The sequence below is a fragment of the Neophocaena asiaeorientalis genome, unplaced genomic scaffold, assembly GCF_003031525.2.
Source record: "Neophocaena asiaeorientalis asiaeorientalis breed wild unplaced genomic scaffold, Neophocaena_asiaeorientalis_V1.1 scaffold251, whole genome shotgun sequence".
NCBI lineage: Eukaryota > Metazoa > Chordata > Mammalia > Artiodactyla > Phocoenidae > Neophocaena > Neophocaena asiaeorientalis.
In genome coordinates, this window is record NW_020173377.1 from 6268368 (window position 1) to 6370044 (window position 101677).

The following is a 101677-nucleotide window of genomic DNA, read 5'->3' on the forward strand; positions in this document are numbered from 1 at the left end:
TGGCCGAGATGGCTCTGGCGTGACGTCGTTCCTGGGCCAGGGTCCCCGGGGCCCAAGCGGTCGCTGAAGTCCGGAGGGGTCGAGGGTGGGAACCGCAGCCCCGTGGGCCAAGGAGTGGGAGGGGCTCGGCGGTGCCCTGGAAAGGGACTCCGAGTTGGGGGAGGTGTTGGATTCCCGGGCCCACGTCGGGCCGGCGGAGTAAAGAGACCACTCAGGACCCTCTCATCCGTTTCTGCCCTCCGCCAGCCATCTCCTCCTCTTTGGGGCCAGTTTCCCTCCTTTAGGCTGGGGATCTCAGTGGTGGGGTTGAGGGTGTGCCAGGCCAAATGGAAGTGTGACTTTAGAGCCTACTTGTTGGGATAGCTGTGGCCGGGGTCTGCAGCCCCATTTCCAGGTCAGCTGTTTGACCGAGGCACGGGGAGATGGTGAGGGAGGCAGTCAGGGCCCCTGCTGAGGCAGGTGTTTGAAATTGCTCCTTCCCTCCTCCAACTTACTCTTTAGCAGGCAGTGGTAGCAGTCATTTGAGTTTAAAATACACTGGAGTAGCATAAAGGAGTAGTAGGTCCTCATAGTAAACACAGGCAGAGTTGATTTCTGTTACATATAGGGTCTTTTATGGGTCTTTAAAACCGTGGTTGTTTTCATTTACCTGTACCTTTTTTTTGAAAACCACAATATAATTTACAAGTAATAAACCCAGAAACCAGCAAAAAAACAGGAGCTGCCAGCCAGTGGGACTTTGTTTGGGAAATAATGAATGGGGAGAGAGAGATTCCTTAAATTGTAATGTTTTGTTAGGTTCCCAAATCAGATTCTGGCTCAGAGGCTTGTTTGTTTACCATTGCAGGGCGTTTGGGGTTCATCATCTGGAGGCTAAAGCCCCACAATAGTCTTCTGTTTCTCTTTTTGCTCAAGCTGTTCTGGCGACTTCAAAGAGACCTTTTATTCTGTTGTATTAAAGTGGGACTTTTTTTAACCTCAGTTTCCTCTTCCGACAGCCATGCTTTGTAAGGCTTGGATTGTTCAAAGTGTTCATTTCCAGTTAGGAAAATGATCATACATTTTCTTTCGTTGTGCATATCTTTAATCCTGTTCTACAGACTTGTGAGAAGGCACCGTATAGGACAGAAAGGAGTGGGGTTGAGTCTTTTAGGCTTATTTGGTACTGAAAATCCAGAGAGAGAAGCTTGTAAATGCTCACAAACCACTTCTTCCAGAAAGCATTTCATGATGGCCACTGCCCCAAGCCATGTGCTCACCTCCACCTTAACCTTGATCAGTTTATTCTGTATTTACTTCTTTAGTTTACGTCTCCACCAGGCTGCGAGAGGAGCAACACTTTTGTGTTCATTTTAGGGTCCCAGTTCCTGGCGTCTGATAGGATTTCATGTGTTTTTGAATGAATAAATAAATGAATTATAACCTTACTTCGTCTTTTTTTCTGTTTGTGTAAAATGGTAGTGATAAAAATTGGAGCAACATGACATCTGAGGTTCTGCGTTAAAGGGTGAGTGCTGCAGCAAGGTGGTGAAAGATGTAGTAGGATTCCATTTTTATTGCAGAGATTTTCTTTAAGAAATAAAGTAAAATAATTTAGGGTAGAGAATGGCAGTTCCTATAATGATGACTGAACACAGACAGTGACTCACAGGAGACACATAGAGGCAGATGTGGTGGAGTAAAAAAAATGCAGCATTGTCTTGCATAATTTTTGACTGTTTTGTGTTCTTGTCATTTTAGCTGTAAAATCTAAGAGTGAAAAGTATTGCATCAGCCCTGAACTTTATTGAGAAAATGCTATGTGATACAAACTTTTTGAACTATTAGTGTCATAAGAGTAAGTCCCTTTAGAACAGGAACTGTTGGAAATTGTTTTGGAAAGAAGTAGTTGCTAAGAGTGGTCTACAGAAGAAAAAGGCATTGTTTTCTGTTGGGAAGGTTGAAGATGGCTTTCTGGCTTGTTAGCTGAAGGGAGATGGTATCCCCAAAGTCAGAGGACTGTCCTCCCTTTCAAATGCCGAATCTCTAGGAAGTTGCTCCTTGGCTGTAGGACAGAAACCTACAGAAAGGGTACATAGTGGACATCCTTTGGGTTGGAAGAGGCAGGACCTTAACATGGGTTTGGGCTGACGCTAGTCATGTGATATCATTGGTTGGGCAAGTCACTTAACCTTTTTTGATGTTTAGTTTCGTCATCTGTAAATGGCAGTAATAAATGCCTGCCCTGACTGTCATCCACAGTTGTTACAAAGATCAAATGAAATAATCTTTATGAAGTATTTGTAAAGTACATTCCTTCCTTCTTCCATCTATTCACTTTATGGCGCCATATATGCAAAGGATTAAACACATTAATGCGTTTTTATTGCAAGTAAGCGCATTTCTGTCCGTGGTTGCTTTCATTTATCAAGGTTGTTTAGTCTTGGGAAACAGGATTTATAGCAGGAAATTTTTTGTTACCTATGATTTAGGATTTTTGGACATGGGAGAGGAAAATTCTGTGGATTGGAAAATACAGGTGCCAGAAGGATGAAGGGAACACAAGGTCACCACCAGAAAGGCATATTGGGATAAGCAGCTGACGGAAGGTGCAGGTTCGTAGGTGATTCTGTGCCTGAATGTGGCTTGAATGATTTTATTTTGACTTTTATGGAGCCCAAATAATTTAGCTTCAGGAAATAGACCAGGCCTCTGCTGCAAGGAAATGAAGCTTCCATAAAATAAGAAAGGATGGTATTTAGGGATGCTTTCAGTAAGGGGAATGGAGGGTGGGGGGCATGGAAAGGGAAGGATTTTCCTGATAAAAGGGATTCTGGTAAAAAGCCACACAGTAAATTATGGGAAACTTTGGGAGCATTAAGAATGAAGACAAGGAAATATGTAAGTTCTTGACTAAAAGGGAAAACTTTTAAAGTCAGTAGACTGAAGAAAAATGCTTACTTAGCTGAAACAGAAACCAGAGGAAGCTGCCAGTTTTGGAGAAGGTTGTTATCAAATACACATATCTGGTTTTTGCTGGTGACTGTGCTGTAGTGCCATAGCTCTTAATCTCCATTTCCTCCTTTTTAGGAAGGAAAAAGGTTCTCGGGGGTTCATCTGAATCAGGGCCCATTGATTCTGTGTTTGGTGCATTTTGTTCTTGAGAAACAAAAGATAATTTCAGTGGTATTTGAGGCATAACAGTATTTTAAAAGTCTGTGGAAAAGATAATATTTCATGTTAAGATCTTTACTGAAAGTGGATCTCACCTTGAGCCTTTGATTTTGGAAACTGCATTCCTGCAGTTTGTTTATTCAACAATAATTCAACATTGCTTCACCAGAAATGTACTGAGCACCTAGTTGAGTGCCAGGCAGAAGCTGGAGATCTGGTGGTGAACTCAACCGCTTCTGCTTTCATGGAGCTTTGTTCTATGGGATTCTGAGATCTTCTGTCTTCCAAGGTGTATACAAGTCAACCAGAATCTTTACCTGTCATAACACAGATACTTTAAAGTTCCTTTTGTGGCTTGGTTTAATGAGCTTCAGCCTCTTCATCAGTAACCTTTTTTAATAGTCTTTTAAACTCTATTCACATATCACTAGAATACCTGTTCAAATGGGATGCCAAAACAGGAGATGTCGTTGCCTTAGAGATCCTGACATTTTAAGGCAATCCAGTGCTCAATATCAGAATCCATCTCGGCTTCCTTTGGAGATGCTGTTTGGAGATTTCTTTCAAATTCCAATTTATACTGAATATTTTGAAAGTTTTTTTGAAGATGTGTGCCTAGACATGTAGAGACAGTATGGTAGTTAACTTGCAGCACTTGTACACATTGTAAGAAGATAACAGTAGTGGTTTTCTGGGAATCTAATTGCTGGTCTTCCACTTGGTTATATATTTTTCTCCGCCTGTCCTTGAAACCCATGATGGGTGCAGCTGGAAAGCTGACTTGGAAGCTTAGAGACTGGTAATTCGTTAATTTGTAGAGTCAGTCTCTTCTTCATTCTCTTCCTATTGAAGAAGTCAGTTTTTTCGCAGCTTCATTTAGGGGCTGAGGACTCAATTCTCCTACATCACCTCTTTTGAGGAGTATCCCACTAGAAAGGTTTCTTGTTGTGGGAATACAAATAAGAAACTGGCTGTAGTTACTAGAAGGAAATGCAGGATTCTGGGGCTGAGGTTTATTTTATGTGAAAAGATAATTTGCTTTGTTCCCCCGGGGGCATAGTGGAAACAGCCACCCATGTGTACACAGCTTCCCTGTGGGTTGTGGTCTTGAGATTGTTCAAAATACAGGCTGTTGATTGGATGCCTAAATGGGTTCATTTGGGGCAAGTTAAGCAAACCCTCTGTTCTCCACTGCAGGCAGGTAGTGCTAGCAGTTGCCGGGGCAGCTTCACATGAAATGAAGCTCCTTTCAGTCCCACCCTGAAAAGGGCAGAGCTGGACCCAGACGTTGTTTTAGAACTCATAAGTGTGCGGGGCGTTGTGGAGGGAGAGCAATAGGCTTTTCCCGTTGTTCTCCCGTGAGCCTGGAAGTCATCCTTGTCCGTGACTTTTTTCATGGGTGACATGCACATGATTTGGGGAAATTAAGGTGTGCCTCTACTTCAGAGGTGATGATGGGGGCCCCGTTTCTTCAGTTTGAAACTTTTGACTCAGGGCTAAGGAACAAGTACTTCACCTTGGGTAAATACTCCGACCTCAGCCGGGGGAAGACTCTATGCAGGTTGGCCATTTTGTCTCTGGCTGACTTTCTGACCACCAAATTTGAGGTAAATTTGGCCATTTCTAGCTAAACGTCAAGATATCACATGTTTCTTCTTGCTTAGTAAAAGAGCACAGTTGAAAGCAAAAGGGAATTCTGCTGTCTTCAAATAATACAGTAGTCACATTTTGGTGGCTAACAGGTATTTATTAACATAATGTTAGCTTGGGGAATCCACTGCAGAGTAACAGGAGTCTTCCTGGAAAGTTGTTTGTGTAACAGCTTTATATAATTCACATACCGTACAGTTTACCCATTTATGGTATACAACTCAATGGCTTTTAGTATATTCACAGAATTGTATATCTGTCGCTATACTCAATTTTAGAACATTTTTGTTACCCTGAAAAGAAGCCGCCAACCCCTTAACCCTCAGCCTGGAAAGTTTTATAACATTGCAGGATGCTAACCTCGGGATATATTCTGAGTTCTTTAGCTCTTTGGGTCCAGCTCATTTAAGGATCTCGTCAGAGGGACAAATTCTCCATAAACAGTCATACACACGTTTATGTGACCTCTCAGAACCTCACTGACCTGAAGCCTGCTCTTGGGCTGTGGATCTTCAGGCTGGAATCACTGGAAAAATCTTGAAAACTGTAAACTTGGAGAGTTACTTATTTCAATTGGTGAGAGATGTGCATCTAAAAAAATGTGCTGCACTACCACATATACCCTTACTTTTTTTTTTTTTTGCCACGCCCCACGGCTTGTAGGATCTTAGTTCCCCGGCCAGGGAACCTGTGCCCTTGGCAGTGAAAGCTTGGAGTCCTAACCATTGGACAGCCAGGGAATTCCTACATACAGCCTACTTTAAGAAAACCCACTGCAGTTGACCCTTGAACTACACGGGGGTTAGGGCACCAGCCCTCCTTGCAGTGGAAAATCTGCATGTGACTTTATAGCCAGCCCTCTGTATTGGAGGACTCAACCAACCACGGGTGGTGTAGTACCGCAGTACATATTTACTGAAAAAAATCCCCGTGTAAGTGGACCTGCACAGTTCAAACCCCTGTTGTTCAAGGGTCAGCTGTATCTAGAACAGTAGATGAATTATGTCCTGTTAGTGTGAAGAGTTGCTCTCAGTCACAGCCTGCCTGGGGCATGTAGGTGTGCATGCCAGGTGACTTAGACAGAGTGCACAGGGGAAGGGCAAAGGGCGCTGTGCTGGAAAGCCCGGGCCTTGGATCTGCCTCTTATCACAGCACTTCTGTTTATGATATCCAAACAAGGCTGCCCACATTTCTTTGACATGGCTCATCAGAAACAGGCCATTTCTCCTCATTAATTCAGCTGAGGTTTTTTTGGGGTGCTGGGAGGAGGGAATGAATGGAGGATTGCTATGGGACAATCCTGCATCAAAAAATGTCTGAGGACCGCCTGGAGATGTGAAAGGGAAGGAGTGTTCATCCATCCTTCCTTGGAGCCTGCCCTTGCCCAGGGGACAAGTGATTTCTTGGCAGGGGCTTCAGTCCTGCAGGCTTTGCTCTTTGCAGAAGCAGAGGGGAATGAAACCTGAGGTGGGCCTACTCACATCAGACCTCTAATGTCAGGGTAAGGGTCTGGCCAGTGCGATGGCACCCACTGACCCAGCAGAGCACAGGGAGTGGCTGGGGGCCCATTGTCATGCTCTGGGCATCTCTGCCTGTGACCACACTCAATAGCAGCCTTGCGCTCATTTGTCCCATGGGTCCTTCTCGAGCTCCGGTTCTTTCCGGGCAGTGTGGTCAGCTCTAGGGATGCAGTGGGGAGAGGCCCTGCTCTTGGTGCTCTCAGGCTTTTGAGGGTGGAGAAGTGGGTCTGCACTTGGAGGGCACACCTCTGCCCCTTCCCAGTCCTTAGATGGAAAGGGCCACATGGACCTCTTGTTCTGCCCATGTGGATGCCTTTTTCTTTGAGGTGTTTTTTTTTTTTTTTACTCTGAAATCCAGCCTTTCATGTCTATGTATTGCTATTTTGATTCAGTTTCAAACCATGTTCCTGCCACATAGATAGTAAGCATTCGGTAAGTATTGTTGAATGCGTGAGTTTGTTGAGTGAATGCATTTATTCAAGGCACAGCTCAGGAAACTGCTACCCACCATCTTACCTACCAAGCTGAGTGTGATTTCCTTCCTCTGAAATTCCCATTCAGTTTTATTTGTCCGAAAGTTGCAAGCATTTTACACACTGATTGTTTCTTATTCCCTGTTTTCTATTTATACCCTCCCTTTCCAACACACGTGAAACTGTAAATAACTTGAGGAGGGGGCAGTGCCTTAATGATCTTGCTTAATCTCTCCAGCCTCAGTTTCTTCATCTGTGAAGTGGGGATAGTAAGAGGATGCTAGGGCTGCTGTGAGGATTAACTGAGCTCAGACACATGGGGCGTTCTGAACAGAGCTCAGCACACAGATCTCACTGTTTTTGTTGTAGTTTATTACCTCTGTATTTTCTAGAGCACTAATAACTTTTTAGGCACTAGTACTTTTTAGGTGTTGAATGGAAAAAGGAAAATTATTTATTTAAAAGTATGTCTCACTGTCAACTGTGACTGCTAACAAATAGCAAAAAACCCAGTGACATCTCAAAGAACACTCCCACTGCCCTGTCACCCTTGCTCGTTTTCCCCTTTTACCCTGGAGGGACACGCTGTGACAGCTAGGCTCTGAGATATAGCACAGGGTCCCCTGCCTGGCAGCAGAGCTGGCTGTTGGTGTTCAAAGGTGGCAGAAGAGGTGGAAGAGGCAAGTGGGCAGGCCACGGGCTCAGCTGCGGGCCTGGCAGAGGAGCTCCCATAGGCCAGGCCTGAAGGGAGGAGACCCCTGGCCAGTGCCCATTTCATCTCCTCACATCCCAGCTTTTGTTCATCGCCAAAGGAATCCCAATGTCAGTTCGCACCACTTGACCTCTGGCAGCGGAGTGAAAAAATAAAATCACCCTCTGCGTTGTTCTTTTTCCTGCCACTTCCTCTGACAAGTGACCATGCTAATTGACATTTGTGGGGGTAGGGGACAGCTGACATCTTTCAGAACGCTGCTTCCTGAGAAATGCATTTATATTCTATGTGGCCCAGCTGTCTTCCTTTCCCTAAGAGGAGTGCAGTCAGGCTGTGGGTGTATATCCTGGGCTTGGATGCAGTCTGCTCTATGAATGAAGCACACAGTTTCTGCCGTGTCAGAAAGCCTCTAAGATGTTGGGAACATTAATGAGCATTTATGAAGAGTCTTCTGCGTGCCAAGCACTGTGCTGTGTATTAAAGTAAAAGATGAATGAAATAGGGAGCTTATATCCTGGTGGAGGTGGCAGACCTCTAAACCAAAGAAGAAGTAAGGTATTGAAAGTGCCAGTCTGGAAGGATTGGGACTTTGGGATTAGTAGATGTAAACTATTATATATAGGATGGATAAACAACAAGGTCCTACTGTATAGCACAGGGAACTATATTCAGTATCTTGTGATAAACCATAATGGAAAAGAATATGAAAAAGAATATATATGTGTATGACTGAGTCACTTTGCTGTACAGCAGAAATTAACACAACATTGTAAATCAACTATACTTCAATAAAATTAAAAAAAAAAAGAAAGAAGGTACCAGTCTGCCCTGGAGCAGGGAGGGCAAAGTGGGCGTGGCTCCACCCAGGTCCTCCTGGGGGAACTAAGAAAGGCTTAACAGAGCCTTTCAGAGAACTTGTTCTAAATCAGCACTCCCCAGGCCTTTTTTTTAAAAATACATCTTTATTGGAGTATAATTGCTTCACAGTGCTGTGTTAGTTTCTGTTGTCCCAGGCCATTTTAACTGATATATATATATATTTTTTCATTATTTATTTATTTATTTGGTTGTGGCAGGCAGGCTCCTTAGTTGCAGCAGGTGGGCTCCTTAGTTGTGGCTTGCCAGCTCCTTAGTTGCGGCATGCGAACTCTTAGTTGTGGCATGCATTTGGGATCTAGTCCCCTGACCGGGGATCAAACCCGGGCCCCCTGCATTGGGAGTGTGGAGTCTTATCCACTGCGCCACCAGGGAAATCCCTCCCCAGAGGAGGCGGACCCCCAACCACTGCGCCACCAGGAAAGCCCCCCAGGCCTTTTTTAACTTGCAAGCTCTTTTTTTTGCGGTACGCGGGCCTCTCACTTTGTGGCCTCTCCCGTTGTGGAGCACAAGCTCCGGACACACAGGCTCAGCAGCCATGGCTCATAGGCCCAGCCGCTCCACAGCATGTGGGATCTTCCCAGACCTGGGCACGAACCCGTGTCCCCTGCATCAGCGGGCAGACTCTCAACGACTGCGCCACCAGGGAAGCCCTGCAAACTCTTTTCATAGTAATAATGAATTGTGAAAACCTCCTCTGGAAGTGATTTTAAATTTAAAAAATATTTTATTCAGATTAGCACATTTTTGAAAATTATATTAATGTTTGGGATCAGAATTATACTGGTTTCTGAAATCTTACAGACAGTAAGAATTGTGATAAGGTGAATACAACTTAAGGCACCGATAAAGAGCTTTTTCAGACAACTTGCAGAATAACCATTTTTATGATGATTCGCACTTCCTGTATTTCTCACTAATTTCTCACTAACTCATATTTTGCCATTGGCATTCCTTAAGCCTGCCTTTAGTCATGGTCCATTATGGGTGTAAATGAAAACATATATGACTAAGAACAGAATAATTTTAAAAGCTATGTAATGGTCAAAACCATGATAAACCAACTAAATGATGAGCACCCTCATCTGATCTCTGTGGTGCCTCCTGTACTTCTTGCATGCACACTTGGAGGCTCTTTGCCTGTTTTGAGTTAAAGGGAGAAAATATTTAAATAATTATTTATTGACAGATTTTTTTTTTTAAGTAGAAATAGAAACAAGCCTTGTAGCCTTTAACACATAAATTCTGCAACACTTTCCAGAGCCCCTAACTGTTCATCTTGTTCTAAACTCTTACTAATCCACCATAAGGATCTCAGTTTAAAAAAAACTAAAGAATAAGCAGCTATGTTTTCTGAGGTCAGGATGCATTTGCAGGCTGCAGGAGGTCATTCGTTCATTCAGCTGATACTGCTGTGAGTATGCCCCTGTGTTCCTGGCACTATCCTAGGCACTTGGGATGTAGGTCTAAGCAAGATAGATTTGGTCCCTGCCTTCATTTGTTCATTCATCCCACAAGGATTTGCTATGGAGGATTCTGGTGTGGAGTAAAAGATGGAAAAGGGGGACTTCCCTGGTGGTGCAGTGGTTGGGAATGCGCCTGCCAATGCAGGGGACGTGGGTTCGAGCCCTGGTCCAGGAAGATTCCACATGCCCTGGAGCAACTAAGCCCGTGCGCCACAACTACTGAGCCTGTGCTCTAGAGCCCGTAAACCACAACTACTGAGCCCGCACCTAGAGCCCACGCTCCGCAACAAGAAAAGCCACTGCAATGAGAAGCCCACGCACCGCAACGAAGAGTAGCCCCTGCTCGCCACAACTAGAGAAAACCCGTGTGCAGCAACGAAGACCCAACGCAGCAAAAATAAATTAATTAATTTAAAAAAAAAAGATGGAAAAGGGAGACTAGAGCCAATTGTGGGGTGCTTTGGATGCCAGGCTAAGGGATCTGAATGGCAGTGAGGGGGCTTGAGCATATATGTGGCAGAAAGTGGTATTTTAGGACGCTTAGTTTGCTGGTGGTGTTCGAGGTTCAGTAAAAAGGGTGAGGGAAGGGGAGAAGAGAGTCCAGGGTGATAACGAAGCAGTGCAGTTAGAAAGGCCACATCTCAGGTCAGTGGCAGAAAGGAGAGAAGGTAGAAAGAGAAGGAGGAGCACATCAGAGGAAAAGTCTGCTAGGTAGGGGCCGGGAGGGAAAAATAGGCACTAGAAATGATTAGAGAAATAGTACAAGGTAAGCAAGGGGTACCTGGTCTTCCCAGGAAGATCGTCAGTCTAAGTTTGGTTTTAGACAATACTTGTCATGATAACAGCTAACATTGTTTAAGCACTTATTATATACCCTTCCCTGTGCTAAGTGCTTTACATTACTTATTTGATAAGTTTTGACAAATGTAAATGTAACCACAGTGTAACGTTTTCATCCCTCCAGTTATTTCCTTGGTCCTGTTTGCAGTCAGTACTTTTCCTCTGCTCCCTGGCAGCTACTGATCTGCTTTCTCTTACTATTGTTTCACCTTTTCTAGAATGTCATATATAAATGGAATCTTGTAGGATATAGTCTTTTGTGTCTGGCTTCTTTCACTTAGCATAAAGCTTTGAGCTTCCTCCGTGCTGTTGCATGTTTCTTTTTATTGCTGAGTAGTATTCTACTGTATGAATGCACTACAGTTTGTTATCCATTCACCAGCTGGAAGACTTTTGGGTTGTTTCCAGGTTGGGGCTGATTATGAATAGAGCTGCTGTGAACATTACAAGAAATGAAAGTAGACATACTTTCATTTCTCCTGGGTAAATATCTAGGAATGGAATTGCAAAGTCATATGCTAAGTGAATATTTAACTTTATAAGAAATTGCCAGACTTTTCTGGATTCTCATTTGATTCTCATAACCACTGTGAATTGAGTTTGTTATTTTTCCCATTTTTCAGTTGGAAAAAAGTAAAGTGCAAAGAGGGTACGTAACTTGCCCCAGGCCATAAGACTGGGGGCAGCAGAACGAAGGTTTGTATGATGCTAGTGGACTTTGAATGAAAGAGATACCAGTCGGGAGCCTTAGCCAACATGATCTGTTATTACGGCCACACCAGTATGATGGCTCCACAAAGCCTAGGCCTAGCCAAGGACAAGTTAGCGGTCCTTCCCTGAGCCGCAGAACCAGACACGGAGTTGGGTGACTATTTTCTCGTTCCTCCATTCTGGCTGCTAGGAGCGGAGTTAACTCATTACATATAGTGGAGGCCTTAGGGCAGTGCTGTCCAATGGAAGTATAATGCAAACCATGTGTGTAAATTAAAATTTTCTAGTAGCCCACATTAAAAACGTATAGAGAAACAGGTGGCATTAATGTAAATAATATAGCCTACTTAACCCACTATATCTGAAATACTGTCATTGATTATATGTAATCAATATAAAAATTATTAATGCATTTTACATTCTCTTGGTCATATGAAGCTTTTGGAAATCTGGTGTGTATTTTCCAGGATTAGCCTCATTTCAGGTGCTCAGTAGCCACACACTGCTTGTGGCTACTATACTGGACAGCACAGATGTAGACATTAAAAATGTCCAGAGGCACAGTTACTAAAATGGAAAAAATTCACGTTATATTAAATGGGGAAAAAGCAAGATTTAACACTATGCTTAGTATGCTTACATTTTCATAAATATCTGTTTATATCTGCAAATAAGTAGTCTATAATGGTACTGTAGCCACTGGACTACTTAAATTTGATAAAATTTAAAATTCAGTTCCTAAGTCACACAGGCCACCTGTGCATAGTGGCTGCCATATTTGACCTCACAGCCTTAGGTCATTATTTTCTTCAAACCGTTGACCTGATTGGGGAAGGCTGAGCTAGAGAGTAGAACCTTTCGGTCTGCATCCAGTGGAGCTTTGTGACCATTGAGATCCAGAACCGCCGTGGTTTTTAACAGTAAAGCACAGGAAAGAGGTTCACTGTTCATTGTGCAGCTGTTGTTAGAGGTTAATAGGAGCGTAGTGTAGAAACAGCACGGCCTAGTCAAAGACCCTGTTCTAGATTGGTGCAACTGCCATTCAGATGGCTGAGTACTCTGTAAATCTGTGTCCCCTTTAGGCATGTTCATATAAAAATGCTTCTTTCTGCTTCTTCAGAACCTGCCTAGTGTTCATAGTGGGGCTTGTTTAAAATAGTTTTCTTACTTGTACACAGTCTCTGTGCAGTGCCCAGGTAACATCCAGCCCAGATGTACATAGACAACAGTCTGTGTACATGTAGTAGGAGGTTAGGTTGCAAAGTGCAGCGCACTGAAGTCAGGAGACTGGGCCGGGAGGCGCTGTGCGAGCCCCATATTAACTCAGATCACCCAGGCCCGGGTTCTCCTTACTTTGCCTCCACTCTCTCCCAGCCTCTTCCTGACTTGATGGACTGGTTCTGCCTGTTCAGCCAACCTCAGTTCCTCAGAATGAGAGGGTAGATGGTGAGAAAGCTTCTGCCCAAGGCCATAGAACCGAGGAACTGCTCTGCCCCTGGGTCAGTCAGGCTTGGGGTGGAGTCTCTTCTCAGCACTTACTAGCTAAGTGTCCTTGTTCAGGGCATCTACCCTCTCTGAGCCTTGGGATTCTTATAAAAGAGGAATAGTGATATCTACCTCCACACATTGCTGGAAGATGGAATAAGCTGAGGAACAGAAGGCGTAGGGTAAGTGCTCCATAAACAGCAATTATTACCTTCAGCTCTGAAGAGATAGATGGCAGCATGGTGTGAATAGTCACGTATGTGGCTAGTTGTGAACTGGAACTCGTGTCTCAGGAAAGAGCACAGTGGCATTTTTAGGCCAGGTAGAATAGATTTATGTGTAGTCAGCTCTCCATTATCCTTAGAGATGGTGGCCAGTTCTACTATAAATTATTGAAACCAGTAGGGACTCCCCTAGCTTGACTTCAACTTATAGTTTCAAGCTTTTTTCCCACCAAATGTTTTAGCATCCCTGATACAAGTAGAAGAGTTCATTTATTTGACTTTCATCTTCTGTTTTTCCAGTCTTCCCAGCACAGTAAAAGTGCTGATGAGTTGTAAAATGACCAAAAGATCCCTTGCCAAAGGAAAAAAGATGCTAGCTTGCATTTATCATTAACATCCTGTGCTCTTATCTAAGCTCAGATAATTTCAATCCTTATCACTCAGGATTCCTTATTTTATTTATTAAATTTTTATTTATTTATTTATTTTTGGCTGTGTTGGGTCTTTGTTGCTGTGTGCGGGCTTTCTCTAGTGGCGGTGAGCGGGGCTACTCTTCATTGCGGTGCATGGGCTTCTCGTTGCGGTGGCTTCTCTTGTTGTGGACCACGGGCTCTAGACGCGCAGGCCTCAGTAGTTGTGGCACGCAGGCTCAGTAGTTGTGGCACACGGGCTTAGTTGCTCTGCGGCATGTGGGATCTTCCCAGACCAGGGCTCGAACCCGTGTCCCCTGTATTGGCAGGCGTATTGTTAATCACTGCGCCACTTGGGAAGTCTGGGGATTCCTTATTTTAAAGTAGCATGTTTTAAACTACATGTGTGACAAACCAAGGAACTTCTTAAAAAATTGTTTTTCCTGATTGCAAATGTAATATATGCTCATTGAGGATAAAGTGAAAAATAGAAAACAATAGCTAAGAGAATTTAAATCACATATAATTTCACCTCTGGAGACAACAACTGTTAACATTTGGTGTAGTTCCCTCTTCCTATCAATGTTATCGCAGAATTTTTAATCCTTTTTTAATAGTTAACATTATAATATATACCTTTTCCCAAGTATTGAAAAATCATTTTAATACATCCTTTATTTTTTAAGATTTTTTTTTTTGATGTGGACCATTTTTTTTTTTAAGATTTATTTATTTATTTGGCTGCTCCGGGTCTTAGTTGTGGCAGGCTGCCTCCTTAGTTGTGGCATGCAAACCCCCAGCCCCCGCATGCATGTGGGATCCAGCTGCCTGACCAGGGATCGAACCTGGGCCCCATGCATTGGGAGCGTGGAGTCTCATCCACTGCGCCACCAAGGAAGTCCCTTTAAAGTCTTTATTGAATTTGTTACAATATTGCTTTTGTTTTGGTTTTTTGGTCGCGGGAATCGCGAGGCATGTGGGATCTTAGCTCCCCAGTCAGGATTTGAACCCTCATCCCCTGCACTGGAAGGTGAAGTCTTAACCATTGGACCTCCAGGGAGGTCCCAATACATCCTTTTAAAGGCTTGTGTATTCTTCCACTATGTAGATAAACCATAAACAGCTTGTCCAATCCTCTCATTGCTGATATCCAAGTTATCTTAGCCGGAGAGGCTTTTTAATTAGCCCCCTTTAAAACTGGGCGTAGAAGCTGGGATGATAGAGGCTGGAAGGATGGTAGTCCTTGTTAGCAATCAGAGACTGATGACATTGTTTCCCATGTTCAGAGAAAACGGCTGCTGCTTCTTTCTCCTCGGTGCTCTTGGTGCTGCTGCTGTCTCGTGTGCGCTGATTCACCTGCAGACACCTTGCCTTCACTATTTTCTTGGCAGAAAAGAAAACTAAGTTACAAAGCTAGCCTTTGTGCTGGAAGTTTTGAGTACACGACCCTGCCTAACGCTCGCCACAACCCTGTTGGAATGGTATGGTTTTGCAGATGAGTAAACTGAGGCTCAGAGGAATTAGGTCACAAAACTAGTAAGTGGCAGAGAGCCGTTGCCCTTTCCCTGGGGCCTTGTGGTTGTGACGCGGGGAAGGGGCACACATCGTAGCCGATCTCCACATAGTGGCCAGCTCCTGCTGCGGGCTCCAAAAGGACTCCGGGTGGCCTGTCCCCGGGCAGCGGCAAACGGGGGTAGATAGAGAATTAGCCCAAGGAAGAGGAGCACCTCAGTCCCGGCAGGTACTTAGGTTGGAACCAGCTCAGGGCATGAGGGTGAGGAGTTGGCCGCCTTAGATACCAGAACCCACATAAAAATCCTGATTGCCAGCCAGATGAGTGTTTGTGTATTTGTCTTTTCTAGCCAGTTAAATATGTCGGGTGTGGTTCTCTGAGATTATGTTCACTGCCTCTGTTTCTGCCCTTTCAGGGCGTCGGCCCAAGACATGTGAGGATTATTGAACAAGCGAAGGTTGTATTTCATTTTTAATTACTACTAAATTGAGCCTCAGATTTTCCAGGGTTTATTTTCTTTGCTTTGACGTAAGATGGAATTCATGGGTTCCCATCTTAGCAAATTATGTAATTGCTTTGGCATCATTTAGGGGTCTCTGTACTATAGAATGCTACAGAAACTGCTGTTTAAAATGCCACGTGCATTCCATAGTCTCAGGTCAAAGGATTTTGGAGTGCCGCTTTGCAGTATTTCTTCTGGCTGGAACATTGGCTGTCTTTGAAGTCAGCGAGGAGGCCAGCTCCCCTGGCAGGGCAGGAGACTGTCCCACAGAGGAGAGCGTGGACTTCAAAAGGCCTGGAGAAGGAGGCATGCGCAATACAGCCGCTGAATCTCACTGCGGGGATCAGAGCATGTTTGTGATGTGTTCCTTGCCCCTTCTGTGAACGCAGAGTGGAAACTAGAGAATTTGTTTTGCATAAAGTTACAGCACAGGGTTCTATGATTCAGTCAGTTTTGGTTGAAAAGGAGATACACTTGGCTTCACTCAAAACTTAACCGGAGGGCTTCCCTGGTGGCGCAGTGGTTGAGAATGTGCCTGCCGATGCAGGGGACACGGGTTCGAGCCCTGGTCTGGGAGGATCCCACATGCCGCGGAGCAACTAGGCCCGTGAGCCACAACTACTGAGCCTGCGCGTCTGGAGCCTGCACTCCGCAACAAGAGAGGCTGCGCACCGCGATGAAGAGTGGCCCCTGCTTGCCGCAACTGGAGAAAGCCCTCGCACAGAAATGAAGACCCAACACAGCCAAAAATAAAAATAAATAAATAAATAAAAAACTTAACCTGAGTTGCCAAAACTCAGGTTACGATAGTGGTGATTCTTCAGATGCCTTTTAAAACCCTTAACACTTTCATTTGTTTGGGGGCAGGTTTTGTACATTATTGACTTGCACAGCAATTAAAGCAAAGGCACGTTCCATCCCTGAAAATCTGCAGATGAAACAACGATAAGTAATGAATATTCAGCAGAGCAAGGAGTAATCATTAATTCTAAGTGGAACATTAAGGATTGTAAGCAGCCAGGCAGGTGGCCAGTGGGCTGAGCAGAAGTCCTGCAACCATGAGAATTTCCTCAGAAAACTTGCTGTCCAGCAGGGTGGTGCCACCCACTGGCCCAGAGGCCGCAGCTCTTGTGCCGTGTGATACCATAGGTTTGAATATTGATTTTATAAAATCTGAGGGCGTGGGAGACCCGTGGGGATATTCCGGAGAGTGCTGTTAGACTTTACCTGCATATAGGTGCACATGAAGATAGCAACATGCTGCCTCCTTCCCAAAGGTGCAGGCAGTCAGTTAACAAATACCCATCACCAACCATTCGCTGCACTTCAGCCCGTTGGCTTGACCTTGTGCTGGGTGCTATTTGGAATATGAAGAAACGTGTGTTCTAGCCCTTAAAGAACTTAGTTCAGTTGGAGAGGAAACCTGGCCCCCACCCCACCCCTCAAACATAGGCAGACACGGGACAAAGATAGCCATAACATGGTTAAAAAGCTGACCTTCCCAGGTTTTGATTAGGTAGCAAAGCAAAGGGAGAGGAGTGAGTGAGGGGTGTTGAGGATACGCAGGGTCTGACTGGGTAGAGGAGGGATTAAGCAGAAAGAAAGGGTTAGGACAGTTCAGGCAGGCGATGGAAGAGCATGGAAGCTAGGCTAAGGAGTTTGGGTTTTATCCCGTGGCCAGTGGGAGCCCTAGAAGGTTCCTGCGTGGGGAAGTAGCATAACGTTGGGTATCTAGCAAGGTCACTTGTGCTCAGCCTTCTCTGCGGGCCTCCCTGTGAAGGGGAAGTGCCGGGAGGACGCGGGTCTGGCAGTGAACTGGGAGTGGTGTGGTTCGTGGCGCTGGAGACGCACAGATCTGGCCTGCTATCGCAGAGCCACTGCTCTCCAGTCAAGGCATTTATGCTTTCAGAGACTCAGTGCCCCTCCCTGCTGCAAATGAGAGTTATTGTTCTTCCTTGTTCACCTGAAGGTGACGTTGGCGGATCTTGTGAGTGGGGCCACCGCCGTAGGACCATTCGGGGAACCCTAGAGGGCTCAGGTTAGGTACCTCCTACACCGAAGAAGAAAGGAGAGTGCCTGCCGAAGAGGCCAGGAGGGCTGAGGGTAGGCGGAGAGGATGCTGGGAGTTGTGGTGGGTGCTTGGTTCACTGGTTCCCTTCCTCTCAGGACAGGGTGTTTCTTTTTGTAGTGTGAAGCTGCTTCCTGTTGAAGAGGTTTTAGAACCGTGATTCTTGCCTCTGGCAGCACATTAGAATCACCTGGGGAACTTTTAAGACCTACTAATGCCTGTGCCTCGGCCCAGACAAGTTAAATCAGAATCTCTGGCAGGTAGGGTCAAAGCATGGTTGTTGGTTTTTTTGTGTGTGTGTGGTTTTTTTTTAAGTTCTCTGGGTAATTCTAGAAAGTAGGAGGGTTGAAACCCTCTGCTTTAGAGGTAGAGATGTGGGAACGCTGACAGGTAAAAATACCTCCAGACAGCTGCCCGGTCTCTCTGTACTCTGAGTCTCAGTAAATCCGATAGCTGTGCCAAAAGGGAAGAGAGAAGAATGCCGTGGGTTAGGTGGGTTTGGAGGTTGGCTTAAGTTTTGGCTTTAGCTTCTTTTACACATTTCTTTCCAAGTGGTCTGTGTTTGTACCCTCACTAAAGTAATTTGGGGCCAGAACGATTCACAGTAAGTTTTCCTCCCTAGTTTTTCTAAAATCTCATCACACTGAGGCATCTTTGAATGCCTGCCAGCTACAGTGCAGTGAAATCTTAAGTATCTCTTCGGAAACTCGGGAGATACAAAATGTCAGTGAGGATGCTTACTGGGGAAATGGCCTGCACTGGAAGCATTAATCAACAGTTGTGGGAATGACAGTCCCTACCCCTGCACCCTCAGGATGAGTTCACCCGAGTTCCCCAGACTTGTGAGGACCCCCATCTTTCAGGGCTGCAGAAAGAGCCAGGCTCAGGGCGTCCCCAGGTCCCTGGGGGTTGCCAGCCATGTCTGGCAGGTTGGAGGGTCCTAGGAATCAGTGACTGGGGTTCCGGTTCCCAGTCAGCTGCTTCCTAGCTGTGCAACCCTGGACAGCTCACTTAATTTTGCTGAGATCTACCCTCCAGGCAGCTGTGAGGATTGGATGAGAAGTGTTAATGGGCCTAGGAAAGTTCCTGGCACAAGATCAGTGCTTATTTTACACTAATTCTCTCTTCTCTTCCTTTACTTAAGTCAGAAATCACGTGGTCCCAGTGCCTGTCCACTTTGAACAACTTCGGTCCCAACCACCCTGACTTGCCGAAATGCCCACCCTGCTCCGCCAAGATAAGGGTGTGGTGTCGTGAAGAGGAGCGGGAAGAAGGCCCCTTGGGCGCGTGGCAGCAGATGGCAGGGATGGGCAGCCGGCATAGGTCTGTGTGATGCAGAGCCGCCCTACAGGGCTCTTAGCTCTCCCTTCTGTGCCTGGTGGTTGATTGTCTCTTACATAGACTGCAGGTTCTGTTCCACACAAGAGAGGGTGGCAAAGATGGGAATGATTCATCGGAGGATTCTGGGCTGGTGACTCCGACTCTGGAGGTGGAAGCCTGACTTCAAATGTCGCGTTTCTACTGGTCCCCAGGGCACTCCTCTCTCTGCTTTAATCAGTGCTTCAGCCTGGTTGCAAGCAGTAGAACAGCTGTACTATGTTTAGTTGACAAATTGGAGATTTGAGGTGAAAGTATTTCCTTTTGGTCAGGCTGGGTGGTGGTACCAAGCAAACGAAAAAAAATAAAATGTTTTGTAGTTAGGGATGAACTTGCTCCATTCAAGTGGAATGAAAGTATTTCTGAGCAAAATCACCGTACCTATTTCCCATTGTCTTTCTGTATCTGCAACCACACGGCAGATGGGACCTGAGGGCAACACTGGAGCCTTAACGTGTCTTAGTGTGTCTTTACAGAAGAAAGACAATGGGGTTTTTGAGGCCACCAGTAATTAAGCGAGCCCTCTAGGTGGGAGTGCACATATTCTCAACGGTGTGGTGTGTGGAGTACCAGTAAGCTGCAGCCGGGGGCAGATGATGACAGAAGTAACCCCTCCACCACCCTGCATCCCCAGCCTCCATAGACTGGAATGACCTGTTTTACTCGATGCACCTGGAACTGGGTTTCTCAACCTCAGCACTGTTGACGTTTGGGGCCAGGTAGTCCTTCCTTGTAAGGCTGTCCTGTGCATCGTAGGTGTTTATCAGCATCTCTGACCTCTAGCTGTCAGATGCCCATAGCACTCCCTCATCCTGTGACAACCAAAGATGTCTCCAGACATTGCCAGGTCTCCTCTGGGGCAGAACCACCCTCTTTGTAGAAACACTGATACAAAGAGTGTCTCGGCAGAAACATTAATTAGGATGTCGGTTTGGGATATCGTAGTCTGACATCAGAACCCAGGCACCGTCTTGTAGTTAACTGCTTCCCTCTTGCCAAATGCTTTTCCCCAACATTATTGTGTGCCATATTATAGCCAAGTTAAAAAAAAAAAACCCAGCTCCGTAAACTGTGCATATACAGAGGGAAGGAATGGAGTCAGACTGTACCTTTGCTGTTTAGAATTATACCTCCAGCATGAACAAAACACAGGGATTGGAACATGATAGGTGCTTAATTGATGTTTACAATTGGCTGCAACATCTTTGTAAAACACAGGTCTAAGCTTTAAACCCAAAGTATATAAAGCAGGACAGCAGTGTTAGTACCTACCAAGTGCTCAACATTGAACTGAAATTTTTAAAATTAATATTATTCCTCTTATAAATCATAGTGAAGCAATGGATGCTTGAAATGATTTTTGAGAAGTAACAGTTCCTCCCTGACTTAGACATCAGCTTGTCTATGTGTAGTTGTTTGGAAGTACTCAATTATATGTGCTGATTTTAGCTCTATTATAAGCCCAGACAATTTGCCAGTAAGACAACCCTGAGAAAAAAAGAAAATTTTAAAGCTAATAGACTGATCCCCAAATACAAGAATATCAGATATTTCTAGTGTTTTATCTCTGTGTATTCAGAAATAATTGCACTGGCATATTGCTTAAGAGATTTGCCGTAGTACACAAGTTAATTTTGAAATATTTATTTTATAACCCCACATGTAACCAGCTAAGCAGGGTGCCAGGTACGTAGTTGATTCACTCGTAAATTGAGTGGATATTGTTGAATGTACCGTTCTTAACATAGTCCAGAGCAGGAGAAATTCCTGCGTATGTGGACTTTATCAACCTTTGCAAACTAAACAGAATGGAGGGCGCTTCCCTGATGGTGCAGTGGTTAAGAATCTGCCTGCCAATGCAAGGGAAACGGGTTCGAGCCCTGGCCTGGGAAGATCCCTCATGCGGCGGAGCAACTAAACCCGTGCGCCACAGCTACTGAGCCTGCGCTCTAGAGACCACGAGCCGCAATTACTGAGCCCACGTGCCACAACTACTGAAGCCCATGTGCCTAGAGCCAGAGCGCAGCAACGAAGACCCAACACAGCCAAAAATAAAAATAAGTAAATAAATTTATTAAGAATAAATAAATAATAAACAAAATGGAAATGAATGGTAGTGAAAATAAGATCTATTTTAAAATTGAGTTACCAAGTTAACAATGCTTATTTGGCTTTATTTTCTAAATAACCTATTTAAATCAGAATTAATTCAGTAGAAAGGATTTGTTGAGTACTGTGTTGATAAGCACTTGTTGAGTAGTGACTATGAGTAATACCTGAATCATACCATCCAAAGATGTTAAAAGAATTCTGAGCATTTGAGGAAAAAAGTTAATGTTTTTTATATGATTTCATCTGTACCTTCATCATAACTCCCTGTGTGTATAAGCAGAATGCTGGACTAGGTCTCTGTTTCCTTCTTATTTGATTAGTAAGAATTACCTGGGGAGGCTATTAAAACTTCTAATTCCCAGTTTCTATCCTAGGGATTCTCATTCAGCAAGTCTGGTGCAAGGCCTGTGAATGTGTATTTTTAACACCCTCTCTTGTCTTCCCTCCCCAGGAGCAGGAAGATTTCAATGCTCAGGCAGCTTTGGGGGTCACTAGATTTAGTTTCTTTGGAAAATGCCATCACTGCTTATCTATTCTACCTTTTTACTTGTTTTCTTAACCATGGCCTTTTCTAGTTGACTATGCATATAAAATGCAAACTTTGAGTGGTAAAAATCATGGATCTTAGTCTTCTGACTCTACAATAGTAGTTTTGAATGCCTAAGGTTAAAATTTTTTATTTGAGATAATTGTAGATTCTCATACAGTTATAAAAAGCATTGCAGGGCTTCCCTGGTGGCGCAGTGGTTGAGAGTCCGCCTGCCCATTCAGGGGACATGGGTTCGTGCCTCGGTCCGGGAAGATCCCACATGCCGCAGAGCGGCTGGGCCTGTGAGCCATGGCCGCTGAGCCTGTGCTCTGCAACGGGAGAGGCCACAACAGTGAGAGTCCCGCGTACCGCCAAAAAAAAAAAAAAGCATTGCAGAGAGATCCCATATATTCATCATCCAGTTTTTTCATTGGTAGTATCTTGCAAAACTTGGTACAATATCACGACCAAGACATTAACATTGGTGTAATCAAGATACATAATCAAGAACATTTCCATTGGTTCAGACATCCCTCATGTCTTAGTCCATTCAGGCTGCTATAACAAAATGCCATAAACCGAGTGGCCTATACACAACAGATATTTATTTCTCATAGTTCTAGAGGCCGGAAGTCCAAGACTAAGGTGCCAGCATGGTTGCCTTCTGGTGATGGTCCTCCTCCGGGTTCATAGCTAGTAGCACCGTTTCAGACTATCCTCACATGGTGGAAGAGGCAAGGGCCCCTCTGAAGCCTCTTTTATAAGGCACCAATCCCATTCATGAGGGCTTCACTGTCATGACCTAAGTACCTCCCAAAGGTCCCACCCCCTAATACCATCATCTTTGGGGGTTAGTATTTAACACATGAATTTTGGGGGGACAGAGACCTTCAAACCATAGCACTTCATTTGCCCTTCTATAGCCACACTAGTTTCCCTTCCACACACACCCTCCTACCCCAGTCTTAACTCTTGGCAACCACTAGGCTGTTCTCCATATCTATAATTTTGTCATTTCATGAATGTTGTAGAAATGGAGACATGTAGTTTACAATCTTTTGGTATTGGCTTTTTCACTCAGCATAATTCTCTGGAGATTCATCCGATTTGTTGCATGTATCAATAGTTTATTCCTTTCTGTTGCTGAGTCGTATTCCCTGGTGTGGATGTAGCAAAGTTTAACCATTTGCCTGCTTAAGGACATCTGGCTTGTTTCTACTTTGGGGCTGTTACTAATAAAGCTGCTGTGAACTTTCATGTGTGAGGTATTGTATGGACATAAGGTTTTGTTTCTCTGGAATAAATGTCCAGGAGTGCAGTTGCTGGGTCATATGATAGTTGCATGTTTTAGTTTTTTAAGAAACTGCCAAACTGTGTTCCAGAGTGTCTGTACCGTTTAAAGTTCCCACCATTAATTTATGAGTGATCCAGTTTCTCTGTTATCCTAGCCAGCATTTGGTGTTATCATTATTTTTTGTTTCAGCCATTCTCATAGGGATATAGTGATATCTCACTGTGGTCTTAATTTACATTTGCTTGATGACTAGTAATGTTGAATATCTTTTCCTGTGCTTATATGCGATTTGTATATCCTCTTGAATAGCAGAATATTATTGGATGGAGTGCTATTGTTGGATAGTGTTCTATAAATGCTGATCAATCTGTTGGTTGATGGTAATGAAATAAAATTCATATTTTATGGCAAGACAAGAAAAATTCGAACATAAAATTTTTCTCAGGAAAAGGCTTCCATTTAGGCTTCCTCCCTCCCCTTTAGTATGTATTGTGTGGCTGCACTAACTAGACCTCCTTAGGAGACAACATTCCTTCTTAATCTCGTAAAGGGTCACCATGACCCACGACTTGCTTTGTACGTGCAGATCTGGATTGTGTAAACTGTTGATATGTCATTTGATGTATAACCTGTTTGTCTTAAAAACTTATATAACTGTGCTTTGACCTCTAACAGGTGGAACAGTCCTCAGAGCTTTCTGAAAGACTGTCTCCTGGGTTATAGTCTCCAGGTTGGCTCGAATAAAAGTTTTCATTTCTTTCTTAGATTAATTGGTTATTAATTATTAATTAACATTCAGTAACATTATGAATCTTATTGATTAATTTTTCATCAATAATGGTATTGCTGAATTTGTCTGTACCCTTACTGGTTTTCTCTTCAGTTGTTCTATCAATTGCTGAGAGAGGGGTGTTGACGTCTCCAACTGTAATCATGGATTCATCTATTTCTTCTTCCAGTTCTATCAATTTTTGCTTCACATATTTTGCAGCTCTGGTATTTGGTGCACGCACATTTAAGATTGTTATGTCTTGCTGTGAGATTACCCTTGTATCTTTATGTCCCTCTCTGTTTCTAGTAGTCTTTGCTCTGAAGTCTACTTTATCTGATGCTTTCACTTAATATTTTTGACCCTCTGATTTGGGTGTTTTTTTTGTTCTGTTTTGTTTCTTATTAAAAATTTGTTTTTATTAAAATATAGTTGATTTACAATGTTGTATTAATTTCAGGTGTACAGCAGAGTGATTCAGATATGTAGTTCTTTTTTAGATTCTTTTCCATTATAGGTTATTACAAGATATTGAGTAGAGTTCCCTGTGCTATACAGTAGGTCCTTGTTAGTTATCTGTTTTATATATAGTAATGTGTATATTTTAATCCCAAACTCCTAATTTATCCCTCCCCCCCGGCCCCCACTTTCCCCTTTGGTAACCATAAGTTTATTTTCTATATCTGTGAGTCTATTTCTGTTTTGTAAATAAGTTTGTTTTTTTTTTTTTTTTTTTAGATTCCTCATATAAGTGATATCTTATGATATATATTTTTCTCTGTCTGACCTACTTCACTTAGTATGGTAATTTCTAGGTCCATCCATATAGCTGCATGATTTGGGTGTTTTGTAATTGAGGCTCTTTTCCCCTTCTTTTTTAGGAATATATCATTCGGGTACAAAGAGGAATTTCTGTAGAAAATAGCTGGCAGGTAAGCTTTTTTTTTTTTTTTTGTCATTAGAAAAATGTTTAAACAAAATTCTGACTTGGGGCATCTAAAAATCTGGAAAAACTATATTAATCATATGTCTTTTAGATATAAACGTTTAGCTCTAACACATGTATTATAAAAGGCTTTTATGTTCCCAGTTGTTCGGTTTAATTCGTGTATGTTACTACAGAGAGTAGGAATTTGTTCTCCAGGTGGACACAGAGTAAGTGGGCTAGGCAAAGTACTTGTTTTGTTCCTAGTAATTCAAACCTCCTCACCTGAAGCCATGGCTTGGGTGAGGCAGGTTAACGTTCAGTCCACCAGGTAGAAGGGTGAGACAGTGCCCTGGACATTGTGCATTTCATGGACTCCCAAGTCCAGTCATGGACAATTTCTAGTGCTACTTCCCACACTGACCATAGGTAAGGATCTGCTTACAGCCCCAGGGCCTGCTTTCCTCACAGGTGGCCTCAGAGAGGCAGAACTTACTATATACATCTAGAGGTGCTTCCCATCCCAGCTGACTTGCAGAGGGTGGCTGAATTCTGTACAGGGACCATTTATTTCCTGCTTTAGTAATTATAATGACCCTCCTGCCTTCCAAACATCTTACCTTGTCCTTCATAGCCCAGGTTGAAACTTACCTCTCACCTTAAGCAGTCTTTGACCTCAGTGACCCATACTTGGTCTTTTCTTTGCCTGAAAATTCAAACTGCTTTTTATTGGACTAATTATAATATTTAACATCAGTTGAGCATTTATTGTTAGGCACATTAATTCACTTAGCCCTTTAAAGCCAGTTCTGTGTGATAGTATTAGCCCCATTTTACATTCAAAAGGTAAGTAACTGGTCCAAGGTCACGCTTATATCCCTGACAGAACAGGGTTGGAATTTGCACATTCTCTGTGGTTAACTGCTGTACTCCCTTTTGCTCCTTTGCACTTATCAGGGATGCCCTCATGTTTAACTTTCTGATGTATATTTGTCAAACAGGCCCAAGGGCAATGTCCTACCAGAAAAATCAACCCTTGATGTAGTTTTCTAGATCCAATGCTTTAGAGTCCTGGGGGACACTTAACAAAAATCTAGATACTTAACCTCCTTAAATTCCTGAATTCCTAGGTGATCTCCAAGTAATTCTCATTCACACTAATATTTGAGAATCATCAATAAAGATTGAAAAAACTTTTTGAAAGCAAAATAACTTCCTTCCCCAGAGACTGAAGAGCTAGTGGAATTTGGCTATGGCCTAATCAATGGCATCAACATAACTAAGAAAGAATGCATACACAGTGGATGTGGACTGTTGGCCAAGAGGGGAAACGGGCAATCAGAGAGCGGTGTGGCCTCTCTGCCTGCAGATGCGTCCAATCTCTAGACTGGTTGGATCTCAAATGGGGGAAGTTTTATCCAGGGCAAGGATGAAATGGCCTCAAGACTGTCCACATGCTTTAACTTTAATTTCATGTTCACTAAAACTTATTTTTTTTTTTGTAAATCATTAATTCATCTTTCTAGGTGCCTGGTTAATAAAAAAAAAATACTTAAAGGGCTATTCACCCTGGAAACAAATGCATCATCATTCTTTCTTACCTGTTGGCATCTTGCGAGTTTGGCTAGCATTAACCAGTTTCCCATGGCCCAGCCAACTCAGGGGCACTGCTTGGTCTGTTTTCTGGGGCTGCTGAGTTAAGCAAGTTAATCACCAGGTGTATAAGCCCTGCTACCCTTAATGCAAGTGCCTTGGCTCTAAAATGCCAATAAATATTAAATAGGGAAATGAAAATTGATGGTCTTTGCTGAATCAAAACACCACTTTTATTTCTTACAGATTGTTAGGAGATACAGTGACTTTGATTTGCTGAACAACAGCTTGCAGGTAATTATTTTAAAACACCAATGACACATTTATTGCTTGGGGTATCTTAGGAACTGGTTGGAAACAACAATATTAGGAACAAGAAGTTAGCAAATTTCCCTAGCAAAGGAGATAAGCTCATACGTTAAACAGATGATGTGTGACTCTAAAAATAAACTTTGGGGAATAAACATCATTTATAATAATCACCTTGCAGCTGGGTACCTTTGTGCCAGACTGCGTCCTTACCACAATCATGGGATGCTGTGTGTTATCTCCTTTTCGCAGGTTAGGAATGACTAAATGGGTTGCTAGAGTTGTTCACTGAGAGCTGGGACTCTCAGACTCTCTTAAACAAGGCTGCATAGTCAGCATTGCAGATCAACAGCACTCAGCAGTAACTAGAGACTCAGCCTTTTTCAGTGTAACTTTTTTTTTTTTTTTTACTTTTTAAATTTACTTTTTGGCTGCATTGGGTCTTCGTTGCTGTGCGCGGGGGTTACTCTTCGTTGTGGTGTGCGGGCTTCTCATTGCAGTGGCTACTCTTGTTGCAGAGCACGGGCTCTAGGGCATGCGGGCTCAGTAGTTGTGGTGCACGGACTTGGTTGCCCCACGGCATGTTGGATCTTCCTGGACAAGGGATAGAACCCATGTCCCCTGCATTGGCAGGCAGATTCTTAACCACTGCGCCATCAGGGAGGTCCCTCAGTGTAACTTTTTTCTCTTAAATATGTATTTCTAAATCCCTTTGATTTAAATGTTTGTAACTAGGTGGCCATAATGCAAAGAGGGATGAGCTGGAAACAAAGCTAATGCTGGTAATGATCGAAGGGTCCTAGAGAAGTGTTAGCACCGTAGGTACTGGCAATACCACCCATGTCTTCACCTGGTAGATTGGTCTTCAGGGGCCATGGGTTATTGAAGACCACTGGGCTTGTATCATATCTCAGCTTTGATTGGTAGCATAAACCCTTGAGCCAGAGTGCTTGGCTTACGACCAGCCCAGCTGGGAGGTGAACTGGCCATCATCAGTCATTCTGAGTGACCTCTGATCCTGTCCACAAAGGTCAGGAGGACTGCTTGACTGGGAGGCAGCGTAATGCTTCATTTCCTTCAAAAGGCCATTTTTTATTGACCATACTTTGGAAAAATAGCATTTGTAGAGTCCAGACTTTCATATTATTTACAACATTGCTGAAAGCATGAATGCCTTATTTTCCTTCCAGTAGAACTGGCCTGAGTATCTGCAGACCTTCTTGTAATTGACATATGGTCCTGCATTTCACACATGTTGTCTGTCTACATTTTTTTAAAAATAAATTTATTTAATTTTTAAATTTTTGACTGCATTGGGTCTTTGTTGCTGTGCACGGGCTTTCTCTAGTCGTGGCAAGTGGGGGCTTCTCTTTGTTGTGGTGCGTGGGCTCTAGGCGTGTGGGCTTCAGTAGTTGTGGCACATCGGCTCAGTAGTTGTAGCTTGTGGGCTTAGTTGCTCCACAGCATGTGGGAATCTTCCCGGACCAGGGCTCAAACCCATGTCCCCTGCATTGGCAGGTGGATTCTTAACCACTGCGCCACCAGGGAAGTCCCAGAAGGGGGAGTGATTTTGTACAGTGCTGTTCAGCCATGGCTGAGTAAGAATCATGGGAAAAATACTTCTGAAATTGAAATTGCCTAGGCCTAGCCCCCAAGAATGGGGGGTGGGGAGGAGGGTTTTATCTCCTATTTGTTCTTTCTTTGGGGATATAAAGTTGAATCTCCATGACTATTCAATTATAGCCTTTTTAATATAATAGAATTTTATTTTTGCATCAGTGTAATTTTCCTTTTTAAAATGGGCACTTTCACTGTGCATCTTATTTCAAATGCAAATATCCACATGTATTGATGTTGGCTTGTGCTGGGCAGGATATGGCCAGACAGCATTTCAGTGGGAGGTTTTTCTGGATCCAAGTAAACAAACAGAAGAAAGCACATACAGCTTTTTGGCAACAAAATAATTTCAAAACAACCTCCATAAAACAGACCAAAAAGATTCCAAAACCACAGAATAAAACTGTGACCATGAATTTCAGTGTCTGATTACCCTTCTGACAGATAAATGAGTTCCTGCTGAAAAAAGAGAAATATAATACACATATGCAGAGTTGTCTGAGTCCAATAGGAAACATACCTAAGCAAAAAAACCCCAAAAAACAGCAGGATGTAAAATTATACATGCAATATAATAATTACATTGAAATGTTTAGGAAAAAAGCTTGGAAGGAAATATGCCAAAATGTTAACAATGGGGTTCCCCAGGTGGCAGGATTATGGGTTATGTTTATTTCTGGTTCTTTATACTGTTCTGTACTTCCCAAGTTCAGTACAAGTAAACACATGCAAGCTATATAAGTAGAAAAACAGAAAAAAAGCTGTACTTTCCCAACTTTTTATAGTGAGCATATCTTGTGGTAACAGTGAAGAAAAATCACCACCTTATTTTAAAGGCACCATCAAATTGGTGACCATCTAGGGAGATAGCATGCGACACAGAAAAAGAAGAAAGAGCTGCAGTGATGGGAACTGGCAGGGAACCCTCAGACTTGGCATGGGACCCAGCCTCTGCCTCTTACCAGCCCTGAGACCTGGGCTCAGTTACTTCCTCTCTCTGTCCTCACTCTCCCTGTCTGAAGCCAAGGGGCTGAACCAGATGACTTCTCAGGTCTGTTGTAGCACAAATGTTTTGTGATTTGGTTGTACTGCCCATTGTTGACGTAGGAGAGACTACTGAACATTGGGGGGAAATGGGGACAAATTAGGGTCTGTTGAGAGCTTAGAACTCCCTAGAATACTCCCTAGAATGTAGTTGAAGACAATTTACAGATCGTTAAGGTCTGATAACAGAAATGAGAGACTAGTAGATTCAGAGTTAGGTTTTTCCTCCAGACAAAAAGCTAGTTTTCTTGAAACTGATAGAGTTTGTCATGGAATTTAGAAGCTTCTGCTAGGCTAGCATGGGTCAGATTATGGGCTCCAGACCCCAGTCTGGCTGTCATCCCCCCTTTGCTTTGTCACTCTGCAGATGTTATGAATGGAGGAACTTTTATGAATGAAGGAACTTTGGGGACTTCTCTGCTGGGCTTCTTGTTCTCTTTTCCTTAATACGAGGAACTCAAGAAGGGAATACATAGGGTACGTTGAAGAGGGAACAATAAAAAATGGGATGATTGGCTTGAAGCCATCCCTGTGGAGGTGTCTAGGAAATCACTGACTTAGTGGCTTCATCACTTATGTGCTAATTAGTCATGGGAGTTCTGAATTTTATATTCTGTGACTGGTAAGCATTTGAGAAATTCTGGGAGGAAGCTGAAAGAGAAGTTTCTGTTGAATGTTAATCTCCTTTCAAAGGCAAGATTTTATTTTAGTTTTATTTATTTATTTATTTATTAGTGAACTTAAAAAAAAAATTTTATTTGGCTGCACCGGGTCTTAATTGCGGCACATGGGATCTTTGTTGCGGAATGCAGGATCTTTTAGTTGCCACATACGGGATCTTTATTGTGGCATGCGGGATCTTTTTAGTTGTGGCATGTGGGCTCTTAGTTGCGGCACGTGGGATCTAGTTCCCTGACCAGGGATCGAACCCGGGGCCCCTGAATTGGGAGCACGGAGTCTTAACCACTGGACCACCAGGGAAGTCCCTCAAAGGCAAGATTTTAAAGTAACACACACAGCATAGTTTTAATACTTTTAGGAATATTTATTGTGAGATCTTAAACCAGGGCAGGAAAACACCTCCCATCTGTCTAGCAGACTGACATGGCAGGGACACTGTAATCACAGCTGTTGGCAAAGAACTCTGTTTCACCTGTTCATTTGGAAGAGCTGATGGGATGTCTGGGCAGATCAATACATTTTCCTAAAGAGAAATGAAGCATGAAAAACAAGATTGGTTCAAGCTTGGAGGCCACAAAGTTTGAAACAGATAGCTTATCAAATTCATGAATGAAAAATAGCACCCCCCCCCAAAAAAAAATAGCCCTGTTGGGGTTTGAATCCAATGTTGTCAGATGTGACTGTCCATTCCGAGTGATGTGTGAGGTTTAGCTGGGTCTGCTCTTGGGCAGGTAGTGCAGGAAAATGGGCTGATATTGGCTGATAGTAATTTAAAAAAAAATCCTTGTTGTGTATATGATCACTTTGATGAGCAAAAGGGATTTTTCTTTCTTTCTTTTTTTTAATTGAAAAAAGTAGTAAGTGAGAAATGTTAACATTTCATAGTATAGAAATAAAAATTAATTCACCAACCCACTCCCAGAGGTAGCTATTCTCAAGCAGGTAGTGTAAGTCCTTTTAGACGTTTTTGGTGCATATATAACTATATGCCCGGGCTTATACACACACACACATACATACACACACAAATGAGATTATATCCTGCAACTTAATAAGGGAGCTTTTAAAAGAAATCAGTTATGTTTTCAGTAATATATTACCTTTGATTCCCCTGTATTACTCAATGCTCCTGAACAAAACTAATAATAAAACGATTGGCTTGGATGTGTGCTAGCTGAGTGATGTGCTTTCTTCATAAGTATGCTTTGTATTTAGCTAATAAAGGAGCTGCTGTTAGGTAAAGCCTAATTGTATGAGTGAGGAAAACAACCTGAAATTGAAGTGTGTCATCTGGCAATGAATTTTGCCATGGTTGAAAATTCACTCTAAGTATGTTCTGACATATTTTCATAAATATGTTGGAGAAATAGGCAATTTAGAATTGTCAACCAACCTCTTCATCTTGCCCAATATCAAGTTCAAGGTCTTCAGCATTGTTTGAAAAATACAACAGAGTGGAACAGGCTAAGTTAGGTTCACTCACATGGGTGATTTACATGACATGCTTGTCTGAATTCAAGATGCCCTTCTCTTTAGACCTTCCCCTTGATCAATACACATGCCACTTGGACAGCTCTAATCTACGTACAAGTGTAGACTAGCAGTGCTCTTTGAAAGCAGTTTTGCTCATTAAATTAAGATACCAATCTGACGCTTTGTTTTTTTAAGTTTAAAAAATAGATTCATAGGGAATTACCTGGCAGTCCAGTGGTCAGGACTCCGTGCTTTCACTGCCAGGGGCCCAGGTTTGATCCCTGGTTGGGGATCTACGATCCTGCATGCCGCTCGGTGTGGCCAAAAAAGAAAAAGGACTTATAAAGTTTTTTTGTTGTTTGTTATTTTTATTTCAAGATACCTTCAGCCACTATAATTTAATATTTAAATATCTGTGATTTCTTTTAGTGGCAAAAGTCAGATATTGCTAATAATACCAGGTTTATGGCCTACATTTATAATTGAGGGATATGCTAAGTTTGTTTTTTATAATTTATTTAATTAATTTATTTTCGGCTGCATCGGGTCTTCGTTCCTATGTGCGGGCTTTCTCTAGTTGTGGTGAGTGGGGGCTACTCTTCGTTGCAGTGCGCGGGCTTCTCATCATGGTGGCTTCTCTTGTGGCAGATCACGGGCTCTAGGCGCCTGGGCTTCAGTAGTTGTGGCTCGCAGGCTCTAGAGCGCAGGCTCAGTAGTTGTGGCGCACGGGCTTAGTTGCTCCACGGCATGTGGGATCTTCCCGGACCAGGGATCGAACCCTTTTCCCCTGCATTGGCAGGTGGATTCTTAACCACTGTGCCACCAGGGAAGCCCAGGACTCAAAGTTTTAAATGATCTGGAAAATAATAGATTGAGCACCCACATTTACTTTTCCTCTCTCCCGAAGCCACTCTAAAACAACAGTAAATTGATCTTAACACACACACACACACACACACACACACACACACACACACACACACACACACACACACCCTCAAGGACAAATAGAATAGGAGAGGAGAAAATTACAACAAAAACATTTGAAACTGAAAATTCAATGGATGAGAGCTAACTAATTAAGCAGATATGGGAAGGCAGAATTCTGAGGTGGCAGTGAGGGTGGCTAACCCCATTGGGTCCCAGTTTATACCACAGAACCTCCAAAAGATTTAGCAATTGACAGCACCAGCTGCTGCCTGCAGCCTGGGCTGAGGTCAAGCTAAAATCAGGAGTTGAAAGTATGTTTAAGCAGTCAGATCACCAAGTCTCCCCATGTGAGCAACTTATGGCTGCTCTTCTCCCTCCAGTAGAAAAACTGAGTTTATTCTCTAGGGAGGGTAGAACAGTCTTTGGACTGGAGAATGCAGGCATAGTTGGAAAATTTACATAACAAACCGGAGACCTGACTACTCCCCACCCCTACCCCCAGCCAAGCCCTCTTCTTCCTTTCAGCTCCCAGAATACTGGCAGTCAGGCGTAGACCCTCCAGGCAGGAGACTGGAAGATTCTTTTGGGAGGATCTGTCCAGCCTAAGAGGAAAGAGCTAAAGAGAGTGAGGTCACAGGTTCTTAGAAAAATTGTCTTTTATAATCTCAGATTAAAAATTGCATTACATTACATCAGGATGCTATTAAGGAAAGAAAAGTATTTAGAAGTAAAAAAGATAATAGTAGGAATGAAAACTCTTTAGAAGGGCTGAAAGATAGAGGAAATATCCCAGGGAGAAAATGTTTAACATAGGTGGAAAATGGGAGCAAAAAGATAAGAATAGAGAAAAAAAAAAAAAAAGATAAGAATAGAGGACCAGTCCAGAAAGTCCAACATTGGAAAACAGGAGTTCTAGAAAAAGAAAGCAAAGGGAATGGAGAGGAAGAAATAATGACCCAATACAAGAAAATACCAAAGAATGTAAGGATATTAGTTTCTAGATTGAAAGGGCCGAGTACTCAGCACAGAGAATGAAAATAGAACCATATAAAGGCACATGGAATTCACAAACCAAGGTCAAAGAGAAGATCCTAAAAGCGTCCAGGGAGAGAAAAAAACCAGAATGAAGAATCTACTGCTTGAACCTTTAACAGCAGCACCAGAAACTAAAAGACAAAAATGTAGCTCCTAAAAATTCTGAGGAAGAAATGTATTTCCAACTTAGAATTCCATATCAAGACTCGTTGTCAATCAAGTGTGAGGGTAGAATAAAAACATTTTTTAACATGCAAGGTTTCAAAACACTTATCTCCCTTGCTCCTTTTTTAGGAAGCTGACAGAGGGTATCTCCACCCAAAGTCAGGGAATTATCTAAGAAAAGGGCAGGTATGGATATAGAAATGGGGTTCAGCAGGAGAAAGGGCAAAAACTTCTCCAGCATGATGGTGAAGGGAGGTCCCAGGATGCCAGCTTTGCATCAGGTATAGAGACCACCAGTCCTGCTTGGAGCATGTTGGTGGGTTCTGGAAGGTACTCCTTAAGAAGATAAAATTGATACATCTTTGTATCTGAATGTGTTGAGAAAAGGCTTAGGCGGAGAGTTTGGAGTTGAATAGAAAATTTAAAAAGACTACTAATTGACAGAAAGGAATAATAAGCATGCTCTTTGGCTCAGTTGTGAATATCATTTACCTAATGTAAATATGAATATTGCACTAAATAAAACTATAACATCACTATATTGGAAGGAGTAGTAATAGAACGTGTATGGAATGAGATTAGGATTGTGAAAGAGAACTTAATCCTAATCTTCCATAATTAGAAACTTACAGATAATGCCTAAACGTGAAAAATCAAGACATAACAATGTGAACATTCCCCTATTCCAGAAGATCAGCCGAAAGAGTTGAATGTGGCTGCCTCTGGGGAGTGGGGAATGGATATGTCACCTGTTGAGGGGGGGTAGTAGGAGCACTGTGGGACTGCTAGTAATAATAAAAAAAGAACTATTTGACTCTTGAAATTATGTTCATGTATATGTTTGATAAAAAGAAAACCACATTACAAAATTAAGTTTTAAAGTTGCTACACTGAATAAAGCATTTTATCAATTCTCAGTTGTTACGGTTTTTCACATTTTTATAGTTTGACAAATTAGGATGCATCCTAAAATACCTTAGACCTAATGAAATATGATGGCTCAGGATTCTGATAATGTATCTTATTTGGGGATGACATGAGTATAATACTTTTTTTTTTTAATTAAAGATTGCAGGCCTAAGTCTACCTCTTCCTCCCAAAAAATTGATTGGTAACATGGATCGTGAGTTCATAGCTGAGAGGCAGAAAGGTCTTCAGAACTATCTCAACGTTATCACCACAAATCATATCTTGTCTAATTGTGAGCTGGTTAAGAAGTTTTTAGATCCAAACAACTATTCTGCAAGCTATACTGGTAAGTAGAGGGATCTATGAGCTACAGTCCCGGGACAAAAGAGGCGCTTTTCTTTGCTGGAGATAATATACGTGGGAGAAATTCTCCTTCCAAATGGGGAGATGTGTACATCTGTTATAGGGTGTTATTCATTTACTAATAATTACCTGATTGTATTTTTACCATAGATATATAAGAAGAACATTGTTCTAAAATGTTTGTGATGTCTGTTTAGAAAAATATGGAGGAGAACTTATTGTCTGTGTACAGAGTCTTGTCTTTATTATCTTCCCTGACAAAACAGAGAGTAAATAGTCCACAATAATCTATACAGTAATCTCAATTTGATTTGTATTTGGCTCTGTTTTTGTGTTTACAGTATATACTATGCCTGGTTTTCCTGGGAATTACTTTAAACACAACAGTGATCCAGAAGTGTTCTTTCTGTGTCTTCCCCGTTGCTTGCTGAAATCCACTCTGTGCAAAGCCTAAAGAAGAGGTAGTTCTCTTCCAAACCTTCCCTGGGTCAGGGTGGCAGCCAGGGGCCTGAGTTGGAAAGGGTGCCAGTCACACACAAAGCTAGCATCAGTAATGTAAGCCCGTTGTCAGCAGAATGAGTGATTAAATATTTAATACACTCTGGCGTGGCCTTGAAGAGACCAATAGAAACTGTTGTAGAACTGAACCAGTGACTAGAATTCAACTGGTATTTTAAAACTAAACCATGCTTAGAGTCTAAGTGGAACTCTGGGTATTATTAATAAGCTGATTTCCTTGCTAAGAGAATAGATTGTTTACAGGCTACATTTTAGGTCCTCAGAACGCTGCTTTTGAAGTAATTGGAGGGAGACACTTTTATTTCTGCGTCAGATAGAGGGGCTACTTTTGAAGTAATTGGAGGGAGACACTTTTATTTCTGTGTCAGATAGAGGGAAATAGAGGACTACTTGTCAGGCACCAAACTTTTCTGCATAATATAATCCACCTGGGGAGCTTTAAAAAATCCTGATGCCCAGGCTGCATTCATGCCAGTTAAATCAGAATATCTGTGGATTGGATTCCTAATTTGTAAAGCTCCCCTAGAGATTCTAATTGCCACCGAGTTTGAAAACCACAGTTAGAACTTGCTACTTGCAGTGTGGTCCTCTGACAGCAGCACTGGGAGCTTGTCAGTAATGCAGGATTTAGGCCCCAGCCTAAACCTAGGATCAGGATGTGGTTTTAACAAGGTTGCCATGTGGTTTGCATGCATATTTAAAGTTTGAGAAGCCTTGTCCTAGAACGTACCTGCCATCTTCTAATGGAAGTGCCTGTAAGAAAAATGTGTTTCTAGAATGCAATCAAGTGAAGGAAAGTTAATTTCAAACTCACATTTACTGTAAGTAACAATGAATTGTTACAAGGCTTGCATCCTTCCCCCACTTGTTTCTCGGTTCACGTAGGAGAAAAGGGGCTCCCAGGACAGCTTGCATTCTTTCAGAGTAGATCTCGCTTGGCTTTCAATTCACCATGCTTTATTTACCTCACTTGTTCTCAGAATTATCAGATCATGGGCCTTCTGGATTGACTTTTTTTTTTTTTTAAATTTATTTATTTTTGGCTGAGTTGGGTCTTCGTTGCGGTGCGCAGGCTTCTCATTGTGGTGGCTTCTCGTGTTGCGGAGCACGGGCTCCAGGCATGTGGGCTTCAGTAGTTGTGGCATGCGGGCTCAGTAGTTGTGGCTCGCGGGCCCTACAGCTCAGGCTCAATAGTTGTGGCGCACAGGCCTAGTTGCTCCATGGCATGTGGGATCTTCCCGAAGCAGGGCTCGAACCTGTGTCCCCTGCATTGGCAGGTGGATTCTTAACCACTGCGCCACCAGGGAAGTCCCTGGATTGACTTTTATCAAATCAGTCCCAACCCAGCCCTCTTCATTGGTTTGTCCACATTTTTTCCTGAGGGTGTCTGCTAATGTTCTCCTAGGGCAAGTGTCAAGGTGTAGTGCACACATGATGATGCCATCCATTCCATAACCCTTGACTGTCTGCTCTGCTATGCCATGTGCTGGGTGCAGGGCTGGGTGTTGGGGTGCAGGTGTGAAGAAGATGTGCTTCCTGTTCTCAGGGAGCTTATACCGGAAGTACCTTGAGTTGCCTGGGGTCAGAGCTAGCAGGGATCTTGGAGCAGACGTATCAAAACTAACCCTCCCGTTTTATTTTTTAGTGTTATTTTTTGTTGTTTTCCTTCCGGTTTTATTGAGATATAATTGAGACACAGCACTGTATAAGTTTAAGGTGTACAGCATAATGATTTGACTTACATACATTGTGAAATGATTATCACAGTAAGTTTAGTGAACATCTCTCATCTCATACAGATGCAAAATTAAATAGAAAAAAAATTTTTCCTTGTGATGAGAACTCTTAGGATCTACTCTCTTGTTAAATTTCATATATAATGTACAGCATTGTTAATTATATTTATCATGTTGTGTATTACATCCCTAGTACTTATTTATCTTATAAGTGGAAGTTTGTATCTTTTGGCCACCTTCATTCAATTCCCCATCCCCCTATCCCCTAGCCCCCACCTCTGGTAACCACAAATCTGATCTCTTTTTCTATGAGTTTGTTTGTTTTTGAAGAATAATTGACCTACAACGCTATGTTAGTTCCTGTTACACAACACTGTGATTTGATGTTTCTATACATTTCAAAATAATCATCATGAAAAGTTGATGATGTCAACTTATGATATGTCATCATACAAAGATATTACTTAGTTATTGACTGTATCCATCCATGTGGTTGCAAATTTCATTCTTTTTTGTGGCTGATTAATATTCCATTGTGACTCTTAGATTGCTTCCATATCTTGGCTATTGTAAATAATGCCACAATGAACATGGGGGTGCATATATTTTTTTCTAATTTTCATTTTCATTTTCTTCTGATATATACCCAGGAATGGAATTGCTGAATCATATGGTAGTTCTTTTAAGTTTTAAGTTTTTGAGGAACCTCCATATCATTTTCCATAGTGGCTGCACCACGTTACATTCTCACCAGCAGTGCACAAGGGTTCTCTTTTCTCCACATCTTTACCAACACTTGTTTTTTATTTGTGGTCTTTTTGATGATAGCCCTTCTGATGGGTATGAGGTGATACCTCATTGTGGTTTTGATTTGCATTTCCGTGATGGTTAGTAGTGTTGAGCATCTTTTCGTATGCCTGTTGGCCATCTGTATGTTGTCTTTGGAAAAATGTCTATTCAAGTACTCTGCCCATTTTTTAATAGGGTTGTTTGGTTTTTTGATGTTGAGTTGTATGAGTTCTTTGTATATTTTGGATATTAACCACTTGTCAGCCATATTTTTTGCAAATATGTTCTCCCATTCAGTAGATGGCCTTTTTGTTTTGTTCATGGTTTCCTTTGCTGTGCAAAAGCTTTTAAGTTTGATTAGGTCCCATTTGTTGGTTTTTGCTTTCTGTTTTTCTCTTGCCTGAGGAGACATATCCAAAAAAATATCGCTAAGACCAGTGTCAAAGAGCTTACCACCTATGTTTTCTTCTAGGAGTTTTATGGTTTTAGGTCTTATGTTTACATCTTTAATCCATTTTTTAGTTTATTTTTGTATATGATGTGAGAGAGTAGCCAGTTTGGTTCTATTGCATGTAGCTGTCTAGTTTTCCCAGTACCATTTATTGAAGAGGCTGCCTTTTCTCCATAGTGTATTCTGGCCTCCTTTGTCGTGGATTAACTGCTCATAGAAGTATGGGTTCATTTCTGGGTTCTTTATTCTGTTCCTTTGTTCTCTGTATATGCATGTGCATGTGTGCACATGCATGTCAATACCATACTGTTCTGATTATTGTAACTCTGTAGTATACTTTGAAATTAGGAGCATGATACTTCCAGCTTGTTCTTCTTTCTCAAGATTGTTTTGGCTATTCAAGATCTTTTGTGTTTCCATACAAATTTAGAATTATTTCTTCTAGCTCTGTGAAAAATGCCAGTGGTATTTGATAGGGATTGCACTGAATCTGTAGATTGCCTTGGGTAGTACAGTCATTTTAGCAATACTAATTCTTCCAATCCATGAACATGGTATATCTTTCCATCTGTTTGTGTCCTCTTCAGTTTCTTTCATTAGGGTCTTAGCGTTTACGAAGTACAGGTCTTTTACCTCTTTAGTTGGACTTATTCCTAGGTATTTTATTCTTTTTGATGTGATTGTAAATGGAATCGTTTTCTTACTTTTTCTTTCTGATAGTGTGTTGTTAGTATACAGAAATGCAACCAGCTTCTGTATATTAATTTTGTATCCTGCAACTTTACCGAACTCATTGATGAGTTCCAGGAGAACCCTCTCGTTTTATACATGAGTGGCCCCCCCAAGAAGGGCCTTACCTAGGGTTGCACATTTGTATGATTGTACAAGTGTCCAGTGTCTGAATGTTTCCCAGTTGAAATGCTCCTCAACCCCTGGAAGGTTGTCTGATCCCTGTATTTCCTTCTATTGTACCTCTCTCACATGCTGCTCTTGTCCTGATTTTTCCCCTCTCCCAGCATGGCAGACAGTCAGGAGTCCAAAGCAGATGTGGGCAGGAGTATAAGAAAATTGTCAGAGACTCCTGCCAGAACTCAAATGCTCAAGAAGCTGCTGCTATTTAGAGGGCACAGTCCTGATGAAAAAGTAAGGGATGGATGCTGTTTTCAGAGAAGTGCTGATTTATTTCCCCCTTTGCATGAAATGTCAGAACTTGTCTTTCCTGACAGAACTTGTCTATGCTGACTCACCAGCAGCCTCAGGAAAGGGAAACCCAGGCCACCTCCTCCACACCATCTTAACTGAGCCATTCCCCGAAAAGCCAGACAGACTTATTCAGGTTTCCCAAAACTTACAGCGTGGCTCCCTGCACACCTCAAACTTCTGGCACTTCCCTAAGCAGAGCCAGTTTCCCTTTAATGTGGATAACGTCTCTACCTCTCATCAGTTTCGAAATGGTCTGTGCTCACCACCCAGCTTCACTGCAGCAGGATTTGAGTTCTGCATTCAAATGTGGCCAAAATCACCATGCTCACATTCCTGCCTATTGCTCTGACTGAGCCTGAAGGTACTTTGTTGGAGGGGAACTGTTGATAACACCCGTTCCCCAGGGGATGGGTGACTAGGAGCTCGGAGGACATCAGCAGCTGCCTCCTCTCCTCCCTGGGTCCCCAGCTTGGGATTGCTGGTCTCTTTTTTCTTTTTCTTATGTTTTCCTTATGACCAAATTCACAGAAGGGAAATAGGTCCTTGGTGCTTTGTTGAGGGCAGGTTTTGGGGTGTTCATTTGAATTAGAAAGTCTAATTGAGGGCCAGCTACTGTACAGGGAAAACAGGTGTCTCCTGGTCATGAGGGGTTTGTGTTGGGAAACATGCATGCACGCCCACACACACCACCTTATTCATCTTGTCAGCAAGGTGCTTCACTGCACTGTAGCCGTCTTTCCCCGGTAAACGACTCCGTAAGGAAGCTTTTAATGTCCACGCAGAAGTCACTTGGACCAGAAATCAAGAGGCCTGCATCCTGGTCCCAGCTTTGTTATTAGCAGCATCTCCACTCTGTAGGCCTTGAGGTCCCAACCTATAACACAGGAGGTGGGGGTCGGGACAGTGGACCAGGTAGTGTCAAAGCTCTCTTCTAGTCCTAAAAGCCCAGGAATCCTATGAACAGGTCAGATAGTAGAGGACTCCAAGATGAAGGGAAGGAGGGAGTGAGAGAGGGATTGGGCAGCAGGGGAGGGTGGGAGGGAAGATGAGGTTATATTCAGAACAAGAGCAGGATGCTTCAGAGAGGCTGGAGGCCCACATCCGCTTTGCAGGCCGCTGCAGTATCACATACTGTAGTAGTTTGGGGGATCTGGAGCCCAGCTGTGGGATTGGAGGAGTCAGTGTTTATTCCCTTTAGCCATCCCACGGGGCTGGGATCTAGGACGTCAAAGGCTGCACACAGTGGGGGCAGCTGGTACGTTCTGAGCTGAGAAGTCTGAGCTCTGAGGGAAGCACAGGATGGACTTGAAGGCATCGCTCTGCATTTCCTGTCTGGGGCTTGTTTATCAGCAACTACTGAGCATGCAGCTTTTCCCATGTGTCAGTGCTAGAGAAATGGAGGGCAAATGCCTTCCTTTTCATGGATTTCATGTTCTAATGGGAGAGAGTGTCCACATCCATTGAACATGTATTGAACCCTTAGTTCTTACTTCATCAACTATTTATTGAGTACCTACTATGTGCCAGGTGCTACGAATATAGCACCGAGGAATGAATAGTCTCCTAATCCCATGCCCACCCTATGGCACGTCTGCAGGGAGATTGATAGGTGAAGACTGTGGCAGGTTAAAAACATGGCAGCACCTTGAGGGTGGGGGTCAGGGTACAGATGATCCAGATCTGAAGATGGAGGAAGGCTTCCCAGAAGAGGTGATACCTACATAGAGATCTGCGGGGTGAGTAGAAGTTAGCCAGGCCAAGAGGCAAGGGCCAGTGCTCCCAGAGAGAAAGAAGTATTTTTGTATGGCTGTGGGCTCTGCCCTGTTAAGTCATTTCTTTCCAGCCAGAGTTCACAGTCTAGTGGAAGACAGTAGCCCTAATGTGAGACAGGATCCCATAGAAGAGGGACACGTGTAGCACCGAAGTGTGCAGAGGAGGGAAGAAGGGAGGGAGTCCTGGCTAGGGGAGCAGCAAATTTGGGCTAAGCCTCAAAGGATAGATGGGTAGGAATAGAAAATGCCAAGGGGTGGAGGTAGACCAGTCTTCAGGGGCCTTGGCAGGCAAATCTTAGTGAAAAGAGTGTGAGGCTCATACACTGTGGGGGGTAGAGACAGAAGGGTAAGGTAGAGCCAGAGCTAGAAGCTTGGTCTTGATTTGGGAAGGAAATGGGGCCCCAGTAAAGGCTTCTTAGCAGAGGAGTAGTTGTTTAGGTTTGAAGTGTGTTACCTGAACCTGGGGAGAGAAGGGATTAATATCAGGAGCATGGTAGTCCTGTGATTTACTGACAATAAATCATAGTTCAGAGGAAAGAAAATGTCCTGTCTACGATTCCCTGACCCCAAAGGTAAAAAAAGCTATTTTCTAGTCCTTAATTTGCCAGTAACAAATCTACCATATTCCACTTGCTCACAGCTGTTTCCCCCATCCCTAAAACAATGTATAATATATAGTAGCGTACAGTAAACATGGTGGAATAATGATATTGTGGGGAATTATGAGTCACTGTTAGTTTTGAACCAATTATCCTTTACAGTCTCTGAGAATGACATTGTATCCCATTTAGAAAATTATTTTTCATAATCCTCCTCAAAGTTGTTATGATTTTCACGTAAAAGAATATCTTTTTAAGTGGTTTATGTTCAAGTTATTTTGGAAATACTAAAAGCATTTTATATCCGCATTACTTATAGAGGAGGTTCAGAGTTCCCAGTGTCGGTTATAAAAATTCATCTGCTTCTGCCACTCCGAAAATCTCCAAATGCGTTCTCACATTGGAGTAGTTAAAACAAATGTAAATGGAGTCTGTTCTGTGTCTATCCTCTCATGTTCTCTTTTGTGTGGACAACACTGACACTTTACATATTGAGTCAGTAAGATTGTTTTCTTCCCCAAACTTCCATTCATAATGTACTGTAAAATATATCAAAATGGTATTGTTTGCCTAGCTCTCGGCATAGTTAATTCCAGACTAGGTCATTTTGACACATGGAAAACATTTCTGCTAAATCCCTCGTGCCTGGGATGTAACTAATGCTAGGCAGAGGTGCAGTTCCACAGTGAATTTGCAGGATTGCTCTTTGCTTTCAGGGATCCAGTGTGGCTTCATTCACTCACTACATTGAGGGAAAATAGCAAATTATAGATGTTGCTTTTTGCAGGAAATGTAAAAACACAGTTATTCTGATAATTTCTTTATACAGTGAACTTTAAAGAACTTCCTCTTTTCATTGTCTTCTTAGAAGGGGGAAACGTTCTCATGATAAATAAACACAAAGAGAAGGGTGGATTTTTTTCCAGTAAACAGGCATACAGTAATTTCCCACCATAGAACCATATTGTTGCTGTACATGGATGTTTTTCTAAAACACTAGCTTTTATTTCCAGTATGTATATATTTAAGGCTAATCGCTTCTTTGTTGGTGAAAGCTATAATTTCATGAGGAATGATGGTGGGATAAATATCACTTGGAGCAACACTTAATGCTATTCCAAGCTGAGCTTACAATACGCTTTGAGTTTTGTGCTCGGGTTGTTGTCTGGTGCATATATTGAATTCTTGGGTTAAGCCAACTAGTTTGCATATTTTAGATCTTCCAGTATAAGTAATTATTCCATTAGTAATTACTTTCTTTTCTTTAATAAACCTTTTATTTTGGAATAGTTTTAGATTTACAGAAAAAATGGCAGTGATAGTACAGAGTTTCCATATACCCCTCACCCGTTTTCCCCTAATGTTAACATGTTATGTAAGCATGGCACATTTGTCAAAACTAAGGAATTAGCATTGGTACATTACTCTTAACTACAGTTTTATTCAGATTTCACTAGCTTTCCCATTAATGATCTTATTCTATTCCAGGATCCGATCTAGAATCCCACATTTTATTTAGTCTGTGTTCATTTTTTTATAATTAAGTTTTTCAAGAATGTCATAGACCATAAGAATTTCATTTACAAGAATAGTATCTTAAGCGTATGGCACTTTCCTGATAATGTTTGACTAATGAGTTTCTAAAATATCTTTGCAGAGATTGCCTTACAACAGGTTTCCATGTTCTTCCGATCAGAACCAAAGTGGGAGGTGGTGGAACCATTGAAAGACATAGGTGAGAAACTGGCATGCCCATTTTGTTAAGAAAGATCAGAGAACTGGGTTCTCTGTCATGCTTTCTTATAAGTATCCCAAGAAAGTTTTTAGGCAGGTGAAATGCATAAGAAATGCAGGTGATTTCTTTTTCTTTTTGCCTCCGTACAGTTTTAGGATGCAGTCCTTAACTTTTATTACTTAATGAATCTTGGTTAAAGCTCCATCTGAAGATTTGGATGGTAGTAACTAATAGTTTCAGAACCATCATTCATTCTTTTTTTTTTTTTCATCATTCATTCTTGTTTTACCTTTTTCACTAAATCTAAACTGAAGTGCTGTTTTCCCTTTTCCATGAGTAGAGTAATTTCTTTGCTTTTTTTTTTTTTTTTAGTTCAGCTTTTACCATGTCAGTATTACCAAATAGTTGTTTAATGGTGCCTATATAGCTTAATTTTTATTAATTACTTGGTCACCAAAACATATCGGTGTAAAATCATGTAGCTATAAACACATCTCTGCTTTTATGACAGGTTGGAGGATAAGGAAGAAATATTTCTTGATGAAGATTAAAAATCAGCCAAAGGAACGGCTAGTGTTAAGCTGGGTAAGCTAGCTTTTTTTGCTTCAGGCTCATTTCAAGGACTTCAGATGGGTTTATGAAAGCAGATATTGACAAGAGAATTACAAAATTGTATTGTGCTCCTGAGTGATGTAAAGGCCTCCTTAGTCACACATCAAAGGAGAGTTATTTTAAGTCACTTTTTTATGCATTTGGTAGTATCGATGTGATTATATTTGATCAACTAGTAAACATTTGGAAAAAATTACAAACAGTTCAAAATAGTTCTCTGTAACCTCTTTAGGGTTGACAGGTGGGCAGTTTGTTTTAAAGAAAATACTTGGGTAATACTTTGTTTTATCTATCACTTTGAGAGTTCTAGTGATACACTTGATTAATGGAATTAGGTAAGATTACAGTTAAGTCCTAGTATTTGTATGTTTATATGCTGTCTCTCCAGAAAGGCAGTGAGACAGCAAGAAGTAATGTGGTTTTCATCTTTGGTTTACAGTTAGATATTTGGACAGATTAAAAAAAAGGGAAAGACTCGGGAATTCCCTGGTGGTCCAGTGGTTAGGACTCCCACACTTCCATTGCAGGGGGCACAGGCTCAATCCCTGGTCGGGGAACTAAGATCCCGCAAGCCATGTGGCGCTGCCAAAAAAAAGAGAGAAAGAAACATGAAAAAAAGAAAAAAGGAAAGACTTAAAAGGAGTTTTTCTTTTGATGACCAAGACAGCACCCTGATATTTCTTCCCATGTTTGCAGGCTGACCTTGGTCCTGACAAGTATCTGTCAGATAAAGATTTTCAGTGTCTAATCAAACTTCTGCCATCCTGTTTGGTGAGTACAAGTCCTTCTATTATTCTTGGTGCTGATGAGAGATTCACAGTGTTTTCTCATGAGTGACCATGGACAGAAGAGCCGGAAATAGTCTCTAGGCTTGAGAATGGAGAGGTACAGTGGATTTCATTTCAGACTGAGAGCACTCAGGGCTACTCTCATAGATCAGAGGCCATTTAAATGACATTCATGACCTCTAGACAATCCATGACACATGTGACAATGTAAATGTAGTTTTTGTGTTTTAAGCAAATACCAGAATAGGAAAGCAGCCACTTCTCTGAGCCTCTTGTTCTTGGTAAGGACGTTTGTATCAGTGAATTGAAAGAGCCGTTTCCAGCCTGAGAAAACAGAACTGATACAGTTTTAGGTAAACTGGATGAAGGATTCTAATCGAAGGCTTTCAGTGGAAAGAATGTCATGAGTGTATTTCAAAATATATGCAGAAATTTTTAAGGAAAAGAGTAATCTGGCCGGAAAATTGAGTGAGTGTTGATGTTCTTTATCTGTTTTATGCATGAGGATGTGGGACCCTTGAATGAGCACAATTAGTCTGACCTGTCCAGTTGGGTTGGCAAGTTCATTCTTTTTTTTTTTTTAAGTTTTTCTTTTCTTTGGCTGTGTTGGGTCTTCATTGCTGCACGCGGGCTTTTTCTAGTTGTGGCGAGTGGGGTCTGCCCTTCATTGCAGTGCACGGGCTTCTCGTGGTGGCTTCTCTTGTTGAGGACCGTGGGCTCTAGGCATGAGGGCTTCAGTAGTTGTGGCACATGGGCTCAGTAGTTGCGGCATGCAGGCTCTAGGGTGCACGGGCTTCAGTAGTTGCAGCTCACAGGCTCTAGAGCGCAGTCTCAGTAGTTGTGGCGCACGGGCTTAGTTGCTCCGTGGCATGTGGGATCTTCCCAGACCAGGCATCAAACCTGTGTCCCCTGCATTGGCAGGGGAATTCTTAACCACTGCGCCACGAGGGAAGTCCTGGCAAGTTCATTCTTGAAGATAGAGTATCTTGTCAGGCTAGCAAAACCAAGCTTTTAATGAGGTGTGATGCCTGGCCAAAAAACAAATGCTGTGGTCTTTGAATTTGATTAGTTGTGTCACACAGGCTGTGAGCACCCAATTCTAAATTTCTTTGAATGGATGTGCTTTTTAAAAAGAAGATAGTGCAGGACTTCTCTGGCGGTCCAGTGGTTAAGACTCCGCACTTCCGCTGCAGGGGGCGTGGGTTCAGTCCCTGGTTGGGGGAACTCAGATCCTGCATGCCATGTGGGGTGGCCAAAACAAACAAACAAACAAAAGTAAATAAATAAATAAATAGATGGTGCATATTAATTACAGAAACTCAGAAAACACAGATAAGCAAAATTAAATAAAACTTGCCCATAATTCCAACCAACCAGAAGTATGAACCAAAATGTCCAGTTGTTACTTTTCTAGAATTTTATATGATTATATTTGAAAAATTATATATTGTTTTAAAACCTGATTTTTTGTTGTTAATGGTATACCATGAACATCTTTTATTGTTAATAAATATAGTATAATATCATTGTTACTGGCTGCGTTAGAATTATCCTTGGCTCTACCTCAGTTTGCTGAGCTAATCTATTAGACATTTGGATCACTTCTAGTTTTTTGCTTTTATTAAAAAAAAAAGCCATAGTGAACAATTTTGGCTAAACATTTGTACCCTTCCTTAATTATTTTTATAAGATAAATAACTAGAATTAATAAGTAATTGAAGGAGATTTTTTTTGAGACTATATAAATAGCCTGTTTTTATCAAAACCACTAGTTTTAGCATTCATAGAGATTTTCTAATTCCATCATTCCTCTTCTATTTATTAGTTGGCATTCTACTGTAAGGAATAGCTTCCTCTTCTCTCTTCTTTGTCTATTTAAATCAATATGGACTCAAGGACTTTTATTGTATTCATTGGGTTTCATTTTGAGGTGATGAAAATGTTGTAAAATTAGATTGTGTGATAGTTGCACAGTTCTGAGTGTACTGAAAACCATTGAGTTCACTTTATAATGGGATGTGAATTATATTTAATAAAGCCATTAAAATATCAGCAGCAGTCGCTTCGCTGTGATAATCAGGAGAAACTTCATGATTAATTTACTATATTTCCCTGGGCACACCCTTCCATCCCCCGACGCACTCAGTCCCTGCTCATCAAGTCCTTGCACAGCCCAGCTCCCAAGGGTTTAAATGCTCATGGTACTCCTTTGAGCTAATGGACACTAATACCTGAAGCCAATTGGTCCATGTAACCAAAATTCCAGGTCACGTGAGGACTTTTCTTTCAGTCATTAAACAATTTGTCTTACTCCCCACCCCACTTTGTTGACATCCATTGCACACTCCAGTAGAGGGACAGGAAGATTCATACTAGCTGCCCTGGAAAAGGGCCATAATGCCGAAAGAAGGCTGCTGTTGCTTGTTTCCTGGCTGTTACACTCCCAGGCTTGTCACTAAACAGCAGTGTGGAATGTTAGGCAAAGCTGTGAGTGAAGACACATTTATCCTGGTTCCCACTTGGCTGTTCTAGGATTTGGCTGTATTTCTTACCAATTTACAGAGGCAGAATATTAAAACCACTGTTCCAAAAATGCAGACTTTCTCTCTCTTGCACCACACTTTTGTCTGAGCTGTGAGACTACTCGTACCAAAGCAGACACCTTCACTTGGAGAGCTTAGCTCATCATGTATCCACTTCCTTTTGTCACTATAGTTTACCTTCCTTCTCTCATCTAAAAAATGAATTACTAGTTGACCATGTAATAACTTGAAAATGCCATGTGTTCCGGGAATATTCTGCATTTATGTGCAGTTAAACTATCGAGCTGGTACTTGACTCTGCATAACCAGATCCTGGATCTAAAAGGAGCGTAGATGCTGATGCGGATAAATGTGAATTTCTTTTTTGTTTTGGCAGCACCCTTACATCTATCGTATTACCTTTGCCACAGCTAACGAATCCTCAGCATTGCTAATTAGAATGTTTAATGAAAAAGGAACTTTGAAGGACCTGATCTACAAGGTACTTGTGGTGCAAATTCATGGTCATAAAGAAGTTCTCAAGTCCCTTAAGAACCTGTTATTCATACTTGATCCCTAGGCTTCCAGAAGCTAGGCCCTGAGGATTTAATTTTAATTTTATTTGGAATTAATTTTTATCTTAGCAATAGAAACTACCCAACTTGGCTAAAGAGCATTCCTTTCTCCACATGGGGAAGGTTGAACATTACATGATTATATCCATTACATTGTAGGCTGCTCTTAGGTCCGTTTTAAAGTTTATGACTGACTTAACAAAGCAATGTTGAACTATCTCAATAAAGCTGTAAAAAAAATTAAAAAAAAATACTGAGAAGCTTTACAAACTCATAGAAAAAGAGAACAGATTTGTGGTCCCCAGAGGTGGGGAGGGGGGTGGTGAGGGGGAAGTGGAAGAAGGCTGTCAAAAGGTATAAACTCACAGCTGTAAGATGAGTAATATAAATAAGTACTAGAGATGTAGTATACAACATGATAACTGTAATTAACACTTCTGTATGTTAAAAAAAAAAAAACAATACTGAAGAATTCTAACAGTATACAAGACTTTGGCGTCTTCACTGCACTAGAGAAAGGCTGGAACCCAGGTCAGCCTCTTTCTATTAACTGTGCAGACTGCTGTATTTAAGAGCACACATCCTGCCAGCTGGACTCATCTGGTGCCCCCCAGCCTCTTAGCATCCTGCCTGTTCAGGGAGGCCGTGTGTAGAATTCAGCCAGTCTCCTGCCTTCTTATGTGCTCTTTGTTCCTCTCCAAAGGCAAAACCAAAAGACCCATTCCTAAGGAAGTACTGCAACCCTAAGAAGATTCAAGGCCTTGAACTTCAGCAAATAAAAACATATGGGCGGCAAATATTAGAGGTAAGAGTTATTAAATTTTGGTGTAAGTTGCATTGGAATTTCACCCAGCCTCACCATACTCTTTTGGGAAAGTTCTCAGGCAATATCCAAAGTAGTTTAAGTTGTCTGATGGCTTATAAACTGGTGACATTGTCATATTTTATCCCAAAAAGCAAATATTTGAGACTAAGGCAGTAATTTAGATCAACAAAGTTCCAAAAGCTTAGCTATTGGAAATTCCTAAGTTAGTGTCTGATTTAAGAACTTTATTGTGTGAGTTCCAACTTTTGTGTTATTTTTGGTTGATCTTTATCTTGGTGCCAAGATAACACAGCTATCTTGTTTAGTTTTTTTCTAGGAATCTCCCCAGTGACCAGTTTGGTTTTGTTTCAAAATATATTGACTGAAAAAGCAAAGTTTAACCTGTCTTGTATCTGAACGAGTTGGGGGTGGGGAATGTGACCTCTACCTATTTTTTAATAGGTACTAAAGTTTCTCCATGACAAGGGATTCCCTTATGGGCATCTTCATGCTTCCAACGTGATGCTGGAAGGGGACGCTTGCCGGCTGCTGGACCTTGAGAATTCCTTGTTAGGCCTTCCTTCCTTCTACCGATCTTATTTCTCACAATTCAGGAAAATCAATGTAAGTTGCTGAAAGTCATGAAACAGCAGGTTTATATTTAGGTATAAATTATCCCCATGGCAGGATGCATGATCTGCCACTGTAAGAGATATGCACTAAGCAGTGACAGGTACAGTTGGGGTAGGCATACCTGTTGGTGCTGTTCTCCCACAGCACTGCTGTTTCTCCAAGAGGCTAGTTGAGGTGGTAGCTGGGACAAGGAGGGCATAGAACCAGTGACTGGAATACCATGGAGGGTAGGACCAAGACCTTTGGTCAGTGCAATGCTTTGTGAGCTTTTACAAAAGTCTTTGGAATTGGGTCATCACTACCAGTTGTGAGTGGGGTTGCCCCTGGGCCATGTTTCCTAGTGGAAGCCCAGGGCAGGAGGCTTGGGATTCACAAAGCCAAAGCAAAGACCAAATACGCCGCTGCTCTCTTTTCTTCTGCAGACATTGGAGAGTGTGGACGTCCACTGCTTTGGCCACTTATTGTATGAAATGACTTACGGACGACCGCCAGACTCAGTGCCTGTAGACTCCTTCCCTCCTGCACCGTCTATGGCTGTGGGTCAGTATGGGGTGTGGAGGGGGCTTCTGGGCCCTTGTAATGTGCAGAGCTACTCACCCTCTTTCCAGAGTCCAGGGAAGACCCAGAGGAAGTTGCTGCGTTCCACAGCCAGAAAGTCTTACTCGTATAAAAGTAATTTGAGTGACTTCCTTAAATGCATTTCCCTGAAAATTCAGATAGCTTGTCTATTTGTCAGGCTACCTGAAACCTCAGGGGACATTTTATAACATGCATTAGAATTTTGGAGGCCAGAGAATATGAAGAGAAGTATGGCCAGACTGAGTCTGATACAGAAGCAGGAGCCAGGAGCAGGAAAGTTGCAGCCAGTCTTGTGGACTCAGGCAGGTGTCAGGAGTCAGACCAAGGCTGGAGAGAGACCTGCAAGGACAGCCACAGGCTAGACACATGGTAGAGGAGAGCCTGGCAAGCCCAGGGCTAGGAAAGGCAGACAGGAATGCAGATACCTGGCACCAGGATCCAGGAGCTCTTCCAGCATTACTGAGGGGGCTGAAGCGAGTGCGGGGATGGGTGGGCACCTGTAAGAAGAAGGGATGTGGGGACTGATGCAGAGTCATCCAGGGACCCTTTCATCCCCTCCACAGCCAGCTCAGAACTCACTGCCAGAGCAGAGGGAGCGGAGGGCAGGGCAGGTCTTGGACCACTGTGCCTTCCAGGCATGCGGGGCAACCCTCCACCAGTGTTAGTTTTGTATCAAATGAGGTGGTTCCAGAGAACAGACCCCGAGACTTCTTTGGGTTGAGTTTGAACAGAACAGCTGACACTGAACAGTTACCTGCAAGTAGAAAAATCTGGCTGCTTTTGTTTACATCATCCAGGGTGTGGGATGGTGCAATACTAACAGTTGGCATTTCATGTAATGGTTTTGACTAAAAGCAGGCAAGCAGAGAAATGTCGCTCAGGTTCAGAATTTTACTTCTGTGTAGTGTTTACTTCTCTTTTCAGAGAGCAAACATATTTAGGGATGATATCTTGAATCCCTCCTCCAGTTATCTCTGGAATATATTTAGCTTTCTGTCAGCATGTGGTTCCTGAACCATTTCTTTTGAGGCGTCAGTAGTGTCAGTGTTGCCAGCATCCCCCTCCCCGGCACGTATGCCATCTGTCTGTGCGTGAAGAGTTTTGACACTGTCCTGATCAGCCCGCAGACAGTTGTTGCAAAGCGGTGTCAAACTTTTCATCACCAAGTGGATTTGCCAGCATGTTCTGTGGAACTAAACTGTGTATCTGTTCATTTCAAGTGGCCGTGTTGGAGTCTACGCTGTCTTGTGAAGCCTGTAAAAATGGCATGCCCACCGTCTCCCGGCTCTTACAGATGCCGTAAGTCAATCCCACACCTTGGCTGTAACCCTCCTAACCGTGTTGACCACTAGCCCAAGCGTCTGGTCCCGGTAGAGACTCAACAGCGTCCCCGCAGAGTCACCGTGACCTGCTTGCTGGCGTTCACTTGCCGCATGATGTCCTGACCTTTCCTTGTGACCTCTCTGCACCATAGCCTGACTGCTGTCTCTTCACATCAATGTCATCTTCACATGTGTCTCTCCCTGTCCATGTTGGCTTTGTATACGTGGACTTCCCGCTTGGGAGGTACTGAAGGGGGGCCACCCTGTTTCAGTGCACCGCGCGGCCCACGGCTGTGGCTGCTTCACTAGCCCCTGGCTGGGGAGGTTCTGGCCTCTCGGAGGAGGGCAGCGTGGCTCTGGCCTCCCCTGCGCTTGTTTGTTCATTTCCTCACTGGGTAACACATATCTAACGTCTGACGTGTACCAGGCACTGTGCTGGGGCGTAGAGCTCAGGAGACATTCTCCTTTAAACAGGGTTATGAATAGTCAATTGAGGTGGGTGAAATGGTGCTTTGGGGCCTTTCCTTTAGGTATGTTTTCTATTCCTTCATGGAAAGGCAGCAGGGTGGTTAAGAAGCATGTGTCTGAGGTTAGACAGACCTGGGGGTGGGCCCAGCCTTACCACTTCTACCTGGGTGACCTTGGGCAGGTTTCCTAACCTCTGGAAGCTGAGTTTCGCCGTCTGTAAATGGGGACAATAATAGCCCCCCCGCCCCGAGGGCTGTTGGGAGGATTTATTGCAATGATTCCTAGTACAGTGCCAGTTACTAAAGCAGAGCTTATTCGGTGTTAGTTATGCTTACTATTGATTCAGCTTATACTCTGTGCCTTGAGACTCACCCAGTGCTCTGTAAACAGGTGTATTTGGGAAACAATTGTATGGGGAAATAAGGCAGGACAGCTTGAGGTACATACAGCCCGAGGTCAGAGGAGGCGGTGATAACTTCAGATTCCTCGTGTTAGGGAAAGTCTACCCCAGCTCCGGCGCCGTCCTCGGCCCTGGGGAGGCTGTGATGGACAGAGCGGCCCAAGCCCCCACCACGTGGATGTGACTTCCTAATGTTTGACTGACACTGGTGCCTCCCTCCCCAAACCAGCCACCATTAATAACAGTGTAAACGTGGAAAAATAGATCTAGTCAGGGAAACAAAACAATTTTCACACACACTTTTAGAACATATGCATTTGTAGTTAGGGAACAGCTTGTATCCATGTTAATTTACTTGGGTTTGTAGTCGCACCCCCTGCTCCAAAGCTCTTACATTTTTCTCCCAGTCTTCCAGTTCTAAAGTGAAGCCAGATAATTTTTCTTCACTTAAGTCTTTCTACCGTGTGGGCTTCAGCCTTGAGACAGCACTTGGAGAGGTGTGAACTCTGTTCAGTTCAAAACGTGTTGTCTGGAAATAAGTGGACCCTCGGCCTTGAAGGGGAGAGTTCTGTCTCCACCTCCAGGCCACCCAGGGAGTGCTGTGGGGAAAAGTTAACCCTGTCACTTGTACTTGTGATGTAGTTCCTGTTTTTTAAAAAGGGGGACTCCGTTCAAGGAAAGACTGACTTAGAGCCTTTTGGGCACTGCCCAGACAACCATTTAAATTCTCTGACCTGTTTTAGCCAAAACAGTTCAGAATTCCTCATGCTATTGTTTTTAATAACACACTTTTGGCCCTCCCTGGTGGCACAGTGGTTGAGAATCCGCCTGCCAATGCAGGGGACACGGGTTCGAGCCCTGGTCCGGGAGGATCCCTCATGCCGCGGAGCAACTAGGCCCGTGTGCCACAACTGCTGAGCCTGTGCTCTAGAGCCTGCGACCCACAGCTACTGAGCCTGCGTGCCACAACTACTGAAGCCCGTGAGCCTAGAGCCCGTGCTCTGCAATAAGAAAAGCCACCGCAATGAGAAGCCTGCGCACCTCAACAAAGAGTAGCCCCTGCTTGCCACAACTAGAGAAAGCCCGCGTGCAGCAATGAAGACCCAACACAGCAAAAAATAAATAAATAAAATAAATTTATTTTTAAAAAAAATTGCTCCCTTTATAAAAACAAAAAACACACTTTTGAAGAGAGAATTGATATTTTTCCAGAGCTGCTATTTCTTTTTAAGAGAGCATGCGAAACACTACTTTTCTTAGAAGAAAATTATTTTCTTGTTGGATTCCAATGAGAACAATTCCTTTTTTACTTACTCTCATGTTTTTATTATATTGAGCTCTAGAATAAATTTTGTCCTCCTCTGGGGCAAAAAAAAAAAGGAAAGCCAATTATTCTGTTTAGAAATATCTACTGCATATATTATTTGCAATATAATATAAATACAATAAATAATGTGCAGATTTCTTTTCAAAACGTAAATTAATTCACTATGTAGCGTGAGAAGACTGTCACTCCCTCAGTGGGGAAATCAGCTCCCCTACAGGCTGGGAGAGCTCCGAGATGGTAGGGAGTGGCAGGTTTCTGGAGGTCACCTTGGGTGGCCTGGAAACTCCTTTGTGTTTGATAAACACGAGATGGTGTATTGGCCCGGGGCCAGGGGATGTTGTGGGGGACTTGATGGGCAAAAGATGTCTCATTCTGCTTTGATCCTGTTCTGGGAGTGCACCTGGTTTAAGAAAGATATTTTTGTTTGTTTCTTTTCTTTACAGATTATTCAGTGATGTTCTGCTAACTACTTCCGAAAAGCCACAGTTTAAGGTAAAGCAAATTATATGATTTCTTGGTTTGTGACATGAATGTGTACTTGGAAAGTTAGCGCTTTTTTAATCAAAAAAAGAAGGTACAGTATTTGTAAGTGTGGACTGGAAAAACACACACTTAAGAGCGTTTTTATTTGGGGTCCTTACTGAGGACAGTAGCCGGGAGACAGCCTCTCAGATAGCTCTAAGGAACTATGAAGAGGCAGGGGAGGGGCCAGGATATATGAACTTTTTGCTGGAAAAAAACATGTAGTCAAGCATAAAAAGATTACTGCTAATCACAGAAGACAGACATCTGAAGTTAATGATTTTAGTGTTTTTCTATGTATGAAAGATGCCAAGAATCTGGGGTCATTGAAATTTTTCCTGAGATAGGCATCTTAACTCCCTAGGGTCCTGTATATCCAAAGCACAGAATGCTTCCTGTTTTTCTCCACCCTGAATTCCCCCCAGCGTGAACCTTCGGGGGGCAATTGCAATATGTTGCAGCTTAATCCTTGTGGAACGGGAATGGCCAGCAGCCTTCTTTATTTTACATAAAGAAAAATTGCAAATAATCTAAATATCCTATAATGAGGGAATTGCTTAATAATTTAAGTACATGTATTGGATTAAATATGTTTTACCTAATAAAAGTAAAATTTATAAAGACATTGTAGTAGCCTGGAAAATGATTATTATTTGGGCTAAGGGAAAAAAACAGGATATAAAATACAGTGTGTAAAAAAAAAATACCTCTGTCTAGAATAAGGACTGGAAGGAAGTATCCTGGGAAGTGGCAGTGTTATGTGGTGTTATGCAAAGAGCAGGGGCTTTGGAACAAACGTATGGACATCAAGGGGGGAAGCGGGGGTGGCATGAGTTAGGAGATTGGGATTGACATGTATACACTAATATGTATAAGATAGATAGCTAATGAGAACCTGCTGTATAGCACAGGGAACTCCACTTCGCTGTACAATAGAAACTAACCCAACATTGTAAAACAACTATATCCCAATTTTAAAAAAGGAAAAAAAAAAAAAGAGCAGGGGCTTTGGAACTCCCCCAGACCAGGTTGATGCCTTGCTTTGCTTTCATGATACCAGCCATTTATCTAAGGCAGGGTTTCTCAGCCCTGACCTTTGACACTTTGGACCAGGTAGCTGTTCTTTGTTGCCGGGGCTCTGCTGTGCGTTGTGGGATGTTGAGCGGCACCCCTGGCCTGTACCCACTAGATACAAGCAGTACTCTCATTCCACCCCACAACTGTGTGACCGTGAAAACTGCTTCCAGATGCAGCCAACTGTCCCCTAGGGAGGGGCCGGGGGCAAAATCACCCTCATTTGAGAGCCACTCATATATGCGCAAGGACCTATTCTTTGGGTCTACGTTTACTCGTTGTGTCGAGTTGGTGAGTAAAACTTGTCTGTTGTCACTGGACAACTGAGATGATCCCTGAGAACGCCTAGTTCAGGGCTGGGCGCTCACTGTTAGCATTGTTTTGGGTAGTGAGATGAAGGGTATTTCTCTTTCTCCTCTCTCTATTCCCCCAAAACCTGTAAAACTCTTTACGAAGGAATTACATTTGGGGGGAGAAAAAACGAAAGAAAACCCCAAACAAGGTGGGGTCAGAAGATTTATAGGCAAGGGAGAAGCTTTCCTCTGTCCTGTTTTGCCAGTTAGAGGAGTTCTGACAATAATAGCTTCTTTGGATCTGATGTAGGAAAAATAAAAACTTTTAAATTCATGTCTTTGTTACTGAAACTCTTCAGGAAATGCATTCAGCCTTGTAAATAAATATGCTCTCCTCAACCCTAGTAGTCCAGCCCAGGGGTTATCATCAGCCCTTGTTCTTCCTCCAAGCCAGAGAGCCTGCAGCAAAGACACTGTGATCTTAAAAACCAGTGTATGTCTGTTTTCTTTCTGGAAAGATACACAAGAGACTGGTGATGTTGGTTGCCTCCATGGTGGGGGCCTAGGTGGGATGTTTTTTACTGTGGATATACCCTTTTTATGCCTTCTGAGTTTTGAACCATATCACTGTGTATTACCTACTCAAAACTTTTTTAAACTTAAAATTTTTTTTAATATTCATTTTATTTATTTATTTGGTTTTGCCTGCATCGGATCTTAGTTGTGGCGCTCAGGCTCTTCGTTGTGGCGTGCAGGCTCTTCGTTGTGGCGTGCAAGGCTTCTCTCTAGTTGTGGCACACAGGTTCCAGAGCGCATGGGCTCTGTAGTTTGTGGCACGCAGGCTCTCTAGTTGAGGCACGCGGGCTCAGTAGTTGCCCCGCAGCATGTGGGGTGGTAGTTCCCCGACCAGGGATCGAACCTGCATCCTCTGCACTGGAAGGCAGATTAACCACTGGACCACCAGTGAAGTTCCCTAAACTTAAATTTTTAGAAGAACAGTAGAGACAAAAAGTTGAATGTGGTCTGGGTGTCTGTTTTCTAGGCCTGAACTCCTCATGGTTTGAAAAACTAATAAATTAAGAAATGACAAGCTCAGAACCACACTAAGCTTTTGTTAATAGCATCTTCCAGTAGGAAAAAACTTAATCTTGTGAAATTCAGAAAATAGGTCTTAAGAAAGAAAGGGAGGGAGGGAGGGAGGGAGAGAGGGGGGAAATAAGTCTTTCACAGAGAAAATCCCTCTGAAGTTATAGAATATTATAATTACTTGAATTTGTGTGTGTTTCAATAAGCTTTATCTATTTTTTTGTTTTTAGTTATGATACAAACATCATGTAAAATGTATCCTCTTAGCCATTTTTAAGTGTACAGCTCAGTGGTGTGAATGAAGTGTATTCACATTGTCGTGTAACAGCTCTCTGGAACTTTTTCATCTTGCAAACTGAAACTCAAGAACCACCTTGCCCTTTGGCACCCCCAGCCCTTTGGCAAACACATTTTACCTTTTAGATATCTCATATAAGTGGAATCATACAGGATTTGTCCTTTTGTGACAGGCTTATCTCACCCAGTGTAATGTCCTCAAGGTTCATCCATGTTATAAGCATGTGACAGTATTTCTTTCCTTTTTAAGACTGAATAATATTCCCCTGTGTGTATATACCACATTTTATTTATCCATTCATCTATCGATGGACATGTGGGTTTCTTCCATCCCTTGGCTATTGTGAATAATGCGTCAATGAACATGGGGCATGCTTTGATATCCTGCTTTCAGTTCTTTTGGATATATACCCAGAAGTAGAATTGCTGGATCATATGGTAATTCTATTTTTAGATTTTTTTGAGGAACTTCTATACTGTTTTCCATAGCTGCTGTGCCATTTTACATTCCCACCATTAGTGTACAATTTTTTCCATCCTCACCAACATTTGTTATTTTCTGTTTTTTTGATAGTTACCATCCTAATATGTGAGGTTATATCTCATTGTGGTTTTGGTTTGCATTTCTCTCATGATTGGAGTTATTGATCATCTTTCCATATGCTTGTTGGCCATTTGTGTATCTTCATTGGAGAAGTGTCTGTTTAGGTCCTTTGCCATTTTTTCCTTTGATTTTCTGCTCTTTATTTATTTATCTTTTCAGGTTTATTGTGGCATAATCCATTTTTGGTGACAAGTCCATTTTTTAATTGATTACTTATGTTTTTGTTTTTGAGTTGTAGGAGTTCTTTATATATTCTGGATATTAACCCCTTAACAGATGTATGATTTCCATTTATTTTCTCCTATTCCGTAGGTTGCCTTTTCACTCTGTTGATTGTTTCCTTTGATGTTCAGAAGTTTTAAGCTTGATTTAAGCTTGATGCAGTCGCATTTGTCTATTTTGGCTTTTGTTGCCTGTGCTTTTGGTGTCCTGTCCAAGAAATTATTGCCAAATCCATTATCACAAAGCTTTCTCCCTGTTTTCTTCTAAAGTTTTATGTTTTTAGGTCTTAGGTTTAGGTCTTTAATCCAATTTTGAGTTAATTTTTGCATACAGTGTAAGGTAGGGGTCCAGCTTCATTCTTTTGCATGTAGATATCCAGTTCTACCAGCACCATTTATTGAAGAAACTGTCCTTTTCCCACTGTGTGCTTTTGGCATGAGGGTTAATTTCTGGGCTCTCTGTTTGTTCCATTGGTCTGTCTTTATTGCCAGTATCACACTGTTTTCTGTAGCTTTGTAACACATTTTGAAATCAGGGAGCGTGAGGCCTCCAGTTTCCATCTTCTTTTTCAGGATTGTTTTGGTAATTTGGGGTTCCTTGAGAATAACTTGAAATACTTGAAACATACCTCATGCTTATTTATGTGTTAGTTTTATATATTTATAGCTAAAACATGCTAATGAGGTGAGTGTGTTTGGGGATACCAGAAGTGGCCAGGATAGGAGTCAAGTGGACAGCTTGTAACTGATTTCATTCCAGGTGTCCTCTTCCTTGACTAGCAACTGTTTTTTATTCAGACTGGGACTTGAGAGACTCTCCAGCTATTTTACTCAATAGATTATATACTTTCTCTTCTTTCAGATCCCCACAAAGTTAAAAGAGGCATTGAGAATTGCCAAAGAATGTATAGAAAAGAGGCTAATTGAAGAACAGAAACAGGTAGGTTGCTAATAGTTCCTCATTGCCTTTTGATCTTTTAGTGTCCCCATCCTCTGCTGTGGTCATCACAGTGATTTACTTGTAACTGAGTGTTCATTCCATAAACAGTTCTTGCATACTTGCTCTGGACCAGGCTCCACGTTCAATGCTGTGAGACAGCCGAGTACTTCGCAGTCCTACCCTCAAGGAGCTCAGCCTGTGGGGGAAACAAACATGTCCACAAAGAGCAGTCCTCCTTTATGATCAGGACAGACTGGTGGTGGGGCACACATGCTCCATGCTCTAAAGGTGCTGGGGACCACACTCATTTTCCGTAAGAGAGAGAAAGGCAGGAAGGAACTCGGGGAGACAGAAAGGTCTTCATCTGCTGGCACACTCTTCTCCCAGACATGCAGACCCAAGCTTGGAGGCAGACAGGCTGAGCAAGGAAAGATTTTTCATCCAAGTGATTTGATTTGGCAAAACATGTTAAGAGATTTTCATTAGTGTAGGATATGCTTACAGTTGTGGTGAATTGTGGTCTCTTAAAGATCCACCAGCATCGAAGACTGACGAGAGCTCAGTCTCACCATGGATCCGAAGAAGAAAGAAAAAAGAGGAAGATCTTAGCTCGAAAGGTAAGTCCGGTGTCTCTCTGAATTCCTTCTTGCGAATTCCTGACTAGATGTGAAGAAAGTTCTAGGTTAATGGTGCCCATTTAGTTAATGACAGATTCTGTGCTTTATCTCCATGAAAGCTAAAACCATTTCCAGATGACTGGTTTGCAGCTTCTGAAAGAAAAGCCATATAATATCAGCAGAGAAATGGACCATAGAGCTTCCTGGCTTGCTGGGCTGATTATGGCCTTAATGTAATTGCGGGGAATGACTGGCCTGAGAGAGTGAACTCAGCATTCTTGGTTTTATTTCTCCCTTTAGTTTTGGCTTGTGGCTTCTTCACTGTATTCAGTTATGAGGCCAAATATGACTTTGTGTGTAGCTAGTCTAACTATGCCTGGAAAATGTTTTTATTCTGGTATGTTTATTCTTTGCTTTTCCCCCTCTATTTTTTATTTTTAAAGAAGTCAAAACGATCTGCTGTTGAAAATAGTGAAGAGCATTCAGCAAAATACAGCAACTCCAATAATTCAGGTAACTGGTTATAGGTTGTAGTGGGGCCAGGCCAATAATTCAGGTAACTGGTTATAGGTTGTAGTGGGGCCCAGGTCCCAAAGGTTAGGACCAGGAGTCAAGGGTTCTTGGGTTCTCCTGGGCAGTGTGGTAACCAGTGCACAGAACAAAAGAACTCTGTCCCCAGGGAAGGATTGCCACAGCATTCAGAGGCTCACAGGACTCAAGTGCTAGAAGGCACCTCAGAGCTTACTGGGTAACCAGCCTCCTCACTGATGGCAGCATCAGCCCTGGAAGAAAAACCCACCCAACTTACAATGCAAGGCCTCCTGTGTATCAGCAGAGCCTATAGGAACTGAAATGGCCCTAAATCCCGCCCTCTGCTTGGTGCCCACGTGGCAGAAGGATATGCCCTCCTGCATCAAGGAGAGGCCTCTGTAGTGTGTGGAGATCGCAAAAAGCCACATTCCAGGAGGGCCAAGATGGCACAGAGTGCAGTGTCATGAGTTAGCCATCCTTGCTGTCACTCCTGGATGCCCCTTGCCCAGCCCTCCTGGCTTTGGGCCTTAATGTCCCCATCTTTGGAAATCAGATCAAGTGATCCCTTGGGACCTTCTAGTTCTTCTGTCTTATGGTCTGTGAAGTACAGTTCCACATAGAGAAGGGAAGGTTTCATCCTAACAGGGGCAGCTTTGGTTTAGCCCTGGAGGGCCAAAGGAAGGGGAGGGTTTTTTTAGGTTGAGGGATAGCTGCATATACTTCCAGGCAAGATAAGGACCAAGTAGAGATGGAGAAGTTGAAGATGCAAAAGAGAGAGTGATTGTTGCAGGGAGTGAGGGGGCTGAGGGTCAAAAGGTTAGCATCAAGAGCCCAGCTGTCAGTCTCAGCCTTGGAGGAAACCCATACATCCCTTCCTGGTGTCAGGAGCCAGGAGGGGTAGGTGAAGAGTTAGAGGTGTTTAAAAGTGGAAGGAAGGGAGGAAATTGAGGGTGTTCACAGCTCATGCCTTCTCAGGTCTTCTCAGGGAAGTCAGTGAGGAAGACATCTGCCAGGGGCAAGAGAAGAAGAAGTGAGGGGTTCGCAAGACCTGAAGGCTGGTCTAGCCATAGCCAGAGAATGCAGGCAGTGTGGTTAGAGCTGAAATTGGAAGAGTTGGGATGGAAGAAGATCATAGACTCCAGAGGGAGGGTGGGAATCGTGCCCGCACCACTGCTTGGAGAGCCAAGCCAGAGACGGGCCCTGGAGGGAAGAGCTAGGAGGGAAGAGAAGGAGGGGAGGCTCCAGGCCCTGAAGGTCCCTGTGAGGACCAAGGCAGGCTCCCTGGGGATGGAGGCTAGGAGAGGAGAAGGGGCTGGAGGCTGTTGTGGCTGGCGGGTAATTTCAGAGTTGGAGGTCTGTTTTCTCCATGGTTGATGGGATGGACATAGGCCAGTCATTGTCATCACTAGGCTGAGACTTATGTCTCCAACTAGCCTGTCACCCTGGCAGGCACTCTGTCTGGCATCTTTTTTTTTTTTTTTGCGGTACGCGGGCCTCTCACTGCTGTGGCCTCTCCCGTTGGGGAGCACAGGCTCTGGATGCGCAGGCTCAGCGGCCATGGCTCACGGGCCCAGCCGCTCCGCGGCATGTGGGATCCTCCTGGACCAGTGCACGAACCCGCGTCCCCTGCATCGGCAGGCGGACTCTCAACCACTGCGCCACCAGGGAAGCCCCATCTACTTCTTTATAAAGCAGAGAAAGCCTGACTTGGTATACTCCACCTTCCTGAGGCCCTGCCTGCCTGAAAGGCTCTTTGCCAGATGCAGCTGGATGGGACGCCAAGGACTCCCAGACACCACCTCAGGGAGTTTAGGAAAGCAAAGTAGCAGTTGATGGAAATGTATAGATCATCTCCAGACCCCACTGGAATCACAAATTCAAGCCTTCTCCCCCTCAAAATCGGTGTTAGCACTACAAGCAGTATGACATCAGGATGGGTTGAATTTCACCATCTTTTTCAGTGAAACGCCTCTCCCTTTTATAGGGAGGCGAGAGGATGTTGCAGATGGTGGAAGGGTGTTCAGCTGGAGGGAGGTGTGGCTTCATTAGGACATTTCTCCTCGTGCTCAGTGTCTGTGCTGTGCCCCCCACGTCCTGTGGGTGTGCGGGAGGTGGTGGGAGGCTGCCCCAGGACAGCTAGTGGCTTCTCAGGGGCATGGCCTCAGCCCTCCAGGAGCTTTGGTAACCCCTTGATAGGACTGCCATGTGAGGGAGGGGGTCATGTGGGAGCTTCCATCTGCTCGTTGGGCTACTTCCATGTCAAGCCAGGAGGACGTATTCTGGGGATTTCTGAGCAATGGAGGAGATACTGGGAATTTGGCAATATCTGAAATATTAAAAGGTTACTAGGTCCAGAAAAAGCATGCAACGTATGGGAATATGCACATTATTTTGATGTAAATCATGGTATTTACTGAATTTCAGGTAAGAAAAGGCCTGGGAAATCCACACACTGAGTAGGCTGATCCTAATCAATTGAATATGCCTGCTGGTAAAATGGAACTTCTCCAGAGAGTATTCCTGGGTGGATGTGGTGGGGAACTCTCGCTTCTTTTGGAGAGGCGATTGTCCTGCCCTTCTCTGTCACCTCTACTGCTGTGGCACTGTCATTTGTCTTTCATTACCCAAGGACAGGGCTTGGGTCAGGAAGAGAAACTGCAGCCAGTTGCATAAGCCATTGGATTGCACAAAGTTGGTTGCAAACCAGGCAGGCTGTGGGGAGCAGTGGGAGGCAACGAGGCCTGGGGAAGGAAGTGGGTTGGACGCCTGTGGTCAGGGGTCCCGTCCCTGAATTCTCTGCCCAACCTCGCTTTTTCCCACAAGGCTCACACACTCAGCCAAGTGCAGATTCTCAGACAGTGGTGGGTGCCGGCTCCGGCCAAGCCCCAGATGTCTTCCTTTGGTCCCCATGAGGGTCTCTCTGTGTTTTCTCTTAGCAGGATCCGGGGCCAGCTCACCTCTCACATCCCCGTCATCGCCGACTCCACCCTCCACAGCAGGTTAGTGAGGAGGAAGAGAAAGCTGCCTTCCTCCCCTTCTGCACCAGCCCGGGAGAAGGGTGGGGCTTTCTCTTCTCACCTTGGCCCAAACATTTCAGGGGTCAGAGGGGACCAGCATCCTCCAGAGAAACCAGTGGGAGTGCAGATTAGCAGTGTCACTTGGGAGAGACGACGGTCCAGGTCTCTAAAGTCGGATTTCACGGGGAGCGGGATGGTCGGCTTCAGGGCTGCTCACTGCCCCCACCTCCAGCTCGCTCTCTCTACTGAAAAGCCTCACGCAGGCTCCTCAGATCACAGCTTGTGTGGGTACAGCGCTCAGCTGAACAAAACAATCGCGCTGCTGCCCAGGGGCCCGGTCCTGCCAGGGCTCTCTCCTCAGGGAGACCAGCCACAGTGTCGGCTTTGTCACAGAGCACAGCTGGTGAAATGCCTGGGTATGGGAGTGAACTACCCACCGAGCTTCTGATTTCCTGATAACTATTTGTGCTTTATTCTGCTCTGCATTTCATCACCTGAATATTTTTCTGTGGCTAGCTAACCTTTGTTTTGCGTTTGTGACTTAAATCAGATAGATAATGGGAGTTTTGTTTGAAAAATGTAAAAAGAGTTTATTTCAGGGAATACTTATAAAAATTATCTCTAATTCTGTGGAGTGGCCTCATAATGCTATCTTTCTTCTTTCTTTTTTGAACTAATAGCTCTCTCCTAACCATTTTGCAAGCCTCATAAAAATGCACTGGGGCACCAGTATCTCCTTTCACTTCTTAACTGAACCAGATGTTCTGGATGTCAGAGAAGTCGGTTCTGCCACTCAGAGCTTGTCGGCTGGCTGTGCTTGGAAGAGCTGCTCCAGCTGTCTGGAGGGAGAGTCATGGGCTGGGGTTGATTTATGAGTTGATGACACCATATTCATTAAGGCTTAAAGTGGTGCCCAGGAGCTACCAAGAGCATTACCCGACAGCTCTCAAATGCTTCTAACTGACCTTCCAAAAAAACCCCCCCAAACAACAGTCAAATGTAAGGAGACTGGTTTGAAGGCCTCGCGTCTGTCTGGTGGGTGTCTCTCTTTGCTGGCCGAGCCTGGTTACTGGTAGTTTGCTGTCGAGTGTTCTGGGCCCAGGGCCTATTTTAATAGCAAAGTACCTGGCTGATGGGGGATAATATTCTATTTCCTGTCTGACTTTGTCAGCAGATTTTACAAGAAAGCTTCCAAATATTGATCAATATAGAAAATAGACTTCTCTGTCTTTTATAGAGGTGACCTGTATAGGCTGATCAGAAATTTCGGGGGAGCCACTGCCCAGATCATGCTGAGGCGTTTTCTAGAAGATAGGATATTAATTTCACACCACTTAGACATATTAAGGAAACTGGAGAGAATTAGTAGTGAGAATCTACGAAGGCTTCTTTAACAAATGAGGTGTCTATCCGGTAGCTCAGAGCACTTTGCTGTGTGCATTGGACGTGGGAAGTTACCTGCCAGTGCTCATTTTTAAACGCCTTGGAGAATTCAGTCTATATGGATTATTTTTGATGAATCCTCTAATTGACCTGAGTTCTCAGTGGGAGGATTCTCATACAGTAGCAGGTTTGCATGAGATGAGGTAACTTTTAGAACAAGAAGAAAAAGAGGAATCTTTTGTAATTAGACTCAAGGTTGGAAAAAACTTCATCTGAGGCGAGAGGGAGCAATTGGGTGGATAGTTCCCTATCCTGAAGGGGAGTTGTAAAGATTCAGAGGGAAACATATGTGAGGCCACAAGCACGATGCCTGGCAGTAATGGGAGGTTCCCAGCAAGTATTGGCTCCCTCTTTTCCTTTATGTCCTTTAATGTTTTATTGATGAAATTATTGATTCAGCCCCAGAAACTGTACTCTGACCTCTGCTGGTTATTTATTGTAACGCGTCTCATAAAAATAATAGCTAGTATTTGCCTATCAACCTAGCATTTCAGGCCCTAAGCGAGCCACCCATGGTGAGTTTATTTATTCATCTACTGGAGATGCATTTATTGAGAGCTGCTGTGTGCCCAGCACTGTGCTAAGCGCTGGGTCACAGAGATGAGCAGGCAGACAAGGCCCCAGCCGAGGTGGCCTCACATTGCCAGCACCTCTCAGGAGCTCCAAAATGATAGATATAATTCAAGCAAGTGCTTTCCTTGGGGTCCACCCATGGTAATTTTTTTCTCCCAGTAGTTCCCCTTCTTAAATAGAGAATCTCCACCTGAAAAAACTAGTCCACCAACAAAGTGACATCTCGAGCTTCTGTTCTGTACAAGGCATCAGGGAGCTACAAACAGGTGATAGTCTCATGCTACCGTACCCATGGGAGATGCTCAGTAAATCCTTATGGGTGGATTTGCTTGGACTTGGTCTGCCTTCAGGGTCTCTGCTGGGTGAGGGCAAGGCTGTCAGCCTACGGGTGGCAACTTCTGGCTCAGAAGCCCCTGCTTAGACTGGTCCTTTTCCTTCCAGGACAGGAGGCCAGGCTTCTCATTGGGCTCATCTATGTTGCCGCCTCTCTGCACACTGCCTGTCTTATTGCTGGAAACACATTTACTCCAATTTATGTCTTTACTTCTAGGCCACATTTATGGTTTATCTGGGAACTAAGTCAAGCATAGTGTCTAACAGCTTTATGATAAAATGCAATTTTCTCAAGAAATGAAGGAAAATTCTTCATTTTCAAGGGCTAGTTAGAAAAGGAATTCCTGCTAAAGGTAGCATCTCAAACACAACACGATCTGGGAGCCCTTGGAAACTACACCTTGGGCTGTGGAACCTAAACTTGAGGATCACCACTCACTAGTTCTGGGACCTTGGAGGAGATACTTGACCTCCCTGGGCTTCAGGTTTTGAAACCAAGTGAGGCCCTGTGGGACTCCCGCGCACGGAGGCCCTTTTGTCCTCTGTTTCTTGTAGGCAAGACTCCAGGTTCCATGACCTTCCCTGAGTTCCAAAGGGCAGATTGGAAGAGTTGCTAATCACGGGAGGAGCAGCCAGGAAACCACCTGAGTTGAGATTAAGGAAGTGCAAGTCCGGCACACGCCCTGGTCTTGTCAGAGACTCCACCCTTGGACCTGTTGTTATCAAACCCTTCATCAGGTCCTCTGGGGTGGGGACACATAGTTTCTCCAGGCAGGAGCCTGCTGTGTCCCCGTTTGCCTGGCAAAGTAATAAAGCTATCCTTTTCTACTTCACCCAAAACTCTGTCCCCGAGATTTGATTTGGCAGTGGTGTAGGGAGAGACTGAGCTTTCGGCATCAGTTTCCCATTTGTAAAGGAGATAATAACAGTGCCTGCCTAGTGGGTTTATTACGAGGATCCAGAGGGTTCCATGTCCATGGAGTTAGAACAGCGCCTGATACACAGTAAGCCCTCAGGACACTGTTAGTTACTGAGAGACCTTGAGTGAGTCACTTTCCGTGTCTGGGTTTGGGTTATGTCCTCTGTAGAAGGCAAAAAGCGTGGGAGTCAGAGGAGACTATCTCACAGTTCTAATCAAGCATCCTGTAAACCCACTGTGGACCCCGCCCTTTGGCAGTTTGTTCAGCAATAGATCAACTGAGGCAAGTTCAGTTTGACAGCATTGCCTTTCTTCCTGAAAGCATCAATTTTAAGCACATTCGTGGTAGCTGAGGGTGGTTTTCAGCTCAGTTGCTTTCAGGACGGGGCAGAAGTGACAGATGTTTCTAAGCGAAGGGGTGTTACTCTTATGAGCCCTTTCCAGCATTTGTGTAAGGACTGGGGCCTCTCCTGTTTCTTACTGTACTGTACTTCCCTGCTGTGGGCCTCTTCTTGAAATCCTTACCAAATTGATGGGAGAAATATTTCCGTAAGTCTGCTGGCGATTCCATCAGGTAGGGTGGGATTCTCTACAACTCTTTTTTTTTTTTTTCAGTGAGAACATTCCTAGCACTTTCTTTTTTTGCTAAGGTTTCTGTTTCCTGCCTCTAGAAGATCATTCTTTCAAGAACTTTAAAATACTTTATCTTGACTTATGTCACGGTCAGTGTCACCAACTAGTGTTTACACTCTGTATTCATGGAGCTGAGTGGTTTAGATGATCCTAATTGACACACAGATATTTGCTCCTACCCTCCCTTTGGGAGGAGACAAACCTGTTGCCTTGCCATTGTGTGTGTTTAAACAAAAGATTTGCAGAAGAGTATTTGGGGAAAACTTAGTAAGCAGAAGACCCACATTATTACTGTTGTTATTAATAATTGTGTTTAACATCTTTTGAGTGCTTATTCTGTGCTAGGCACTGTTCTAAGTGATTTATAGTTACTGTTTTATTTAATCCTCATGAATACCTCCCTATCCAATGAGCAGGGATTATACTTATAGCTCCATTTTACAGACAAATAAATTGAGGCACTAGTGGCGTTAAAGGACTTTGACCAAGGTCACACAAGTGGGGGATACTAGGGCCAAGATTTAAACTTGGTTCTGTCTTTGTTCATCTACTTGATTTCTCCTGAGCGCCCGCTTTCTCAGGTGCACTACAGGGCCTGTGCTGCTAAACGCTCTGCTTGGCTGGCGTGAAAAGAGCTCCAAAAGAACAGTTAGAAACCCCGGGCTTGGGTCGTAGCTCCACCACTTTCCAGATGGCCTTGGACAAGTAATTTCCATACTTTGAAGCTGTCTTTTAAGAGAATATCTGGTCTTTATGAGGTAGATAATGTACACAACAGGCTTTATAAGCAGTAAAGTACTGTCAAGTATAAGCTATGAATGCCTTGCAAGAGAATTCTAGCCCTTCTTGCTTGAAGTTTATCATTTTCAGCAGTACTTTTGAAGACAGAGCTGGCAGTCTATAGAAACCCAGTCTGTGAGCATGACTGGAGAGAGAGGGAAGTTTCATATCTGGAGACCGGAGGAGGGAAAACAGGGCCTTGTGGGCACAGAGTGACTGAGAACTTGAATAACAGGAAGGAGGGTTAAGAATAAATAAGGCGCAAAAAAAAAAAAAGAATAAATAAGGCGCAAACTATGATGCATAAAATAAGCTACCAGGACATATTGTACAACACAGGGAATATAGCCAATATTTTATAATAACTATAAATGGAGTATAACCTTTAAAAATTGTGACTCACTATATTGTACACCTGTAACTTATATAATATTATATAATATTGTATATAATATTGTATGTTAACTATACTTCAGTAAAAAAAAGAAAAAATTACAAAGAAAAGGAATAAGTAAGGCACGAGAAGAGATGAATTCATTTAGAATGTTGGAGCTTCCGGAATTTATCTAGCCAGGTCAAAATCTGAAACCCATTCTAGGCTCAAAATCGATGGCTCTGGCCCTAAGAACTGCCTCGTTTTCTCAAAACTACACAAACACAAAGCAGTTTCTAGGATACACAGGTCTGCCCTGTAGTGCTTCTCCGAACAGTGTTGGTTCTGCTGTCCTGCCGGCTCACAGCCTTCCTCCCCGCTTCCAAGCCCAAGTGTGTGAGCTTCTCTCCAGGGTACTCAGCTGCTGGGGGTAGGGCAGGCAGTGTCCCCAGCCTCCTCCCAGAGCCCCCCGAGATTGGCAGTGGTCAGCCTGCCCTGCCTCGCTGTGGGCCTCGCTGAAGGGATTCTCCTCTGGGCAGTGGGGCACATTGGTTTCCAACGCTGGGATTCACCGTCAGGGAAAGGGTTATCTTTCACAATTAACCTGGAATCCAGTCAGTTAAAAAGAAGATAGGAAGAAATGTTTGCCTTTTTTTTTTTCGGGCTGCGCCTTGGGCCTTGTGAGATCCTAGTTCCCCAAACTGGCCCGGCAGTGAAAGCGCTGAGTCCTAACCACTGGACCGCCAGGGAATTCCCACCCTTTTTTTCTTGAATGGTTTTCTAGCCTTAGGTCAGCTAATGCTGCTCGCTGCCCTATTCAGCCTCTGGAGCCCGCTGCCTTCAGGGGAGGGGCCCTACCTTAGACGTCCCTGTGCTCTTGCCCTTCCCAAATTTAAAAAGACAGATCTCTATTTTAGACCACAGACTTGCTTGGGGAAGTGAAGAGTTCTAATTTTTCTCCCCTCTTGATAAACTGTCCTTATTTAGTACACTAGGTACGCTCCCAGTACCCATTCCGCTTTTCAGGGGAGGTAAAACCGTGATGGGTCTTCTGAAGTGAGTGCTGTGCTTGTAAATAACTAAAAATATCTCAGAAGAACGAAAGAAAAAAAAAAGAATGAAGAGGAAAGTGACTCATTAGTTACTCTGTTAGTGTGTTTGCCATGTTCTAAAAGGGTCACAGTCATGTTTACAAACCAGTGCTTCTTGTGGTTAACTTAAGTATATCCTAGTTCGGCCGTAAGATTAATCAGCGTGTGATTCAGACTAATATTTTGCCGTCTCTTACTATTTGATTAAATGACACTAAAATCTGAATAATGACTTGTGTCCCCCCCTCCCTCTCTCTCTTTGCTGTTTTCAGTAGAGCATGCACCATTTTGAACGTGAATTTTCGGTAAAGTAAACTATACTGATTTTTCTAACTTTAAAGATGCTCTGTTTCTGTATGTGAAATGGGACCCAGTGTGTCTAGCTCACTGAAGTGATGAACAAATGGGAAAGCAGATTCGAGACGATTTCCTTATCTGAATATTTAAATGAAATACAGCATCTTTAAAAAGCACCCAAGTGACTTCATTTACATTCATTTCATTTTCATCATGACCTTCAAAATCTTCATTTTCACTCTGATTTTAGTTTTAAAATAGAGCTCTAAAACCTGTAAATCAACTGCATGGCATTTTGGTATCTTTTAATTTTGGAAACCAGCACCTCACAGTCCTGTTGCTGCAAATGTGTCGGTTCCTTGTTCCTCTGACAAAGGGGAAAAGGCGCTGGGCAGTTGCATTCTTGGTCACAGGGAAGCAACTTACAGCTTGTATAACTGACAATAGGGAAAAACAGTTCTTTTTTAAGCATCCTTAACAATACTTGAGTTGGGACATGAGTACAGCCTCCACGTCTTTCTGAGGTAAGAGGCCAAGGCGGTTCCAGAGAGCTGGGGCTTGCCTGCTTCCAGGGGTCCCCGCCCTCCACTCCCTCTCGAGGGTAGCCGGTAGGTGTGGTGTTGGTCTCGCGGCCATGTGGCCTCCCCTGATGTGTGTGGAGACCACAAAGGAACCCAGGCCGCAGACACGAGTAGACTGCCCACTGTCAGAGTTGGTCCAAGGCAAGGGGACGCTCAAACGTCCTTTTGACGGGGCTAGGGACGATGTTTCTGGCAAGACATTCCTACCCAGATCTAACCTGTGCTCTTGCTGCAACAGTCCGTGCTCTTGCTGCAACAGCCTCCGCTGGATTTCCAGGCTCCCATCTGAGGTTCTGGGGAGGGTGGAGTAGTTGGCTCTTGGGGTTTTTGTCTAAGAGAAGGTAAGATTGGAGAGATCAGGGCTGACCTGGTGATACTGGAGGTAAGCTGTTTCAGAGCATCCGTCATCCTGGGGTGTTTCAGGCCAATGTTTTTCAAAGGTGGGTGAATTCATTTGGCAATCAGCCTGACACGGAATCTGGTTTTGTCTGCGGCCTGGGGATGAGAGTGATAGGAGGCCTCTGGGGGGGGCGCCCCCTCATATTTGGGGAGTGGGGGGCCCAGGCATTAGGCAGTTGTTCCCAGGTTTGCTCCAGGCCAAAGAGCCAAGTCCGAATTTGGCCCCTTGTTAACATTCCCCTCTCCCACATCATTACCAATGTGTTGTAGCTTAAGCTCCAGTGAACCTTTAAAGGAATTTTGTGGACCACAAAGAGGCAAAAAGGAAAAACTTAAAAAAAAAAAAATCGATGGAGGCTGTAATTAGAGACTGTGAGTCCTTGCGTCTATGTTCTTGCCTCCTCCAGTGTTGACCTTCAGACCTGGACCTCCTCTCCCCTTCCAGAGCGTTCTGAGCTGCTCCTGGCCCTAATCATACATATCAGGATCTGCCCTAGTTGTTGCAGGCCCAATGAGGAAAGGTGGACCTCATGGGACATCGTGCCCTTTACGACTGGTTGGGCCCTCTGTGAGGGGACCACAGGTGACCTGCTCTTTCCTCTTGGATGGACATAGTCTCCTTTCTCACAGCCCTCGGCATCATATTATAGGCACAGCCTACCCTGTGGCACTTTGGACAGTGTATTTATTTATGCTGCCTACATATTTAAAGCAACTCATTCAGACAGTTTCAGCCTTTACTTGTAAGATGAAGATCCATTTACGGAATACCACGCCCCAATTTCCAAACTCTGTGGTAGTGAATTTGCACTTTTAATTTAGAGTGCCTAGTAATGAGGTCAAAGTCAAGGGATGATTCCTCACGAGGGCCAAGCAGTTTAGTTCTGTGCCAAGATAGCAGCCTGTGCCCAAGTCCAGTTCCTGAGGCCCATCTCTAGCCTCCGAGAATCCTGGGCTAGAAGACTTGCAGTCTCTGGATGGCCAATTCCATGCCTTTAGTGGAACAAAGTGCTACTGCAGGCCTGTCTTCTTGTCTATAACCCTCACTGACTCTTCTGCCAGGGTCAAAGCACAAAGCTGGGAGGCAGACATGCTGGCACTCATTTGGGTACGTGTTGGGCTGTACATGTCAAGTCCAGATTCCGCTGCCCTTTTCTGGCCATTGGGTGAGAGTGCTGGGAAGGGGAGGGGGCAGCTGGGAGGGCACTGGCGCCCACTCAGTCCTCCGGGCTCTGCAGTTGAGTTCCAAGGGCTTCAGAGGCCATCTCTCCTCCTCCTGGTATTTTACGGGTCACTTTCCAAGAACCCCCTTCAGAGGAATGCTTATGTCACACACTTACTCTCCCTGCTCTTTTCATCTCAACAGTCATTTCAGGTTTGAAGTCCTTTTTATCTCTGTAACCCTGTAACGTAAAGCCAGGAACATTTCCCCATAATCCACCTTGCCATAGAACATAATAGAACTTCATTCATTAGTTGTTATTGTACAGAACCAGTGAAAATTACATTTTGTTCATTTGTCTGTATTTAATGTTTATTTGTATTGCTATATTATTATTTGAGAATTCCAAGGTTGCAGAGCATGAGTGTGTGCATCTGTGTGATTCTTTAATTTCAGCTGCCTTAGGTTTGGGTAAAGATGTAAAGGAAGGTAAGTGGTTTTCTATGAAATACAATGCTTTAACCATTGCCTATCACAGTTGGTAAAAAGGTTGCACTTACTGAAGTATTTTATGGATGATCCTGACCACTCATCCATATAAACTCAAGTAGCAGTTGGTATGTTTACCTAGTATCACCACAGCTCAGTAGCAGTTTGAGGGAGGTGGTAGGGGAGCCGTCTAGCAGAATGTCTTCTGTGGTAGCACTGGGGTAGGGTAGAGGGTAAGACTAGAAAGAGATGTGGAGTCACGGGGAGCTGCGAGGGTCACAGGAAATGGGACAACTGTGACACAGGCAAGTTCTTTAAAGCAGGGTTTTGTTTTTTGTTTTTTTTTTGTGGCCATGCCACATGGCACGTGGGTTCTTAGTTGAGGCATGCAGGATCTTAGTTCCCCAGACCAGGGCTCAAACCCACGCCCCCCTGCACTGGAAGCACGGAGTCTTAACCACTGGACAGCCAGGGAAGTCCCAGCAGGGTTTTTTCTGTACCTAGTGCTTATTTTGTCCCAAGAGGACAATTCATTCATTGATTCAAAACTATAAAATTCGAGCGCCCAATGTTTGTGTTTCTGAAAGCTAAGGGAGGTTTCAGATACCTGTCCAGTTACCTTCTCCTTGCCCACCAGGGTACAGCTCGGCATTCCAGTCTCCCCTGACACTTCAGCAAAGATGTAGGGTTAGGGCATTTCCATCCTGTCCCTGGGTTGGGCCACAGTGGAAACATGGGTGCTTGAGGAAGATTCCTCCCTGAGAATACCATTGCTGGAGAGAGAAAGCCCTCTGCGCCTTGCGGTGCATTGCTAACATTAGCATTTTATGTTTTTTTCATGCAACCTAATAGGAAATGATTATTCAAGACGGATGCCCCTGGGGAGCCCGTAACCCAGCAGACAATGGTTACTTGCCGAGAATCCTAAGTGATTTGTCATTTTATGTTAAATCACGTCCTTCAAATATTGTGTGTGTTGGAGCAGCTAAAGAACCGTTCATCCCTTACTAGTAATTGATACTCCAGTAGCCCAGCTCTATGCATACAGATGTCTATCTTTAATTGCTAGCTCAGGAATAGGTGGAGCTGCCTGGAACCTGGAAAAAGTAGCTAATGGAACTTTTCTTTTGGGACCATGATTAAAGTTTGGAAGTGGAAGTAGAGCCTCATCTATGCTGAGAATGTCGCTATGTATAGTTTCATGTAATCTGTGATATTGTTCAGTCTTTTCTCACATGACTATTACTTGGGAGAAATGGCAACTTTTAATTAATTCCCCTTTAATGCTTCTACATTTCTTGTTCAAGTATTTTAAAAAAATCACACAGTACAAGGTGTGTTGGCCCGTTTGAGGGAAAACATTTGCAGTCTCACCGAAGTCCTTTCTGCCCAGGACTGAGCAGTAGCACGGATACAGGGTGTGTGGAGATACTGACTGTGCCCTTTCCTCCACAGGGATGTCCGCGTTACCCCCACCTCCTCCACCTGCGCCTCCGCCACCAGCAGCTCCCTTGCCTCCTGCGAGCACAGAGGCGCCCACACAGCTTCCACCCCAGGCTGTGAATGGCGTGAGCCGAGGGGCCTTACTCAGCTTCATCCAGAATTTCCAAAAAGGAACTTTGAGGAAAGCCGAAACCTGTGATCATAGTGCTCCTAAGATCGGCTAAAGCTTTGTGTTTACACTTGGAGGGAAAATTTGTTTTGTTTTTCCTTCCACCTCCAACCCCTAAAGTACCCTCTATCTGGATGAATAATTGCTGAGCCAGTACAGTCACATACGACTTCGCAGATGCTCATGTAAGAGGCTTTTCAAGAGGGAAATAAATAGTCTTCAAGTAGAATAAAGTCAGGCTGGCATTGCTGCCTTAAGAAATAGTTTGCTCCTTTGTTACTCTTGTAAAGGAGTCTTGCTCTTCCTCTAATGGTCATCTTTTGGTGGCAGCAGCATATTGGAATCAATTATTTCCACCAACAGAAGGAAGTGGACAAAAAACGATGACAATATACAGTCACAGCGGTGGATGGCCTTCGTGTCGCAATCCCTCCTATACCATCAGACAGCTCCTAGAAATGTTCCTCTCAGAGTTCATTTCTCTATTCTAAAGCATTTTCTGGTTATTTCTTAGATAACTCCCATTTTTGCTACCTTAATTTCATCCTAGACATTAACACTGTAGCCCAAAGCATAGTTATGTCGCTGAGAGTCAGAGAAGCAACTGAGTTCTTCATTTTCCCTACAAGTAGAACGGGGAAAGTTCGTAACAGTCTGTTAAGTTCGAACAGGAACTCCATTGTGGTTATAGAACTCAGGGCTGCTAAAGGAACTACTCTAGACTCTTAGTTCCTTTTAGTATGTATCGAACGGACAAAAAAATGTTGACATCAGAAAAAGCTCTTGCCAATTAGAGGATCTTCTTAATCCTCAGCAATTAAGTCAAGTTTGGCGTTTGTGGGGGTGGGTTATTATACAACACAAGTACATCTGGCAAAATCAGTTCTGATTTTCCAAAGATTTATCCAAATATATCATCTTTTTAATGTTACTCATTTATTAGAAAGATCCTTTATCCTATGATTTGCTTAAACCCTTAAATAAATTGCACTTTAAAGGATTATAAATAATCCATCTAAAAATTCAAGTTACACACATCAGTGTTGATTACTATGCAGAGAGAATGTCATTGTGTATAGTTTCATGTAATCTGTGATAAATGTTCAGCTGTATTTTTTATTAAAATAAACCATGTCTAGAAAATGTGTTATTTGTAGCTTGGCTAGATATTTTAAATGGGAACTTTTTGTAGTAACTTTGGTAAATATAAAGAAAAGATTCACACAGTATTTCTAAAGTTTCCTCCCTACCTATTCTATCTCTATTTTCTTTTGTGTCGTATTTTCCCTCTTAATTAATAAGAGATAACAATCCTGTCTTCCTGTTTTAATTAGGTACCACTTGTATGCTTCTATAACTAATTTAAATCTATCTTTTCCATCTCAACTTCTGAAGAGGGCAGTGTATGGCAGAGTGTGTGTTTGTTGGCAGTGGGAAAAACACCTGACACAGATTTTGGTTTAACTTTAAAGAGAACCTACTAGAATTAGGCATTTGAAGAGTCGGGGGGCAAGTTCCTGTTTTAAGTAAGTAATGCAGTCTAGGAGATTAATGATTACTGATTAGTTCCTGATGGCAGTAATTTCTTAACAGAATTTTAAGACTTCTATCCCACATTTATTATCTCAAGAATATAAAAATACAATTAGTCATAGTTAGGAATTCCTTTATTCCTTATCAAAACAGTCTAACAGTAAATGTAGATTATATGCTTTTATTTTTACATATAAGTTATGTTTTTTTGGAGATATCTTTCATCAGGACTCTTGCCACATTTATACCTTGTCCTTCTAATGAGAGGGTAAAATTTTACATTAATCTTATTCAAAGAACATGGCTATTGTAACAGATAAAAAAAGCGTGGACCCTAGGCAGGAGAGTGGAGAGTTTTTCCACAGACATATTTAAACTTCTTCCCAGTACAAAAACGTGTGTTGTTGCTTTAGACATAACTTTACAAATCAAAAGGTCTTATAGGACAATACAGATGAAATGTCATTAAGTATTTTAAGGAAATCCCAATGACTTGAAATTCAAGTCCAAGCTACATATTTAGTGTTTTCTTTATTGCAAATATGATGTCTTTAACCTGAGGTACAGAGTTGTCTTCTAGAACCTTTGCATAAGGCATAGGGACATCGGCACCGGTGACACGAACTACAGGAGCATCCAGAAAATTGAACGCGGGGCCTAAGAGGGAAGGAGGCGCAAATGAGAGAGGCATGAAAAACCAGCTGAGCACCACCACCTCAGCATAGCAGGTATGGCTGCCCAGAGAAGGAAAATCTGAAGAAGGAAATATGAAATCTGAAAGGAATGCTAATTACAGAGAATTGTTTCTGGCCTTGCTTTCTTAAACATTTACCCAAAGGAAAAATACCAAGCTGACAAGTTGAAAATTCAAGTCATTTGACCACCCCTAGCTTTTGATTGTTTTGTCCTGTAACACAGTGTTTATTACAGTTTAACTATTCTGGAATCAGTTTCTCTGAAATACCTTCCATGATCCTGGCACAGATTTCAGCTCCTACTCCAAACTGTGGCCAGCCTCCTTCCACAGTTACGAGGTGACTGGTCTTCATGACACTGGCTTCTATTGTTTCAATGTCCATTGGTCTGATGGTTCGCATATTTATCACCTAAACAGATAATAAATAGCTTTACAGAGCCACTTCCTCACAAATATAGTCTTATCCCCAAAATGCCACTTCCTTTCTTGTTTCCTTTTAATCTTTGGGTCTAGGGAAACATAATCTGCCCATTCATGAACAAACTGTCAAAAGGGAAACTGTAACTAAAACAAAAATCTTTATCTCTACTACAAGCAGCTTTGTTCACTTACAGAATTCACTTATCCTCCCTTGGCCTTAACTTCCTCCTCATCAAAATAATAACTAACATGTGACCGCTTACCCTGTACCAGGCACTACACTAAGTATAATTCTACAACCACCCTGACGGGACAGTAAATGTATTATCCTCATTTTACAGCTGATGGCAGAGATTTCGAGTACGTAACATGCCCAAGTGTTAACTAGGAAGTGGTACCTCCTGGTTATGAAAGTGTTAGACTCGATGACTTCTAAGTTTTCTCTTCTCCCAAACTCCAGCTCCAAGGTTGGATCTTAACTTGACAAAACACATACTAAAAAGATCCAGACCCTAGGTGGTAGAAGGCTAGTTATTTGAAAAGCAAGTAGGCTCCCAGCTTTAAGCAGAGGCAGAACTAAGTGACAAAGCAAGATTTTATACCTAATTAACCTGTTACAGAACTCAAACGCCTCTTTTTGGGTCTTAAACTTAAAGGGACCTTTCTGATTCTTTATTTTTTTAATAAATTTTATTTATTTATTTATTTATTTAATTATTTTTGTGTGTGTGTGTGGTACGCGGGCCTCTCACTGTTGTGGCCTCTCCCGTTGCAGAGCACAGGCTCCGGACGCGCAGGCTCAGCGGCCATGGCTCACGGGCCCAGCCGCTCCGCGGCATGTGGGATCTTCCCGGACCGGGGCACAAACCTGTGTCCCCTGCATCGGCAGGCGGACTCTCAACCACTGCGCCACCAGGGAAGCCCTATTTATTTATTTTTGGCTGCGTTGGGTCTTTATTGCTGCGTGTGGGCTTTCTCTAGTTGCAACAAGCGGGGGCTACACTTCGTTGTGGTGCACAGGCTTCTCACTGCGGTGGCTTCTCTTGTTGTGGAGCACGGGCTCTAGGTGCACGGGCTTCAGTAGTTGTGGCACATGGGCTCAGTAGCTGTGGCTCACGGGCTCCAGAGTATAGGCTCAGTAGTTGTGGCGCACGGGCTTAGTTCTCCGTGGCATGTGGGATCTTCCGGAACCAGGGCTCGAACCTGCGTCCCCTGCGTTGGCAGGCGGATTCTTAACCACTGCGCCGCCAGGGAAGTCCCCTGATTCTTTAAGAACAAGTGAATGTCCACTCACCTCACATTCAATTCCCTCTTTAGATAGCACCGTTGCAGCTTCTAAGCAGTGGCTCACAGGTCTTGAATGGGAAACTATGGTTACATGTGTCCCTGAAACAAAGTGGTCACAGATAAGAGGTCAGGTTGAAACCAAAGACACTGTCCTGCTCTGCAGCTCCAGCGAGATGAGGAATGTGGCAGCCTTTCTAGAAACGAAATACAAATCTACTGGACCAAGATTTAGAAAAGAACAAATATATGCGCAATCAGGGCATGACACATTTTAAACTTGAACTCATCCTATAATTTCCTAGTCAAAGTAAAGGGCAGTGACTTCTAGACTGAATTTGACCAACATAAATAGAGGGCACAGATTACAAATAATGTTTACATGTATACTAATTTCTCTTACCTTGCCTTTCTATTTTAGCTTTTCCAATAGGAATCAGAAAATCTTTTGACTGAGCCTCTGGGGGAAGTTCAAAAGGAACTCCATACATCAATTCATTCTCCAGCACCACCACTGCAAAATATAAATATTTAAACCAAAGTAACTACATGACTAAAAATGTATATGCGGGCTTCCCTGGTGGCGCAGTGATTGAGAGTCCACCTGCCGATGCAGGGGACACGGGTTCGTGCCCTGGTCCGGGGAGATCCCACATGCCGCATAACGGCTGGGCCCGTGAGCCATGGCCGCTGAGCCTGCGCATCCGGAGCCTGTGCTCCGCCACGGGAGAGGCCACAACAGTGAGAGGCCCGCGAACCCCCCCGCCAAAAAAAGTATATGCAACACTATCATTCATATTGTGAAAAGTTTCACTGTGCTGATTAGGAAGCCTCATACCTATCGTGTCCAGTAGCCTTGAGGATGATTTAAGTACAGACATCTGTAGTCTGGGCGATCCTGATTTTATCTATGGGGTTAAACCGGTGTTGTAGGTATGCAGCAAATTTCTCCGGTATCTAATTGGCCCCGTTATAGTCAGAAATAAGAACACCACATTTTTTCCTATCTTTACTATATCTGTAAATCACTGACATTTTATATGATACATCTAAGCCTAACTAGAAGTCTTCAATGGTTCCTTCCATGCAGATATTTCATTTTTGTTCTTTAATGTTCAAGAGACCCACAACACGTCACGCTACTGACCTGGATTGTTATCCCGAATGGCTGATTTAATAAGTCCTTTTGCATCCTCTGAACTCCAGGGGCTGACCACCTTTAAGCCTGGGCAGTGCCCATACCAGGCAGCAAAGCACTGTGAGTGCTGGGCAGCTACGCCTGCTGAGGCGCCATTGGGCCCCCTGAAGACTATGGGCACAGGCTGAAAGCCCCCTGACATGTAGTAGGTCTTGGCAGCTGAGTTTATAACCTGGTCGATGGCTTGCATAGAGAAGTTGAAGGTCATAAATTCACAAATGGGCCGCAACCCAGCCTGTCAGATCAAAAACATAGATGTTAAAAAGACGAGAAAGAGCAATTTAGAGTAGCACAGCACCACTTCGCTCCCCCAACATTCAAGCAATGTTTTTAAACGGCCATGTTGAAAGTAATCTCTTTGGATAAGATTCATAAAGAGGACTACATACCATAGCTGCACCTACAGCAATTCCAGCAAAACCCATCTAGAACATAAAACGCAAACATAAGTAAAAATCCACAAAAATTAGAACAGTACACTTTAATAGACATGCCCCTCAAAGGTCTGCTTCCTGATGGAAGGCTTACCTCAGATATGGGAGTGTCTATGATCCTCTTATCTCCATATTTCTTCCACAGGCCTCGACTAACCTACAATTAAGCAATGACCCCATTACCTTTAATTGTACTGGGGGCAAATGGCCACCTCAGTTCTGTATAGCTTTCATGTATCTTGGTTACCTTATATGCCCCATCATATTGGGCAACTTCTTCCCCAAGTAGAAATACCTTCTCATCTCTTTCCAGCTCCTCATCCATACCTTGATTTATAGCCTCACGAACTGTCACCTGTCACAGGTATGGGAAAGCAGTCAATAAGCTACAGCATTACTTAGGAGACTATTGAGATTCTCTCTCTTGACCTAGGCTGCCCACAGCACACAATGTAAAAACTATCACTAGAACAGGCTTCTCTTCAAAAGTTCAAAAAGTAACATTTCTATCACTCATAGCCAGTCTTTGATTGGATGTGTAAATGAGAAGTATACTGAACACTTGGTTGATGTGCACCTAAGCTTAAGAAATCTGCTTGCTGGCCATACCAGCTCATAGGTGGCTTCCTAAGTAGAAAAGTGTACTAGGTAATTTTATTTCCACATCCGGTATACTGTGGGGCAGCGAACAGTCAAGGAAGCCTAAATAATACCACATATTGAGCGCTCACTAGCTGCCAGGCACTGCCAAACACTTAGCCTTCAGGATGTAGGAGTTATTTTACTACACAGGTTGGTAGAATCCTCCAGTAACAAAAAGGGGAAGAGTGGGCAATTCCTCAAAACGTTGAACACAGAATTACCACATAATCCAACAATCCCACTTCTAGATATAGACCCAAAAGAACTGAAAAGCCGGGACCCAGATAATCGCACACCGATGTTCACAGCAGCATTATTCACAAATCCAACAGGTGGAAGCAACCCAAATGTCCACCAAAGATGAATGTATCAGCAAAATGTGGTATATGCCTACAACGGAATATCATTCAGCCTTAAAAAGGAATGAAATTCTGACACATGCTACAACATGGATGAACCTTGAAAACATGTTAAGTGAAATAAGCCAGACATAAAAGGACAAATGCTGTATGATTCCATTTATGGGAGGTCCCTAGAGTAGATAAATTAATAGGCACAGAACGTACAATACAGGTTACCAGGGGCTAATGGGATGGAGAGTTATTGTTCAATGGGTACAGTTTCTGTTTGGGATGATGATAAAGTTCTGGTGGTGAATGGACAACGTGGTGAATGTACTTAGTCCCACTGCATATACAGTTTAAAAGGGTAAATTTTCTTATGTATATTTTACCACAGTAAAAAATTTTAAGGGGGAGGATGAGGGAAGAAGCGTCAAGTCTAGTTCCCTCAGATCGGACATCTCATTCCCCTGAGCCTCGCGTGGGTGACATGCGGCCCCAGCCTCCGCGCCGGGACGAGGGGCCTCGCCGGCCCGGCTAGCTTCCAGGCCAGTTACCTGCAGAGCAGCCGGCGCGGTCCGGTGGAAGCGCCTCCTCAGCAGCCCGGAGACCTGGCGGGGAGAGAGAGAGAGAGATAGAGAGAGAGAGAGGACGCTCAGAGGGGACGCAGACTGGGCAGGGATCGCGCAGGGTCATGGGCCCGAGAGCCGCTGCCGACCTGCTCAAGGGGTCTCCGCGTCAAGCCAGCCACCACCGCCATCTTGACCGTGTCCTCTAGCCGCCGCCGAACGACAACACAGGAGGGATGCGGACTAGTCAGGCCCCATTTCCCCTGCCGGCGCGGGCCAATGGCAGGGCACGGCGTCTGCGTGTCCCGCCCCCCAGGGCGTCGGGGGCCGAGGGGTGGAGCCGAGGAGGCGTGTCGGGTGTCTAGCCACTCAGCCTGAGGCAGCTTGGGATCAATGTTATTGAGAGCTGCCGTCTCCTGGCGCGCCGCTTGCACGCCGGGAGCACGTCCCTGCGTGTTGATACGTGGATCGCAGGGACCAAAAATCAGACTCTAAGAATCATAACTCGAGGCCGAGGGACCTTCAGAATTAGGCCACGCTTCTGCAGGCGCTGAAATTCTTTGGTACGGAGTAGCCCTTATACACCGTTTGGTGACTGGGGATTTACAGTCTTACAGGCGAGCCTAGTTTCTCTTGGAAGCACTGTCTGTTCGCTCTTTTTTTTTTTTAAACATCTTTATTGGAGTATAATTGCTTTACAATGGTGTGTTAGTTTCTGCTGTATAACAAAGTGAAGCAGCTATACGTATACGTAATCCCCATAGCCCCTCCCTCTTGCGTCTCCCTCCCACCCTCCCTATCCCACCCCTGTAGGTGGACACAAGACACCGAGCTGATCTCCCTGTGCTCTGCAGCTGCTTCCCACTAGCTATCTATTTTACATTTGGTAGTGTATATATGTCCATGCCACTCTCTCATTTCGTCCCAGTTTACCCTTCCCCCTCCCCATCTCCTCAAGTCCATTCTCTACGTCAGCGTCTTTATTCCTGTCCTTGCCCCTAGGTTCATCAAAACCATTTTTTTTTTTTTTAGATTCCATATATATGTGTTACCATGTGGTATTTGTTTTTCTCTCTCTGAATTACTTCACTCTGAATGACAGACTCAGGGTCCATCCACCTCACTACAAATAACTCAATTTCGTTTCTTTTTATGGCTGAGTAATATTCCATTGTATATATGTGCCACATCTTCTTTATCCATTCATCTGTTTATGGACACTTAGGTTGCTAACATGTCCTGGCTACTGTAAATAGTGCAGCAGTGAACATTGTGGTACGTGACTCTTTTTGAATTATGGTTTTCTGAGGATATATGCCCAGTAGTGGGATTGCTGTGTCGTATGGTAATTCTATTTTAAATTTTTTTAAGGAACCTCCATACTGTTCTCCATAGTGGCCGTATCAATTTACATTCCCACCAACAGTAGTTCTTGCCTCCTTTAGCAAAGATAAGGTGACCACATGTGCATGGGTTTATCTCTTGAGTTTTCTATCCTGTTCCATTGATCTATGTTTCTGTTTTTGTGCCAGTACCATACTGTCTTGATTAATGTAGCTTTGTAGTGTAGTCTGGAGTCAAGGGAGCCTGATTTCTCCAGCTCTGTTTTTCTTTCTCAAGATTGCTTTGGCTACTTGGGGTCTTTTGTGTATCCATACAAATTGTGAAATTTTTTGTCTCCTTAGGTAGGTTTATTCCTAGGTATCTAGATATTTATTCTTTTTGTTGCAATGGTAAAGGAGAGTGTTTCCTTAACTTCTCTTTCAGATTTTTCATCATTAGTGTATAGGAATGCAAGAGATTTCTGTGCCTTAATTTTGTATCCTGCTACTTTACCATATTCATTGGTTAGCTCTAGTAGTTTTCTGGTAGCATCTTTAGGATTCTCTATGATATGCCTACTTTCTGGAGGGTTTTTAACATAAGTGGGTGTTGCATTTTGTCGAAAGCTTTTTCTGCATCTATTGAGATTATCATATAGTTTTTATTCTTCAATTAGTTAATATGGTGTATCACATTGATTGATTTGCATATATTGAAGAATCCTTGCATTCCTGAGGTAAACCCTACTTGATCATGGTGTATGATCCTTTTATGTGCTGTTGGATTCTGTTTGCTAGCATTTTGTTGAGGATTTTTGCATCTATGTTCATCAGTGATGTTGACCTATAGTTTACTTTTTTTGTGACATCTTTATTTGGTTTTGGTATCAGGGTGATGGTGGTGTGGTAGAATGAGTTTGGGAGTGTTCCTCCCTCTGCTATACTTTGGAAGAGTTTGAGAAGGATAAGTTATCAATTTTGTTTATCTTCTCAAAGAACCAGCCTTTAGTTTTATTGATCTTTGCTATTGTTTCCTTCATTTCTTTTTCATTTATTTCTGATCTGATCTTTATGATTTCTTTCCTTCTGCTAACTTTGTTTTTTCTTTTGTTTTTGTTCTTCTTTCTCCAATTGCTTTAAGTGTAAGGTTAGGTTGTTTATTTGAGATATGTAATAATCTTTATTTTAAAGTCTGTTTTGTCTGATATGAGAATTGCTAGTCCAGTGTTCTTTTGATTTCCATTTGCATGGAATATCTTTTTCCACCCCCTCACTTGCAGGCTGTATGTATCCCTAGGTCTAAAGTGGGTCTCTTGTAGACAGCATATATATGGATCTTGTTTTTGTATCCATTCAGCCAGTCTATGTCTTTTGGCTGGAGCATTTAATCCATTTACATTTAAGGTAATTATCGCTATGTATGTTCCTATTACTATTTTCTTAATTGTTTTGGGTTTGTTATTGTAGGTCTTTTCCTTCTCTTCTGTTTCCTGCCTAGAGAAGTTCCGTTAGCATTTGTTGTAAAGCTGGTTTGGTGGTGCTGAACTCTCTTAGCTTATGTTTGTCTGTACAGGTTTTAATTTCTATGTCAAATCTGAATGAGATCCTTGCTAGGGATAGTAATCTTGGTTGTAGGTTTTTCCCTCTCATCACTTTAAATATGTCCTGCCACTCCCTTCTGGCTTGCAGAGTTTCTGCTGAAAGATCAGCTGTTAACCTTATGGGGATTTCTTTGTATGTTATTTGTTGCTTTTCCCTTGCTGCTTTTAAATATTTTTTCTTTGAATTTAATTTTTGATAGTTTGATTAATATGTCTTGGCGTGTTTCTCCTTGGATTTATCCTGTATGGGACTCTCTGCACTTCCTGGACTTTACTGACTCCTTTCCCATATTAGGGAAGTTTTCAACTATCATCTCTTCAAATATATTCTCAGTCCCTTTCTTTTTCTCTTCTTCTTCTGGGACCCCTACAATTTGAATGTTGGTGCATTTAGTGTTGTCCCAGAGGTCTCTGAGACTGTCCTCAATTCTTTTCATTCTTTTTTCTTTATTCTGCTCTGCAGTAGTTATTTCCACTATTTTATCTTCCAGGTCACTTATCCGTTCTTCTGCCTCAGTTATTCTGCTACTGATTCCTTCTAGAGAATTTTTAATTTCATTTATTGTGTTGTCCATCACTGTTTGTTTACTCTTTAGTTCTTCTGAGTCCTTGTTAAATGTTTCTTGTATTTTCTCCATTCTATTTCCGAGATTTTGGATCGTCTTTACTATCATTACTCTGAATTATTTTTTCAGTTAGACTGCCTATTTCCTCTTCATTTGTTTGGTCTGGTGGATTTTTACTTTGCCCCTTCGTCTGCTGTGTATTCCTCTGTCTTCTCATTTTGCTTAACTTACTGTGTTTGGGGTCTCCTTTTCGCAGGCTGTAGGTTCATAGTCCCCAATGTTTTTGATGTCTGCCCCCAGTGGGTAAGGTTGGTTCAGTGGGTTGTGTAGGCTTCTTGGTGGAGGGGACTGGTGCCTGTGTTCTGGTGTGTGAGGCTGGATGTTGTCTTTCTGGTGGGCAGGACCATGTCCAGTGGTGTGTTTTGGGGTGTCTGTGGCCTTATTATGATTTTAGGCAGCCTCTCTGCTAATGGGTGGGGTTGTGTTCCTGCCTTGCTAGTTGTTTGGCATAGGGTGTCCAGCACTGTAGCTTGCTGGTCATTGAGTGGAGCTGGGTCTTAGCGTTGAGATGGAGATCTCTGGGAGAGTTCTCACCTATTGATATTACGTGTGTCCGGGTGGTGTCTGGTGGTCCAATGTCCTGAACTCAGCTCTCCCCACTCAGAGGCTCAGGCCTGACACCCGGCTGGAGCACCAAGACCCTGTCAGCCACACGGCCAGGTATGTGGGGAGTTTCTTGCCTTTTGGAAAGTCTGCGGTTTTCTGCCACTGTTCAGTAGGTGTTCTGTAGGAGTTCCACATGTAGATGTATTTTTGATGTATCTGTGGGGAGGAAAGTGATCTCCACGTCTTACTCCTCCACCATCTTGAAGGTCCTCCTCTCTGTTGGTTCTTTAGAATGTGAACAAAAGCTTTCATGTGTGCCAGGCATTGTGTTATTTAATTTTCACAAGAACCCTCTCAGGTAATTAGTGTTATTATTATGGGCTCCATTTCTCAGATGGGTAGACTGAAGCTGGGATTGGTTAAATGAGCCAGGATTTGGCTTTAGGATTGTCTGACTCTGAAGGGTAGTCTTTTTGCACTGCTTCCTAAAGTGGAAGTTGGGGTCCCACCTGGGAGGGAGTTACAACAACCCACATTTAGAGAGACACTTATGGGGCCAAACACCCTACTAGGGAAGCCTCTGGAAGCCTCCTCTCCTTGGTCTCATTTCGACTGGGGTGGGGCTGGGAGGTGGGGAGGGGGGGTCAGGTGGGACCTCTGGGGACTCCCTCAGTCCTCACTCTTCCCCAGGACATTCCAAAAACTTCTCTGAGGGCTGCGGGCTGCTGGTCTGCAACCTCAGAATCTGGGTTTACTATAAGGGCTCTGGGAAGCCAGTGCAGCAGGGCAGCGACTAGGTCACAGGAGTACGTCTGGTTGCTGAGTGAGAATGAAAAGAGGGGGATGAGCAGGGAGACCCCAGGGAGTCTTTGGCAGAGGGAGAGCTGGGCTAGAGGGCAGTTTCAGCAGGAAGAGGAGGGGACAGGTTTGAGATCTATTTTGGACTGGAATCAATAGGATTGCCGTGAGGAAAGGGGAAGAGTGGAGGAAGATTTTGGGGTTTTTTGTTGTTGGATGGGTGCAGGTGGGGAGCCCGAGAGCAGGTGGGAGGTAAGAATCCATTCTGAATAAGCTGTATTTAGGTGACTGGATCATACCCAGGTTGAATATAGAAGCTTGGAGGTAGAGGCTAGGTAGCGCTAGAGAAATAAATTTGCACGCAGCTGCATAGAGATGGCCTTTAGTCTCTGGGCCTCTGCTTCGTCGTCTTTAAAATGGAGAGATAGTCTCTAAGGTATGAAGTCAAGAGCTTCTGTCTCCCTCATCTGGCACCGTCATCTAGTCCCTTCAGTCTGTGGACTGAAATAAAAGCTCACAATGTGAGAGCTGTGAGTTTCGTTTTATTTGGGGATGTACTGAGGACTATAGCCCAGGAGACTGCTTCCGAGATGGGGCTGAGGAACTGCTCTGAACAGGTAAGAGAGGAGGTCAGCACATACATGATTTTGGAGACGGGTATGCAGTCAAGCACACATCTTGGTAGAAGGTTACTGCTAGTCATGAGTAGATGTTTTAGTTAATGATTTTTAGTGCTTTTCTAAGTACAGTAAGATGCAAGAAATTGGGTTCATAAATTTTTCTCTTGAAACTATTTATTTGAAGGCCTGTTTAGCTAGTTTCCTCAGAGCATAGAGTACCTCATTGTCAGTCTCTGTCCTGAACACCTTTCAGGGTACGTTGATGGTCAGAGACTGCAGTGGCTAATGACTCAATACTTGTAGAGCATGATGGTGAGCAACATTCTCTATTTGACAAGTCCTTGGCAGGAGACCCCAGCACTTTCCAGACAGCCACGGCATCCCTGGGAAATCCCTGAATTTGAGATGTCAGCCCTCACGGATTCCTGGGTTCTACTCAGAATGAAAATGTGAGTCAGTTCTCCCACCACTCCCATCTGTCCCACCATCCAGCACTAAAAGATTTCAGGATTGGGAATTCCCTGGCAGTCCAGTGGTTAGGGCTCCACACTCCACTTCAGGGGCACGGGTTTAACCCGTGGTTGGGGAGCTAAGATCCCACAAGCCATGCAGCATGGCCAAAAAAAAAGATTTCAGCATTAAAATTACAAAGCAAAAGGAGACATCAAGGTAAGGGAACAGTGACCCAAAGAGAAGCCAGAATTCTGTCCTTTGATCTAGACAAAGGACAGGATTCTTGGGCTGTATTTACACAGAGATCCCAAAAAGCCAGGAACCCTGAGTCCATGCAGCTAGTCTGGCCAGTTTAGTCAGGAAGACCGTGGCGACTCCAGAGGACTCAGCTGGCCTCAGGTGAGAATTTCCTTTTAAAATAATGACTGTGGGCATTTCAGACACATTGAGTATCTTCATCTGTATATGTGCTTTCCTTTTAAATTTTATAAATGGCCAGTTTGGAAAAGCTAGGCATAATTTTATGTTTCGGAGTAAAAAGCACAGAAGATGGAAGTGCTGAATTTTATTTTATCCTTAGTTTTTTAATAAACTTATTTTTTTTTTTGATGTGTTGGGTCTTTTTTGCTGCGTGCGTGCTTTCTCTAATTGCAGCGAGCAGCAGGGTTACTCTTCGTTGCGGTGCACAGGCTCCTCATTGCAGTGGCTTCTCTTGTTACAGAGCATGGGCTCTAGGTGCGCGGGCTTCAGTAGTTGTGGCATGCGGGCTTCAGTAGTTGTGGCACGCGGGCTCAGTAGTTGTGGCTCACGGGCTCTAGAGCGCAGGCTCAGTCGTTGTGGTGCACGGGCTTAGTTGTTCTGTGGCATGTGGGTTCTTCCCGGACCAGGGCTTGAACCCGTGTCCCCTGCATTGGCAGGCAGATTCTTAACCACTGCGCCACCAGAGAAGTACTGGAAGTGCTGAATTTTAAATCCATTATCTTTTTAAAGCCACTTTACATTTATGTGCTTGCTGGATTTTACAGAAAGGGATTGGAAAGTGTAAGTTGGCCAACTAGGCCACTTTTCTCTTGGAATTAAATCTTCCCAAAGTTCCAGGAACATTTGTCCTCCAGTCTCTTTGGGTTGTCAGTCATCAGAAAGTCCTTTATCCAAAGTTTTCGATCTCCACAGGCTTGACCAATTTTTCGTGTGTGTGGGTTTTTTTTGTTTGTTTGCATTTTGGTCATTGCAAGCAAGGTTTATTAAAGAGGACTTCTCACTCTTCCGTCTTTTTAGGTGTAACTTAAGCAGAGTAAAATGCACATTTCCACCACCCCAGAAAGTTCGCTCATGTCTCCTCTTAAGTAATTCCCCACACATCACCTCACAGGCAAACACAGATCTGGTTTCCATAGTCATATTTCTGTTGGCCTGTTTTAGAACTTGAAACAATTGGAGTTATACACCGTGTGCTCTTGTGTCTGGCTCAGCAAAATGTTACTGAGATCGATTCATCCATGTTAAGTATTAATGATTTACTCCTCTTTTTTTTTCTCATAAATTTTTCTCTTGAGAGATCTTAAGGCTCTCTTAAGAAGAACAAAAATACAAAGAGTATGCAAGAGTTTTCATATACCTTCCATCCAGCTTTGCCCAATGGTAATATTTTATATAACCACAGTACGTTGTCAAAACCCAGAATTAACATTAGTACAATACTGTTAACTCAGGTAGACACTTTATTCAGCTTTCACCAACTTTTATATGCATTTGTGTGTGTGTGTGTGTGTGTGTGTGTGTGTGTGTGTGTGTGTGTGTAGTACTACGGAATTTTATCATACGTACAAATTCATGTAACCACCAGCACAATCAGAATACAGAATTTTTCCATCACTACAGAGAAACTCCCTTGTGTTACCTCATAGATACACCTTCTCCAACCCCTAACTCCTGGTAACCACTAATCTCCTCTCAAACACTATAATTTGTTATTTCATGGAATCATGCAATATGTAACTCTTTGCGATTGACTATTGTCACTCAGCCTAAAGCCCCAAGATCAGTGCAAGTAGTTGCATGTATCAACATTTCATTCTTTTTTATTGCTTAACAGCTGTATGGCTATATCAGTTTATCCATTCATCCACTGAAGGACTTCTGGGTTGTATTCTCAGTTTTAGCTATTTCCAATACAGCTGCTGTGAACATTGGTTTACAGGTTTTTTTGTGAACATAAATTTTCATTTCTTTAGGTATCCAGCAGTATGATTGTATGTTAAGTGTATGTTTAACTTTTAAGAAATTGCCATACTGTTCTTCCAGAGTGGCTGTACCATTTTAGGGTCCCTCCAGCAATGTAGGAGACATCCAGTTGCTCTGGGGTCGTTGCCAGCACCTGATATTGTCAATAATTTTTATTTCAGACATTCTAATAGATGTATAGTGGTATCCCTCGTGATTTTGATTTGCATTTCCCTAATATTTAATGATGTTGAACACCTTTCTACATACTTACTTGACATCCATCTTTGGTGAAGTGTCTGTTCAAGACTTTTGCTCGTATTCTAATTAGATTGTTTTATATAGTGATAAAATATGAATAACATAAAATTTACCATTTTAACCATTTAAAAAATAAATTTATTTTATTTTATTTATTTTGAGCTGCATTGGGTCTTCGTTGCTGCGCACGGGCTTTCTCTAGTTGAGGCGAGCGGGGGCTACTCTTTGTTGAGGTGCGTGGGCTTCTCATTGCGGTGGCTTCTCTTGTTGCGGAGCACAGGCTCTAGGCGCATAGGCTCAGTAGTTGTGGCTCGCGGGCTTAGTTGCTCTGTGGCATGTGGGATCTTCCCGGACCAGGGCTCAAACCCGTGTCCCCTGCACTGGCAGGTGGATTCTTAACCACTGTGCCACCAGGGAAGTCCCTTAACCATTTTCAAGTGTACAGTTCAGTTGTGTTAAATACTTTCACACTGCTGTTCAATTACCACCACCATCCATCTCCAGAATTTTTTCATTTTCCCAAAAGGAAACTCTCTATCCCATTTCTGAGCAAAATATCTTTTATAATGTTTGCATATTTTATTCCAATATATCCATATACACTTTGTTTTATATTTTAGTTTAAATTTCAAAAATGTTTTGAATAGGAAATTCATCCCATTGCAGGAAAAAATATTCAAGTAGTTCAGAAAGGTACAAAGTAATCGTCCTTCCTGCTCCTGAACCTCAGTTACACTGCCTCTGCCCCGTGCCGCAGCAGCCACCATTCTTATTTCTTCTGTCTGTTTACAGAGAAGGGCTATTTAGGTATAAGCTCTTTCTTTACACAAATGTTAGGTTTTTAAAAATATTGTTTTAATGAGCATATAGTTAAATTAAGTGTGTGTGTGTGTGTGTGTGTGTATGTGTGTGTGTCTAAGCTGGTATAGATTTGGGTAATGACAGCCACAATCAGCATACACAATGGCTCTCTGACCCCCAAAACTCCCTCTGTCCGTCCTTGTGACACCACACCCTCCATCCCTAATGCCTGACACCACCTAATCTGTGTCTCTGTTGCCACACTATTGCCTTTTCCAGAATGTTATATAAATGCAATCACACAGTATATAACTTTTTGAGACTGGCTTCTTTCACTCAACACAATGCCTTTGAGATTCATCTGTGTTGTCACATGTATGGATAGTCCCTTCTTTTTTATTGCGAGTATTATTCTGTTTTATGCACGTACCACAGTTTGTTCATCTGTTTACCTGTTAAAGGACATTTTAGTTGTTTCCAGTTTTTGGTGATGATGAATAGAGTTAATATAAAATTTTTGTGCAGAATTTTGTATGAACATACATTCTCATTTCTCTACCATGCGATTTTGGGATTGCTGGGTCATATGCAAGTGTATATTTAACTTTTAAGAGACTGTCAAACTGTTTTCTGGAGTACCATTTTCTATTCTCAACAACAGTGTATGAGAGTCCCAGTTGTTCCACATCCTCACCAACTCTTGATGTTATAATTTGTTTTTGTTTTTTGCCTTTCTAATGGGTATGCAGTGGTATCTCATCATGGTTTTGATTTTCATTTCCCTAATGGCTAAAGATGTTGAGTATCTCTTTGTTTTCTTATTGGCCATTTGTATATCATCTTTGGTAAAATGTCTGTTTAAGTCTTTGCCCATTTTTTCTTGGGTTGTTTGTTTTCTTAAGGTTGAGTTTTATATAAGTATGTGTGTGTGTGTGTGTGTGTGTGTGTGTGTGTGTGTGTGTGTATGTGTATATTCTGGATATAAGCCCTATGTTGAATATGCGATTTGCAAATACAGTCATCCCTTGGTATCTGTGAGGGGATTATTTCCAGAACCTCTCCCATCCTGAGGTTACCTAAATTTGTGACTGCTCAAGTCCCTTATGGTAGGATCCCAGGCTAGGACCTGGGATCTGGGACCCTCTACTGGAGTGCTTGCACCTGGACAAACATCTCCTTCGGCAATAAAATACAAAGAAAGTATAAGGGACTAAAAATAACCGCATGCATGTGCAGTTGGGGTAAAGTGTGAACAGCAAGATGCAAAAAGGCCAAAACCCAACTGCCCAGAGCAAAAGCAGGGTACCCTGATGGTCCCTGCACAGAGCACTACCCAGGGGGTGGGCAGAGCATCGAAGCCTGCCCGCCTCTATCCTCACCCCATTTAAGGAAGCAGCTCGCCACCCGCCTCGGGGAGTGAGCAAGGGTAGCTCTGACTTGTTCTCACTCCCTCGTGCTGCAGCCCGAGCCCCAGTACAGTCTTGCCCGAATTCCTTGTCCAGCCTCTTATCAATTTCTAACAGTAGGGCCTCTGACACTGTCCTCTGTTGGTTGAATCTGCAGGTGTGGAATCTGCGGATACTGAGGGCCCACTGTATTTTCTCCCAGTCTGTGACATATCTCTTCATTCTTTCAACACTGTCTTTCAGAGAAAAGGTTTAAATTTTGATGAAATTCAATTTACCAAAATTTTCTTTTATGGTTCATGTTTTGGTGTCATGTCTAAGAACTCTGCCTCACACCAGGTTGTAAAGCTTTTCTTTAATGTTTTCTTCTACAGTTTTATAGTTTTATGTTTAGCTCTATGGTCCATTTTGAGTTAATTTTTGTATAAGGTGTGAGGTTTAGGTCCAGAGGGCTTTTTTTTTTTTTTTTTTTGCAGTACGCGGGCCTCTCACTGTTGTGGCCTCTCCCGTTGCGGAGCACAGGCTCCGGACGGGCAGGCTCAGTGGCCATGGCTTATGGGCTCAGCCGCTCCACGGCATGTGGGATCTTCCCAGACCGGGGCACGAACCCGTGTCCCTTGCATCGGCAGGCGGACTCTCAACCACTGCGCCACCAGGGAAGCCCAGGTCCAGAGTTTTTTTACATATGGATGTCCAGTTGTTTAAACACTGTTTGGTAAAAAGACCATCTTTCATCCATTGAATTGCCTTTGCACCTTTGTGCAAAAATCGGTTGTTTTGAGTGGTTTCTGGTTTTGGACTCTGTTATGTTTCATTGATCTCTGTGTTTATCCCTTTTTCAGTATTACACTGTCTTAATTACTGCAGCTGTACAGTAATTTTTTAAATCAAGTGAGTCTTCCAGCATTTCCTTTTCAAAGTTGTTTTACAATCAGCTTAACTGCAGCTACAAAAAAAAATCTTGATAGAATTTTGATTGGAATAGTGTTGAATCTATAGAACATTTTGGAAAGAACTGGTATCCCATTTACTTCAGTCTTTGATTTTTTTCATCAGACTTTTGTAGTTTTCAGCATACAGATCTTGCACATAGTTTATTGGATTTATGCCTAAGATTTTCTGTACTTTTTAGGCTATTGTAAATGTTATGTTTTAAAAATTTTGGTTTCTGGTAGTTTACTGCTAGTTTACAGAAATGCAGTTGATTTTCAGGTGTTGACATAATGTTCTGCAACCTTGCTAAACTCATTTGTTATTTCTAGAAGATTTTTTTTGTAGATTCCGTGGGATTGTCTGCTTGGACAATTATGTTGTCTGCGAAAGAGACAATTTTATTTCTATCTTTCTAATATTTATGTCTTTTGTTTCTTTTTCTTGCCTTTTTTGCTGGCCTTCTAGTACCCATGTTGAATAGGAGTGGTGAGAAGGAACATCTTCGCCTTGTTCCCGATCTTAGAGGAAAAGCATTCAATCTTTTACCAGTAAGTGTGATGTTTGTTTTAATTTTTTTGTAGAGATCCTTATTCAGGCGAGGGAAGTTCCCTTTGTTTCTAATTTACTGAGTTCTTTTATCCTGAATGGCCATTGAATTTTGTCACATGCCTTTTATGCATCAATTTATGTGATCATTTGATTTTTCTTCTTTAGTTTGTTAACATAGTGGATTACATTGATTGTTTTTAAAAAATATTTATTTATTATTTATTTTATTTTTAGTTTGACTGCGTCGGGTCTTAGTTGTGGCACGCAGGATCTTTGTTGTGGCACGCAGTATCTTTACTCGTGGCATGCAGGCTTCCTAGTTGTGGCATGCATGCGGGATCAAGTTCCCTGACCAGGGATCGAACCTGGGCCCCCTGCATTGGGAGTGTGGAGTCTTACCCACTGGACCACTAGGGAAGTCCCTACATTGATTGATTTTTAAATATTGAACCAATATTGCATTTCTGGTATACACCCTGCTTGGTCGCGGTGGGATATATGTACATACATATACACATATGCACACACATCTATATTGCTGGATTTTGATTTGCTAATTTTTGTTGAGGAGATTTCTATGTTTATGAAAGATAATTGGTCTATAGTTTTCTTCTGTTGTCTGATTTTGGTATCAGGGTAATGGTGGCCTCAAAATGAGTTGGGAAGTGTTCCCTCCTCTTCTGTTTTCTGAAAGAGGTTGTGTAGAATTGGTTTTATTTCTTCTTTAAATGTTTGGTAGAATTTATATTTGAAAACATCCAGAGATTTCTTTTTTATGGAGTTTTTTTTATATAAGATTTTTTTTTTTACAATTTAATCATTCAACAATTTAAAAATATATATTTATTTATTTATGGCTGCTTCAGGTCTTAGTTGCAGCACACAGGATCTTTTGTTGCGGAACGCAGGCTTCTCTCTAGTTGCAGTGCGTGGGCTCTGTAGTTGCAGTACACAGGCTCTCTAGTAGTGATGCGTGGGCTCAGTAGTTGCCCTGCTGCATGTGGCATCTTAGTTCTCTGACTAGGGATTGAACCCACGTCCCCTGCATTGGAAGGTGGATTCTTAACCACTGGACCACCAGGGAAGTACCTTTTTTATGGAGCTTTTATTTATATATTTTTTTAATTAAAATTTTTTAATTTATTTATTTATTTTTGGCTGCGTTGGGTCTCTGTTGCTGCTCATGGGCTTTCTCTAGTTGTGGTGAGTGGGGGCTACTCTTTGTTACACTGTGTGAGCTTCTCATTGCAGTAGCTTCTCTTGTCGCGGAGCATGGGCTCTAGGCACGTGAGCTTCAGTAGTTGTGGCATGTGGGTTCAGTAGTTGTGGCTCATGGGCTCTAGAGCGCAGGCTCAGTAGTTGTGGCACACGGGCTTAGTTGCTCCGCGGCACATGGGATCTTCCCAGACAAGGGATCAAACCCCTGTCCCCTGCATTGGCAGGTGGATTCTTAACCATTGCACCACCAGAGAAATCCATTTATGGAGATTTTAACTACAAATTCTATTTCTTTAATGAATATAGGATTATTCAGCTTATCTTTTTATTCTTGGGTAAATTTCAGTTGTTTTTATTTTTCAAGGAATAAGTCCATATCATCTAAGTTGCCAAATTTATATATGTTGATTTGTTCACAAAATTCACTTTTAAAGTCTGTGGGGTCTGTAGTCGTATCCCCTTTTTCATTCCTGAAATTAGTAACCTGTGTCTTTTTTTAAAATTTTATCAATTTTTAATTTTAATTTTTGGCTGTGTTGGGTCTTTGTTGCTGTGTGCGGGCTTTCTCTGGTTGTGGCGAGTGGGGGCTACTCTTCATTGTGGTGTGCGGGCTTCTCATTGCAGTGGTTTCTCTTGTTGCAGAGCATGGGCTCTAGGCACGCAGGCTTCAGTGGTTGCGGCATGTGGGCTCAGTAGTTGTGGTACATGAGCTCTACAGCACACGCTCAGTAGTTGTGGCACACGGGCTTAGTTACTCCATGGCATGTGGGATCTTCCTGGGCCAGGGCTCGAACCTGTGTCCCCTGCATTGGCAGGCGGATTCTTAACCACTGCACCACCAGGGAAGCCCCAGTAACCTGTGTCTTTTGTCTTTATTTCTTCGTCAATCTGGCTAGAGAATGTTGATATTTTACATTTTTGTAGGTAATCCAGAAGGTTCGGTTCAGGTTGCAAGTTTCAGCCTGCCTGCTGTGGGCTGTGGTTCCAAAGTCAGCTCAGTTTTTAAAGCATTTGCAGTGCCCTTTGGATCAGTCCCACGTGTGTGCTACCCAGTGGTCAGTCGGGGACCTTGGTAGTGTGCTACCTTGTAGCTCAGATGGCAAGGCTTGTGATATGCTGTTCAGGGTCAGATCTGTACATGTAAGCTCCAGGGTGAGCCCAGGAGGTCATACATAGCTTTCTGGGATGTCTCTCTAGATCTCCCTCATCTCTATGATGTTCTCAATACCTTTTGATGCCCTAGACCCTCCCTTCCTCGTCCCCTAGCCAGAAAGATAGGTGTGTTAGTTTGCTGGGGCTGCCATAACAAAATACCACAGACTGGGTGACTTAAACAACAGAAATTTATTTTCTCACGGTTCTGAAGGCTGAAATTCCATGATAAAATTTCCTGCAAGGTTGATTTCCTCTGAAGCCTCTCTCCTTGCTTTCTTGCTGTGTCCTCACATGGTCTCTCCTCTGTGCATGTACATGTCTGTGTCCTAAAACCCTCTTCTTATAATGACACCAGTCATATTAGATTAGGCCCTACCCTAATGACTTCATTTTACCCTCATTACCGCATTAAAGGCCATCTCCAAATGCAGTCACATTCTGTGATACTGGGGGTTATGACTTCAATATATGAACTTGAGGGGGACCATTCAGCCCCTAACAGTGTGACTTTAGTTTCCCTGCTCTGTTGTGCACTTCTTACTGCTGTGTCTGCGTCTGGGACCACGGGAGGACAGGGAGAGAAACAAAGCAATGGTATTCTCTCCATGCTCTTGGAATCACAGCTCCTCTGGTTAGAGACAAATTTCCCCTCCATTAGAGTTTTAAGCATCTGACCACCCACTACTGCCATCAACACTAAGGTATTGCCTGCAGACTGGGGCAGGAAAACAGAAAAAAGAAAAAGAATAACAAAAACCAAATGGAATATTCCCCTGATTCCCCACTTCCCAACCCCCAAACACACACACACACACACACACACACACACACACTCCTCAGATCAGAAAGAGATGGCTTCTCTTGGAATTCTTTCTGTCTGCACCTGATGAACACTTCTGAGTTTTGAGCAGGTGCACTTGAATCCAGGCTGGGCAATACTGAAGGGAAAAAACCTGAACTTCTCACCAGTTTTGTGGACCTTTGGATTCTGGTCTCTTTCCCTGATTCACCTGCTACCATTTGCTTTTCAAAATCCTTAGGTCACTGCTCCATGGATTCTGAAAGGGCTTGTAGTTGCAGTTAGTGTGATAGATAGAGCAGAGTGTGTTACTCCATCTTTCCTGGAATCATCACCCTGTACATTGGCTTAAATGTTAGCTTTTAAGACACATGTACTGCCCTGTGCTGTTTTTTCATTAGAAATATACCTTGGAGGGCTCTGCATATCAGTGCAAGTAGATTTCCCTCATTCATCTTCACAGGTGTATAGTGTTCCAGAGTGTTTGTTTAACTGATGCCCTATGACACCATGTCCTAGTCTTCTGGTGTTTACTGTTATAATCATGGTGCAATGGAATGTCTTTTTTTTTTTTTTTTTTTTTTTTTTTTGCGGTACGCGGGCCTCTCACTGTTGTGGCCTCACCTGTTGTGGAGCACAGGCTCTGGACGCGCAGGCCCAGCGGCCATGGCTCACGGGCCCAGCCGCTCCACGGCATGTGGGATCTTCCCGGACCGGGGCAAGAACCCGTGTCCCCTGCATCAGCAGGCGGACTCTCAAGCATTGCGCCACCAGGGAAGCCCCCAGTGGAATGTCTTGTCCATATGTTTTTGCACACTCATGTAAAGGCATCTGTGAGTAATTTCTAGAGGAAGAATTTCAAGGTCAAAGTAACTATGTGCGTTTTAAATTGTGTTCAGTATTGTCATATTGATTTCCAAATTTACTTTCCAACAAGGAATATCTAAAAGTGCCTTTTCCCCCACACTTTTGCTGATATAGTTCATGTGTGCACGTTTCTACATTGAAATCTGTATTAAAGGTCCACCGACAGAAACTGGCATCCTAGCACTGCCACTTACTAGCTTTGTGACCTTGAGCTCATTACTCGTGGCATCTGTACCTCATCTCTCTTTGGTTAAATGGGTGTCTTGAGTCTTTTGGGGCCACTGTAACAAAATACCATAGACTAGGTAACTTATAAACAACATACATTTATTTCTCAAAGTTCTGGAGACTGGACAGTCCAAGATCAAGGTGTCAGCAGATTTGGTGTCAACCAGCCTGCTTCCTGGTTCATAGATGTATGTCTTAATGTCCTCAGATAGCAGAAGTGTATCTGAGGGAGCTCTCCAGGGTCTTTTTTTATAAGGGTACTGATACCATTCATGAAGGCTTTGCCCTCATGACCTAATCACCTCCCAAAGATTTCATCTCCAAATACCATCACATTGGGCATTAGGTTTCAACGTATGACTTTTGTGGGGGACAATACATTCAGTTTATTGCAATGAGGATAATAGTAGTGCCTACCTCATAGGACTGAGGGGCAGGTACCTTCCCCGGTTCTCTCTCCACAAGGACTGGAGGAAGTCTCTGGGTTCGTGGGCAGCTGGCAGGAAGGTGTGAGGCCCCAGAGAGATATTGGTCATGGCCAGCAGAGCGAATGGTGACTCACTGGTTTATCTATACCTGGTTTCCCCTGGTGAGGAAACGGATTAGTCTGACCAAATATAGTTCAGTATGTGGTAAAACCCACATAGTCAGAGATGCTAACTAGGTCTCTAAAAAAAAAAAAAAGTAATATAATGTACATATATAATGTAAATAACATGTAATGTAATGTATGTTGCATATAAGTGTGTGTAGAGAAAAAAAGAGGCCTAGCTAGCATAGAACCTCTCACTACTTGGTTTTTACCACATACTGAATTGTATTTTATATTTATGTTATCTGATAACATGTATATTACATGTTAACATATATTATGTTAATATATGTGTATTGTATATATGTGTATTATGAATTACATATGTTATATGACACATATATTTAGAGATCTAGGTAGCATGTCTTTTTGGTTTTTACCACATACTAAATTATATATATATATAATTATATATATATATTTTTGTGTGTGTGTGTGTGTGCGGTACACGGGCCTCTCGCTGTTGCGGCCTCTCCCGTTGCGGAGCACAGGCTCTGGACGCGCAGGCTCAGCGGCCATGGCCCACGGGCACAGCCGCTTTGCGGCATGCGGGATCCTCCCGGACTGGGACACGAACCCGTGTCCCTTGCATCGGCAGGCGGACTCTCAACCACTGCGCCATCAGGGAAGCCCTGGAGTCACTGAGCTTTTTAGAGCCCTGTCCTCTGCTCTGTAACAGCCCTGTCATGCCTGTGTTGCCTGCCTTGGGGTGATCAAAGGTGATGAGTTGACTATGGGAACTGAAAGCAAATGAAGAGAAATGTGAGAATGACTATAGTTAGCATTTATTTATTGAGCAGGTACTCTGTGCTTGGCACTGTGCCAGGTATTTACATATATCTTATTTAATGTAATCCTCCCTCACAACACCTCTCAGAGGTGGTTATTATTATTAAGAAATTAATTTTTTTGGATAGATGATATACTGTGTACAAAATTCAAAGGACAAAGATTTTACTGTGAGTCTCTAATTGAATAATTCAGGCAAATTAATATAGAGATAAAGCAAATATGGTAAATGGTAACAGTTGTAGAATCTCAGTGGTGAGCATGTGGGAATTCATTGCACTATTCTTTAAACTTTTCTGTATGTTTGAAAGTTTCTCATCATAAATATGAGGGGAGGGAAAGTGAGTCTCCCCCCATCCCCATCTCTCTTATGAATTTCTCTCCCAGGAGGCAAGCACTCTTACTAGTTTCCTGCTTCTCCTTCCAGAGATACTCAGATTTTATGAGTGTGTTCGCACAAACTTGAATGCACACATATCAGTGCCTTAGGTTACATCTGGCACTGCATTGATAGACTTCAGTTTTTGGAAGCTTTAGAAGCGTAGCTGCCTAGGAAAGGCCATCCAGGTGAATTCCCACAGTCCCTTTCCCAGGGGTTGGAGACTATTCTGTTCCCCAGTCTCACCCCTAGAGGGTGCCCTCCTCCACTCGACTGGAAGCAGCAAGTGGCAGAAGGTGCAGAAAGGACAGTATCAGGGCCGCTGCCACGTGACTCACGAACAGGGGGGCCTCCAAAAGTATAAATACTTTTGTTCTCTGACCTTAGCCACATTTTTTGTGGGAAGGAAAGCTCAGATGCTGAGCCCACAGTTTGGCTTTGCAGTAGCAAAGGGAAAGGTTGCTCAGAAAGCTTCACCTACATGCTGTACCGTGAACTTTTAAAGGATAAATAAAACCCCCCATTTCCGGGCACAAGAAACACTTCATAGCATCCCAGACATTTTGATGTTGATTACTTGACTAGACTTAGAAAATTCATTTTTGACCAAAGGAAAGCCATTTTGTTTAATACATTAGAACTTCTTTATAACACTGGGGTTGGAAGGTGTCTGTGAATTAATAATACCAGTCTTATTCTATGGCTGGTTGTTACATAATTTAGGGAGACAAGTTTTCACCACATTATCTCAGGATCTGTGAAAAAATGAACTGTATAATAATAGTGAGTATATAACTTAAAATTTTTATTAATTTTATTTTTTTAATATCTTTATTGGAATATAATTGCTTTACAATGTTGTGTTAGTTTGTTCTGTATAACAGAGTGAATCAGTCGTATGAATACATATATTCCCATATCCCCTCCCTCTTGAGTCTCCCTCCCACCCTCCTTATCCCTCCCCTCTAGGTTGTCACAAAGCATCGAGCTGATCTCCCCGTGCTATGCAGCAGCTTCCCACTAGCTATCTGTTTTACATTTGGTGGTGTATATGTGTCAGTGCTACTCTCTCACTTCATCCCAGCTTCACCTATGAGCCTCAAGTCCATTCTCTACGTCTGTGTCTTAATTCCTGCCCTGCCACTAGGTTCATCAGTACCGTTTTTTTAAGATTTCATATATGTGCATTAGCATCTGGTATTTGTTCTTCTCTTTCTGACTTACTTCACTCTGTATGATAGACTCTAGGTCCATCCACCTCACTACAAATAACTCAATTTTGTTCCTTTTTATGGCTGAGTAATATTCCATTGTATATATGTGCCACATCTTTTTTATCCATTCATCCATCGATGGACATTTTGGTTGCTTCTATGTCCTGGCTATTGTAAATAGTGCTGCAATGAACATTGTGGTACATGACTTTTTTTTTTTTTTTTTTTTTTTTGCAGTACGCGGGCCTCTCACTGTTGTGGCCTCTCCCATTGTGGAGCACAGGCTCTGGACACGCAGGCCCAGCGGCCATGGCCCATGGGCCCAGCCGCTCTGAGGCATGTGGGATCTTCCTGGACCAGGGCATGAACCTGTGTCCCCTACATCGGCAGGCAGACTCTCAACCACTGTGCCACCAGGGAAGCCCATGACTTTTTGAATTATGGTTTTCTCAGCGTATATGCCCAGCAGTGGGATTGCTGGGTCATATGGTAGTTCTATTTTTAGTTTTTTAAGGAACCTCCATGCTGTTCTCCATAATGGCTGTATCAATTTACATTCCTACCAACAGTGCAGGAGAGTTCCCTTTTCTCCACGCCCTCTCCAGAATGTATTGTTTGTAGATTTTTTGATGATGGCCGTTCTGACTGTTGTGAGGTGATACCTCATTGTGGTTTTGATTTGCATTTCTCTAATTAGTGATGTTGAGCATCTTTTCATGTGTTTGTTGGCAATCTATATATCTACTTTGGAGAAATGTCTGTTTAGGTCTTCTGCCCATTTTTGGATTGGGTTGTTTGTTTTTTTGATTTTGAGCTCCATGAGCAGTTTGTATAATTTGGAGATTAATCCTTTGTCAGTTGCTTTGTTTGCAAATATTTTCTCCCATTCTGAGGTTTGTCTTTTCGTCTTGTTTATAGTTTCCTTTGCTGTGCAGAAGGTTTTAAGTTTCATTAGGTCCCATTTGTTTATTTTTTATTTTATTTCCATTACTCTAGGAGGTGGGTCAGAAAGGATCTTGCTGTGATTTATGTCATAGAGTGTCCTGCCTATGTTTTCCTCTAAGAGTTTTATGGTGTCTGGCCTTACATTTAGGTCTTTAAACCATTTTGAGTTTATTTTTGTGTATGGTGTTAGGGAGTGTTCTAAGTTCATTCTTTTACATGTAGGTGTCCAGTTTTCCCAGAACCCCTTATTGAAGAGGATATCTTTTCTCCATTGCATATTCTTGCCTCCTTTGTCTAAGATAAGGTGATCATATGTACGTGGGTTTATCTCTGGGTTTTCTATCCTCTTCCATCGATCTATGTTTCTGTTTTTGTGCGAGTACCATACTGTCTTTGTAATATAGTCTGTATATTACTGTAGCTTTGTAATATAGTCTGAAGTCAGGGAGCCTGATTCCTCCAGCTCCTTTTTTCTTTCTCAAGATTGCTTTGGCTATTCGGGGTCTTTTGTGTTTCCATACAAATTGTGAAATTTTTTGTTCCAGTTCTGTGAAAAATGCCATTGGTAGTTTGATAGGGATTGCATTGAATCTGTAGATTGCTTTGGGTAGTATAGTCACTTTCACAATGTTGATTCTTCCAGTCCAAGAACATGATATATCTTTCCATCTGTTTGTATTGTCTTTGATTTCTTTCATCAGTGTCTTATAGTTTTCTGCATACAGGTCTTTTGCCTCCTTAGGCAGGTTTATTCCTAGGTATTTTATTCTTTTTGTTGCATTGG

General features: G+C 43.0%; 2 protein-coding genes across 6 annotated transcripts; one reads left to right on the forward strand and one right to left on the reverse strand.

The window, feature by feature from the left end:
- The first annotated feature begins 17762 nt into the window (after positions 1-17762).
- Positions 17763-75308, forward strand: PXK (PX domain containing serine/threonine kinase like). Of its 5 annotated transcripts, none has more exons than XM_024746284.1 (19): positions 17763-17863; positions 24566-24616; positions 26449-26496; positions 34525-34711; positions 43455-43532; positions 44044-44117; positions 44841-44915; positions 47852-47956; positions 48733-48834; positions 49297-49458; positions 49890-50007; positions 51267-51345; positions 54007-54055; positions 58523-58600; positions 59131-59217; positions 59661-59730; positions 62688-62747; positions 69183-69215; positions 73294-73394. In XM_024746284.1, exons 4-18 carry the CDS (start codon positions 34573-34575, stop codon positions 69200-69202), a joined length of 1296 nt encoding a protein of 431 aa, XP_024602052.1. In that variant the 5' UTR covers positions 17763-17863; positions 24566-24616; positions 26449-26496; positions 34525-34572; the 3' UTR covers positions 69203-69215; positions 73294-73394. The 5 variants fall into 5 exon arrangements, with proteins under 5 accessions (XP_024602052.1, XP_024602050.1, XP_024602048.1 ...); XM_024746282.1 differs by having other exon boundaries at positions 17764-17863; positions 62685-62747; positions 73294-73387; XM_024746285.1 differs by lacking the exon at positions 69183-69215 and adding an exon at positions 71806-71842 and having other exon boundaries at positions 17828-17863; positions 73294-73480.
- PDHB (pyruvate dehydrogenase E1 subunit beta) lies at positions 75100-80844 on the reverse strand. Its single transcript, XM_024746286.1, has 10 exons — positions 80718-80844; positions 80557-80610; positions 79264-79371; positions 79111-79173; positions 78972-79007; positions 78532-78817; positions 77788-77898; positions 77395-77486; positions 75948-76089; positions 75100-75640 (listed from the first exon to the last, which is right to left on the reverse strand). Exons 1-10 carry the CDS (start codon positions 80757-80759, stop codon positions 75495-75497), a joined length of 1080 nt encoding a protein of 359 aa, XP_024602054.1. The 5' UTR covers positions 80760-80844; the 3' UTR covers positions 75100-75494.
- Between the last annotated feature and the right edge of the window lie 20833 nt (positions 80845-101677).

Coding starts and splice junctions, on each gene's coding strand:
- PXK (XM_024746285.1), top strand. CDS start 34,573: ATGGATCGTGAGTTCATAGCTGAGAGGCAGAAAGGTCTTCAGAACTAT. Junction 44,118..44,840: donor AACGGCTAGTGTTAAGCTGG/GTAAGCTAGCTT, acceptor CCATGTTTGCAG/GCTGACCTTGGTCCTGACAA. Junction 47,957..48,732: donor TGAAGGACCTGATCTACAAG/GTACTTGTGGTG, acceptor TCCTCTCCAAAG/GCAAAACCAAAAGACCCATT.
- PDHB (XM_024746286.1), bottom strand. CDS start 80,759: ATGGCGGTGGTGGCTGGCTTGACGCGGAGACCCCTTGAGCAG. Junction 77,899..78,531: donor CATTCGGGATAACAATCCAG/GTCAGTAGCGTG, acceptor TATATTTTGCAG/TGGTGGTGCTGGAGAATGAA. Junction 77,487..77,787: donor AGCTAAAATAGAAAGGCAAG/GTAAGAGAAATT, acceptor ACTTTGTTTCAG/GGACACATGTAACCATAGTT.